Here is a 144,179-nt window from a genome sequence, read left to right as displayed (position 1 = left end):
GTCTTCAGCAACTCTCTGCTGGACACGAGGGACAGAAATAAGAAGTGGTTAAACAAAAAAAATCCCAACAACTGGAGTTTTATTTCATCGATTTAGCGCACTTTTGAATCAAAAGTGCAGAAAATGTGGAATTTCACCTTCATCATCAATAGAGACACTAAACACGATAGATCTCCAATATGTCCAAGGCGAGGCAGCGAATCACACTGATGTAAAGCAACAGATAATGCGATCTTCTTAACACTCCTCACCCCTGACAGGAATCCCATTCTAGTGAGAACGCTGATCAATACCGAGGCCTTTTGCTCCGAGTCACTTATCCGCCCGTAAGTCAATATCAATCGATCAGTCATCTTCTGCCGCTAACTGCTCATAAATATTTCATAGCAAATGAAGCAATGTGTTTGTTTTCTGTTCCAATCCGTCTGTAGATGACACGTATCCAGCATGTAGGAGAAAATCAGCTTATATCCACCCATATTCTAAACACCCACACACACCGTATGAAAGGGAAATCCCCTCAACAGCAACAATAAAAAAAATCCACATTATCCTCATTAATATTTCATAAACTATCTCACTGTCTTAGTTTCAAGAGCCGCTTCCTGCATCCTATCCGGTGATACAATAGGTCTGATTATTATTCTGTTGCATGGATTTGAAAAGCAGTTACTGCTCAGAGTTGTGCATACGATCCTCCCACAACTTCCTTTGCATCGTCTTGTTTAGAAGGAGGAGTGGATTCAGCCAGGTTCGCCTTCTGATCCACATTTTATCATTCTTTGGGCCTTAACTGTGGGTTTAATTGCACCGTATTTATTAAATTGTGCAACTACAATATGCATTGTTATGTCCGTAACTAGTATTTTTACTCTGCCAAAGAAAATGGTGGAGTTACGTGACGACTGGCATACGTTTGTCTGTTTGTCTGTTAGTTTTACATGCAAGAAAAACGTCCCTGTGGACACATACGATCAATGTTGCTGCTTTTCTGGAGAACTGATGAGTGGAAATAGTAGATGTTATAAGACACAGAGACTCTTGCAGAAAGGAGATGCTAAAGTTCTGAAAACATAACTGTACTTGTAACTGCAATGGAGCAACAGCAGCAACAGCTCAAACTAATCCCAGCAGCTGAAGGACAGACATCCAGATCTAGAATTCAAGCTGGGAAGCTTCAGTTAATGCTTTGTATTTCCACCAGTCTCTCTCAGCTGACTGTGAATGAAGGTACCTGGACAGGTAACCAGAGATAAAGAGACAGACAACGAAACACACTCACATTCACAACTACGGACAATTTCCAATCACCAATTAACCTCAACATGTTTTTGAACTATGGGAGGAAGCTGGAGAACCCAGTGAAAACATGCAAACTCCACACAGAAAAGATTCCAGGAACTTCTAGGTGTTAGGTGACGTTGCTAACCGCTGCACCATATTTTCAACATCCTGAAATGTTTTATTGATGTTGAATTGCTCCAGCTGCACAACATTCACAAAGGCTAACTTTGGTACATTTAGGCTATTACTATTCAGTCAACACAATAAAGTTAAAAAATAGATTTTAATAAGCACTAAAAATACATTCTTTGATTGTTTTGTATAAATTAAGGCTGGACTGAGTCAAGATTTGTGGGAATATATACACAGATTTGTACAAAAAAAACTTTTACTATGAGGGAAAGGCAGCTTGTCATTATTTTACCAGCTCATAAAGATTTAGATGATAAAGAGCAGATGGACTTCCCAAACATGGCAAGAAAAGTCTATGGCCTTTGGCTTTCCAGCCGGTTTGTCCAGTGGGCATTAGAGGAACTGCAGCCTGGACGCTCACCAGTGTCCTCGTGTCTATTTGATTAACTGCACCAGTGTCAGCACAGATGAAATCCTCCACGTTTACTACACCTGGCCGACCAGAACGGCATTTCCATTTTGAGACAGATCCCACCCCGGTGTCATTTCACCACGCCAGTATCTGGCAGAGCTGAATGGAGCTGGAATGAAATGGGATGGACGGCAGATTGAGCTGCACAGCTTATTCTGGGGGGAGGCGAGGTCGAGCGGGACGGCAATCCATTTGTAACTGTGACCGAGTGCTTCAGGGGGTGAAGAGCCTCATTTCCATAAACGCACACAAGCGCACAGACACACAACGAGCGTGCACACGTAGGGTTTGATTAGAAGGACTGCAGATGTACGCCGATGCACAACAGGAGAACTACTAAACACTTAACCTTGTGTGCACGCTTACAAATATAGGTGTGTCCATAATGTGTGCAAATGAAAGAGAAAAATTCATCATTGCATGTGTGTGTTTGCTGTGTAACATCTCATGCAGATGCAAAGGAAAATGTTTGTTCTTTGTGTGTTTAATTAAAATTGCAAAAGGTGGTGAATGGAAGTATAGTGGCTTCAAAAGAACAAAAGTTTCCATATGCTAAACAATCTGTTGGTTCTTACATGTCCAGATGAGTGTTTAAAACGCTGTGGAGGAGCTCAACAAAGACAGTTTTACTGACTGACAGTCACATTTTCACACTGTTTCTAGCTTTTTATTTAGCTTACATCTTCATTAGGTTGAGGAAAGCATCACTCACAACTTGACAAATCTAGAAAACATGAACCTGATGTGTTTTTATCCACTTGTTTCTAATTATATTCTGAATATACACATAAAATAAACTGAGCGTAAATGTTAGAAATGCTGTAAAATCTTACAACAAAACAAAAAAAAAGTTTAAAACTTAGCTGAGGAGGAAAGTTGGTGCATCTGTAAAACAAAATGCAACAAATTACTAATAAATGAACACATTTTAAAAAAAATTTTGGCTAGATAATTTTTTTTTTAAGTCTAAATTCTCTTCCTTCTGTGTGACAGTAAATGAATTATTAATCTTAGGCTTGTGGACTAAACAAGACAGCTTCAGGTCAACACAAGGATGGGTTATACAGCTTCAAATTTATCAGGATAAAATGATAAATTTAAGTCAACATTAATAATTATTGATTTTTTTTCTGACTTATTTGTAATGAAGACAAGCAGAAAAAAGAGATGACATATAAAGCACATTTGGGATTTGTTCATGCATCTAAACTTTGTGTTTTCAGAGTATTCTAGTTAGTTCTAGTTTTATTATGATGTTAATGCTGTCACTAGGACACGTTGCTGTCATTGTAATGTCCAGGCAAATACCACAACATTTTTATTTTTCAAATTTCATATATGTTTTTATAAACGTTTCAGCTTTTTCTAAAAGCTCAACCATCACCGTCAAGCACGGTTCAGATATGTTCTTTTAGTCTTGATATTCATGGAGCTGAGGGAAGAAAAACAAACAGAAATACCTTTTGGATAATAGAAGAAGAGCAGAAAAGTGGAAGAATAAAAACTAGAGCCGCTCATGCATCAGCTTCAACATGTTTGAGAGAATACGATGTTGGAAATATTGTTTTTTTTGAACCTGCAGCAATATGGCTGCTGTGTGTGTGTGTGTGTGTGTGTGTGTGTGTGTGTGTGTGTGTGTGTGTGTGTGTGTGTGTGTCCTGGCAGCAGAACATTTCCCTTATCGTTACAAAAACAGACTCAAGGACTCACTAATGGAATAAAGGAAAGATGCTGCTGTCTGACAAGGACATCTGGAAGAAAAGGACTCACAAACACACTCAGATGTGTTCTGATGAGGCCGTTCACTTCCTGACCTTCACAAACATAACCCATGACAGTAAACATTCAATTATCTGTGATCACTGCATCCCCGAAATGATATTTTGTACATAAACTTGCTGCCAGCCTCCTCCAGTTTGGTTTGAACAGTTCTCTCTTTAGCCGGGTTTCCTTCCTCCTTTCTCTTTGTTTTGCTAAACACACAAACACGGCATATCCACGACCCCCTTTCACCTTTTCACAACCCAATCAATCAATCCCCGTTATCTCAAGGGCACACACAGCTGACTGCTGCTTCTGTCAGTTCTAAGAAGGCAAACAGATCAGGAAAAACAAGTAAACATTTACTGTATAAGAGCTTAATGACTGTGTGGAGATGCTTAATCTGTGGAGGGTCTACAGCTTCTACCCAAAGAGCTGCAGCCTCCAAGACTGAAGTAGGTCTGTTGGTCAGCAGCATAGTTTCCCTCAGCATTCATGGGATTCTGCACAAAAAAGCTGATCTCTTTTACATCTCAAGTATGACTCCTGTTGCTAATTATTCTCCTCCTTTCCTGCTCATATCTCCTGGTGAATTTTAGGAGAAGTTAGAAACAAGCCTATAATAAGCATCACAATGTTGTCTCCAGAGCTACAGAAGAGCAAACTTTGAGCAGTCAGATTTCCCTCTGGCCTGTGCTGCCCATGTCTAAAACACAATCTTAGAAAAGCCTCCATGTGAGGAGGACGGGAACGTTTCATGTTATCGTGTGAAACGTACAAGCTTCACTCCACCTGCCTCCATTTCCGTCCTGGTCAGACACCAGAGACCTGGACGGCGGCTCCTTATGTAAGAGCTCATCAGTGGGCGGTTAGCGTTGGACTGGAAACTGAAGCAGCTCCAGCAGACTGAACTTCTCCGTTCTGGTGATAGTGGAGGGGCTTTAAAACCTTACATAACCCTGCCTTTCACGCAGGGCCAAATATACCACACAATCACTGACAACAGCCCCCGAGGGCGACACCAGCTCGTCCCCCACCCCCACAGCACCCGACCACTTCCCCTCCATCCTCCGCAAGCCTTTCTTCTCCTTCTTCTGCTTCTCCTTCTATTTTTTAATTTCATAATCCAGGCACTGGCAGCGGTGCGTGACGTGGGATAATGTTATCAGGGCCGGGCAGGACGGCTCGCTGATCCTATCCAGTTAATTGGAAGTTGTTTCCGAGTTTCACGGCCGGAGACGGGGACGGGAGGCGAACACGAGCCTGTCGACGGAACATGTTTATGACAGGCGAAGGGAGCGTGTTTGAGGGGAGGAACAGCTTTAAATGTGTGTGATTTCAGCAGAGATGACAGGTCCATTAAAGGAGTTACAAACACTGGGCACGGATTTAACATGCAGGGACGCTGCTGACGTTTAATGCTGGAAAAACCTGCATGCTGTTGTTGTTGTGTTGCAGGAACTCATTACTACGGTTTTGCTGATTTTCATTTTTAGCTTCAACAATAATAAAAATAATGATAATATTAACTTTATTTACATAGCACCCTTAACCCTCGTGTCGTCCTGCAGGTAAAAATTGACCTGTTTTAAAGTTTGAAAATGTGGGGAAAAAAAATATATTTTCACCATGAAACTTCTGATTTTTAACATTTTTGGGAAATATTTGAACATTTTTTGGTGGAAAAAAAAGAAATGTAAAAAATGTTTAAGAACATTCACAAAAAAATATTTTTTTGTGAATGTTCTTAAAGAAAATATTAGAAGTTTTACTGGTATATATGTAATCATTTTAGATATTTTTAGGATATTTTTTTTGGAAGATTTTCACTCATTTTTTTAAAAGATTTACAAGAATTTTCTTGCCAAATTTGGGGGATTTTTTTTTTTTTACTTTTAAGGGAAACTTTTAAGGAGTTATTGTAGTTTTCTTCCTGAAGTTTTTGCAAATTTTCAGAAATTTGGGGCATTTTTTTGCTGAATTTTTGGATTTTTTCAGACATGGAAACATTATTTTTTGGTGCCCATAAATGAGGACAACAGGAGGGTTAAGAACAGCATTCACTAAGGGCTTTGACAGTCAGAACATGCAACACAGAGACAATCAGCCAAGACATAAGCAGACAACGCAGAGCAGTCAATTAAAATAAATAGTAAAAATGATAAGTTAAATGAATAATTAGCTAGATTAGCACACATATCAAACAAGGGAATTAGGCAGTTTAAAAATTAAAGAACAAGATTGCGGGTTAAAAGTTAGAAATTAAAAATCCGAAAATTTGAGAATTAAAGATGACATCACACCAAAGAACCAGGCAGCTACAATAACCCCTTGACGCCTTAATTTATTTGGAGTTAAATAAAAACTTTTTGTGTGTGTGGGTTTTTGCTTTCCAGTTGATGGTAAAATAAAACTAAAAACCAAAAACGTGGTCAAAATGACTCAAATGTTTTCCAGAACAACAAATACTTGATCAAAATGACATGGAACTAGATGACCAGATTCTGGCAAAAAAAATTTAAAATTTTCCACACCCGAGAAGCCATTAGGGAACAACGGTAACAAAACAGAAATGTAGTGATACAATCATTTTAAAAGCACTAATCAGTGAAATATTTACATCATGTAGAGCCAGTTTTCTTTCCAGTATTGGTAACACCTGTGGGTCACTGCAAAAATGCTGTACATGTTGATTCCAGGCTGTTTTTCTCCAGTTATTTAAAGTAAGTAATCAAGAAATCCAACTTCAGTATTTTCTTTTTTTTTAAGATAAATGTGTTTATAACTGCGTCACACTGAGCAAAAGATATTTCTGAGTTCTCTTAAATCCTAGCCATTGTTGCTGCTTCCTTAACCCTATAGAGCCCAGCGCAGCGCCCATCCTACGACTGTATATTCATGTTTGATTGGCGGTAGATTTGAAACCAGAGAAGACAGATCGATCATTCTTTTTGCATATAAAATCTGGGGAGTTACACCAACTTTTCACATGTTCACCACGTGTCAGAACGCCTTTTTGTTGCAGTGATGGGTTTGTAAAAATACACAATAAAGTGCACATGACAAAAATCTTTATAAACGAGACCACAGGATATTGTGCAACTTTTTGAAGTTTACAAATTTGAGGGATACAGTGTTGCAATTTCTGTATTTTGAAATATATGCACAAAAACAAAAACAATTTTCTTCTTTTTTTAGGTTTATTGCACTTTTAAGCAATTTATTGTAGTAGTTAAGACATAAGTCAATACATATTATTAAAACTTGGGATACAAGGGTTATATTAATGTAAAGCAAATAAAAATGCTCCAAAAATTGCTCTACAGTATGTAAAAATGTTAGAATATGTCCTGACGAACTTGCACAATGGTAGGTCTTAAAGGGGTACAGGTGCAGGATTCAGCTCCAGGTAAATCTCACTGTATTTCATAGGATGCTGGAGTTTTAAATCTGTTGTTTGTGGAAATATTCTTGCCCTGGTGCACCAGCAACAACGCAATCTGTAAATATGCGCATAGCATCTCACTATTTGGTGCATTACGCCTATAACAAACCATTCGTATTTCATGGTTATAATATTCAAGTCTCATTTGCCTGTATATCTCTACATTTTGTAAATCTTGCACTTGCTGCTTATTGCGCTTCTGGTTAGATACTAAACTGCATTTCATTGTCTGTACTTGTACATGTGTAATGACAATAAAGCTGAATCTAACCATTGATGTCTGCATTACTAATGTTACTACGGAGCTCTACTTCCATTTCAGTCCAGTCTTTGGTTCTCCACAAAGACCAAACTGAAGCTTCACCAAACCTCTAAAGTCCACCTCCAGACAAGCAGTTACAGAAGATAAATTACAGGTGAGCCTCTCCTGTCCCCTTTAACCAGTTCCAGAGACTGGCGTTAAAAAACCGAAAGCCATTTGCCAGCTAGCCTTTCACCTTGTGCTTGATGAGCTGAGCCTGGGGACACTCGGCCGAACCGGAGAGAGAAAATCAATACTGACAGCTGGACGAATGCACCCAGATGGATCCCTGAGAAGAGCTGCTTTTTCAAAAGCAGGTTAGCACGACTTCACCACGACACTCCGTCTTCATCTGTCAATGTACACAGAAACGTATAAACCTACACATACCCTCACTATCCTAATGCTATTATACATTTTTAGAAATGCTGACTTGCTGTTGGAATAATTGGTAAAGGGCTGTTTCCTGTTTTAAAGCATTCTGAGAAGGTCACACAGGGTCTCCAGATAGCGACAGAAAAAATCTCACTGGCATCAAATCTGGTACAGATGCAGCTGAGAAGCTTTAAAGCAGGTTTTAGAACACTGTCAAATTGTTGTCAGGATGTTATTTACTCTAGTGGAAATAAACATTTTCACATTCTGACCTGGTGATGGAGACTTTCTCTTCATCCACAGAGGGCAGCGTTGTTCATGTTAAAACCAAATTCTCACTGGATGCACCACCTCTGGTGTTACTTTCATGAGAAGGAAAGTCCTATACAGAGTCAAGATGGACTGGACAGCATTTTTCCTTCAATAAATGAAATCATCGGAGGAAACCTGTATTTTGTGTTTTCTTTGGTTATCTTTGTCTTACATTAAAATTAGTTTGATGATCTGAAACATTTAAGTGTGACAAAAATGCAAAAATATAAGGTTTCTTTAGGGGGGCAAATACTTTTTCACGGCACTGTATTTTGAAAACTATTGATGGAGAACATGTTATATAAGTACTGGAATAATGTCACATCTAAATTCACTAAACTACAAGCAACATTCTAGAAATTTTCTGCAGTTATTGTGTTAAAAGATACACCAAATAATTACTTTAAAAACTTCTCGGCTTTCCAAGGGTTGCCCCGTGTATTGTCCTCAAGGAGCAGCGCACCAGCTCGAAGCTTTCCTCTCCGTGCAAAGAAACAAACATTTGACTTGTCGTGGACAGTGATGTAAGGCTTTATAGTGTACAGTTGTGCCCTAAAGGACAAGTTACATCTCTTGTTTCCGGGTGAGGCAGAGAAGTTTCTGAAGCACCCTCGTATCTCCTAGTGTGTCCTTTAGAATCTGATCTATGTGGGTGATTTGTACTGTAAAATGTTGGCTGTGATTTTAATCCATTTTGGATAAAAGTTGGTCAAAACTTGGCTGGATGTTGTTGGACTAAGAACTGTGCGGCAAACAAACTGCCTGTGAGTCTGGTCACATTTAGTTTTTGGCCCAGGTTGCTTTATAAATCAATAAATTAAAAGACAAAAGTAGATTTTTCCTCTCAATTGCTCCATAGACCCAAAAAATCCCCCAGAGAGTCCAATCTCTGACATCTTCTTTGCTTCTTTCCTGCACTCTGGTCAGTAAATAAAGCCTCACACATGCATACCTGCAGTAAACAAGGCGGACAAACATCTTTCACTTTGTTTATCCTGAATAAAACACTGCTGGCTGCCGTACGAAATCATATATTCATGATGCAAAAGTCACCAAAGACAGAAAATAAATGTTGCAGACGCTGGTGAATGAATAAATGATGAGCTGCTAACGCCGGGCCTCGCTCTCAGATCTGCCAGGCAGCGACTTCAGCGCTCGACTGCATTATTTATTCATGTGACTGCACAGTAACAAATTATTCCCTCAGCACAGGCTGGAAGGAAGGAGGAGGGCGACGGGACTGGATTCAATTTTTCTTCTCTAAAAGTCATCGACCCGCCACGAATGTGGAAGGAGCTTGTTGCATGGAGGAGGCTAATTTTAACTAGCGTAGTTTAATAATGCTTAATAGGGTTTTTTAAAATAGCACCAGCTTCCTGCAGGTTAGATAAGACAGATTAAATATGACGCTGTTCCTACATGTACTATTCCTGCTCTGGATCTGTGCTTGAGTATTTAATGTTGGCCGTCCTTTTTGATCTGTCCTGAGAATCACTTAAATTGAACATTTTAGTCATGGAAGGTAACTCAAAGTGAAAATTCATTCATTTCATTTTGTTCTTCACTACAAAAACAAACTAAAACATAATATTTCAGAACGAGAGTCATGACAAAACTGATTAAAAATGTTCAACACCAACAAATTGACCATTTAGTTTTATTGTAAAGTCTTATTCTGTGATACCAGAGTCACTGCAGCGCCTAATCAGTAAAAGATTCCTCCTCTTGTCTAGTGGAGCTATATTCAGTTAAATACTGACAGTATTTTCTTCACACTCTCTGTTGTGTTTGTGTCTCCGTCTGCCTTTCTTCCTCTGCTTTGTCTCACCAGCCTACATGCTTGTTACCCCCATTCAAATTCTTCTTGAGTTAGAAATGCAACCAGAGTCTTTTAGATAAGTAGTTTTAGACATTTATTGTCATAAAAATAGTTTTGAACTAATTCCATGTCATTTTGGTCAAGTTTTTGTGGTTTTGGAAAACATTTGAGCCATTTTGAGCAAATTTTTTGTCACATTGGACTCATTCCAAACAGTTTAAGACTAGACTAGTTTGGAAAGTTTTTTTTGTCATATTGGACACATTACAAATGTTTTGGGAGTAGTTCCATGTCATTTTGGTCAAGTATTTGTTATTGTGAAAACTTTTTTGGACAAGTTTTTGTCATATTGGTTTGGGACTAGTTCCATGACATTTTGGTTCCATATTTGTGGTTTTGGAAAACATTTTAGTCATTCTGGACAAATTTTCAGCATACTGGACAGATTTCAAATCATTTTGGACTAGTTCCATGTCCTTTTGGTCAAGTGTTGGTCAAAACATTTGAGTCATTTTGACCAAGGCTTTGTCATTCTGGGCACATTCCAAACAGTTTGGGACTAGTTCAATGTCACTTCAGTTAAGTGCGTGTTGTTCTGGAAAACATTTTGTAACACGTAGTAGAATCAATGTAGCCAAAAGGTGAGTATGAACTATTACTACAATAGCAAGCTTAATCTCAGAAAAATAATACAATTTAGTGCATAAATATATATGGGCTTTATCTCTGGCAGTGGTAACATTAGGTTCACTCAAGAAGGATAGTTGGACAAGGACAATATTTTAGTTAAACAGCTTTCATTTGACATTTATTATTAAAACAATCGACCTTAAATTGTAACTGATCACAAGCCATCAAGGGATCCGATAAATGACCATTTAACTCTGTACTAACTCCAACAGAACAGTACCAGTAAGTATAAACAATCTGCTATCAAGTGCACTTGGAAAACAATAGACAAAAAAAAACAACAAAGAAAATGGACAATGCGACAATTTGTGGTGTGGTGTGTGTGTTCAGCTCATCTACCCGGGTAGTATGATTTGTTCAAAATGTCTTAGCTGGATTTCAGAAGAGAAGAGTGTTTCCTTTTCCTCTGCCGCCCAACAAAGCAGAGTCGAGGTCTGCCACCCTCCACGCTGATCCACTCCTCACTTTACAGGCCATCCACTTTAAACAGCATCAAAACACAACCTGCATACAGCAGTTGTTTTACAATTACAATCTATATCTCTCCACTCACTGTACAGTTTAATATATCTCTATTTCTGAAGCATGAATTCAGCGAAAACAGAAAACAACACATAAAGCTGTGTAAATGAATTAACTCAATAACATTAGTTTTCAGTAAACACATCACAGAATTCACCATATTTTCCCCAAATTAAACATATCACAAGATACATTCATTGTCTGTCTCCGCTTGTTTTGTTTTTTTTTAGATTGAATAACAGGATGCATAACGCTGCATACAGACACATCATCTAGTGGTGAAATTAGCTAGCATGCTAAGCTAATTTAAGATAAAAGTGGACTCACCGGAGCTTAATCCAGCGGAAAACAATAAGAAAGATATCATTCAGCAGTTTATCTCTGCTTTCTCAGCGGTAAAAGTCTCCACAGTGCAAAAACTCCAAAGAAAAATACCTGGAACTAAACTTTTAGAGCAGTTACCAGCTCAACACGATCCGATGAAAACACGTCTTGCTCTAGTCTCTGCCGTAAAAAAAAGTAGCGAAAGAAGTCTGCAGCACTACCGCGCACTCTGCTGGCGCAACGACAAAACTGCACTGAGTTAACCCTATAATACTGCCAGCTACTGTGTAGTGCAATTTATGGGTGTTACAATTTGAAGAATTTTGGAATTTTTTTTTGTCATTTTGGACACATTTAAAAGTGCTTTGGACTAGTTCCACGTCATTGTGGTCAAGGGTTTGTTGTATATGAAAACTTTTGAGTCATTTTGGACACATTTGAAATAGTTTAGGACTGGTTTCATGTCATTTTGACAAGTTTTCATCATATTGGACTCATTCCAAGCAGCTTGGGACTAGTTGCATGTCATTTTGGACAAGTTTTTGTCTTTTTGAACACATTTCAAATAGTTTTGGACTAGTTCCGTGCCATTTTGGTCAAGTATGTAATGTTCTGGAAAATATTTGAGTCCTTTTGACCAAGGCTCTGTCATATTGGACTCATTCCAAATGGCTTAGGACTTGTTCCATGTCATTTTGGTCAAGTATTTGTTGCTTTGGAAAACATTTGAGTCATTCTGGACAAGTTTTTGTCATCTGAAGCTCTCTCTTGCCCATCTACCACTGCTCTTTTTCTAGTTTAAACTCAGGATTCATTTCAACATTGATGGTATTTTTTCATATTGTCCTGTTTTCACAACACAGTAACTATTAATCGTGTCTGTTTTCCTAGAATGCAACTTTCATCAGATCCTAGCTTTCTCTGCCATCAAACTCATCACTGCCAGTTGTTAATGTGCTTATAGTATAATTTTTTAATGCTACAATGATAAATGTATATTTTGCTAAAACTGATGCATGAGGTGATTGTGGAGGGGAACAACATCTTCTTCTAAGTTTCAGGCACACAGAGGAAGGTTTGCTGGACTTGAATATTCTGTAATTAATGGAGCGATCAGCCGCTACAGTAGCAAACGTTCACTCAGCCATCTGTTCAGATGACAAACAACAAAATCGATAACAGCACTGAGTCCTGACGCTCGGCCACCGTCCGGCCTGTCAGCTGTTAAATAAGCCGTGCAGAGTCAGTGCAAGAAAAACAACTTCATGAGGGCTTCATTTACACGAAACAGTCGTTCTTTTACTCATCTCATCTTTCACCAGATCAACTTCACACGTTCGTTAAGGGAACGTGCATGTTCACCTGCTCAGGCTTGAGCAAACAGAACCTGATTAACAAAGCTCCATACTTGTCTTTTAAATGACAGCGACACCCTTTTGTCTACTCTGAGCTGCACTGAAGTGACTGCAAAGAGGTGATTTAGGCTCTCATGTAACATTTAAAACTGCAGCTGATGTGTCACTAATTCACCACTGACCTGTTCATTTCATTTCTTTATTTATTTGGATGGGACACAAGATTACACAAGATTGCAGTAAATAAGCCTGATTTAGCACAAATGCTAATTGTTTTCTAGGCAGAGCCTGTCATAAAGTGCTGGCAGTTAAAGTGCCTGTTTTTAAAGTAACTGTTTTTTTGATTATCAGCCATGATGTTTACTGTCTCTTCAAACTGACAAAAGTGGAGTTTTCTCTGATGGCTAGAGGTTTGTGCAACCTTTAATAGATTCTGTGCAAAGGAGAACTTTCTAAATTTGACTTCACAATCCCCCCTGGTGGCTGACCTAGTATTAGTAATAGCATTTCTCTTTTGGATAAAATCCCCCAGGGGCGGTGGAGCCATGCCATTCATAGTCTTATATATTATGCAAGCACTTTTAAATGATTTGAATTCTGACTGGCATTCATTTTTACTTAGCCTGAATAATTTCACTGCCAGAGTAAGCAAAATCTAAAGACTGTTTGACAATTTGGGTTGCAAAATTGAAGGAATTTTAGGAGTTTTATGTGAATCAGCACTAAGATTTAGCTGTAAAAACGACATTTAAAGTCATTGGTAATTTAGTGAAATTGTCATGTGACTAGTGGCTATATGGTGAGCTTTAAAAGTTTTTAAATTGCTGTAAAACTTCTTAAATGAGGTGGTTAACTACATACAAATGTCAATCCTGCATTTAGGATTCATGCAAAAGCTGAGTTTTTGGGTGAGAGTAACAGTCTAGATGAAGCATCTATAAATGTAAGCATCTATCAACAGTTGCTTTACTTCATCTCTAATCTTTCCTCATATTTCCTTCACCCTCACCATGTTTTATCACATGACAAATGATCCAACGTTTCAGTAAAGTTTGCAGAGAGAACTGCTGTTGACAAACTCCAGCTACCACCTGACAGAGATGATTTATGTGTTTGACATTTCTGTACCATGGAGGCGGCTGCTCCGGTCATTTATCAGGATTTATCTGTTTAGCATTTAGCAGAAATATAAATCACATATGTTTCCAGAGACACAGCTTAATCACCTTCATCCAAACTGTTGTTCTGAGTGTTTCTGAAGAGCTGCATCCATCAGAAGTTCACTGAGGGACAGAAAATCAGCTACAATGCTAACATGAAATTTATTAAATAAAGAAGACTGTGCAGCAGTGGTCTCTGAGGATGAGGAGCGTCTCGTGCTTCTCAGAGAAGGAACGAGGACAAACGCTTGGAGACAAAGCAGCGTTTCACAGTGGATGATGGAGAAAAAGTCCTATTTACTGATGAATAGCAGGTACAGAGTAGAAGGAGAAGCAGAAAGGTAACAACCTGGGAGAGAACAAGCATTCTTTGTCCTCTTTTAGGGCTGTTTTCAGAGAAGAAAAAAGTTCTCACTCCAGGGAAGGTACTTCTAAGAACTTGTTTGGCTAGTTGGGACATTCATTAGGACTTTACCACCTTTTTTCTACCTTCTCAATATCCTCGTCGAATTGCAGTCATTTCCTCTCTAACACCAACGTCACATAGTTTGCCATACAGGCTAGCATGATTTGAAAAATGTATTTTTGAAAAAGAGTTAATGCACTTCATTCCAATTTTTTTTTCTGATTTCTTTTTTATTTGAACATTTAGCTGATATTATCATTCAGAACATTTTGTATTAACAGAGGTACACCCATACTAGATTGCTTTTATTTCCCTAATGGTTTTTAGTTGTGTTTTGTTTTTATTTTTCTTATCTTTTTACCTACCCTTGCTGCTATGTTGGCTATGTATGTCTGTTTTGTAACACAATGCCAAATGCTGCAATCATTTTTCTAAATAAAGGAACCTTGAACCTTGATAAACATCTCAGGGAATCTGGTGGTTCTAAACAGTCAAAAAAATGTCAGAAACTCCTGACTACAACTAAGTGTATGGACACTTACAAAACAGTTAAGCTGGATGGCATCTACACCAGAATGCTTCGTCCTCAATGTTTCACGGAAGAACCCAACAAGAGAACGACTCTACAGAAAACTTCCTCCAAAAACAAAGATTACGGTTTGCAGGAAAGACCATCATGCACCAACATGGACCAACTGACCAACGATACTGGATTCACTGTGGAGGATGGCGTCCGAGGAAACTCCACCTGATGATGATGAGAAAACCAAGCAGACGAGGCCTCCAACCCGTCACACAAACAGATAACTGAAGTGTTTCTGAGCAGACGAATGAACAGCCTCACAACGACGGGTAAACGTGTAATTTGCATGAAGCATTTAGGAGCTAAAAAGCCAAACAAGTAAGCAAACAAACTGGTGTCGAGCAAACAAGAGGAAAGGCAGCTGGCAATGAAGTGGAACCAAACAGCCGGTGACATTTCCAGAGTGAACTCATTCAGCCCAAAGACAAAAGCGGCAAAAAGACAAAAGATCCTCCGACGCCGCCGACACGTTTCACCCCTGACAGACGGAGACGGGACGCTCATTTGTTGACATTTAATCATCTGCTGGTATTTTACGATTCGCATTGATCCAGAATGTCATTCACTTATCCATTTTTCATCCTCCATCTATCATCTACTCATCCATTCACCAATAACAGCACGTTTCTCATTTATCATTCATCTATCCCTGCACCTCTTACGGTCCCATCTCAATCATCTCATCATAACATCAAGTCAATGCCGTTAACAACGTTATTATGTCAACTCAACCCATTAAAATAATGTTTGTAACTTAAATAGTGTATCTAAGTCTTTTATTTGTTTTTTGAAAATCTTGCAATAACGTGCTTCATTAAGCAGCGGGAATCATGTCTCTTTAATGACTTTTTAGACTGCACGGGTCAACTGCAATGGGGTTTCTTATAAATTTTTTATTTATTTTGTCTCAGTGTCAGTTGCTAGTTATTAAGAAACCATTTAACTGATATTTAACACCTGTACATTTGCGGTAAAATCCAAAAATCTCTGTCAAAATTTAGAACAACGCAAACTCCAACACAAAACTTCCCTGAAATGCCTCAATATGTTTTAATATGATTCCAGTTTGTTGTTTTTGGCGTTAAAAAAATCACCAACACTGTCAGGTGACGCCACTGGTTGCCAGTTTTGAGAGCCAGTAAACGGTCGTCGGTTGTAGACAAAACAAGATATTCTAGGACTCCTGCTGGGCTTTGGGAAACAGTGACCAACATTTTTCTCTATTTTCTGACATTTTACAGAACAAAGAGCAGATAAAAATAATTGTTAGAACCTGATCCATCTGTGTTAAATGTTTGCTGCTGCTTGTTCCTCTGCTTTCTAACCTGCTGGGCAGACGTTACTAGAAGTTGACGTGCAAACTCCATGTGGTTTTTTACATTTTTCGCATCTGACTAATGACATTTATATCTTTTTTAGAACCAAATGTCATTGCAATAATGTCATGAAGTCTGAGTGAACATTTGAACGTCAGTCTTGACCAGTTACAGATCCTTTTAATCAGACTAAGGAAAAGTTTGGAGGGGAAATGGTTCGAGATGAATTTAAACACACTTTGAACTTCAATTTCGTCTGTATCGGCCTAAAGCGGATTTGATTTGAATCACAGGATTGAGGCTTTAAGAGCTTCTCTGTCATCGTTCTCTCCTTCTTTATTATCTCCTTAATGCCCCTCTACATCTCTACCCTTTCACCATCTCCTTGTTTCCTTTCTTTTCCTTCATTAACACATTCAGTCTCTCTTCCTTCTCCTCTGCACTCCATGTTTTTCACCCTGTTTTTTTCTACCCAATCATCTCCCTTCTCCTGCCTGTCCTTCCCCCTCTCCCCCTCTTCTCCACTCCCATCCTCTGCCCTCATTTCTGTCTTTATATCCAGGCCTGCACCCCTCCCCATGCCTTCCCTTTTTCTCTTGCTTCAGTCACCCGACCGCAAGACAAATGGGCGAACGCCTCGTTGGTGATATATAGGCTTCTTCCTCCCCTGCATCGCCTGAAGGGAGGAGGCAGGGAGGTCTGCAGCTACATATACTGCACATATATAGGAAAGTAGTGGGAGGCACTGGAGTCTGTATATGTCACATTAGCTCCATTTCCATCATTAATTCTGCTGTCAAACACTTTGGTCTCCACGTTCACCGTCCTTAAAATACAACTTTATTTTCTCTCAAGCTCCCCATTTTTGTATGACACAGTTTAAATTGATGACATGTTTCTGTTCATGCTGCACATACAGCACCGTGACAAAGGATTTGCCCCCTGACAGAAATCTTGTACTTTTTGCATATTTCTCACACTGAAATGTTCCAGATCATCAAACTAATATTTATATTTATTTAATACTAAACAGAGATAACCCACAAAATTCAGTTTTTAAATGATGATTTATTACAATTTTTTGAAAACCTATGCCACCCCTGTGAAAAAGTAATTGCCCCCCTAAACCTAATAACTGGTTGGTCTCTTGGCAGCAACAACTGCAGTTAAATGTTTGTTCCAGCTTGTGATCAGTCTTTTCCATCACCATGGAGGAATTCTGATCCACTCTTCTCTGTAGAATAGTTTGAATTCGATCACATTTGATGTTTTTCCATCATGAACTGTCCTTTAAATGTCTTGTCACAGAATCTCAGTTGGATTCAAGTCCAGACTTTGACTCGGTCACTCCAGAACCTTGATTTAGTTCTTTTTGAGCCACTCAGAGGTGGACTTGCTTGTTTTCTTTGGGTCTTTGTCTTGCTGCAGAACCCATTAGTGTTGAGCTTCAGGTCATGAACTGATGGTGGATGTTCTCCAGGAGGATTTTCTGATAGAGAGCAGAATTCATGGCTCCATCAGTGATGACAAGTCGTCCAGGTCCTCCAACCATCACACTACCACCACCATGTTTCACTGCTGGTATCATGTTCTTCTTGTGGAATGCAGTATTAGCTTTATACCAGATGGAACAGACCCATGTCTTCCACAAAGTTCCACCTTTGGCTCATCAGTCCACAGGATGTTCTCCCAAAAGTCTTGGAGCTCATCCAGATATTTATTTGTAAATGCCAGAAGAACCTTTATGTTCTTTTTGGTCAGTAGTGGTTTGATCCTTCCAACTCTCCCATGGATCCATTTCCTCCCAGAGTCTTCCTTATTGTGGAATCATGTAGATGGACCTTAACTGAGGCCAGTGAGGTCTGCAGATCTTTAGATGTTCGTCTGGGTTCTTCTGTGACTCCTGGATTAGATGTTGATGCTCTTGGAGAAATGTTGGTCATTGGTCCACTCCTGGGAAGGTTCTCCACTGTTCCATGTTTCTCCATTTGTGGATAATGTCTCTCACTGTGGTTCTCTGGAGTCCCAGAGCCTCAGCAATGGCTTTGGAACCCTCCAGACTGATGAATGTCAATATCTTTGTTCCTCATCTGTTCTTGAACCTCTTTAGAACGTGGCATCATGTGCTGCTTTTTGAGACCCTTTAGCTGCTTCACAATGAAGACAGGTTCTATTTAGTGATGTTTAGATCCAACAAGCCTGGCAGTGATCATATGTGAGTGTGGATGGTGAAACTGAACCCAACTGATGAATGAATTTGGTAGATTGGTAGCTAAGGGGGCAATTACTTTTTCATCTAGAACAAGATGGACTGGACAGCATTTTTCAGTAAACTACATTTTGTGTTTTCTTGGGTTATCTTTGTTTTACATTAAAATTTGTTTGTTGATCTGAAACATTTCCGTTCAAATTACTTTCTCACAGCTCTGTAGTTTGCATGGACCGACCCTTCCAATAATTACTGCAGCCAAATGCTCTCTCCTCCTACGAACCTCCGTCTCATTTTTTGATGACCAGAATGCGGTTTGAAAACGTGGCAGATTATTGCTGAATATAAACAGCTTGTTCCTTCAGCTATTTTTCCTGTCAATAAGCGCTTCCTCCTGCCTCCCTTCACTCCACCAGGGTTAGAGGGCTGCAGTAAGTGGCCGGCAGCACACTGAGAGGTGGGCGGCGATGCTGTGTGGGCGGCAGGTTTGTTACGCCTGCCAACTGCTCGAGTACACTGATGAATGTTGCAGGAGGACAGAGTGCTACGCTGGAACAAACACACTCACACACAACAGAAAAACCAAAAAACACAGACTGCTTACATTTATCTTACTTTCTGTCAGCAGGGCTGTGACTAATAGATGTCACAAAACTGTAAAAATGCACATTTTTCAGCACCCAGTGTAACATCTTCAAATGTCTCGATGTGTTTGGACATCAGTTAAAATATAATTAAAGATAATTTAAAGGAAATATAATTAATAAGAGTCATACAGGATAGGAAATAGCATGAATCTAAAATATTTCTCATTTGGTAGTATGATTTTATTTCTGTCAAACCACTACTTGAATAATAATGTTTAGCTATTTATGTACAGTTTGTTATGAGAAACATGGTAGAAGCTCACACTGTTATTGTGTAAAGGATAAACCTGGATATTTTCATCCTGGTTTCCCATCAATATGTCCAAAAAAAGAAGGAAAAACGATTTAAAAAAGACAATAGCAACACAAATCTGTGGCATAATGATATTTTTTAGCTGATTTAAATACAGTACAAGAGTGCAACTCTTTGTTTACTATTTGTAAAAAGACAGTTTTTTGAATTTATTTTGGACATTATGTACAGTTTTCTCCTGTTTTTCAGTGATTTTTACCAAATATTATCGCTAATTTAACTGTTGTTCCCAAACTCAAGATCTACCTTTTTAGTCAGGCTTTTGATTGATTTGAATTATTTATTACTCTTTTTAGAATTAATTTTATTTACTGACTTCTCTATTTATCCACCTGTTTACATATTTTAGTGTATTTATCATAGTTTATTAATTTGTTTTTTCATTTTTATATTTTTTTGTAATTTTTGACTTGTACTTCCATATCTATGTCTCTATTTTAATAACAGATATGTCATTTTATTTATTTCTTTATTTATTTCTTTATTTTCTATCTCTATTTTATTAATATACATGTTATTTTATTTATTTTTTATTTTCTATCTCAATCTCTATTTTAATAATAGATGTCATTATATTTTATTTATTTATTTATATATTTTCGATCTCTATTTCAATTTTAATAATAGATGTTATTATATTTTATTTATTTATCTAAATTATTTTATTTATCTTATTTTTCATGATTCTTTTATTTCTTCTATTTGTATTTATTTGTTTTATTTTTTTGTATTGTTTTATAGTGTTTTTAAAATTTTTGTGTGAAAAGTGCCATATAAATAAAGTCCAAATGGTTGATTGGAAACTGAAACAATCTGTAAAATAGCAGTTAAAAATATTCATTTGTTATTTATCAAGCCTTAATATGTGAATATTTGTAAAATAACGTATTTACTATGTGTTATATGTTAGCACCGTCACCTCACAGCTAGAAGGTTCAGATCTGTCTGAGTGGAGTCTGATGCTGACTAACATTCTAGCATTTAGTGAAATCTTCATTCCAGACTGATTTCTGCTGCCATTATCAAATGCTTATAATATTTTTCACCTTAACTCTGTGCAAAGTTGGCACAGAGCCCCTTTAGGGGTAAATACAAGCAAGGGAAATTATCCAAAGTGACACTGTCTCATCACACCTCCAGATAAGAGTCTGAACGGTGAAGTCATCGGCACTGAGTCGAGTTAAAGGGTTGGAGGGTCGGGGTGGAGGTAGCGGCTGGTTTAGTGGGAGAAAGGAGGATAATCGCTCTGTGCAGCTCTTCCTCTTCGACAAAGTGGACGCGACAGCAGGAACAGTGGATGATTAATGTTAAACCAAGAGCTGTGGAGCTTCCAGGGCAGGAAGTTTAAACTCACCAGAAGAGCTTGAGCTGCTTTTGGACAGAAGGTCTGCGTACGACCTCGTTACTTAAAGACAGACAACTATAAGAGCTGTAGGGAGTGTGTGTTTAATGTGTGTAACTCTTATACAGGGTGTCCCTAAACTCTGGATACATAGGAAATGTCATTAGCAATAATTGCATTGCCTCCACAGATTAAATATGGCAAAAGAAGAAAGATCTGAACCGGTACTTCTTCGTGGATGTGAAGGATGGACATATGGAGAGATAGAATTAGGGTTAGGGAAGTGATTTTTGGGGGACAGCATGAATTTTAGCCAATTCTTTAGTTTCTGCTGATATTTTGGGTCCTCCAGAATGAGGTTTGTCCATGACACTGCCCATTTCTTTAAAATTTTTAATCACTTTCGCCACCGTGGAAAAGCCAAGTGGAATCCTCCTTAAATGACGTGCATTAACTCCATCTGCTGTCTTTCCATATGTCCATCCATCACATTCACTGAGAAGTACCAGTTCAGCTCTTTCTTCTTTTGACAAAGCCATATTTAATCAGTGGAGGCAAAAATACACACATATATATATATACATAATGAGATTTCCTATGTGTCCAGACTTTAGGGACTCCCTGTATAAGAGTTGCAGTTTTTACAACTTCAGGCATTTGAACTGTAGATCCAAATAATAAGACAAATGGAGAAACTGCATTAAGCTTTATTTTCATGCTTTCGCTAAACAAATAGTGTATAAAAATAATAAATGCAATCATTAAACAAAGCAGTTAACATAATTACTGCTGAGAAATTTAGCAGAATTTGACAATTTTACTCTTATTTTCTTTTAAAGTTTAGAACTTCTTGTGTTTTTGACTGTTTCAATTCAACTGAATTTTATTCATATGGCACCAATTCACAATATATATCATCTCACAGCACTTAGCTTAGTAAAGTAAAGATGAATTTTAAGGAACAGAGAAGCCAACAATCCAAAACTGCCTCTGGATTCCCTACGATCAAGCAGTGATTATTTCCAGTTTCATATGAAAATATGACTTGTTTTCAATGTCCTCTCCACTTGTGGGCATCTCGAAATATCAGTTGAGAGTTGTGTAGTTTCCTTTGTTGGTCAAGACCAAATTCACAGGAAACACAATAATAGACATCACCTGGAAGACTCTTCTGAAAAGACATTATCATCTAGTGTGTAGCCGCTGTTGTGTAATTACACATCAGAAACAACTTTGCTTTAACTTTTCAACTCTCAACTTCGATTGTTTTGCCTTCAACAACACACCACTACAGTCCGAGTCACCAAACATTTTACTGCACGGTTGTTGAAGCTCTGAATGCCCACTCAGGCTGCAGCCGGAGTCAGAAATACATGGATCTCTGATGCAGGTAGAGATGCTGAGGAAAGACTGAACAGCTGCAGCAACCAAGGAAAACCTTCCAATCATTGATGCTGCACTCTCAGTACAGTGTGTATGTGGTGTCTACATGCTGAAACATTTATTATACATGAAGAAGTGCTGATTATTCCAAGAAACCATGAAACGGGCAACTTTAAAACACGCACAGTTCCCATTAACTCCAAGCAAAGTACTAATAAGAGCTGCAGCAGAGTCCCCAAAGCATGGAGAAACAAACTGCAGTAGATGGCAGAGCGTGCAAGTGGCCCCAGTTTATTATGAGGAAAACAAATGCCAGACAACCAGTCCTGACATGGATCCAGTTTGAGGAAATTAACTCAGTCTATGCTTCCGTTTGCAGGGGAATGCTGGGGGCTGGAGACGATCCCACCGATCCATCACAGGGTTAACACAAAGAGATGGACAGCGACTCACACTTACAGCCAATTTAGAATCGCCAATTAACCCAGCATGCATGTCTGTGGAAGGAGGCCAGACCCCCTGCAGGAAACCCTCGACACCACAGGGAGAACATGCAAACTGCACACAGAAAGATCCCAGCAGCTTCAAACCTCCCAGACCAGCCTCACAGTGTTCTCATGAGAAGATCCAGAAAAAGAGCAAACAGCAAAGAACGCCTGAAAAACGCTTGTGACGCTCCAGTACCAGACAGAAACATCTTGCAGAGAAGTGAGTGGATGAGGGACCCTGAAACCAAACATCACCCAGCTGCAAATAATAATACAAATTAAATAAAAAGAAGGTGCTTTATTAAGGTTTTTTTGCCCCCAATAACTTTTTTCCTACATGAAACAAACTTCAAGTACATTAAAATTGCAAAAAAATAAATAAATTAAAAATTGCATTTCCGTATCCAGGCTGCACCTTTATGTTACATGAACCTTGGTGTACAGCTCTACTAGGACAGTGTCTGTCTGAAATATAGTAGATGTAAAGTGGCACCACAAGCCCCAAAAGACGGTATAAACGCACATTCTTTACATGCATGTCAGAAAATGTCCATCACAAATTAAAGATATACAATATCAGTCTTTATACTTGTTAGGTTATTTTGTAAAATCTTATTTCTCTACAGGAAAACACTAAATAATTAAATGGCTTTGAATGCACCACATAATTAACAATGCCTTGACTAGATTACTCCTGTATTGGAATTACCTGCTAAAAAATATCATTTTGGGCTTGAAAAAATTAATAAATAAGTAAATAATGTAACTGCGCATTGATCTTTTGAGTTATGACAACTTCCGATGAAAATTAATGAGCATTTTCAGATACTTCCCAGTTATTGGTGTTAATCAGGCACCTGGTGCTAATTTTCTTAATTATCCAACAAACCCTGTTTAACTGGCCACCTAACTTTCCAGTTTTCATTGACTCTGCAACATGGTGAGCCGTTCTAAAGGGACTGAAACCCTCCAGCAGCAGGTTGTCCAGATGAAGACCAAAGGGATGACCCTATCAGCCACAGCAAGAGAAGTTGAGAATATCGGTATATTGCATCTTTACAACATCACAAACTCATGTGAAGCTGTGCTCTAAAGTCCTCTGGTGCAGCTTCTTCATCTGTATCTGGAGTTTTTCTACAATTCTAAAGTTTTAGTCAGCAGATGCTTTTATCCTAAATGATGTACATCTGAGAGTAGAAACAACACAAGCAAGGATCTGGTCAGGAGAAAACAACCTGGAAAAGAGCTATAAAACAAGTTCAAGTGTGATAATATCTGTATCTGTTCCGTGGTCCGGTCCACATATAGCTGCTGTGTAACTGTAATTCATGACCTGTTTCTGTTTACAGTGAACTGTCACGCTGCCAACGTTGTCCAGGGCCAAGATTTGACCCCATTTCTGACAACTCGAGTGTCTCTGTGATAAACGGAGTGACAGCCGGGTGTTGAACACAACTTAAGAGGCCGAATGACTCCAGTGTAACATCCGAAGAGGGCGTAAAAGTGAGCAGAATTAAAACTGCAAATGGAAAAACCCAGCACACCGTTGCAGCAGGACTTGTCACGTCTGAATTTATTGAAGGTATTTAGTCGGAATTAAGCGAAGGGACTTGGGCTGCCGCGTGGGCCGGGCCGCGAGTTATTTATCTGAGCTCTGGAACCTGCTGGGCGGTTAATTAGCTGGGGATTCTGGGTGGTGGGGTTCATTACATGGCTGACTGAACAGTAAATCTGTGTGTTTTCTGAGGGGTGACATGAGGGGCTCAGTGAAGTCGAGGTCGAAGTGCAGAGATGGAGCTTTGTCAGAGGAGACCTGGGAACACTAAACCCTGAAGAGCCTCTGAGAAGATACACGAAGCTGCTGCTGAAAGGATCATGTTTCCATCCTTTGCATGAACTGAAGGGTCTTTTCACTGCAGTAATTATTACAGCTTCAGAGTCTGTACTAAAAATAACATCAGAGGCACTTATCTTTCTTTCTAATTATGAAAATGTGGCCGTTTGAATTTAAAGGATAAGGACCCATTGTATGTAGATCATGTATACGTACTACTGCACCTCCTGAAGGAGTTAAAATGAAACATGATCACATTTGACCCGAAACTTGATCGAAACACTACTTAACGACAAAAGCTTAAATCATTTTAAGGCTCACAAAACTCTTCTTATTCTAAACTACATGAAAATTCCACATATTTCCATCCATCAATGTATTAGCTACACACCGCTTAATCCTCACTAGGGTCATGGGGGAGGAGTCTATCCCAGCTGACCCTGGACAGGTAACCAGTCTATCACAGGACTACACATAGAAACAAACAATCACACTCACATTCACACCTACGGGCAATTTAGAATAATCAGTTAACCTCAGCATATTTTTGGACTGTGGGAGGAAGCTGGAGTACCCGGAGAGAACCCACGCATGCACAGGGAGAACATGCAAACTCCATGCAGAAAGATCCCGGGAAAGCCGGGACGCGAACCAGGGATCTTCTAGCTGCAAGGTGAAAGTGCTAACCACCAAGCCGCTTCACTCATTTCTCCACATAAAATAGGAGACTTTTACAAAGATTGAAACACTGTAAAAACACAACAAACAAAAACAATCAATTCACTTATCAAGTGTGATGATAGGACCTTGGTGCCTACAAGCAGTGCGAGAAGTAATAGAAATGTCATTTATTTTTTGCTTTTTGCAGTCTGTCAAGTATAAAGGTGTTCAGTGAAAAGCTGGTTAGTGGGGTAGTATCAGTAGTTTTAATCTCTTCTTCAAGACAGAGAGGGATTCTGTAGATCAAACAGAGTTTACTAACTAGTTCACCACCGGGGAACCACAGAGCAGAAGAGTCTAGCTATGGACCGGCTCTGTTGTGGTGGTTGGATCAGGAGCCTTTTGTTGGGAGGGAGTGTAGACCTGAATGAGAGAGTTCAGGTAGGAGGGAGCTGTTTTCATTTTAGTTTTGTGTGCATGTGTCAGAGTTTTGAATTTTATGAAGTGACCTGAACAGCAGGGTGAAGTGCTGTTTTTGGCTGATTGAAAACCGGACATGCTGCTGCATTCTAGATCATCTGCAGATGTTTGACCGTCCATGCGGGGAGGCCTGCCAGTCAGGAGTTGCAGCAGTCGATGGTGATACTGTGAGATCCTGGACCAGGAGTTGTGCTGCATGTTCAGACAGGAAGGGTCTGATCTTCCTGATGTTGTACAGGAAGTATCGACATGGCCGAGCAACAGAGGTTACATGAGCCTTGAAGGTTAGTTGGTCATCAATCATGACACCCAAGTTTCTGGCAGACTTATCAACTCATACCTTTAACATCTCATCTGCTGGGCTGTCTCTCCTGCAGATTCATCTCTTTAGCTTGCTGCTATCATCATGCTGTTACTAATAGAATGACAGTGAGAGTTCTGAGAGTTAACACCTCCTTAAAGACTAACATCAGGGAATAAAAGTCAGGTTTGATGAAGCCAACAGTGTGGCTCAATGTTGTGTTTTTGATACACCCGGAGTTGGATATTTGTTTAAACTCAGACTAAGTTTAGCCTTTAACCCGGATACGATGTGCTCTTGATGATTCTTCCCACAGCCCCACATCAAAAAACAGCATCAAGCTTTCCTAAACATTAACAGCAGAGCGGTAAAACACACCGTGATAGAAAAGCTCTCTGCCTCTCCCTCCCTGCTGCTGCACAAGCTGCCTTCTCTCCCAAGTCAGCCGCCAATTGGCAAACGCTAACACGGTGATCCACGGCAACAGGTGCCAAAGGGTCGTTGCCGGGGCAACAGAAGCACTTTGCATGAGCAACAGGACGATAGCTGAAGGGAGGAGGATGGTAACGAACGGCCAGAGTTCAGCTGAGAAACAGAAACACCAAAGTGTGAAAGGAGGAATAAACCTGAGGCAGAACCACAACACCTGATACTGGGAGCACTGGTGCTGTTTTTTAGCTCACTAATGCTGCGCCTGAATGTGTAAAACCTGCATCCCTGGGGGTGTTTTTGCAGCCAAAACCCACATAAATAAGGGGAATTTAACTTGTTCCTAAATTAGACAAAGAAAACAGCAAGCTCATCCTGTTACACTGACCTTTCGGCTACCAAAAGTCCATTAAAACATCCGAGTGGTCGTTAAAAGGCAATAAATGTCAAAATATTTTACCGTGAGTCACCTAATGGGAAAAAAAAAGTGAACGATATCACAGGTGCGAGACCCATAATGAGCCACAGCAGCGCCTATGATTCAGACGGGTTTCAGGATGAGTCATCAGTTCAGAGCTGACCGGCGAAACGCTTCATCAGCTGCAGAGTAAACCCCGGCAGGTAGGTGGAGGGATAAACAGAGGAGGAGACAGGAAGATGTGTAGCTGTCACGGTTCAGACATGACGAACAAAGTGCATGACACAGTGTACAGATACTTGGAAGGCACTGCAATACCCTAATGGTAAAAATTATACTACGACGAATGAAGTCATTTTACAACTATTCTGTATTAGCGTGAACCTAATCCATTCCTTTGCTGTCTCACAGGTGTTCTAAAAGAAGAGCTCAATTTCTGGCAGGACACTAGGGATGGAAATTTTAACCAGTTTTGTAAACTGATGATCAGCTGTGTTATCGATAAATAATGGAATAATCGATGACACTAACTTTTCCAGTGTTCCTTCATTCAAGCGGTGTCTATTTATGAACACTGTCCTTGATCCTGACCTGTTGTAAACAGAGAAGCTCCAACTGGAGGTCATTAAGCATCTCAGACGTCTTTGTCATGGTGCTCGTTGCTAGCTAAACCCCTACAAGGCTCTCTGCTTGCCAACACTTACTAACAATTGTCCCAAGTCTACCGCCGACTGGGGCTGTTCGGCATTAAAACACAAGCAGGTCAGGTACTACCATGAATCTACATGATGTTTTTTAACATGTGCGTAGAGAATGAAGGTTTTCATTAGCTAATAGCTTGGATGCAGAAACAAACCAAGCACATACACTACCATTCAAACGCTTGGTATCACCCAGACAATTTCATGTTTCCCATGAAAACTCCCACTTTTATCCATGTGCTAACATAACTGTACAAGGGTTTTCTAATCATCAATGATCCTTTCAGCACCATTAGCTAACACAATGTAGCATTAGAACACAGGAGTGATGGTTGCTGGAAATGGATCCAATCCGGCTCGCGTTACGACTTTGCAAAATGTAAAAATTTTTTCAAAGAAGACATCAACTGCAATTTTTCAAAAATATTTTACATTTGTCCTTTGCCTTTGCAGATACACTGATCTGTAAGTTCTAATGTGCATGTGTAAATGATAAATTGAGGCATTATATTGTTGAAATTGTATTTATTTTTCTGAAGAGTATTTGTGGTTGTTCATTAATCTCTTGTAAAAAGATATTTGAACATTTTCAGAATGTACATTTTTTGCACTAAAACAAAGGGAAAAACTTGGAGTTGTGGTTATTTATTGGTTATTATACTGTTATTCTACTGGTCACTTGAGATCACAAGTGACGAGGAGTCTTATGGATGAACAGAACTTGGCGCTTGTTTCCTCGTCTTCAGACCCTCAAAGGAATCAGCAGAAACAGAAAAGTCCAGGAAAGTAACTGGTAAAGTCTCTGGACCGATGAGATGAAAATAAACCGCCATCAGACGGGGAACATATTTAACTGCCAAATACTTTTGCTCCGTAGTGTCTTTACTGGGCAGCTCCTCCTCGTCCATTTACACTTCTAATTACCTTCTGTCACAACCGTGGAGCTTCATCCACAGCAGTGTAACTCTGTGGCCCGTGGGCTGAATATGAGCTGTTGACTCACTCTGCTGCAGTAAGTGAGAGTTTTAAGGCTAAACTCTCTGCTGCACTCAAAGCACACTCATGTCTGATTGCTGTTTGTACTCCAGCATGTGTTTGTGTTTGCTCTTCTGAGGACCACATAGAGATTTTGGCATTTAGAATGAAAACATTTAGTCTCATTTGTCTGTTTATTTCTTTTTGAGTGTAATTTGGAGTTATTTGGATTTAAGTTGGAAGAAAGATTGAATTAAAAGTAAATAAAAAAATGCTCACAGGTGCAGATGTTTTCTTTTTATTTTACATTCTTCAGTTTGTTTGCCTGAAACCATCGCACTTTTACATATTTATTAAGTTTTACATTTGTCATAATGTTTTAATTGTACTAAAAACATATTTTTATAGAATTTTTTAGGGAATGTCTTTGAAATGTCATTGTATTGCTGTTTTGTGCTGCAAAAAACTGACAATAAAGTTTCTAATTGAATCTAATGGTTCCTTTAGTTTGCCATTGGTTGATCCCATGACAAGTTCATAAAAATGTACATAGAGAAAATGGAATGTCCCTCAAACACTACACTGATGAAACCAAGGTAGATGAAAACAAAGTCTGCTACATTAGTATACAACAACAGTATATAGTTAAGATATACACAGTGCTGTGAAAAAGTAATCCCCCCCCTAAACCTAATAACCGGTTGGTCTCTTGGCAGCAACAACTGCAGTTACATGTTTGTTCCAGCTTGTGATCAGTCTTTTCCATCACCATGGAGGAATTCTGTTCCACTCTTCTCTGCAGAAAAGTTTAAATTCGGTCAGATTAGACGGTTTTCGGTAATGAACTGTTCTTTTAAGGTCTTGTCACAGCATCTCAGTTGGATTCAAGTCCAGACTTTGACTCGGTCACTCCAGAATCTTGATTTTGTTGTTTTTTGAGCCAGTGTTGGTGGTTGGTCCACTCCTGGGAAGGTTCTCCACTGTTCCATGTTTCTCCATTTGTGGATAATGTCTCTGACTGTGGTTCTCTGGAGTCCCAGAGCCTCAGCAATGGCTTTGGAACCCTCCAGACTGATAAATGTCAATGACTTTGTTCCTCATCTGTTCTTGAATCTCTTTAGAACGTGGCATCATGTGCTGCTTTTTGAGACCCTTTAGCTGCTTCACAATGAAGACAGGTTCTATTTAGTGATGTTTAGATCCAACAAGCCTGGCAGTGATCATATGTGAGTGTGGATGGTGAAACTGAACCCAACTGAAAATTTAATTTGGTCATTTGGTAGATAAGGAGGTAATTACATTTTCACATAGGGCATGATGGGCTGGACAGTATTTTTCCTTCAATGAATGAAATCATCATCTAAAACCTGCATTTTGTGTTTTCTTGGGTTATCTTTGTCTCATATTAAAATTAGTTTGATGATCTGAAACAGTTATGTGTGACAAATATGCAAAAATAGAAGATTTCTGTAGGGGGCAAATACATTTTCACAGTACTATTCTTATTGTTAATAAGTGTAAATGACATATTATTGGTCTTAGCTCCTCAAATGTGGAAATTGGATTTATTTCCTCCATTATGCATAACTATGGATCGAACATTTTCAAATTCTAAAGATGGCCAGCAGAGCTGCAAAACGGCGCACAGGAAAAACCATTTCAACATCAGTGAAAGGATGGTGAAGGTTTGTGAGCTGCATGTTCAGCAGGAGGAATGAAGTGAATGAAAGTTAAAGTAATTATTTCCCATCAATGCAGCTGTGAAGCCTCAGAGTCTCCTGAAAAGGCGTCCTGGTTCCAGCTGCTGAATGAAGGGATTTAACGTGGCACAAGTAGTAAATAAAGATCAAGGTCTGCGTGTTGAACTTCTAACCCTGCATGGATGCGCTCGTTGTGTTTACAAGTCACATGACGGCGTCCCGGAGGTCGTGTTGAGTCGGTATCCGCCCCTCTCCTGCTGTTCCAGACCCACTGGGCTGCAGCAGGAAGATAAGGCGTCGGCTGAGCCTCCTCAGAACGCCGTGCGAAGCCACGCCGTTTTATCTGCATAGCATTTAAAACAGAATTAAACCCTCCATCCGGCCGCTATCGGCCCCTCTGACAACATCGCCGCTGCTCTGTGATGGGTTTTGGATTAGGTGACTTCTGTGTGTACAGGTCACACCGCGGTTATTTCATAAATGCCATCAAGCTGAAACAGCAGCAAGGAAGTCTGAAGCTTTCTGAGCGACCAACTTGAGAAGGGATTAAGGAAATCTGAATGCCATTTTTCACAAACAGCAAGGCTACTACTGCTATGTTGACATATTATATACAGTCACAGGTTTACTGCTTTAAGATGGTTATGTTTAACAGTCAGCATAAGCAAAAAGAGTCCATGAATCAGCATTTAATGCTAGTTTAGAAGCTGTGACTGGGGAATAAAAAATGAAAAAGTACTTTGACACCTCATGTGATGCATTATAGAAGCTTTTTATAATATGTGATAATTGATTTTAAATATATATATACAGTACTGTTCAAAAGTTTGGGGTCACTTAGAAATGTCCTTCTTTTTGAAAGAAAAGTATATTTTTCAATAAAAATAACATTAAATGAATGATAAATCCAGTGTAGACATTGTTAATGTGGTAAATGACTATTGTAGCTGGAAACAGCTGATTTTTAATGGAATATCTCCATAGAGGTACAGAGGAACATTTCCAGCAACCATCACTCCTGTGTTCTAATGCTACATTGTGTTAGCTAATGGTGTTAGCTACCAATCTACCAAGGGAGCAACCAGTAATATGGTTTAGGGGGACAATTACTTCTTCACATTGGTGATGCAAAAATAGACGATTTCTGTAAGGGGGCGATTACTTTTTCACAGTGCTGTATGTAGGGGTGGATCAGTTTTTAATTCACAAGGTTTTTCCAGCATTTTTGAGCTTTATAAGTCCATAAGTACAGGATTGAACTTTTCAGGGCTGAAAAATATATATGTGCAACCAGATCTGTTTTATACATCACAATCTGAAGCCGAAATCTTGTTTTTGTTCATCATTTCCTCTGTAACCAACTCTGAGGATCAATATCGTTGGAGATATTGTAGTTTCAATAACAGAACTGCAGCGGTTTAATAACTAGTCATAGAAACAAGAATTGGTATCCTGGATGTGTTTTCTGTTTCTGATAATTGACTGGAGGAAACTTTGAAAATGACATTTTGGGTGAACTTCGAAGGCTCATATCAGTGTGTGGGATGGAATTAAAACAAAGACAACACCATTGTTTACAATCTGACGACAGAAACAAGAACTGAACACACACACGACTGTTCATGGTGCAAGTAGAAAAAAATCAAAATATTAGTGGGTAAAAATAGCATAAAACAAGGAAAGGAGGCTGATAAGCCGAGTTTAAGGCTCATATCAGGAGATGTGGTAGGTAGTTGGTCAGAACTAGTTGTAGATAATGAAAAACTCTCGTTTTAATGCCAGAATCATCTAGAGACAGGATTTCTTGTAGAATTTGTAAGACTCAGACTGAACACTCCAACTGGTTTGATTTAATTTGTCCAAACTATCATAGAAAATACATGAACACTGATGTCGTCACTCCATTTCCTGCAAAGACCTGAAGCAAACAGACATCTTGATAGATAGATAGATTGTCAACATATTTGGTGTTTTGTTAACCAGAGCAACTTTTATCAGAAAATCGACTAAAACGCTCTTGAACTCAGAGGCTGATTCTTCAATGAGTATTTCCTGAGCGACTCCCCTCGTCCCTGCTGCCTTCATGTCATAATTTGTGGATAATAGATGAGATATTAAATTTTTCATACCGTCATGCGCAGACTGCAAAGCAGAGAGGAAAGAAAAAAACACAGTAAACCTGCCTGCAGACGCAGACGCCATCCTTTTCTGCTTTCAGGGTTTAAACTTTTCGTCACCCACTAGAGAGTGAGAGTAACAAGAGGTCTCACAGCATGGAAACTGTGAGATTCTCTCTAAATAAAGAACTGTAAGTGAAGGTATTTCAGCGCGCAGTCGGTTATAAATAATGCATCTTCTATGAATTCCCTCTGACGTACAGTCGATCCTGCAGAGAGGCTCCTGCAGGCTGATGAAACACAAACACAGCCGGATATGATCTGCATATATATATATATATATCAGTGTGATTCGTAGTGAGGCTTTGGGTCAATATTTACTGTGTAACTGATTTAAAACATAATGAAGCATGAAGACATGAGAAACCATGCAAACATTTCTGTTGCCTTACACAAAACTTAATACAGCACATCTACACACAACAGAAACTTGATCTGTTTACATCCTCGTCTCCTATCTGCTCGGTGAAAACACTGCCTGCAGTTCAGCCGAACAGTCACAGAATTTTTGTCATGTCATCGTTTCTCACAGCCGAGTCACTCATAGCTTCTTTACTGAGCGGAGGAACACAGAATATTTGGTTCTTTAAAAAAAAAAACCAGAAAAATGCAAATGGACTCCTGTTAAGAGAATTAAAACATTTTGATGTAATATCATGATTTTACGCTCTGATTTCTTCCAACTGCAGTGTTTGTCACATGTGATTAGCTTAAGGATAATGAGACAAATGAACATTACAAGAATCTTTCAGTTTTTGTAATTTTTTTTTTACTCTCATACACTATGTAATTTGGGCTTTTTTTTTTTTTTTTTTAATATAAAAAAGATGCATGTTTTTTTTTAATCCAGCCAGCAAGTTTTGGGGTTCAGGTAGTTGAAATTACTTTAGATGGAAATTGGCTTGACTAGCAACAGTTTCTTCCATTTACACTAAGCTAATATGGTTATTATTTTACCATTTCACCTCAATTTCCTGGGACTCATCTGGCATCAGCAACTGGCAAAGATACCACCTAACTACTAGTTTAGGTGGCATCTTTGCAACTATAATAAATAACTTTGCATCTACAGCAAGTGTCCGGCATTAAAACTACTTTAGAGATAAATTGGCTTGACTAGCAGCAGTTTTATCCTTTATGATACTAACCTACAGCGGTTATTAGATCAACTGAATTTCCTGGGACTTATCTGGCTCCAGTAACTGCCACCTAAACTACTAAATCAACTCCTGGACACCGATCTTCCTCTCAGCACACAGCTCATACAGGACGACTAACTATCACTAATGGCGTATCAGCAGCTCGTATGCTCAGAGGTGTGTTTGTGGCAGCAGACAGAATGCCAACACACCGGGCGAGTCTTTCAACGCCGCCGTCACTCAAACCTCTCATCGCTCAGGAGCACAAAGCCCACGATGCCCCGGCTTTATTCATCTGTTTAGCGCTGCCAGATTCTCTATTATGAGAGCTGAAAAGTGGTGCATGATAATAGAAAGTCTTTCACAGTCGCAGGAGACGGCTGCAGATAGCGCTCGTCCTCCTGCTTTGGTTTTTTGATACGACATTCGAGATCAAAAGTAGAGACTGGCTTTCAGCTCATTTTATGCTATTTATGGGCACACTGAGTTAGCCTTTTACTACAAAACACCATTTAAATTCAGAAATGCTTTTCCGGGTTTTCAAAGCAGCCGGTGTTGGTTACAGCAGCTCTTTTTATCAGGCTTATTGTTGTTTTGCAGAATCAAGAAAACAGCAAAAAAAAATATGTGTCCACAACTAAAGATAAGTGAATCATACACAACCTTTACTTGTTTCACTCATGAGCCAAAACAGTTTCAGATAGTTTTACATCTAATCATCATAGTTTTACATCTAATCCAGGAGTCACAGAAGAACCCAGAGGAACATCTAAAGATCTGCAGACCTCACTGGCCTCAGTTAAGGTCCGTCTACATGATTCCACAATAAGGAAGACTCTGGAAGGAAATGGATCCATGGGAGAGTTGGAAGGATCAAACCACTACTGACCAAAAAGAACATAAAAGTTCATCTGGTATTTATTTATAATTCAGATCTGTATTAAAACACAGTAAAAGGTGATCGTGGAAGGGAAGGGATGGGCCGGATTACTGTGTATGAAGTTAAGAGTAGTAGTTCATAAGAAAATGTATAAAATCTGCTCTGTACTTAATGTAATTAAAATCTAGTACCAAGTTTTATTTGTAATATTCTGGCAACAACATAACAAACAAGTGAAAAAATGGGACAGTTTTACCCCGAAGTCCTTCACATTCTAAACTCTTTGAGCACAGAAAGCTCTTATATGTATTTCAGTGTTCAGATCACTGGTTTTCCTTTTCTAACGGCCTGCAGGGATGATAAAGGGCACTTGACTGGAAGCTCACCTCACTTCCACAGTGTTGCTGCTGCCGTTGTTGTGACTGCTGACTAAGAATGATCGTTGGGAGCGTGAGCAGTCGCATGTACTTAAGAGAGATGTTGAGGATTAAAATCAACCGGTCAGGAGACTCTGAGATGTTCTTGGTTCTTCTGGGTTTACTGGAAAAACTATGCAGCTATAGATCTTTTTTTAGCACAGCAAGAATCCAACAATCACATGTTAAAACAGCTGACCATCATTCAGTTACAACAATAGCAGAGCTGGAACAATTAGTTCACAAACAAAGAATTAAAACTGGTTCCAGCGTCTCTTGTTTGTCTTTCATAAACACGCCTTTGTTTCAAGCCACTGCAGCCTTTTTTCTGGATAAACCGAGACCATCATCTTCAAATTACCTCAGCTAAGAGACACCAGCACGTCAATGTAAACAGTTTAATAATGCTGCACTCACTAGAAGCTGTAGCGTCCATGTTGGTTGGTCAAAATGCTCTCATTCAAACAAATTCTCACTGGTTATACAACCTTATATAAAGAGAAGCTTCACATCTCAACAACAACTAACGTCTAAAAAGAGCAGCTCGTTAGGCTGTGTTGTGATCTTCAATAGTTCTTGTGCAGCAATCTTCAGTTAACAGAGTTCTATTTTTACTAATCATATGACTCATAAGTCTCATTTCAAAAAGAAATAACCGCTTGAAATAGTTTCATATGCTGTAATTACTCGCTTTTGCTTGATATGGAGTTTATTTAGGGTAATAAGGCTAACAGGTAACATTTATGTAGTTCATCTATTGTATTTCTCTATGACCAGTCGATTGGTACAAGATTTCTGTCGATTTCCTTTGGTTGACAACATCGAAGTTCTGTTTTTTTTTTTTAGTTTTCTCTCATGTTTCAGTTCATTGCAACAATCGTTTTTTCTCTGTGTCCATATACATAATTATCACTTAATGACGTCAGCCATTTTTGCTCCAGTTGTGGGTCAGTTGCAGTCAGCGCTACAGTTTCTGATCAACACACGCTGAGTCATTTATAATTATGCACAACACCAAACATGCACAAATTAGCATCAATTAGCCACGTACAGAAAACATGCAATTAGCTTAATGCTAACTTAACACTGAAAAGACCATAGACAGGCTAGCGCATTAGCATCACTCCCGCTTTAAGTCTCTCACACGAGCTATGAACTTTTTCAAAAGACCAGCACAGGTAAATTTAACATAAAATGTAAGTACTAAACATGAATGAGGAATAAACAACAACAGTTTGCTTCTGGACTTTCTTCAGTGGAAACTAAACCTACATGGATGAAAAGGTGCAGCACAGGCAACATAAATCTCTTGGCTCTCACGGCACGATGATTTTTTTAACCATGTGAATGTGTTATCTTTTTAAATGTGCTGCACTGCTTTTTCTGCTTTTTTTCTGCCTTTTCTGGTTTCTTTTTTGGCTGCTCCAGGGACTTCAGATAGAAACCAGCGAGTATAATCTGGTACAGAGCATCTTTATCCTGTGCATCATGTTCTTCTGTACATGGTCCCTGTCAAATAAACTAATTAAATAATCTGACAGTGCACACGATGCATTCGTCGCTCCTTTAAAACTCCATCTGATGCTCTGCCTGGAGCTGCTAGTGTGATTACTGCTCCTGCTAAAGTGTCGGTGAGCCGTATGGGATATCAAACCACAATGCCTTCATGAACTATAATTGATATGTTATCGATGCACCGCAGCAGATCCACTTAAATGCAACTGTGTCGACTGCACACACAACGTCTCTGTGTGTAGTTGGTGTTAGATTTATTATAAATACAGGAAGAATCAGAAGAACCGCAGCACAGTCATGACTACAGCCACACCTACAAGTACTGGGCTAAGGCTGGACCCAGTGGGAAACTTTACATGCCTATGTAGATTCTCATTCATCCAGGTTGTGGTAATCGTAGGAGCTTCAGTAGAAAGCTACTGCACTTCTCTTGGAGGTTCTTGAAGATGTTTCACCTTCATCCACGAGGCTTCTTCAGTTCTAACTGACTAATGAGGAGTTAGAGAATATATAGTCCCTCCAGCTCACATGACTAATGGCCCATTAATGACCAGGACTCAGCCTCAAGGTGTGGAATGTTGTGAAACCAGAAGGTCCACCAACAACAACAGCGATCCTGGTGATGGAGCTGCCAGTTTACAAAGGATGTGATCTGAGAAGACTCAAGATGTTAACGATGGAGAAACCTTTGAACGTTAAAGAATTTTACAACAAAATTCCCCACTCCTCTCTCCTTCTGGATCTCTAAAGAAAACATAAACTGCATTCCCTATAAATGTATTTGCTGCTTCATCCATCCATTTCCTAAGGTTTGGAGTCTATCCCAGGTGACTCAGGGTGAAGGCGGGGCTCACCTGAACAGGAAACCAGTCTATCACAGGGCAACACATAGATACAACCAAACAGAGTCACATTTACACCTACGGACAACTTAGAATCACCAATTAGACAAACTCCATCCATCATACTTCTGGCAAATGCAGACCAGCCAGAGCCTGAAGACTCTACAGTTTCTCAGTAAAGTACAGTGACGATGCACAGAGACAACAGGATCAGACAAAAGCTGCACGCCGGCAGATACAAAGCTGGTTCAAACTTCATTTGAGACGGTACCACATTAAGTTGAACATCAGTGGTACAAGAAATAAAGCGAGTGCAGAGCAAACCCAGCAGCTTTCTGCATTTCAGACTGGGCCGAAGCGACAATAATCGATAACAACTCCACAGATGCTGCTCTAACAACCGACGTCTGGGGCTGCTGATAGCTACCTGACAGTTTCTCTGCTCTTTACTGGACATTGTGTTTGTATTATTTTAGAATATAATAGAATAAAAAGCCTTCATTGCCATTATACAAAGTGCAACTAAATTTAAAGAGCCGCTCCCTAAGTGCACCAACAATACACACTATAAAACATTCTAAAACTCTATAAAAACACAACTGTAGCAGCAGTAATATATATATTAATTATGAGTGGTAGTTGAATATTATGAGGTAGTTATGTGCACAGAAAGTGACAAAGGTGAGAGAGTATTGGTGTTTCATGGTCTGAATGTGAAGCTGAAACCTGCTCATGTAAATACAAGTACAGTATAGTTGAAGCACAGTTCATTGTTGCATCTCAGTGGATTTTTTTTTACTTTATGTCTTTTATTTGAGAGAATGTATTTATTTATTTTGTACATTTTGCATCTCAGTCTGTCCTTTTGACAAGTGGTAGTTTTTTTTCTTCTTCTTAAAGAATAAAGAATGAGTTTAATGTCATATAAGTCTTGTTTTCCTGCACTGAAAATCGTGACTTTTGAGTGCCACTGCAGGTTTAATTATAAACATGGGTGTAGATTTCATTTATGGACGACAGGAGATGCATTAAATGGGGGTCTGCTGGTCCTTCTCCATGAGATTTTGAACATCAAACTGAAAATTTCCTGCATTGTGGGGGATTTTTACGTTTTTTATGTGCCGATTTGTGCCTTTTCTGCATCGATTCATGATGGAAATGTTTTAATATTTCATGTAATGGTGCGTAAACGTTGTGTGATTGTATATAAATCTCAATGTTCACAGCACAGATGGAGATTCTGATGCATATTCTGCTCAGGCATTCATGGCGTAGCACTCATAGTGAAAAAAGAAGCGTTAACACCTCACCAACTCTCACACCTCCACACTCATGACCTGATTTTAAAGTAGTTGTAACTGTTTCAGAGGGCTGTTGTTGGATCGAGACGCTGCTGCTGCAGACGATCCATCACCTCGCTGACAGATCAGCGATTGATTTGTAGCCTCGCTCCTTCATTCATTCCCAGGTCTAGATGTCTAATTTGCACCAACAGGACGTCTGTTTTCTGGTGTTCAACGTTAAACTTCAGTGAAGCTGCTGGAGACATCTGGACAGGCCAGAGCAGCAACACAAAGAAGTAACGTGAACCTCAAACCAAAACATCAGAGCTTTAAGACGTACTTTAATGTGTTTATCTTCAGTAACATGACTCCTCGAGCTGTTTGGTTACATTTCATAGCTCAACAATCAACAGAAAATCAAAAAGCAGCTGTTCTGATAACTGCAAAAGAAACTAAACTGATTATTTTTGCAGCTTCCAGCCTCTATTTTAACATTTGTTTTTGTATTAAACTAAGATCGTAATCTTCCCATAGCATCGACTAAAGAGCTTCCAGGATCTCCACAAAAACACTGTATTATTTCTGTGTGTTATTTATCGAAGTAAGCAAAAATTTGCTGCTTCACATGAAGTTTTTACTCCAGAAGAAAAGATCTGAACAAGTCAAGAGCAAAAAGACACCATGACTGTTTTAAACACACAGATTCAGACTTCCAGGGTTTCATACACTCAAAATATAAAACTCAAGTCAAGCGATTCTGGTAGAATTTACTTGGGTTGGATCATTTAATTATTTATGTAATTTTTTATTTCTGTTAAATTAGTTGGCTGATTAAATGAAGCTGCGCCGAAGCCTTAGAAATAAGTTGAATGAACCCTAATATTTATGTTTTAGCAAAATGATTTAAACTAGACATGTTTTAGAGTTCCATCTGAGCCATTTTAGGGCAGAAACGTATTTAAGCATGTTACTTTTATGCAGACAAATTATGTTTTGATGGGGTTTAAAAATAAAATGTCATATTTTCTGCTGATTTTGAGTAAAACATTTAAAATAAAATGTGTAATTTTCAGGATTTCTTTTTAGTTTTGCATATGTTTTTCTGTATATAAAACATACAGATATTAATAAAACTATAAAAAGAGACTGAATTTGTACGGCTAATGTAAAATAACATTAGAAAACAGAGAAAGATAAAGTTACAGTAAAAACTCATATTACACTGGATGTGATTTGACATGTAAAAAATTACATGTAGATGTGAAGAGTAGTTTTAAATAAATTTTTATCATTTTTTGGATAAATATGATGAAAATCTGGCAGCAAAGGTGCCAGGAATATACGTTAAGAAGCTGTTGATTACTGCAATGTACAAAACTAGTGAAAAAACTGCAAATATCTGTAATATAATGGCCTTTTTTTAAAATCAGATTACAGTTTAGTTTTACAGTCACACATTATGAAAAAACAAATTATGATTTGTTAAAACAAAAAGAAATAAAATGTATTTATCCAACATTTTTTCTATGATTTTTTTTTACAGTGTATTTGACTAAATTATGCATTATTTTGTGGGAGGATTTTCCTTGAACTGTGCAGTGAAGCTATTTTACATGTTGCTGCTGCTCAGTTTACTCTGGTTTTCTACATCATGCAAACGTGCACACACACGCACACGCACACACACACACACACACACACACACACACACACGCACACGTACTGATTTCAGACAGTATTTCCTTGATGCACAAACAACGCCTTCCACTATGACAGCCCCTCTCAGCTCCCGGGTGCATTACATAAAGCTAATCAATGCTCTGGCTGCTATAAATAATTCACACTCTCCAGCATCCATCACCAGCAGGGAGGCTGAGGCTGCTGCTGCTGCTGGTGATGGTGATGGTGATGGTGGTGGTGGTGCTGGTGGTGGTGGTGGTGATGGTGGTGACGGCACTGCGGAGGACCAGACCCAGCCAGGCCTTCCTCCTCCAGCCTCCCCATCACTGTAGAGCTCCCTCAGCTTCCTCCTCCTTCCTCCTCATTCACACCTACAGAGGCGAGACATGGCGGTGCAACAGGGAGCAGATTCACCTGGACGCACGGAGGGAGGAGGAGGAAGAGGAGGATGATAAGGGGAGGAAGGGGGAGCACCATCCGCAGCACGCGTGTTTATGTTCAGCACCAATTTAGACCCGAGATCCTGCAGGTGAAGCTGCTGCTGCTGCTACCTGCAGGATCCTGGATCCATCCGCAGCAGTTCACGCCTTAAACAGAAAAAAAAACCCTGTGCGCACCCTCTCCATCTCCATGTTCACCACGAGCTGCAGCACGGCTTCAACAGTCCTCACACAAACAAGCAAATAGGCGAATAAACAGACAAACACCAGCCGAGCCGCTGCTGTCTGATTGCGGCTGCAAAGGTGCGTTTGGTTTTACTGACCTGCTGCGTCTGGAGAGAGCGAGGCGGCGACAGGGATCCCGAGCAGTCTGCAGCCAAACCTCTGAGTGCTGCCTGAACTATACCTCCCTCCCTCTCTCCCCTCTCTCTCCCTCTCCCTCTCTCTCCCTCTCCACCTCCCCCTCCTGCGCTCTGCTCCCTCCCAGCGCCGTTCAATCCTGCAAGACTGGACGCAGGGCAAGAAACCCCCAAGAGCCTCCAATCAGCGATTCATCGATCAGTCCAAACACTTCTTCTAATTAGACTATGCAGGTTATTTTACAGTCTGCAGGATGATGGTGAGATGTTGCACATATTGTGAAAAAAATTAGTTTAATTGTATTTTATTTATTTATTTTACAGGTTTTTGCTAATTTACACGGAAAAATCAGAGAAAAGGAAATATTAATCTACATGGTAACCTAATAATTAACCTTTTACATTACTTGACGATGAAATTACACTGTTTTTGCTGTATTTTATTTTTAAAAATGTTTTTACAGGTACAGGTACAGGAGTAAAGTATACATAATAGTATTTTTTTTACTGCTATTTTACAAATTTTCCCTATTTTGTGAAATAACATTAATAAAATCTCAGGAAAAAGTATTAATTCACATGTTAACCTTAACAATCAAAATAATATCAACATCAAATATAAATAATAAATAAATATTAATTCATCTTTTACAACATTTGACCATGAAATTACACTGTTTATGCTTAATAAAAAAATTAATAAAACATTTTTTTTGCCATTAGACGCTTCTAAATCTTTTTTGTGTGTGTGTGTGTGTATGTGTGTGTGGGGGGTGGCAATGTATACTGTAAAAAAAAAATTAAAACATCTGTAAAACTAAAGTGATAATCTGGCAGTAAGGGGGCCAGGAAAACTCCATTAAAACAATGGAACACAGTAACTTTCACTATAAGAAAATGATAAAAAATGACAGCAAATATGAGTAAAATCAGTCATATTTGGCTAATTTAGTCACTTTAAAGCTACTTCCTGTTAAGCAGTAGTTGGTTATGGGGCATTATGAACCTGTCAGAGCCTCATGAGAGTTGTAGTTGTTGTCACATACAGCAGCAGAGACTTTAAAGTTTAATAAAAGCATCATAAAATAGTTCAGAATTTCTCTTCTGAGAGATTGTGAGGAGCAGATGGTGCTGCGTTCAGGTGTCATCAGCTTTCAGAGCAGCCGGCTGTAGCTGGAGGCTGCTGATGTGAAGTCTGCTGGAACAACTAATGCACTTATTGTTAAAGTGTCATTACTGGCCTCATTTATCTCTGAGCAAACAGACGCTGTGCAAACATACGGGACAGGTGCTGCCTGCTGCAAGCACGACAGCAACACGGCTGAACGACGACAAACGCACAAAAGTCACTCTGAGAGCAGCAAAGGGTTTAACATGGGGTGAAAATACAGCATTCACAGATGGAAACTGACTCAGATGTGAGAGTATTATTTTAAAATTCATGTACAGTACTTTAATCTATGTGCAAAATTGTAATTTATTTTATTTATTATGTTTTTGCAGTACATCCCATCTCCACTTAGAGTTTAAATTCCACTGCTTTTCACCTGTAATGTTTCATCCTGTTCATGGACCACCTTTAACATGGCTGAAGCTATTTTTATGTCTATATATTGTACATCTTCCTTAGTGTATCCAGATTTTTTTTAGATTGTTGTATTTATTTGGTCCTTAGATTTAGATTTTATATTAATTACTTACTAACCTTGTTACTCTCTTGTCTAACTTTTCGTGAGTACTGTAAGTTTCAAAACAAGCTCACTTGGCAAGAAAGCTTTTTCTTTTTCTGATTCTGAAAATTAAATATCAGAATATGCTTTAAGATGGAATACAACCCATGTACTGCACTTATTTACAACCTAAAACTCATGGCTGCCATAAACGTCTAAACTGATTTCTGTCGAAGTAAATCAGAACCAAACACAAAAACATATTTATACGATTTCTGAATCACCAACTCAATACATATCAGGTTCCCATGGCAACATGATGCATCCAGTGTGTGATGCTGTAACTACATGGTTTCATTCAGTGGTTTAGTGACGTACAGCTCAACATGTTTACAGATAAAACATTTCCCTCAGCTGAGAATCTGGATCACTCAGAAATAATCATCAGGAAATGATTTGGTTAAAGGGAGACGCTTCTTACAGCTGATTTAAAACTGAAACTCTGAACAGAACCAGGTTAGCTCCACAGCATCAGTTACCATGGAGATCCAGCTCTGCAGCATCAGTTACCATGGAGATCCAGCTCCGCAGCATCAGTTACCATGGTGATCTAGCTCCGCAGCATCAGTTACCATGGAGATCTTGCTCCACAGCATCAGTTGTTATGGAGATCTAGCTCAGCAGCATCAGTTACCATGGAGATCTCGCTCTACAAAATCAGTTACTATGAAGATCTAGCTCCACAGCATCAGTTGTTATGGAGATCTAGCTCAGCAGCATCAGTTACTATGGAGATCTAGCTCCACAGCATCAGTTATTATGGAGCTCTAGCTCCACAGCATCAGTTACCATGGAGATCTAGCTCAGCAGCATCAGTTACTATGGAGATCTAGCTCCACAGCATCAGTTATTATGGAGCTCTAGCTCCACAGCATCAGTTACTATGGAGATCTAGCTCCAAAGCATCAGTTACCATGGAGATCTAGCAGGTTTTCAAACAGAATCACCTTCTTGATACTGAAAACTCTGACTTTAACCTCAACATACCTGCTGACCCACTCATCTCCCTTCATAGTTCAGCCCCCTGTTTCTGTCTGATCCAATAATTCAGGCAAGTTTTGCTCAGAATCTAATCACTAGCATTTAACAAAGTGTTTTAGGATGGATGTTTCCTTTAGTACAACCTTCTACTTGTGCGTTAGTCATTAGATCCATATTTGGATCAGAAAGTAACTAAACCTCCGTCCCTCTGAGGTTTTCACCCAGCAGCGATAAGATTCACTGTTTCTATCCTCTGAGGCCACAAATCTTAGTTCCCCCTCCTGTGGGGTTGGACAGAGGTTACCTACACAGCACCACCAGCTGCTGAAATATGCAGGCAGGTCTGATTATTGGCCGGATTAAAAGGCTCAAGGCTGCCGCTGTGTGAGATCATGTCTGCTTCATCGCTCACTCTACCGTTATTTCCTCGCTCTTTCACTGTGTGCATATTGAAAAGTTAATATTTTATTACACTCATTACTGCTGCGGTGCCTGAAGTCAGCATGTGTGTGATTTAGATCCAGTAACCGCTCTGTTTCTGTCTGTTGGTCAGTCCACCACTATGTCATTAATTATCGGATGAATTATTGTTCTATTATAGTGAAAAAAACAAGCTGGTTTGTTTGTATTTCTATAAACCAACTGCAACCATCTTGGGTGGTGATAAGCAACGATGCAGTTCCACCAGTAAAAAAGCAGCCCTGTCACCCAAAACTTACAATTTCTATTCAGTTCAGATAACTGAACGCAACGCCTCGTTATTGTTTATTTTATACAAGAATAAATCCTCAGAACAATACAGAGGCAACACAGAAGTATAAATCAAGCTTTAGTCTTTCAGTAATGACAGAAATTAAAGATATTTGATGAGAAAACACGGAAACACTGAACTAATCTGGTTTGCAGCAGCGAGTTTACAGCACATCAGTTTCCCAACATAAATAAATGAATAAATCCATTATGATGACGATATTTGACAGGTTTTCATCCACTACTCCCCTCCATCCAGACACCAGGGAAAGTGGAGGACAGTACAGTCTGTCATCTCCCATAATGCAGTGCTGCTCTGTAATAGTGTTCAGGCTGCTATAAAACAGAGTGTGCTCACACCTGCCTGCACAAATCAAACGCCAGGATATTAGCATTTATCATGATTATATTTATCATTTAACAGATGCACAATCAGGCCCTTCTGTGTTCTGTGCATTCTGTGGCCATGATCCAAACCTGGCTACCAAAGTTTACTAGTTATTCACCGGACACAGTAAAAATACTTAACGTTTTACTTTAATAAAGTTCGGGCTGTGAAATAAAACAACATGTAATAAAGTTTAATGGAGAAATGAGCCACTGAAGCACATTTTGAGGAAATTTAATCTGCAATAGAATGCAGCGTGAGATTAGCTCGTTATTATTTGATGAATCAGTGTTTAATTCTGACGGGTGCAGGGAGGCGATCACACTACAGCTGCTACAGAGGAGGTAGACTTCTGGCCTGGCAGTCCCACGTGTTTGAAGTTTAGTTTTAAGGCTAGTCAAGGCAAGTTTATTTGTACAGCACAATTCATACACAATCCAACTCAAAGGGCTTTGCAATGGCAAAGAAATAGATTCAGAAAAATGACTGATAGGTGGACATACATTAAAATCATAGAAATAAAACTTAAAAGTGCATTAAAAGACAAGAAAACAAAGTGAGCATCCAAGAGAAAGCTGCAGTAAACAATCTGGTTTTCAGGCCTGATTTAAAAGAGCCGACAGTTTGAGCAGACCTCATGTGTTCAGGAAGTTTGTTCCACAGGTGAGGAGCATCATAGCTGAATGCTGCTTCACTATTTTTGGTTCTGGTTCTGGAAACACACAGTAAACCTGTCCCTGATGACCTGAGGACTCTGGATGCTTCATATGGAGATAATAAGTCCAGGATGTAGTTTGGTCCAAGACCATTCAGTGCTTTGTGGACCAGGAGTAAGATTTAGAACTCCATCCTTTGACTAACAGGAAGCCGAGGATAAGCACGGATTAAAGGAAAACACAAAGGCTTATGAGAAGATGAGCTGCTAAGAAACATTCCTCATTGAATCTCACTTTCCAAGTTAAAGGATGCCATTTTTCTTCTTTTCCTTAGTACTATTCCATACTTAACATTTTCAATGTATTTTCATGATTGTGCATATTGTAAACTGCATGTTATACTCGGATGAAGGCAGAATCCATCCATCCATTATCTCATGGGGCTGGAGTCTATCCCAGCTGACTTAGGGTGAAGGCAGGGTTCACCTGGACAGGTAACAGCCTATCACAGGGCTACACATACAGAAAAACAATCACACACACCTATGGACAATTTAGAATCACCAAATAACCTCAACATGTTTTAGGAGTGTGGGAGGAAGCCAGAGAACCCAGAGAAAATCCACACATGCACAGAAGAACATGCAATCTCTGCAGAAAGATGATGGGAAGGCTGGGACATGAACCAGGGATCTTCTAGCTGCTAGGCTAAAGCGCTAACCACCACGCCACTGTACAGCCTGTAATTATTTCAGTTCAATTTTATTTATATAGCACAAATTCACAACTTATGTCGTCACGGTGGGACGTCCTCTGTCAAACCAGGACTCCGTCTGTGCTGGTCGCCTTCAGAGAAAGGCTGGCAGCACAGATTCACCCCACCCTGGTAACAAACTGTTTGGGATCTTCTAGCTGCAAGGCGACGCTGCTAACCACCGAGCCACTGTGCAGCCCTGAAGGCAGAATCATGTTCTGCAAAAACAAAATTAATTTCTCCCTACATCAGAGGACACGCTCTCAAATAATGGCACATGATAACCAACTCAGTGGGCTGAGAAGAGCCGCAGCGAACAGTGAAGCGAACCTTGTGCTGCATGTTTGAAATTCAACACGCATGAGGCGACTGGAGGCCGTTCCACGACAAAAAACAGACGTGGGGGTGTAATTGCATTAGGCCAAGATGCCTTTAAATAGCAGCGTCCTGCCAGCACAAAAAATAAATAAATAAATAGAAAAACTAATTAATGTGATTTGGGTCTGTGAGCGTCACCCTCAGGAAGACGTTCTTACATGTTGGACTTACAAACAAACACATGCAGATCGCTGGAGCTGCAGCTTCGTGGGCAGAAGAACTCAAATAATGCTGAATAAACTCTTCTCAAATTGTAATAAAACCTCATATTACAGCCAAATCTACGTTCCAGCTGAAGGGTTCACTTACTCTAGCAAAACTGCACCAGTTTAATCTCACGAAAACATTTTAGAACAGAGCTCAAATGTCTTTGGCAGCTCTGAAAATGCCTCCTGAACTGAAAAAATAAACAAAACTTCGACTCACTGCTTCATACTTCAAGGGTCTGCAGATGAAATTTGGCATGACTGCAGTAAAAATACTTAACTTAGTGTACAAAAAAAGTCAGCTGATTCACATTTTATTTATTGTTGCTATAAGCACATTTACAAGAGCCGGATTGAGGACATCTAGGAGAAAAAAAAAGCTGATTTCATTGCAGCCACTGTTTGCTAGAAATAAAGTTATTCTTAGGGACCAGCAGCAGCAGGTTCATGGACCAGATGTCGCCTTAAAACGCATTAAGTTTGATCACAGTGAATAACTCATATAAAGAAAATACCATACGTGTTCTCAGCTTTGTTCCTGCTCCAGAAGACACGTTATCATGTTTTCACGTTGCAAAATCATCAGCGTTAAAGCAAACAGTGTTTCAGTCCACACCCATCACACAGTTAACACGTTTAGATTCGACCTGCTGCTCCCTGACGTCAGGAGAAACGTTTCTGCAGCAAACCAAGTCCAGTAAAATCCTCTCCTATTTAAACAGTAACTACCTGTTTTTCCTCAGCAACATGGTATTAAGAGCTACTGCCAATCCGTCCTTATCAAAAGTTCATGTGCAACCAGGAGCTTAGTCAAGTTTATAGGTTGTTGAGAAAAAAACTTTATTTTAGGGTCACAGGGGGGCTTTCGTCTATCTATGCTGACTTTGGGTTCACCTGGACAGGTAACCAGTCAATCATAGGACCACATGGAGACCAAACACACTCACAGTCACACCTACAGACAATTTAGAATCATCAGTTAAACCTCAGCATGTCTTTGGACTGTGGGAGGAAGCCAAAACACTCAGTAAACTCCATGCAAGCACAGGGAGAACATGAAAACTCCACACAGAAAGACCTTAAACTCCACAAAGAAAGACCTTAAACTCCACATAGAATGACCTTAAACTCCACATAGAATGACCTTAAAATCTACACAGAAAGACCTTAAACTCCACACAGAAAGACCTTAAACTCCACACAGAAAGAGCTTAAACTCCACACAGAAAGACCTTAAACTCCACAAAGAAAGACCTTAAACTCCACAAAGAAAGACCTTAAACTCCACACAGAAAGACCTTAAACTCCACATAGAAAGAACTTAAACTCCACACAGAAAGACCTTAAACTCCACATAGAAAGACCTTAAACTCCATACAAAAAGACCTTAAACTCCACACAGAAAGACCTTGAACTCCACACAGAAAGACCTTGAACTCCACACAGAAAGACCTTGAACTCCACACAGAAAGACCTTAAACTCCACACAGAAAGACCTTAAACTCCACACAGAAAGACCTTAAACTCCACACAGAAAGACCTTGAACTCCACACAGAAAGACCTTGAACTCCACACAGAAAGACCTTAAACTCCACACAGAAAGACCTTAAACTCCACACAGAAAGACCTTAAACTCACAACAGAAAGACCTTAAACTCCACACAGAAACGTCCAAAGATCTTCGAGCTGTGAGGCGACTGTTCCACCCGTACCTGCTATTCTAATTAGCACAAGGCTAATCTGCAGTTGCGTATCTGAACAAAGATGGAACAGAGCAGAGTTTCAGACTAACTTTTCCACTGGTTGAAAACCGCACAGGGGATTGTGGGAAGTCCTCTTCCAGACCTGGATGTAATATACATGGGCCGGGTCCAGAGGAAGGCCTGACGTATCGCTGCTGACCCCAGCCATCTGGGAAATGGTCTGTTTGTTCCGTTTAACAGTAGGGCTGGACCCACATATCCAAATTTTCTTTCATTGTGGTGGTATCCGAATATTAATTTTGAGAAAATGGAAGGGGAACGGGAATGCTCACTGAGATAATTGGCTGGTGGCAGCTTTATGCCCACAACCTACATCTTACATGCGGTGAGTCAGAAATCTGCTGCATAGAATCAGGTTGCAAACGTCACCAGCACAACTTAGCAGCTCCTATTTCTGCCATATCTTAGCATCACTTTCGTACAGGAAGTGGAAATGTGTCATTCATCATGTATAGAATCTAATACACTCTCCCCTCTGTCTGCCAAGTTCGTTCTTTCTTCTCTTGTCCCCCCGTATCTGTCTTTTATAATGACCTCATTCTTACAACACCTTTCTTTTTTCATCGCTCATTTATTCTTTCCTTTTATTCCTATTCTATTCCTAGCTCTTGTCCCTCCTTTGTCTCTCTTCTCCCTCATTTTAATCCTCTCTTTTATTCTCCCGCTGCAGTAAATCAGTCATATAGTAATAAAACTCTCACTGAAACACACTGATGGATTGAATCTCAGTCTGTGAGCTTCACAGCAGATTCTCAATTTTCACAAACCGCATTCAGCTAAACTTAGAGGAGTCACTGGCATTCTGGGTGAGGAAGAGAAAACAAGCTGAAACAAGACAAAGAAGTCGTCACAATCCGCACTGAAACCCTGAACTTTTCTCGACTTAAGAAGCGTCTGTGTTTGTTTTCACTGTTTTCGGTTGGTTTCCTCCTCCTCTTCCTCTGCTGTGCTGCGTTACAGCCCTGATTAGTCCATTAGTCACAGAGGGGAGTCCAGTTTATCATCGGAGAACAAGCCATCGCTCCTGCTTCGCTAAACGATCCATCACGTTGTCAGTCGCCTCGATTGTTGGGAATAGTTCAGAGACGGAAACGTAAGATTAATTGCCACATCTCTTTCTCATCGCGGGAGCAAAACAGGAGAAAGTGGAAGGGCAGCGGTGGCAGGAAGCATCTTGTAAATCTGGTTGTTTATGAGGAGAAACATTACGAAGAGGCATCAGCTGAAAGTGGGGAATCCTGGGATGTTCAAGAATGGTTTGATGAAACATGTAAACATTTCATCAAGGACTCTACATCAACCAAGATCAACAATTAGCAATCAAATAATTTTATCAAAAGTAGTACAGTAAGCAATCATGTATATATGTCAGACATATTTGTACTAGTGGTAGGACACATTTTTGAAAATGTATCTAATTAATTAGAGGGTTTGTAGTTAATTAATTGTAATTAATTGCATTTTTAAAAACTAAATAGCAATGTTTGACACAATAAGCAGTTTATCAATTCAAATAAATTTTAGCTGACAACTGAATCAATGAGAATAGACATATATGTGAACTTAAACAACAAAAAAGTTCATTTTTATCTATATTTATCTGCATTTTTCATCTGTCTACTACATCCACAGATTAGTGCAAACTCAAAGCCCAATTATAGCAATTATATTCAACATTTTAAGACTTTTTTGTAAACTCATGCACTTTCAATGTCTTGAAAACATTTCAAGTAAATTTCAGGGAACCCTGACCACTAAAAATTAAAGTCCCAGCCCTGATTTTTACTTGTTTTAATTCATCATAACCTTGTTAGGTAAAAGTTTGTTACGTAGAAACTCTGTATTTGGAAAGTTGGTCGCAATAATACCTGGTATACTGATGCCAGCAATAAATCCCTATTTTAATGTAGTTCATGCCCAATTATTTGTGGAAATTCCCCAGTTCACTGCTTCTTTATGCGATATCGGTGTCCATGCTGTTAACCATAGGGATGGTTTTTCCTGGATATTCCAGGAGATGCTGATGCATGGTATAATATGGGTATATTTTGTGAATATCTGTCATTAACAGAGGAAATAATGTTGTAAACAATGATTTATAATGATCATTGTACAATAGCCATGATGATGCATTGAAGAAGAAATGTTTCACCTGATATTACATGTACAAAATAACTCTAATTCAGCATTGATGTGATTGCTTATGGTACCACTTAATGCTACACCATGAAACACACTTGGAAAACCATGATTTTTCTTTCAGCCTAAAGACAATATTATATAACTCTTCCAGTTGTGGACACCATTGGAGTGGTTTCACCATCATACCTGCTCAATGCATGTTCAAATATTGGCCATAAATGCAAAAGACATCCCCTTTTTTGTCATAAATTGACAAAATTGAACTAAAAAAGTCCTTACAAACATTTTAAACTACGGTGACAGTACTCTGTTCTGATTATTCAAGTACATCTCGTTCAGTTTAATGTTGTCTGGTTTCGTCTGGAGCTGAAACAGGCCCAGACGTTGCAGAGTAAATGAACAGCAATGACAGATTTACTGTCCGTACGTTGCATGCTGCTTTTCCTGCTTTTTTGGCTCGTGTGTGTGCATGTGTGTGTCCTCGTTCTTCTTGTCTTTATCCGGAGCTTTTGGTTGAGCCATTCAAGCGTCGCCGCTGTCAGCAGTTCGCCAACTCTCCAGAAAGAAAAGTCCTGACTCCTGCACTTCCAGTTAAAGCGGTAATCTGCCTCCTTGCTGCTTATTCCCCCGAGGTCGAAACTGCCAAATTAGAAACCCGAATGCCTCCCATTGTCGTCTGTGATAAACTCTGAACCTGCAGCTGGAGCCTTTATTCATCCAAGGATGGTTTGCTGAGCACGCATGCAGCTTTTCAGGCTGCCGGGAGGAAATATTACCATTTCTTTCCATGTCTCGTCTCTGCCTCTGTTTATTTCAGCTCTTGTTGCATCACATTCACACTATGTAGGGCAGTTATAACTGGAAGCAGCACAAATTCCTGTTAATTCCCACCTACACTGGAGCCATTATTGATCAGTTTTATGCCTTATAGTTCAGAAAACATATCCAAAAGTCTGAAACGTGAACAATCTTTCACAGTCATGTAAATAAGAACGTTTGAGGATTTAAGAGGTAGCGTCTCCGTTGAAGGCTTTAACTCCTTAGCATTCGGCAAGAACATCATTTCAAAACGTTTGTAAAGGAGCAGTTCTTTCCAAGTTCCTAAATTACAGCTTAGATTGGCTCCAGATCCACCGCAACTCTACAGAGGATAAAGCAGTGTATAGAAAATGGATGGATTTCATAAATGCTTCTCTTAAGGCTTCCACACACTCCCAGTGGAATCTATTTGGAGTTTAGTGAAAACATAAACCACATTTTGTTTGCCATCAAATATTGCTCAAAGGCAATTAATAGTTTATAAGATACATAATCTGTGATAACTGGAGGGACATTTACTTAAATATATAGAGTATTGATGATGGTTGTATGTCCAGATTAGAGATGTCCCGATTACATTTTATTTTGCCCCCAATCCAGTTACAGTCGTTTAAGATTTAGTATCTGCCAATACCAAATTCCAACACAATACTATGCTTCTAGATAACGTAACAGTGTATATATGGTAGATAATTCCACTTGCTGTAATTTGGTTTTCATTTAATTTATTGTTGTTGGCTCTATAGCGCCCTCTATGGAGCTACAGTGTACAACTGGCATTAGTATATCTGCACTATGAACTACTTGGATGTTCATTGGAGTGTGATGACATACATTTTGTGTTTTTATTTGTTTAAATATGTTTAAGGGTAGTTTGAGACGCTACACAAGCTAGCTAGCTATCTAGCAAGCATTAGCCTAAATGAACATGCTGCTCTTTTACAGTGTAGTGTCCATGAGACGCCTGACCCTGCTGATTAGAGTGTTTTCTTTATATTTATCAGATGACACAATAAAGGGCGCAGAGAAGACTTTTCAGCCTTCCGACTTCTTTATAAATAAACACAAACCAGAGTTGGCGGGTTTTGAACCAGCAAGTAACTGAGCAGGGTTACAATATTCAAACACATTAAAGTTACTAAAATCACTCCAGTGTACGTGATTGACAATTGCACAGCTCTGCAATAGAAATAAATATACAAGATATAAGAAAAAAAATTGCATTTCTGCATCCAAACTGTTCCTTAATGTTACATATGTTAGTTCTACCATGACAGAGACTTTTGTGACGGTTAATGACTTCCAGAAATAGAGCTGTCATTGTGGCTGAAATCATGCTTCCATTGACTAAAACAACAATATCGGCACGAGACACACAGTAGGTCCAGAATAAACTACTTAAACTGATTCATTGCTTTAGCCATGAACGTACCAGACTGGATTAATGAAATGAGAACTAAATGGAAGACATTTATAAATGAAAAAAGCCTGAAATTAAAACCTCAAATACCATTTTCAGCCTAATTCAGTACCAATCTCACTTGAGAAAGTCGATCTCTTTAATCTGAAGACAACAATTAAATCCTGGAGCAGTAACTGCCCTACTAGTCTGCTCAGATCAGGTTTCACCTTCATGTGTTGTCGGTCTTCAATGAGACAATCAATTATGGAGGCAGCAGTTAGATTAGATTAAGAAGACGATGAAATGCACCAACCAATATTGCTTCATTTGTTTTAATGGTCCGATGTGACTCACATGAGAATTCAATCTGATGAGTGCTGAAAGTCACATGGAACAGGGAATAGAAACTCTGCAGACAGTGTTTGAAATGTTGTTTTTCAGGCACTGACAGGGCAGTAAGAAGAAGTTAACGCAATGTTGGAATATCAACATCAGATTGTCATAATCAAAAGAACTAATTTATTACTCACCACCAATTGTATTAAAGATGATTAATGTTATATGTGTTTTCATAAGAAACAATTGTGACATTAGGTAACCAAACTGGCATTTAACGGGTTAAATTTGTTGGTTTTGATCAGGATCGTTGTTGGTTAAAAAGCGACTCAGTCAAAGTTAAAACAATGTTAATATATAATATTTTCATTGCAGTATTTTTGATGAGCATATTTTTATCATTCAGGAAATCTGTGTAACTTTCTCAAACTGCCTCTGAGGGTTAAATGAGAAATGAGCTCTGCTGTGAAAAGGTTAAACACTCCGCATCTCTCTCCTCTTGCTGGAGTGAACCCTCCTCTTCTTCCTGTTCTAAAACGCAGCAGCTCCACTCTGTCCACACATTTCCTGGTTCCTCCCCTTCAGATCTGCACTGTGAAGATGGGTGGAGCCAACATGTGGTGACGTGGAAGATCTGACAGGCCTCGTTCACTGCAGGAACACATGGTTTGTAGATCAGAGTTCAGAGTAGTTCAGGAATGTGGAAGTGGAACTCACACAGTCACTGCTGCTGACAGGAGAAATGGCTGAGAAAGGAGTTCAGCTGGACCGAGAAACCTTCTCTTGTTCCATCTGTCTGGATCTACTGAAGGATCCGGTGACTCTTTCCTGTGGACACAGCTACTGCATGAAGTGTATTAAAACCCACTGGGATGGAGAGGATGAGAAGAGAATCTACAGCTGCCCTCAGTGTAGGAAGACCTTCTCACCGAGGCCTGACCTGGAGAAAAACACCATGTTAGCAGTTTTAGTGGAGGAGCTGAAGAAGACTGGACTCCAAGCTGCTGCTGCTGATCACTGCTATGCTGGAGATGAAGATGTGTCCTGTGATGTCTGCACTGGGAGGAAACTGAAAGCCTTCAAGTCCTGTTTAGTCTGTCTGGCCTCTTTCTGTGAGAAACACATTCAGCCTCACTATGATTCACCTCCATTCCAGAAACACAAGCTGGTGCAGCCCTCCAAGAAGCTCCAGGAGAACATCTGCTCTCATCATGATGAGGTGAAGAAGATGTTCTGCTGCACTGAACATAAAGGCTACGACACAGTCTCAGCTGCAGCAGAAAGGACGGAGAGGCAGAGAGAGCTGGAGGTGAGTCGACAAAACATCCAGCAGAGAATCCAGGACAGAGAGAAAGATGTGAAGCTGCTCCAACAGCAGCTGGAGGCCATCAATGACTCTGCTGATAAAGCAGTGGAGGACAGTGAGGAGATGTTCACCCACATGATCCATGTCATCCAGAAAACAGGCCGAGATGTGGAGCAGCAGATCAGATCCCAGCAGGAGACTGAAGTGAGTCAAGTCAAAGAGCTTCAGGAGAAACTGGAGCAGGAGATCAGAGATCTGAAGAGGAAAGATGCTGAGCTGAAGCAGCTCTCAGATACACCAGATCACAACCAGTTTCTCCACAACTACCCCTCAGTGTCAGCACTCAGTGAGTCCACACACTCATCCAGCATCAACATCCATCCTCTGAGACACTTTGAGGAGGTGACAGCAGCTGTGTTAGAGCTCAGAGATCATCTACAGGACATTGTGAGGGACACATGGACAAACATCTCACTGACTCAGCTGGATGCTTCTCTATCAGATTCTCAAGCAGAGCCAAAGACCAGAGCTGGATTCTTGAAATATTCACATCAAATCACTCTGGATCCAAACACAGCACACAGAAACCTGTTATTATCTGAAGGTAACAGAAAAGTAACATTAGTGGATCAACAACAGCCTTATTCTGATCATCCAGACAGATTCACTAGATATCATCAGGTCCTGAGTAGAGAGAGTCTGACTGGACGTTGTTACTGGGAGGTGGAGTGGAGAGGAGAAGGAGTAGTTGATGTAGTCGTTGCATGCAAGACTATCAGCAGAGCAGGAAGATGGAATGAATGTGGGTTTGGACTTAATGACAAATCTTGGGCCTTCCATTGTTCACCAAACTCTTATGAATTTAGGTACAACAACATCCAAACTTCCGTCTCAGGTCCTCGGTCCTCCAGAGTTGGAGTGTACCTGGATCACAGTGCAGGTATTCTGTCCTTCTACAGCGTCTCTGAAACCATGACTCTCCTCCACAGAGTCCAGACCACATTCACTCAGCAGCTACATGCTGGACTTTGGATTTATGGTTTTAGAACAAGTGCCGAGTTGTGTCAACTGAAGTAGATGTCTGATTGTGTCTTTGATTCTTTGACTCATTTAGTCTCGTTGTTTCATTTCTGCACTGCACAGAGATCAACTGTCAATCAGCGCTTGTTTATCTTCTCATGACTTCTTCTGCTCATCTTTGACTTTCTTCACTGAAATATGACTTTCATTTGTCTTGACGTTTCCAGCCCAGCTGTAGTTTGTGCTCTCAGTCAGTAGAGAGGATTTATTCCACAGGACCAACGAGTAGAAACTGTGATTTGATCCAGTTTGGGTGTGAAGACGTTTTGTTGAGTCCTGACACACATCAGACAACAGATGTTGTATCGTTGAGGTGGTTTCACGCGTTGAGATGTTGAGGTGAAACTTCTCCATGAGGCTGTGGTGTTGTTTCAGTGTGAAAGCAGCAACATGTTGAGTCTCATTTGAAAGCATCAGGACACAATAAAGGACATTTGATGGAGGTTTATGTTGTTCCTGACAAGTTTTCTGACTCGTCACTGAACCACGGAGTGACAGTTTTTCCACTGAAATACTGAAACATCAACAACAAACAGGAAATGTGCATCTGTGTCAGATTCAGACATGAAATCATAAAATTCCTGTTTTATTTTTAACATTTTATTGTAAATATTTGTGTTTTCACATTTTATCTTCTCGGAAACAATTGTACAATTTTAAAACAGTAAATGACTTTTAATGTGCTTCTAAGTCTTTCTTTGTTTTCCTCTTATTTGAATTAATGTCTATTCAATTCCATGTTAGTGATGCATTTCAAGAACAGGCTGAAGTGATGGAAAACTCAGCTTTTTATTCAAATGTGTACTTGTTGTGTAATTGTGTAGTTGTATTAAGGCCTAAAGTTACACATAAAAAAGTGTGTGGCCGTTATGAGTGACACGTAGGCGCTGTCATAGGACAGTTCATAGCTCAGAAATGTTAGCATGGCTCACCTCAGGTCCACTCATGCTCATTTCTGAAATAGGGAGGAGTTAGGAGTCAAACACAATGATGACTGCTGTAGCTACCACACCCCTCTTAAGCAAACCCGTGGGTGACATCATGGATCCATCTTTACATACATACTTATGCAGATGATTTGGATTGCAAGCAATCAAAGCCACATCCTTTGCTTAGCTCCATCCATGACGACAGTGATTTGTTGAAAGAAATACATTATAGTTGCTCTAAATGAGGTAAAGTTGACTTACACTACTGTTCAAAAGTTGGGGGTCACCCAGACAATTCCATGTTTTCCATGAAAACTCCCACTTTTATCCATGTGCTAACATAATTACACAAGGGTTTTCTAATCATCAATGAGCCTTTCAACACCATTAGCTAACACAATGTAGCATTAGAACACAGGAGTGATGGTTGCTGGAAATGTTCCTCTGTACCTCTATGGAGATATTCCATTAAAAATCAGCTGTTTCCAGCTAGAATAGTCATTTACCACATTAACTATGTCTAGACTGGATTTTTTAAATTAATTTAATGTTGTCTTCATTGAAACAAACTGCTAAGGACATTTCTAAGTGACCCCAAACTTCTGAATGGTAGTATACAAACAAGCCACTCCCTCTCTTCCCACTCTTTTAGCTGTTTTTGGTCAACTCTGCAGTAAAATATCTGCATCTGTTCTATTTGAAGTTGTGTTTGAACAGTACGTATAAAGATGTAATTATATTATATTCACTGTGATGATTTACTGTAATTATCCTGGTTATACTTTTACTCAAGCAGCATTTCTAGCTCAAGGTTCTTTCTTATGTGGAGCTTTTCACTAGCAGGGCCTTTAATTAAATAATTAAGTGAAGGATCTGAGTACTCTCTTCAACACTGTTGTGTGTAGTCTTTTGTCATGCACAGTTACGAACCCGCTCTGAAAAAGCCAATTATAAATGCGGTTACTTGTTCAGAGAAATCCACCTGGGAAATCAGGGTTCTCTAATCCCCTGCTCTGATTATCGTAACCAGGTTTCTCCTTTACATGACACAAACCAGCTCAGTGCAGGAGGCTGCCTGTAATCTGGTTAGTTAAGTGCATCTGCATCCAGTCAGTGTAACTCTGACCGGTTTTAAATATGTGTCAGGCCGAAACAAAGCACATTTATTCAAATATCAGGGGAGAGAGGGAGTCGCTGGGCGTCAAAGATTCTCATCTCAGGAAAACTCCAGAAATCAATGAGGAGGCCCTCAGTCAATGGAGCGCAGCAATTATCCACAATGGCGGAGGTGCCCTTTAACGGATCGGGATACTAATTCGTTTTGACTGGAGCAAATGGACGGGTGGGACTGATTATCTGCGTGCAAGCAGCTGCCCTTCCGCAACACACACAAATAAATACACAAATTCTACATCACTGATACACATGCACACACACAGCCCTTGTCTGAGAGCATTAGGATCTGAATGGATTGATCGGCATGCAGCAGCACATCTGATGAAACAGGGAGGATCACTTTGGGAAAAGCTAAAGTTCAGTGAATGAGAATATTGATTAGGGTGAAGCCAGATTCAGGCTCACAGCTAATTTTTGACACAGTTTCACCTTCAATGCATTTAAAATGTTACAAAGAAATTAACATTTAAGGGCTGGAGGTGTCCTTGTGTGTGCACAGAAGCATTTTCATTTTTTGACACCACAGCTCAGATAAGGCTGCTGTCAAAATCACAACTAAAAATCTCAATCTGCCAGCCAGTGACAGCATCAGCTGGGTGAAAAAGCTCCACAGTTATCGATTCGGCCGCCAAAATGCAGACTGAGCCACCGCAGCTGTGATCTAAATACGTCATCACAATACAGCACGGTCTTTAGCTACAGATCGGAGGTAATGCAGAACGTATTTTGAAGAAAGTTGGTTCAGAAAATAGATTCCTTTTTGGTTTGGTGTCGCCACAAAAAGAGCATTTTCTTTATCTTAAGTGACTTTATTAATCCTAAGAGGGAAATTAAATCGTTAGAGCAGCAGAAAGCAGGTTCCCTATTTGAATTGGCTGAGAGGAGTCACCAGCTGTAGTCAACCGTAATCCCCCATATGAATGTAAGAGGTCATGCCTCTATAAAAACTGATTAACGCAGCTTTCTACATCAACAAAACTGATAGTTCAAGTTGCTGTATGTAGATTTTTGACTCAGTAGGTTTTGTCATTTTTGCAAAAGGCCAGTAATAAATCTATGAAACACAAGAACTAAGATGCATCTCCTACAATCATTGCATCGTACAAATTAAGAGGTGTAGAACTCATTGGAAACTTAGTCTGTGAGGATTGTTAAATTTCATTTCAGCCTGATTTTTGCACACAAAAACAACCATGGCCATATTTTCTGCTTGATATGTAGGAACAGAACCACCATTTAAAAGAAGCAGTAGCAGCAGATAAACCCTGACCAGATGTTCCCTTTTTAAAGTTTGAACTAAAATGACATTAAATTACCTACAAAGTGGCATTAGTAGAGTTGGTATGATTACTTCAGTGCAGTGAGAGAAGCAGCAACAGACATTCATCAGCAGCGATTTGTCCTGATGACTCTCTACTTGACGGTGTTTTTAAAATTTAGAGGACTAAATGTATTATTCAGACTTTTACCACTGTTTCCCCTCCACTCTGGGAGCTTTACGGCCGCATCAAAACGCCAAAGCGGCGGTGATTTGTAATCTCACGGCAAATGGAAGGGTGAAGCTGCTCTGTTGTAGATCCGAGCATTAAAAGTGAAATGAGAAAGACCTTCCACCTCACAGGACGAGACATGCTGATGAAGGAGGGAGCTGTATTTGATTTATCGTCCCATGATGCTCGCTGGCAATCACCTCCATGGATACTAACCGACCTCCTCACAGTGTCTCTGTGGCAGTAAATAACAGCTGGGATCAGGACGCCACGGCACATTCAAGGGCCGTTCAAAGACGCAAAATTCAATCCCAGGTGCTCGATTGGGTTCATTTACATGTTTGCTTTTTGAAAGGACGATCCTTGAATTAATGCACTTTAGTTTCTACTCCAATTTATAGTCATCCACTGGTTTGCAAAAGTCAAATAAAAACATTAAAACCCTCAGATGAAGCTCCTGCTTCTATAACAATCCTATAATCCTGCAACTTCAAGACAATTCTGTATTATTTCTATATTTACTGAAGCAAGCATTGTATCATCATATCAACGGTTTAGCCTGCTGGTGTGGAGGATATTTTCTTGGCACACTTTGGGTCCCTTAGTACCAACTGATAATGGTTTAAACACCACAGCCTCCCTGAGTATTGTTGCTAGTCATGTCCATCCCTTTATGACCACAGAAGAACACATTCTATTCTGATAAGCACCACATATCTCATGTCAGATACTACAACCATCTTCTAATGACTACCTCCAGCAGGATAATGCACCATGTCACAAAGCTCAGATCATCTCAAACTGGTTTCTTGAACATGACAATGAGTTCACTGCACTCCAATGGCCTCCACAGTCACCAGGTCTCAATCCAATAGAGAATCTTTAGGATGTGGTGGAACAGGAGATTCACATCATGGATGTGCAACTGATAAATCTGCAGCAACTGCATGATGCTATCAGGTCAATATGGACCAAAATCTCTGAGGAATGATTCCAACACCTTGTTGAAAGTATGCCACAAAGAATGAAGGCAGTTCTGAAGGTAAAAGGACGTCTGACTTGTCACTAACAAGGTGTGCCTAATAAAGAGGTCAGGGAGTGTATGCAATTATATACAGTATTATAATATAGTATGGTATCCATGGGATACATGGTAAAATGCTTTTGAGCATCACACAATCACAGAATCCAGGGCCTGAAAGTTGGTTATGGTGTAGTTTGTCCATAATGGGACCATGTCGGGTTAATCATTAACAACTCTGCCATTTGAACAAACCACCACCAGTTATTTCCCTACTGAGGACAGTTTTTGCTGCTCATCTAAAGTGGTCTCTGTTCTCTTTAGGGGAAAATTAAAAGCACTAAAAACATTTTAACCGACAGCCAACTGTTGGCTTTAAATACTAAAAACTTCTTTAGTTTTTTTAAACTAATTACTTCTGGTTAATTTCATGCCTGACTAACACAGATGAGTCAGCAGAGGGCCTTCACTCCACGGCAGGGATTTGTTTTCTTGGACAGGACAAGTCTCGTGTGGGGTTGAATCAAAGTGAAATAAATGAAAGCATGGACGGTGGAGTGTTTGGTGACATCAGCTGCGAGGCGAAAACATCCTGCTGGTCTGCAGCTCTGGGGACGGGGAGCGACCAGCTGCCACTGGCACCGGCACCGGCCGAAAGCCTCGGATCTGGACTCACGCTGCGTACGTATGTCAGGACAGACGAAGACGAAGCAGCCATTTCTGCTGTCAGCTGATGTCTGTTTCAGGCTCAGGCAGTATTAGATACAACACAGATCCTCCTGAAGCAGGTGAAGGCTGATATTTGTGATACTCATAACTCTGACATGAAGGAAAAATGGATAGAGAAGGAAAAAAATGGTATTTATCTCTTGTTGAAAGTTAAATGTCAGTCTTGGTTTTCTGTGCTTTTTTTGCATAAAGACGTTGGGTGTGTGTTCATGTTTATTATCATCTAGAAACACTGCAAGCAGGAACTGAGAGGCCACATTTTGAGCTTAGATTCCACTAACATTCTGAACTGTGGAGGGTTTTGGAGTTCAGACTGTGTTGTGGAAGTTCAGCGAGGTCGAGAGAGGATGAGGAGGCAGTCAGAGAGAGACTGTAGAGATTTGGATGACTTAGGTTCTGAGCATCAGTTCTGAGGATTCTCTCTGATCTTCAGGTCTATATTGTAGTTGGGAGAAGGTCAGATTTAGATTACAGACCAATATGGAGACAACTTGTCTTCTTAGTCTCATCAGAATAGACATTATTTAATCTTAGGTTAGCATTTTCTTTTTACAACTTTGTAAGGATTATTAAAAATGTTCTTACCTTTACATGTTTCGACTGCATCTGCAGTCATGTTGATGACGTGTCTTTCATCAGGTGACTGGCCTGACAGATCTGTCAAATTTTGTCTAGCTGGTCACGCCCCCTGACCTCCGATGGTCTCTGGAGGATGGATTCCCAGGTGTGCCAGCCCCCTCATCCTGGTTCATTGGATCATTGGACGGCTTCCTGATCTCAATGGCCTCTTTTATCCACCTTTTATATTTGTTGGCCTCTCATGTTATCATTCTGTGATTATAACAGTCTATGATGTAAATATACAGATTGTGACAGATGTGTCAGGCCGGTCACCTGATAAAAGACACGGGAAGACTACAGATGTAGCTGAAATATGTACAGGTAAAAATATCCCTAATAATCCTTACAAAGTCATCAGATAAAAAGAAAACGCTTATCTTATGAAAAGATGACAAAATGAACACAATCAATTTAACATCTAATCTTGACCAGAGCAGAGATTCCTGGCATATCTTCCTCATACAGTGTCTGTCTGTCAAAAGATAATCTGGGATGACGTCAGCCAACAGCTGCAAGGAAACACCTTAGTAGGGGGAAAGAGTAATTTTCCCTTCACAGACTGCACAACTAAATAAAATAAATACACATCTTACACCTTTAACCTGCCGAAACATCAGAGAATTTCATCACAGTTGAACAATCATCAGGAGATACACACAAATTACAAAGAATCCAATTTTATTATTAAAAAAACACAGTATTTTACATAAAAACAATATCTTACAGCACTGGGAATTGTATGTTCACCTGCACCCATAAAGCAGGGAATGAAGTCAGCTCTTAAAAGGGAAAGTTACAACAGCTGCGCCATCTGCTGGTGGTTTTAGGAGCTGCAGCCAAAATGCAGCTTCAGGGTTTCTGTTCTTTCCTTCAGATGCTTCCTCAGCTTTGCTCTCTGGTAGAGGATCTCTCTTGGTTTTACCAGAAAAAAACCTTCGTTGATCCAGCTCAGGAGTCGTTGGGAAGGCCAAACAGTTTGACAGTACCCGCCTCTCGGTTGTTGTCGTACTTCCCTTCCTTGTCGTCGCAGGCGTAGGCCAGCAGCGGCCGCTTTGGGTGCCAGGCGACTGTAAAGGTCGGAGAATCGCACTGAACCTCCCACAGCTTCTCTCCTGCAGCGCGTGAGGAAATGGGAAAATGTGCACATGCAGCACTGTTAGAAGGCGGATACTGATCCAAGTCTCATTTTGGAAGAAGTTTGCCTGTTTACAATTATTAACACTTTAAATTTCTCAGGTCTTGATGATTGTTTCTTCTCTGATGTGAACCGTCTTCACATTACAGGCCTCAATGCTCAATTCATATCTGATCTAACTGTGTTGATGGTTCATCTATAAACCTCCACTAAGAAGGGCTGCGACTACTGTTTTCTATTGTTTTTACCTCCAATAACTGAAGACTTGTTTGGTCTATAAAATGTCAGAAATGATCAGACGTCCACAACTCAAAGATATTCAGTTTCCCGTCACAGAGGAGTAAAGAAACACGAAATCATTCACATCCAAGAAGCTGGAATTAGAGAATTCACACTTTAAAAAAAAAAAAAAACTCACTCAAACCAGTTATTTGACTTTTAAATGAGTTGGCAACTAATTTAATAGCTGACAACTACTTGATTCATCGCCATAAATCTATGCCAGATGCTGAAATGTACGGTGGACCTGAGAGCTCAAAACAGCCCAACTTGGGAACATTCATTTTAAGAAACTGTTGCAACAACGACAACAGTTCAATCGCAAAACATATTGAGCAATTTCCTGCTCAGTGAAGGACAGACGCTGCAGGTGAGACAGTTTTACTCCTGTCTAGGTTTTCCTTGAGAAGAAGATTTTCTGTTCATGTCCAACAAATTTAAAATCTTCCTTGTCTCTGTTGACTTCTGTTGTTGTTGTTGTTGCTCCCCATGTTTGTTTGTTTACAACATGGTGCCAACAGCTTATGTGCATATGGACCAGATCTGACATGCAAAAAAGTAATATTTGTTTTTTCTTCACACATAACTTTTAATGTTTTTCTATGAAATTACAGGGGGAAAGAGAATCCCAGGTAGTATGTGACTGAATCCATTTGAAAACAGACTCCCAAAGGTTTCAGGAAGTGTTAAAAAGACAGATATTAAATGTTAAAATGGCTTGCCATAGCGTCAAGGTGTCTGTAAGGATTGTTAAATTTCATTTCAGCCTGATCTCACTGAAAAAATTATAGATTTTTGTAAACAAAAACAACCACAGCTATATTTCCTGCTTGATACATATGAACAGAACCATCATTAACCAAAGCAGCAACAGCACAAAAACCCCAACCAGATGCTCCCTTTTAGAGTTTAAGGTTAAATGACCTTGAAAGCAGCATTAGCAGAGTTGGTATAATTACAGTACGCTAACTCACTGTTGTCTTATTGCTGTGAGAGGAGCAGCAACAGACGTTCATGAGCAGTGATTTGTCCTGATAACTGTCTACTTGACAGTGTTTTTAAAATTTAGAGAGGATTAAATTTATCCTCTGCGCCAGCAGCTTTTATCATAAGAGAAACATCACTGATTTGCGGTGGAATTTAACAAACTGAGTAAAATCCATTTAATGAGCAAGAATATAAAATGTACATGACTAGCTGGTGATTTTATGAATGTGTCAGTGAGTGACTGAAAAACAAAAGCTGCCACCTTAGTGACTTTACTGGCACTAAATAAATGTCTTGCTGTTTAAAAGCGTCCGTGTTTGCTAGTCTGACAGTAAACTATGGTACTGACCTGTTTCCACCTCAGCGATGTCTATGAAGTGATCCTCAGAGGCGGAGGCCAACATCTTCCCATCGTGACTGAAGCTCAGCGTCCTCACCGGCCAGTCCAGTCTGCAACGAGCACAGCAACAACATAAAAATCCAAGATTCAATACAGAAAACACTCTGAAGCTAAACAACTTAACAGGGTATGGTCATATTATCATGTTTTTAAGAAGACACATACGTTTCAGGTGTTATTAACATTAAAATAGGAATGTATTTGCATGTAAATATCAAACAGAAATCCTTGTAGACGGACCTGGAGAAGCAGCGGACACACACCAGCTCCTCCACGTCCCACAGGCTGACCAGGGCGTCGGCACTCCCCGTGGCGAAGTACTTCCCTGTGGGGTCGAACTTGATGCAGATGCAGTTGGATGGATGAGCGTTGATGGACTGGATGGGCTTCAGCTCTGGATAGCTGCAAACAAACATCCTGTTTATTTCAGAGTTCTGTACTACGAAGCCAGTTCAACATATACAGACTTTCTTTGTGTAAGTCGACTTAATATATTTATTCTATCAATTAATGCAGCTGATTATTTCTAAGTACAGCTGTACTATATTTTTTTTAAATTTTTTTTTTAAATACATGAGTATACAACAGATAAAAGTGTTTCCTTATTGACAGTATGTACTATTTGATTCTCTTAATGATACATTAAGATTTTCACTTTCAAAAATAAATTGCAAAAACGATATCTTAAGCAGCTGTTGAATTTTCTCAGCTGTAACAAAAAAAAAAACAAAACAAAGAGAAACCAGAAAAAGTGACTCCAGAGCCATGACAGCAACATTCACACAGCTTTTCATGAAGGCTGTTTGCATTAAAACTCTAGTTCTGACCCTCAGCTTTAACGTTTCGCTCCGTTTGTTCCTACCTCAGAATATTGATGCAGCCGTTGCCGTTGGTGAGGAAGAACATGTCGTTGTCGTTGTTCCAGGAGATCTCGTTCACCTCGAACTTGAACTGCTCCTCTGCCTTGGAGCGATGCGTCTTGGCGTCGATGAAAGTCACCACGTCGTCTTTGTTGCCCACAGCAATAGTCTGACCATCCGGGCTCCAGCAGATGTTGATGTTCTCACCTAAAAACAATCATAATTTGAGGCTTTTTAACAGCCTGACTCACGGGGACAGTGGTTTAACTGGGACTCTGGGTTTCAACACAGAAAACTTTTCCTCCTTCCTTCAGTAATAAAATGTTTCCACCAGCATGAAAGTTTCCCGTGTTTTCACTTGAACTCTTTATGCTGAAAATCATGGTTTGGGGGCTCCATAAATTAAATGATATTTGTGTTTTGCAGTATGTAAATAAGTAACTTCTCATACGAACAGAGTGAAACAGTGCAGCAGGAAGTCTCAGTGGGAATTACTGTATCTGTCAGCTGCAGGAGGTTGAAAACTAGCATCTGGGGCCCCGTTTGTAGCCATAAAACTTCCACACTCCAAACACCCACACAAACTAAAATTCTACCTTTTGTGGTGACAGTGGCAATGCATTTGGTGGTGCGGACATCCCATATGCGAATGGTCTTGTCTCCAGATGCTGTGACAAACAGATCCGGGTTGGTGGGATGCCAGCAGAGCTGATCGACGCTGTCACCATGACCTCTGTAGTTGTTCTCTTTCACCTGTGGGCAGAGGCCAGATGCCAAATTACCTCTGACTATATCAACGAGCAGTGCAGTAAGAAAACAATCCATGTACATTAGTACTTTATTTGAAAGAGGAAGAGAACAACTATACTTTCAAAGCTTGAGATTACAAGGTTACCGTGCTAATTCAATAATGGAAATAGAAAAATACTATTTGAAATAAAAGATTTTAGAACTACAAAAGTATAATCAACTACTACAAACAGTGGCTTCTGAAAGACAACCCCAGGTAATCACATCAGAATAAAGTAAAATCTCATATCAACACTCAGCAAATTTCTGTGTTTGAGTTCTCTTGTTTTTGAAACACTATAAACAATAACTAATTTAGATATAGCAGAGATGAAGTTTTATAAATCTTGTCTCATGCCAACTCTGATTGCTCAACTATGCAACTTATGGTTTTAATACATTTATCTTAAACACTACTTATAGTTTTAATGGTTTATTCCACCCAACATACTATTTTCTGTCTAAAATACAAAATACAAAATAGAATACTGTATAAAATCCCTTTAAAGCTTTATTAGTTTAAAGCTATACGTAAACTTAAACATCTGTTCTACATAACAGTTTTCCATGACCATACATAACTGACAAGTTATGGCTTCAAAAGGTTTACTCCACAAAAATACTGTATTTATAAATAAAAGGTTCATTGCATTCAAATAGGACATTGTAATTGAAAAGCCATTTCTTTAAAGGTATATTCTACCCAAAATATGACTTTTGATCCAAGTAGTTACAGTTTTAAAATATTATTTCACCCCAATATTACACCACTCTAACAAAAAAGTCAGATTGTACAGGTTTAATCCAGCGAAAACTGAGCATAGTTCTGTTATTTATACATTTTTTGATATGTGCAATAATGTTATTCTTAGGCCTAGTACTTTGGCCTAGTATATTTTGGTTTGTTTTCATACTACATTTGTAAAATGTCTGCACTATCTTTGCTGCTGTAATAATGCCAATTTCCCCACTGGGGAATTTATAAATTGCTGTCTAATCATATCTTTTGCTCCCCTTTAAATCGGAATCAGAATCCACTTTTTTTGGCCAAGTTTGTATGCAAACAAGGAATTTGACTCTATTGAATATTGCCTCTCATTCTACAGTAATCCTAACAAAAAACAACAACTAAGTACTAAAAATAAGGTACAAGTTGAGGAGAGAACAATAATAAGTATTTTAACGCCCATAAATAGCGATATTTACAGCGTGTGGCGGGATTACTGAGGTAGGTGTGGTACATTTAAAGTGGTCACCTTATTGCACGGCCTTGAAAAAAATAGTTAACTAAAAACTGGGGTCCTAGAAATGCGCTATGACTAAAAAGCAGCCACTAGAAGAACATGACTTCCTCCATTCATTCCCTGGAGCGATGCTAATGCTAACGCTAGCAGCTGGAGCGCCGCGCCGCCACTCACCAAACGGTCCTTTTCAAGGACGAAAACGGAGGCTGTCTTGTCAAAAGAACCGGAGGCGAGTCTCCGGCCGTCGCAGCTCCACGCCACCGAGTGGACTTTGGCTGTGTGAGCCGGGAATTCCCGACTTTTGTTGTTATTCCTGAAGCTCTCCTGCATCTCTTGGTAGTACTGTGAAGCCATCTTGAATCTCTACGTAATATCTCCGCGACAGGTGACGTATGGGCGCGTCGCCGCCCCCTGGTGGTTCGGAGTGTAAACAAACCAAAGCTGTTCGTTTAGTTCTGTTTCTGTTCTTCTTTCTGCTTGTTTTGGGGAATGTTTGGGTAAGAATCGGTTGGGTGAATGTAGTTTCATTATTTTTTGTTAAGAAACCAATCATATTCCCTTATTTTGGTTCTTTTTTATAGCATTTTTCTTTTTGTTCTCCTAATTATAGTTTTTCTTTGTTTTATGTACTTCAAGTTCTTTCTTTAATACACAATCTATCACTCCTAGTGCCATTTTATAGCATTTATTGTCAAATTTTACTGAAATCTATGATCAGGAACGATAGAATGTATTTAATTACATACTGTGTGCTCATTTTTATATGTAAGTCTTTGTCTAGGCCCCTTTTTTCATTAATTTATATCCTTCCTCTTGCATTTACTCAGGAGGGCTCAAACTTTATGAAATTGATGAAAGATTTTTTATTTTGCCCTTCAGTTCTCAATGTATCAGCAAGTACAATATCTGAACATGGAATGTAAGCTGTCAATTATGGTTCTGCACATGCACATGTTTTTGCACATTTATTTTATATTAAGTAAAGGTTTTACTGTTTTATTACCCTATTAACTGTATTGTTACTTGCATTTTTTCCAGATATGCATTTATTTATGTATACCCTGCACTCAGCTTGTGTATGGCAAGACGTTTAAGACACAGAATTGCTTCCATCATTATTATTTTTCTCCTAATTTTTTATCTTTTATAATCTTTTATTATTTCAACTAATATCATTTTATGACGCCGTGTGAATTAGCCTCCAAGTCCATTTTCTGGTTTAATTTTTTAGTTTCTATGTATTTTTCAATCAAGATGTAAAGCACTTTGAATGCCACTGATTTGTTTTGAAAAGTGCTCATTCAGCAAAATTTGATTTGATGATTTGATGAACGTGTCTTTTTTCATTGTAGCAAAAACGCAAAACACACTGAAGCTCAGCACCAAGCAGCAGACGCACTTAGTGACTATATATCTGTTGAAGAAAGCGGATTTTTTTTTTTTTCTAAAGAGCCGAAAGAATTGGTTGAGAGGAAGGAGTTTCAGTGTAAGTGTAGTTTTCACAACCTGCACTGCCCTCAAGTGGCCAAAAATTAGCACAGGCTTTAAAATACATCACCCGTCCAAAAAAACGTTGCACACCATAATGTTTCATTGGACCGCCTTTAGCGCTGAGAACGACACACATTTGCTCTGGAATTGTTCCAGTAAGCTTCTGCAATGTCACAGCATTTATTTCTATCCAGATTTGCATTAATTTTCACCAAGATCTTTTCTAGTTTCAGAAATCTCCTTAGTTGTTTTCCTTTCTTGATGCAGGCCAATAATTTGACCCTTCTGAGACAGATTCACATCCTTCCATGTCTTCCAACATGGTTGTTTAAGAAATGAGAAGCTCCTCACTGCATCAGTGAGGGTTAAAGAAGTTGTTCCAGCTGAAACATATTCACCACTGCAGTAATTATCCAGTGGAAGGCTCTTCCCTACTTGCTTAGTTAAATCCAAATGGCGAATTGTTTTTTTGGACAGGTAGTGTATGTTATTTTCATCTGAGGCTAAATGCTGCTTTCTTCTACAAATAAAGACACACACCAGAACATCGGGTTTAGTTTGAATTACAGTTTATTTCAAGTGAGGCTAAAATGAAAATCCATGTTTTTAAAAAACTTGCAACACTCCATTTATATCCCAAACACACACAAACTCTGTCAGATACAGTAATTCCCTTAAAGTAGCCACTTGGTTAACATCTATGCAATCGACCAGTGGACCCAAAACTGCTGCAGGTGGACTCTACTGCCGTCTGGAGGCCTGTGCAAGGCCTCGATATGCATAATATTCAGGCCCGCGGCAGCTTTTAACTTTCACTGTGCAGCCGTACCCTTATCTGGTCCTCTGCGTTAGAATAAAATACATGTAATGATCGGAACAAAATGCACTTTTAAACGTGATCCTGTGTTTTAAGAAACAATGGAAAGGTGTGAAAGCGTAATACAAATGTGCCTTATGTAATTGCATACTCTTCAAAATTGTTTTCAATGTTGCATCGCATGTCAGGAAAGCTATATATAGACAGCAGGCCCTACAAAATAAAATTAAAATAAAAAAGCCAAGGAATGCACGGTGAGTTGTGACGGTGAGAAACAACGAGGGCATCTCAGAATTTGTTCATACAGGTTCTCTGCACTCAGTGCTGATTCAGAGGAGGAAGACATGTGATGGGATCTCATGATTTTTCACACCACAAAATGGACTTTAGGTTCAGAGGCAGGTGATTGTGGAGAGGTAGAAAAAGTACACAAGCACTTCATTCCCCCAAAGCACTTCTAATCTTTCGCTCATTTCACAGGAAGAATGGCTCTTTTTCTCAGTGAGGCCCCTGAAGTGGGTTTTGGTGAAACTTTGACCCCTGAGAGTATTTCTGTTAGATGTGCTACCATCGAAACCTCTTGTCGTGTTCCTCAAACCCTGCAACATCAGCCACATTTTGATTCCACCTCCGCTGATAGTCGACCCGCTGGAACCTGGACTGCAGCCTCAGCAGCAGAAGTGAAAGGAAGAAGCATGCTGATTTTTGGATTTTAACCCTCATTCCTGCCTCCCTCTACTGGACTGTAATCCACAGAGGAGGCTAAGACGCTAAATACCAGGATACTGTAGTCAGGGCTGCACAATTAGGGCATAAATCAGCTGAGTTTACTTTTCTTTAATAGTTTTTCTCAGCTCTAATCAGCAGCAGGGTTTTCCAGGTGGTGCTAAAGTCTGTTTCCACCCTCATCATTAATCCAAATAATTCACAGTGGAAACCAAGCGTGCTTCAAAATGAAACCATGACAAACTATATAGCAGCCCAGTCCTATAGCAGCACAATGTTAACTTTGAAGTAAAACGCTGCTGCCTTGGATACCAGCTTTATACACTACTGTTGAAAAGTTTGGGGTCATCCAGACAATTCCATGTTTTCCATGAAAACTCCCACTTTTATTCATGTGCTAACATAACTGCACAAGGGTTTTCTAATCATTAATTAGCCTTTCAACACCATTAGCTAACACAATGTAGCATTAGAACACGGGAGTGATGGTTGCTGGAAATGTTCCTCTGTACCTCTATGGAGATATTCCATTAAAAATCCAGCTAGAATAGTCATTTATCACATTAACAATGTCTACACTGGATTTATCATTCATTTAATGTTATTTTGATTGAAAAAAAACTGTTTTTCTTTCAAAAATAACAACATTTCTAGGTGACCCCAAACTTCTTAATGGTCGTGTACATTTGTTTTTATGTAGATTAATTGTGCAACCCTCACTATGAAAGAAGAGGAGGAGAAGGAGAAGAAGTCGGAGAGCTGGATTCTAAAACAGTACAGTGCATTCCTTCTGATGGCACAAAGTGAGCAGGTCCTTTGTGCATCAAGTAGAAAAGAAAACATCAACCTATAAAGCTTCGCGGTCATTGTACAAGTCAAAGTGTCTGAAGGAAACTGAGGTTCTGTGCAAAAAAAAGTGCATCTTCCCTCATTGTCAGTCTGTTCTGTCCTCCTGGATCCACAGGTTCGTGTTCAGAAACCTTCAACGAAAAACAATAAATGCTGCAGTTGTTGAAAATCAGCCGCTGTAGAAACTTAGTGTATAGTCGCTGTGGTTGCTGCTTTTTTGTTGTGGGATTTTTTTGTTTGTTTTTACTGAAGAGGCTGCAAAAAACACACTAATTTTAGCTGACATTTCCTAACCTTATTAACAACTTGAAACATTTCCATGTTAAATATGCAGATTCAGGCCCCATACAAAAGTATTTCCTTTGCCTTGTTGGGTTTACATGGGTTTACATACACTGGAAGGACTGAAAACGCTGTCGTATGCATGCCAGGCCGGTAGTCGGTGATGTAACTTTGTAGAGGCACACTCCATGTGACCACTACCTGTTCCTCCACAGACCAGAAGAAGTACAGCCTCAGATGTAGAGCTGGGCTGATTATCTGGTCTATATACTGAACATGTGTTCAGGTTTACATTGGTAGGAATGTTCCTACATGTGACAGTTTGACTTACGGATATATTCTTCTCATGGAAAACCTCTTCTATTACCAGAATCTGAAACATTAGTGACCAGAGTTATGAATGTTGAACATGCAGACTGCTATTTAACCGTTAAGTTCAGTTTTTTGCGGTAATTTTAATTCTACCTGCAAATTCATGTGAGAGATTTTAGCTGAAAAATGGTATAAATGTACACAAGCGACAGACACAGTGGAAGGTTTCTGCAACGGCTGAACATGTCTGAACTCCATGTAGGAACATTTAAACCCGTGTTTCAGGAAATCTGACCTTTAACTACGATATTGTGAGCCGCGACTGCAGGCCTGACTGGTTCAAACAGTTGAGTAAATCTGAAAAACATAAATACAAAGTCAACATTTTCATTCTGGCTCTGACCCAGTGAGCAAAAAAGGCAAAGATGTCTCTAAACCGCCCGATCTGATCGCTCCATTAATGCACCGATCAGGTTGCAGAAACAAAACCTGGGATCCTTGGAGTCCATCCTAGCAGTCGGCGTCGGTGCTGTCGGTGCTGTCGGTGCTGCCGTTGACCGGCTCGGTGAGGACGTCCCTGCTGGGCTCTGCATGGACGACTCCGTTCGATTTGATTTGATCCTCGTCCCCGACGCTGTGGAGCAGAGAGGAGCAGGTCAGAGATCCAAAACAAGTGAGATAAACACTGTGTTTAATCAGTTATATGCAGTTTATATACAGTCTGCATTATTCAGAGAATTTTAGTATTTTCACCCTCAAAAGTACATTATAAACAAGAGTGGTATTGGCCTCATACAGTGTATGGAAACGTTCAATTTCTGACTAAAATTCAGTCTTTTACCAACATTTCAGGAATAGAATTGGATGTGTGGTGAGCATGGTGAGCCGAGTTTATTCTTTTTCATTTTGACAAGCCAAACCAGTGATGTGGACTGTGGTCAGTAAGTGTGCAAAGTCCCAGATTCATGTTGAAATTTAAAAAGATACGATGCTTATTAATTAAAAATTTGATACCTTTCATAGTTTCAATTGCCAGGAAGTTAAAATGTGACCTCTGCTGGAGCCACTTGATCATGTGGATCTGCTGGAAAACAATTTTGTCAGTGTCCTCTCTGAAGTTCATGGCTGTGCTAGATGATTGATTGATTTGTTTGTGTTTAGATGCATGAAAAAGTATGACAGCTTTCTAAAGTTTTTACATTTTAATGACAGAGGAAGTCCATCGGAAGAACTCGCATAGTGCCTTGCAAAAGTATTCATACCCCTTGAACTTTTCCACATTTTGGCACGTTACAAGCACAAACTTGAATATATTTTATTGGGATCTTATGTGATGGACCAACAAAAGTGATATTGATATGAATAATTCTGCACAGCACTGTATCACCTCACAGCTATTAGATCCCCAGTTCCAGCCTGAGATCCTCCTGCATGGAGTCTGCATGTTCTCCCTGTGCATGTGTGGGTTTTCTCTAGATACTCTGGCTTCCTCCCACAGTCCAAAAACATGCTGGCATTAACTGGCGATTCTAAATTGTCTGTAGGTGTGAATGTGAGTGTGACTGTTTGTCTCTCTATGTAGTCCTGTGATAGACTGGTGACCTGTGCAGGTGTCCCCTACCTTCAGCTTCACCTTCAGTCAGCTGGGATAGACTCCAGCCACCCGCGACTCAAATGAGGATTAAGTGGTGCATAGATCATGGATGGATGTATCTGTAGGAATATAGAGTTTCCTCTAATCCACAGTCAGTAACCCTGATGTTTTTATAACCAACATCATGCTGGTTGGCTTGTGGTGGCAATTAAATGCCAGAACCTCCATACACCAAAAGGGTGGAGAGGTGGATGTCTCTGGGTTTTGGGCTGCAGGTTGGACAACACAGCATTTGAAGACTCTGCTATTTTATGACAGTTCATAGCCGACAGATTATGATTTATATTTGTGACGTAGTGATGCTCCACCTGTTGATGCAGCCGTTGCTGACCGGAGACTCTGCTGTTTCCTTCTCCGGCAGAGAGCTGCAGGACCTCCTCTCCCTGCAGGAGTCGGAGCTCCTCCTCCGGGCCACGACGGGCCCCGGCCCCGAGCCCCGTCTCTCAGGGCTGACCTTGGGCCCCGGCACGTCGGAGGGGACGCTCAGTCCCCCGAGAACCTCCGGATCTTTGCCCGAGTCGCTGCTGGTGCGCCGTCCGTTGAGGCTGTCGGAGGACGAGACGTGGCTCATCTGTCCCTCACGCTCATCTGGAGATCAGGACTCAGAATTAGTTCCGTCTGCAGTCATTCACATCAGTTTTTCGACTGCGCAAAAAGATTCTTCTGCTGTTGATGCACAGCTGAAACAATCTAATTAAAGTGAGAATCCTTCATCAAAATCTCACACCATTTTGATTGAATTAAGTTTTATTAGTCAAGTGTACTTGAAACATCAAAGTTCATATTCAAGTTGTGGTTCTGTTAGATGTTATTCTGATCAAGTGACTGCACCAGTCAAATAAATAAAGGTAAAAACATATATAAAAACTAATTAAAACCCATATAAAAGCTAATAAAAATCTATCTAAAAACTAGCAAAAATCTACATAACTAATAAAAACCTATATGAAACTAATTAAAACCTATATAAAAAATAGCAAAAAAAAATCATCTAAAAACTAGTAAAAAAAAAACCTACATAAAAACTAAATAAACCTTGTGTTGAGAATGAAGAGAAAAGTGGATCCAGTTCAAGCATTCTCCACACTTAAAGTCAACCAGATGTGATTCGCTCGGACCAGACAAGGTCAATCAATCATGGAAAAGCAGATAAATCCACATCTGCAGCAGCCTGCACTTGTTCTGCAGTGTTTCTATGGACTGTGTCTGCAGAGCGCCCTCTATTGGACACAAACAGACACAGCAGCTCAGACATTTTCTGCCTCTAAGCGTGAAATCATTGAGTAAAGCCTCAGCAGGAGTCTGACCTTTGAAATCTATAGAGTTCATTCTGCATGCTCTGAAAATCGACCCAGTGTGCAACATGATAATTAACAGCACGACAGAACTCACTGTGAGAATTGGTTTTGATTTTGTACACTGTCTAACTTGAAAAAAATACATTTATTTCCTATGCTGCTTCTTCATTTTTGCAAGTTAGACAGTGTGCAGGAGTCTGTATAAAACTTTGGAATTCAAATCGCATAAAGCAAAGGCATCTGTTTCATGGCACAGATGTGGGAAGAAGAACAAGCAGATCAGAAGTTTAAAATAGGAAGTTTTTGTAAGCTAAAGTTTGTAATTTTTAAAGATTTTTTATGTCATTTTAAAGACAATCCATTGCCTGTAAGACACTATCAGAGGAACTGATAACAGAGGTAACGGTGTTTACCTCCAGAGCCGGCCTCTCCAGCCTTGTTGCGTCGGCGTCTCAGGATCACCTCCAGCTCGCTGTCCTTCTTGCCCGGCGGCGACGGCCCTGACTCCTGGGAGCCTCGGCTGGGGCTCCTCTTCACCGTCTCCTGGGGGAGAACATGACCATCACTGCAGGGAGTTTATTAACCGCAAAATCTGACTATGTTTAAATGAACTCCGTTACAGTCAGGAAGCACATTGACTTAAATAAAAAGACAATTCTACAATTTTAACTAATAAAAACCTACACCGATCAGGCATAACATTATGACCACCTGTCTAACACTGTGTTGGTCCCCCTTTTGCTGCCAAAACAGCCCTGACCTGTCAAGGCCTGGACTCTACTAGACCCCTGAAGGTGTTCTGTGGTATCTGGGACCAAGATGTTAGCAGTAGATCCTTTAAGTCCTGGAAGTTGTGAGATGGGACCTCCATGGATCAGACTTGCTTGTCCAGCACATCCCATAGATGCTGGATTGGATTGAGATCTGGAGGCCAAGTGAAAACCTAAAACTGGTTGTTGTGCTCCTCAAACCATTCCTGAACCATTTTTGCTTTGTGGCACGGTGCATTATCCTGCTGAAAGAAACCACAGCGATACCACAGAATACTGTTTCCATGAAAGGCTGTACATGCTCTGCAACAACGCTTAGCTAGGTGATATGTGTCAAAGTAACATCTACATGGATGGCAGGACCCAAGGTTTCCCAGCAGAACATTGCCCAAAGTATCACACTACCTACGCCGGCATCCCATAGTGCATTCTGGTGCCATGTGTTCCCCAGATAGGTGATGCACCCAGCCATCCACGTGATGGAAAAGAACACGTGACTCATCAGACCAGACCACCTTCTTCCATTGCTCTGTGGTCCAGTTCTCATGTACAGGGTTCATCATGGACATCCTGACTGGTCTGCAGCTATGCAGCTCTGTACACAACAACCTGATGCTCTGTGTATTCTGACACCTTTCTATCAGAACCAGCTTTAACTTCTTCATCAATTTGAGCAACAGCAGCTCATCTGTTGGATCAGAACCACATGGACCAGCCTTCCTCCTCACATGCATCAATGATCCTTTGGTTTCTCCACTGTTCCTTCCTTGGACCACTTTGATAGATCCTGACCACTGCAGACCAGGAACAACCCACAAGAGCTGCAGTTCTGGAGATGCTCTGACCCAGTCGTCTTGTGAAACCCACTCAAATCCTTACACTTGACCATTTTTCCTGCTTCTAACATCGTCTTTGAGGACAAAATGTTCACTTGCTGCCTAATAAATCCAACCCACTAACAGGAGCCAAAATGAAGAGATGATCAGTGTTATTCACTTCACCTGTCAGTGGTCAGAACGTTATATGTGATTGGTGCATATAAAAAACTAATTTAAAAAATATATATAAAAACCATTAGCAGCATTGTGGCTAGCAAGGGGTCCATAAAGGAAGTACTGCAGCAGTTTTTATGTCTGGATACTTGATGACAAACTGACCAAAAAAATTAGCACTTGAACAAACATCAACATGATATGAAGCAACTAATATGAAAGGAGCCACATTTTCTGAGGTCGATTTTTTACTTTGGCCCATGTCAGACCAGCCAACATGGCGGGGCAGGGCTTAACCCTGTAATAAAGCTGGTAAAAGCCCATTTTACCAGGATGCCTTTCAGCTCGTCCATGGCGCTCTCCTGCTGTTTCTCCTCACAGGCTGGGGGCTGCTGCAAGAAAAAAAAATAGAAGACTTGTGATTTTCTACAAATTTCTCATTGGAGCTTTGATTAACCTCACAATGATGAGGGTTTCCACAGCAGAGAAAGAATCTTTCCTTAGTAGAAGGACAGTAACCCAACCACCACACAGCATCCAACTTGTGATTAGTCAGTTAAAATGAAAGTGTTTAAACTAGGATCTGCAGTGTGTTTTGGGTTAGCAGGGTCAGAGGGAGGGGAAGATCTTTCTCCCCAGAGAGCCACGACGACTTCTCATCACAAGATTGATGCAAACGTCAATATACTCACTTTTACTGCTACTCTCTGTGGCAGCGCATGGAGAGGAGAGAGAAGAGAGCAATCAGGCAGAGTGCATTCAGACTGCATGAACTATGGAGGCCTGCTTCCCGTGTTCTGGTTCAGTTTAACGGCACAGGATTGATTTTTCTGATTATTCTACGGTCACCGGAGCATTTGATAGACACCCTGGACCTTTGACCTGCTGCTATTGTTGCATGTGGGGTCAAAAATAATGAAGGATGACAACAAAAGAAGCCTTTAAGGTTGATTAGGTTTGTGAGCAAAACAAACATTTTGAGTCTTACATTAGTTCTGACAATCGAAACACATACAGTGCCATGCAAAAGTATTTGCCCCCCTACAGAAATCTTCTATTTTTGCATAGTTCTCACGCTTAAATGTTCCAGATCATCCAGATCATTTGGTAAATTGGTAGCTAATGGGGCAATTGCTTTTTCAGACAGGGCAAGATGGGCTGGACAGCATTTTTCCTTCAATAAACAAAATCGTCTAAAAACTGCATCTGTTCTTGAATCTCTTTAGAACGTGGCATCATGTGCTGCTTTTTCAGACCCTTTAGCTACTTCACAATGAAGACAGGTTCTATTTAGTGATGTTTAGATTCAACAAGCATTCGTTCCTATTGATGCTGTCTCATCGTGTCTCCTTCTGAAATTATTATCTGAGATGATTTACAGGTTTGAACGAGTTCAGGTCAGGTACGAGTCCAGTTGGTCATCGTATCGTAAAGTTGATTAAATGTTCTTTGGTCAAAACCACAGAAGATGAATTCTGGTTATCTGGGACTTTCCAGTTAAAAATATTTCTAATGATGAGAAAAAATAAATAAGTAAAAGTGTGCCCTCACCTTGGTGTCCTGACTCTTGACGGGCCGCAGGACGACGCCATGTTTGATCCGCTCCATCATCTCGTTGACCGCCTTCACCTTCACCTCGTCCACGCCCTCAGCAGCTGAGACACGGTTAGAAAATGGGGATTAATACTTTCTGCTGGCAGATAGCGGATGTCATTATTATAAAACACAAAAACAACAATCTGATGCTCTATATATGACACAATATGAATAAAAACAGGTGTAAACCCACCTGGAGGCTGCTCTGTTTTCACAGAGGCTTTGGAGCCTTTGGAGGATTTCCTCATGATCGCTATGAGAGAACTGAGACAGAAAAACAGCTGGAGTCACACAAATGTTCTGATCAGTCACTTAATTTCTATCTCCAGTAAATTCTACCAACTGCTTTAATGCACCGTGAGTGTGTTGATTTGTCTCCTCTGGATGAGCTTCACTATGTTTTTGTATGAAAATATACAGACCTATGAAAAACTATTTGCCCCTCTACAGAAATCTTCTATTTGGATGTTTTTCACACTAATCTACCAAATGACCAAATTCATTCATCAGTTGGGTTCAGTTTCATCATCTACACTCACATATGATCACTGCCAGGCTTGTTGGATCTAAACATCACTAAACAGAACCTGTCTTCATTGTGAAGCAGCTAAAGGGTCTCAAAAAGCAGCACATGATGCCACGTTCTAAAGAGATTCAAGAACAGATGAGGAACAAAGATATTGACATTCATCAGTCTGGAGGGTTCCAAAGCCATTGCTGAGGCTCTGGGACTCCAGAGAACCACAGTCAGAGACATTATCCACAAATGGACAAACATGGAACAGTGGAGAACCTTCCCAGGAGTGGACCAATGACCAACATTTCTCCAAGAGCATCAACATCTAATCCAGGAGTCACAGATGAACCCAGAGGAACATCTAAAGATCTGCAGACCTCACTGGCCTCAGTTAAGGTCCGTCTACATGATTCCACAATAAGGAAGACTCTGGGAGGAAATGGATCCATGGGAGAGTTGGAAGGATCAAACCACTACTGACCAAAAAGAACATAAAGGTTCATCTGGTAAAAATATCTGGATGATCTCCAAGACTTATGGGATAGGATCCTGTGGACTGATGAGTCAAAGGTGGAACTTTCTGGAAGACATGGGTCCGTTCCATCTGGTGTAAAGCTAATACTGCATTCCACAAGAAGAACATGATACCAGCAGTGAAACATGGTGGTGGTAGTGTGATGGTTGGAGAACCTGGACGACTTGTCATCACTGATGGAGCCATGAATTCTGCTCTCTATCAGAAAATCCTCCTGGAGAACATCCACCATCAGTTCATGACCTGAAGCTCAACACTAATGTGTTCTGCAGCAAGACAAAGACCCAAAACACACAAGCAAGTCCATCTCTTGATTTTGTTCTAAAAGAACAAAATCAAGGTTCTGGAGTGGCCGAGTCAAAGTCTGGACTTGAATCCAACTGAGATTCTGTGACAAGACCATAAAAGTTCAGCTCATGATCGAAAACCATCTAATGCGACCAAATTCAAATTATTCTGCAGAGAGTGGAGCAGAATTCCTCCATGGTGATGTAAAAGACTGATCACAAGCTGGAACAAACATTGAACTGCAGTTGTTGCAGCCAAAGGACCAACCAGTTATTAGGTTTAGGTTCACACGGGTCATACAGTCTTTTTGTGTTTTGTGTTTTATCTCTGTCTAATATTCAATAAATACAAATATTAATTTGATGATCTGGAACATTTAAGTGTGAGAAATATGCAAAAACAGAAGATTTCTGTAGGGGGGGAAAATACTTTATCACGGCACGGCATGCATAAACCCAACTGTTACAATCACACGTTGTTATTAAAGCTTCAGCATCCTGCATTGTGACCTCAGCAGTGATTTAAGCTACAGTGATGGTTTGGTTCCTCACCTGAGGGGGTTGCATCTGGAGGGGGGAGGCGGTGGGGGAGGGGGAGGCGGGGGAGGAGGGGGAGGAGGTGGCTGCGGGGGAGGGGCGGGAGGCGGTGCGACCCCAGGTGCAGGAGGAGGGGGGCTCTCGCTGGTCGTCATGGCGATCTTTTTCTGGCTCTCCTGGAGCTCTGAGACTGGAGAGGAGGGAAAACAATGGACACAGTTAATGCTGCAAACACCTGCTACTGGTGAACGCTACTGCTGCTGCACGCATCTACATCCAGCTCGCTATTTCCAGACACCCGCCGATGAAAGAGGCTTTTGTTTAGTTGTTTTAACGGCTGAAGTCAGTTGGTTGTTTTGGCCACGACGTCGTGTGACCCATTTAAAAAGCAGCAGACAGATGCAGGGCTGCAGGGAAGGAGAAATCTACATGTCTGCCAGCTTCTCCTGCAGCAAAGCATCAGTGGAGAAACAAACACAACAGCTACGAAGGTTAGAGGACAATAGAGAACTGTAACATTATTATTATTATTAACCACTTTACATACTGGAAACTTTACATTCTCAACATCACTCATTATATCTGTGAACTTATCTGCATCTTATTATGTCATTTGCACATTCTGTCACTCTTGTATGTTATGTTGATTTTTTTCTATATTTTATATACACTACTGTTGAAAAGTTTGGGGTCACCCAGAGAATTTCATGTTTTCCATGAAAATTCCCACTTTTATTCATGTGCTAACATAATTCCACAAGGGTTTTCTAATCATCAATTAGCCTTTCAACACCATTAGCTAACACAATGTAGCATTAGAACACAGGAGTGATGGTTGCTGGAAATGTTCCTCTGTATCCCTATGGAGATATTCCATTAAAAATCAGCTGTTTCCAGCTACAATAGTCATTTACCACATTAACAATGTCTACACTAGGTTTATTTAATGTTATCTTCATTGAAAAAAAATGCTTTTCTTTCGAAAATAAAGACATTTCTAAGTGACCCCAAACTTTTGAACGGTAGTGTATATATTACTGCTGCTCCTACAATTGTGTTTTTTAAAGAGTTTTCGAATGTTTTATGGTGTATACTGTTGGTGCACTTAGGGAGCAGCCCCTTAAATTTCATTGTACTTTCTATTTCTGTCATTATGATTATTATTATAATGTTGTAGAGTCAGTTCTGCATGAGCTTCAATGTGAAATCAATAAAGCTGGCTAATTGTTTTTTGTTTTGTTTTTTTTAAATCACATTTTGCAGTATGGGTGCATTTTTTAAAATCCCTTTTTCCACAAAGTTTGGCAACATTCCATCAAGAGATAAGAGGTTTATTTCAACCTGGCATACTTCCAGTTAGGGCAGCACAGTGGCTTAGTGGTTAGCACTTTCGCCTTGCAGCTGTAAGAGTCTTCCCACAGTCCAAAAACATGTTCAGGTTGATTGGTAACTCTAAATTGTCTGTATGTGTGATAGTTTGTATCTATCTGTAGCCCTATGAGAGACTGGGGACCTGTCCAGGGTGTCCACTGTCTTCACCCTAAGTCAGCTGGGATGACAGTAACCCCAACTGTGGAATTAAAACTACTCAATCTGCAGCTTTGATAAACACCCTGGAGATGGTGTTTCATCTCCCCAACATCGACTGGAAGAAAGCTCAGTTAATGCCGTTACAATGAGGGGAAAAAAAACTTGTTTCATGTGCCGGATATTTGGTTTGCTGAACAGAAGGCAATCTACGGCTTCACACATGGATAAACATGCAGGTGATTAGGTCAGTTGACAGTTATTCCCAGATGGAGATGCTTAATGCAGTTAGCAAAACGTCTGTTCCAGGAGGGTAATTTCCACGTTCACTTTCAGTCAGACGGAAGTGTGCAAAATCATCAATCTGTTTGAGGTTTTTTGCAAAGTTGCAGTTCGAGTGCTTGAAGTTTTTTATTGCTTCCATTACATGTAATCATTCTAGATGTCATTTGCATCATTTTTCACAAATATTTCTAAATTTTATCCATATTTGTCATCTTTTTCAGCTTTGGATGCAATTTAAAATGATAAAATTAAGTTCTGTTGCTCAACGTTTGTCAGTAAATGGTGACAACTTGACACAAGTGAAGTTTAAAGTGGAACTGATGTCCGGCTGGATCAAAGCGCTCAAACTGGGTCAATCAACATGTGCCACATCACGTGTTAAAGTATCGCTGCATGCAATAATTGTGCATCTCCACCCGTGTGTTGCCAAAGGTTTACATGTTTACACGTCTCAGTATTACAGTTCATTACTACCAGGATTCTCAGTGCTCCGGATTTCTAAGTCCTTTTTCAGACATGGGATACGTAACGTCGCTTCTTTATCAGTCTGTTTAAAGTCACAGCAGTCTGTCATTCAGACATTAGTCACTGTTACATCAGCTTTATTTAGAAGCCAGAGCAACAGACACAAACAAATAAACACAGGGACTAATGTTAATCTAACCTGCGGCTTGTCAAAGTGTCCAGATAACTATCATCCTAGTTTATTTATGACTTCTTGAAAAGTCTGTCCATGTGTGATCATAATTCAACTACTACTTTACCAACAATAAAATAAAAATATCCTGACGGCTGTGATGGAACTCAACCTGAAGCCGCAACAACAAATGATTCAACTGCAGCTGACAAACTGTGACTCACATGTCTGAGGTGAAGAAAATCACACAACAGTGCAACCTCGTGCTAGATGAGGATCATAAATACATACACTACAGCTCAAAAGTTTTAGAACACCCCAATTTTTCCATTTTTTATTGGAAATTATACATGTTAGTGTGTCATTGTACTCTGAAATGAAAGCATAGAACAAATAAACAAATGAAGTTAAAAAAAGCTTTACCTTTGCACCATTTCAAGCTATTCATTGGACTTGAATTATTTAAATTTCAATAAAAAACTGGAAAAATTGGGTCCTTCTAAAACTTTTGACCGGCAGTGTATATATAAAATGGAGGTGATTCTCTCTTTGGAGACACTCATATTGATCCTGTTGCTGTCTGATGCTGCAGGTATTTAATAAACTCAGAGAAAACTCCGATAAACAGCTGGAAACAACAAACCAAACTTCAGTCGCCAAAAACCCAAAACCTGGATTACAATTATGATTGGCGAGTCTCAATAATCTGAGTTGCTCATGCTACAGTTAGATTTTTATGGACACTTCAGTTTGTAATAGATGTGAAAATGTTGTGCAAACTGAATGGGAAAGGTATTTTATGATTGTTTTTGGACCAATATTGGTGCTGAGATGTCAAAACAGAAAATAAATTGCTTCACACAACTTTAAAAAGTTCTCGGCCTCACCCAAAAAAAAAAAGAGGCGTAACTCCCATTTTGTAGCATAACTGTAGATTATAAAGTCCCATTCAGACATGAAGCCAACACATTCAGATGCCATCAGATTAATTTAAAAGCGTGCACATCTGAAGGGTGTATGTTTCTCCACCTACCTCTGGTCTCCAGCTCCTCGTTCTTCTTCTCCGCCTGCTCCAGTCGTCCCTCCACCTCCTTCTTCTCGACCTCCAGGAGCTCCAGCTGCCTCTGCAGAGCCTCCAGCTGCTTCTTCACACAGCTCTGCTCCAGCTGGACCTCCAGGCTCTGCACCTACACACACACACACACACACACACACACACACACACACACACACACACACACACACACACACACACGGAAACACACACACACACACACGGAAACACACACACACACACACACACACACACACACACACACACACACACACACACACACACACACACACACGCTGGGGTTTATGATTTATACCGCAACCAACCACCAGGGGGCGATTCAGATGTTTTAGCATCACTCATAGGGTTGTCTTGTGCTGTGAGACCATTCTGTGCTGCAGAGTGATCTGGCTGCACCACATTATATTTCTACTGATTTTTAATGGAATATCTCCATAGGGGCGCAGAGGAACATTTCAGCAACCATCACTCCTGTGTTCTAATGCTACATTGTGTTAGCTAATGGTATTGAAAGCCTAATTGATTGTTAGAAAACCCTTGTGCAGTTATGTTAGCACATGAATAAAAGTGTGAGTTTTAAACATGAAATTGTCTGGGTGACTCCAAACTTTTCAACAGTAGTGTACATTCCATGAGTTATGGCAACAGCTAGAAAATGTACAAAAGAAGAGGAGGTAGTTTTGGGGCTTTACCTTCTGCTGATGCTGCAGACGCTCCTCCTCCAGCGTTTTGGTGACGGCAGCGACGTCCTCGAGGGCCTTCAGCAGCTGAACGCTGGGCTCAGCGCTCTGCAGCAGCAACATGCTCTGCCTGTTGGCCTCCTTCTGCTTCACCAGCATCTGCAGGAGGTAAAGAAAAAGAGGGATTAGGGAGGAAGAGAACTTGCATCTTGTACATTTTTACTGTCAACAAACCATCCCAGTTTGTCCATGACATGCAGAGTCTGCTTCGATCCTGCAGGCTTTTCACTTTTCAGGTCAGTAAACACCAGATTCAGGACAATTCGTTAATCAGCCACAAGGTTATTAACACACACATCAATTACCAGCACAGCAATGCAGGTCAGTGTTTATCACTGAAGCTAAAAGCAGCATCACTAATTATGGGATCAGACTGAGGGACTTCACAAAATATTTTGAGAAAGGAGCCCAAACTCGGAAATGCAGATTATGGAAATTGTGAAGATTATGTTCCACTGCTGCTACATGACAAGGCAGTAGGAATCAGAGTCTTTTGTTATGAATCGTATATATGATTTGCCATTGTGTTTGCTTGTGATGGATTTTAACACAACAAAACTATAAAGCTGCTACTCTGTAGAGAAGGCAGTCATCAGTTTCTCCAATGACGACATATACAGTAGTAAAAATAAAGACAGCTGCTGTAAGTAAACAACATACATCACATTACCTGCCCAGCGCCACAGTTAGAGGTGAGCTAGTGATTAAAGTGGAACACACAGCAGCTAAAGAAGCACTTATTTCCCTCAGGAGTTGGTCCAGACCAAAAACAAACTGAATATCAGGTGGATTTTCTATTTAGTATTTTCTATTTATCAAAAAATCACTGCGATACCACTGATATGTGCAATAATGTCTTTTTTTTTTTGCGAACAATTTTGTTCTATTTTTATTTAAAGTTTTCACTGTGTTTGCAGCTGTAACATTGCAAATCTCCCCGAAGTGAGGTTAATGTTATCTCATGAGTGTTGGTGTGTATCTTCTGTGGAAGTAGCATGGTAATATTATAGCTATAAATATGCAATGATGATGCTATTTTGTTGTTTTTCTGACCCCTAGTGTCCAAAAGTACGGCTGTTTTCTCTTTATTCACGTGTATATCCAGGGTTTTTCTTTTTGCAGCAGCAGTGTGCTACATCACGTTGCCTAGACTTCACCTTGACAGCAGTGTGTTTCTTTGACCTTTTCTTTACCTCGTGGGCGTACGTCTCAGCTTGGACTCTCAGGCTCTGCTCCAAGTCAAGCTGCTCCTTCATGCCGTCGTACTCCTGAGCCGCCATCATGGAGACTATGGAGAGAGTAAGAGCAGGTGAATTTCATTTAAACAGATCTGACAGCTTGTTTGTTTCCATGGGTGCCAACCATGGATGCATGAGAAAAATAGGATACTGGATTTAAAGATGTGGTCCATTTACTTTAATCAAAATATTCTGACCTGGCAACCAGGAAGCAACCGTCAGGGCAGAAATAAAGAAGCCAATGTGGAAACGCCACATGGAGTTCCATAAATGTCCACTACAGGCTCCAAAAGTGAGTCAATCCCCAAAGATGTTAAAGTATCCAACTTTACAGCAGAAATAAACACGCTACAAAAATGGTTTTGGCCTCTAAAGCTAATTTCCCAGTACGCTGTGTGAAATTTTAAATAATTCACCTGTTTAAGTCGTATTCAGGCATAAAGTTATGCAACTTTAATGGCATGGCGGCTTTGAGGACAGTCCATGGCCTCAGCTCAACTCACGCTTCACCTCTTTGTTCATTTTTGGATTAGTCATAGGTTATTACCAGTCAGGCTCACTGCAGAAATGGCAACAACTGGAGCCACCAACCTAAACCTAAAAACTGCTGCTCAGGAAACCTATTGGTGACGCCATGGAGGGTTCTTCCATCTATAAATATAGTCAAAACCAGGCACATAATTCAGCTTTCAGGTTTGTCCCACATTGTGAGGATGCCTACTCATGCAGATTAGAGTAAAAACCAGGCCTGTATTCAGAAAAAGGTGTTAACAGTTCCATGTACATCTCCTTTATGATGGCTGTCTATGAGGAAAATGTGTGGCTTCAGCTTGCCTTGTTGCAATACCATGAATGTCCACTGGGCCCCCCTAAGTGTCATAACAACAGTCCAGAGTTACATCTAAGACATTTAAAGTCAAGAAGGGATTATTTTAAAGGGAACAAAAGCTTTTTATTTTGCATTTAGGTAATTTAAACAACAACTCATGGCACACAAAAATCTACAACGCCCATCCAACCCACACTACACTAACTTGTTTTTGTCTGTATACTTTACAGACACAGATATTAAATTAAAAAAAATCTGATTTGCAGGAAAATATAGAGAAGATATACATAATTCCTGAGAGCCTCATATTTCATTATATTTTGACTTGTCACCTAGTGCATGAATTTTGAGTTTTCTTTTGCATAAATAAAGACATTTCTGCTATGAATTAATGCAGAAGAGGCACAAATTGGCACATAAAAATTCACCAGAATGCAGAAAATGAAGTCTTTTGCTCAAAATAACCTGTGGAAGCAGCAAACAGAGTTCAAACAAAACCTGTGTCCGTATTCTGATGCATCCCCTGGGAACCATGAATGTGTGGATGAAATTTAGTGCAAATTAAGCAAATATCAAACCTGTTGACTGAATAAATATACACTGTCCATTCTGTCCATATACTTGAAACTCACCAACACTCTCCTCTAAAATGATTTCAGCTTTCACCAATTCTTTCATGGAATTCAACTCATGCCAGGACGTTGTTGGTGCAAGTAGAAGCTTCCCATTACTGCATAGTGTTCATGTCAACATCTAAGTTGTAATTACCAGACAGGACAGATTAAAGGAGAAACCTGAACCCTTGGTGTTGGACAGCGCTCTCTATCCCCATAATCAAAACACCAGGAGTCATCTTGACGAGAACGCAGATCCAAGGGCTTGAAGAAGCTGTTCTAGTGGCCTAACACCTCACTAAGACATTTATAATGGCTTTTCTTCTAGTTTATCACCTGCCTGTACATCCAAATATAAGATTTAAAAAGTCACAGCAAAATTCAGTTGTTTAAAGCAGTTAAAAACTTCAGTGAAACAGCTATAGCGCTAAGTATTGTAAATTCAACTTTCAGAAGCTCAATTCTGCAGGAAATCAACACTTTCACATTGAATTACACTCTTGTATAGTGGCGTTTAGACCAAACTATTTGTCGCCTAGATAGTATGATGATCTTTCAAGAAATAAAGCTGCTGTTTTTCTGTTTTGTTTTGTTGGTGTTTATTGATTGAGACAGCTGCAATCTGTGGTAATGAGCGAGAAGCTGCAGAGTAACACAACAAGCCGCTGTCACTTTGAGTTACCCAATGATGTGAACGCTCTCCGACGTGGACGGGCCAGTCAATACCTTCCCTACCGTGACATTAAAGGAGCATCAGCTCAAGAACATCTAGAGATGGTGGGAAACCGTGTTTGTAAAAAGCCCAGAACAAACACTGTTAGATTCGTTCTTAAAAAACTGAAGAGATTCACAGCATGAGTGAGGTTCTAAATGAGGTTTTCTTAGTTCTGAACCAGAACCTGGTTTTTCTGTTTTTACTTTAATAGTTGTTTTGTGTGCCGTGACTTACCTCTGTTGAATCTCTTGATGGTTTTGCTTTGCTGGTCGACTGTTTCACGAAGTTGCTTCATCTCTGTCTGATCTTTCTCCGACTGCAAGCAGGGAAAGAAAATTCTTGAAAAAATGATACTATTTGTTCATTTATATAACTGAAATCTTGAGGACTACATGTCTGTCATTGACAATTTAAAATTTTAAGATTAATACATCAGAAAATTGGAGCTATCAGACACCACAAGCAAAATAAAACCATTGTTTTTCATGTGTTATGACAAGTTTTCGTGACCTTTTGACTCCAGCAACAATATAAAGAACCACAGGAATTACTGTTCGCTGCTCACCTGTGTAGTCAGCTCTTCTATCCGTCGCTGCTGTTCATGAATCTGACACATGAAATTCTTCTTGTCCTCCAACAAGCTGTTCACCGTCTCCCTCAGCTCTGATGGAACAACGGAAGTTTTTTAATGTACAACGTTAGCAACCTACACAGTGTCCACATTTAGCTATTTATTATGAAGTGCACTAAATACAAAACGTGAAAAATGGAATTCATGCTCCCTGGTAAACAAAAGTTGAATCTATTCCGGCATTAAATTCAGCTGACGTTGCTGCTATGCGACTATAAATTCTAGGTGTTGTACCTTTAACCTGTTGCTGGTACTGGCTGAAGTTGTCGGGGCTGCCGTCAGAAACATCTGCAGCATCTGCAGCGTCTGCGTCGGCCTCCAGGGCGATGCAGTCAGTGATGCTGGGAAGCAGCTCGTCCAAACACGGCCGTGAAGACATGCTCAGGTACTTCAGTTTTCTGTTCTCACAGTTCAGCTGGAGGTCAAAAGTCACAGAAGGTCAACAGTAAGAGCAACACACTGAAACCACAGACGTCAAGCTTCTGAAAGTTTTACATTCCCTAGTGTGTAATGGATGTAGATTTCATATTTATGTAGTATTAGTCCTTTTATTTCAGTTGACATCGAGTATAAATTATTTGCCTGTTGTATCGATAGATAAAGTGACAGAAGTTCTTCTTTGACAGGCTCCAACAATAAAGTACAACATATAAAAACACACTGAAAACACCAGCTCACAAAGTAGACGTCTAAAAGAAATGTTAAAAAGAAACAGCAGCCAATAAAAATAAATAAAAATGTAGTGCTCAATGTCTTATTTTATTTTGTTCAGGGTGGTTATTGCAGTGGGAATAAAGGATTTTCTGTAGATGTTTTTGCAGGTCAGTGGGACTTTGGGACGTCTGCCTGATGGCAGTAAAGAAGGAGTGATGGAGGAGGTGAGAGGGTCCTCTGTGGTCAGGGTGGCTTTCCTGATCACACAGCGGTTAAACAGTTCAGAGATATGACTTTGTGGTGAACCAGTGATTTTGCTGGCCTGATTGACAACATGGGAGAGTTTTGTTTTGTGTTTAGTGGAGAAGGAGCTGCACCAGGATGAAATGTTGAATGTGAGGATGGATTCAGTGACCGAGGTATAAGCCAGGGTTAAAATGCTTCTGCTGACATTAAAAGTCTTCAGTTTCCTCAGCAGGTGAAGGCGCTGCTGTGTTTTTTTGTAAACTGAATCAGCATGATTCCCAAACGACAAGCTGATGTCAATCTCTGTTCCCAGATATTTAAAAACTTCAACCTGCTCCACAGGCTGACCCTGGATATTGAGGGGTATAAAAAGGGGTGTCATGGGTTTACCTCTGCCCCCACAGCACTAGTCCTTTGTTTTTTAAAACATTAAGCTCAAGTGAGTTCTTATCTACCCCTAAAGAGTATTAAAGTTTAATATATGGACACAGATCTTGCTGTGGATGCAATAAGCAACAAAGGTAATGTAGTTAAATCGTCCCCATGCAGAGTCATCCTGACTCATCTGTTCACCCTGCTGTCCTGCTAATGCCAGCTGAAGCCTGATAATGCTAATCTTACAGCATTGATTAGGAAGTGTGTGTGTGTGTGTGTGTGTGTGTGTGTGTGTGTGTGTGTGTGTGTGTGTGTGTGTGTCTGACCTTTGTGGCCAGGGCCTCTGCATTCTCCCGACACGACTTCTCAATCTCCAGCTGAGTCTGCAGAACGCTCACCTCCTCAATCACCATCTGAGACACTGAGGGAGGAAACACACACACACACACACACACACACACACACACACACACACACACACACACACACACACACACACACACACACACACACACACACACACACACACACACACACACACACACACACACACACACACACACACACACACACACACACATAAACAGTCAGTCAGTCACATCACATTGACTTACATTCATTTTCTGGACACTTTATACCACTGATTGCCTGTTTGTCCCCGTACAGTAGTGGAGTCCCCACAAAGTAAATTAATAAATTGAGGACACACACACTGCAACACAATGTAGCTCAGATTCAGTCTAAGAATCTAAAAATGAATTATTTTAGGTTTCATTTTATGTAGTTTAATGTAACTGACTGATATCAGACCCATTTAATACTTCTATTAGCCATTTTTATAATTGATTTAATTTTTTTGTCTCATGCATTATTCATCCATTATCTAAACGCTGCTTAATCCTCATTAGGGTGGTGGGGAGCTGGAGTCTATCCCAGCTGACTGATGGTGAAGGAAGGGGACACCTGGACAGCTCACCAGTCTATCACAGGGCTACATATAGAGACAAACAATCACACTCACACCTACGGACAATTTAGAATCACCAGTTAACCTCAGCATATTTTTAGACTGTGAGGAAAAGCCAGAGAACCTGGAGAAAACCTACACATGTACAGGGAGAACATACGAGAACATGCAAAGTCCATGCAGAAAGATCCCGGGAAGGCCGGACGCGAACTGGAGATCTTCTAGCTGCAAGGTGAAAGTACTAACCACCACGTCGCTGTGCAGAACTTGTCTTACGTTTTATCAGTATTATTTATGAAATATGTTACACAAATAGAGTTATTAAAGTTTAATAGTTTCTGATCATAATATGACTGATCAACATGGAATATTATTTAAATTAGGCTACTATTTAGTTCATTCATCTGTGTATTATTTCTTGTTTCATTAATTAGTTGGTTAGTCTGTAAAATGGTGAACAAAGTTGATTTGTGTTTCCCAACGTCCAAAAACAACAAATGTCTTGCTTTCTCCCCAGCTCAAAGATAATTAGTTTACAGTCATAAAGCAGGAAAGAAACCATGAAACCTTCACATTTGAGCTTTTAACTGCTCACACTGATGTATCCAGTATCAGGATAGTTTGGGATAATGTGTAGCAGCTCTACAGGGTTTGACTGGTTGCAGGTATTTTGGTTGAATTTAGACAGCAGAAATGCGTATTGGACTAACATGAAACACAGTGATGTAGTGATGAATGTGCTTCAGTCTAAAACCTCCACTAACACTAACAGCTAAGATAAAAGTGAGCCTGAGGTTGACACGTCTGACGCTTGCAGCTGTCGAACGTGTCACCAGAGCTCAGCCGCTCCTCGGTTATTTTAAAATGACCCAGATATGAGACTTTGGGGGAAAAAAAATCTCGACTGCGAGGAGAAACTCGGTGTGATGAAGCAGCTCTGCCATCGTGTCAAATAAAAATCTTTCTCATTTCCTTTCTCTCTTCAGCCTCCCACTGTTTCTCCTGCTGCATGTTTGGAGCCAGAATTTATAAAAACTGATCGACAGCAGTTTTAATACATGCGTCTCATGTGCTTTTCTACTTCCTGACAAACCCGAGTAAATCAGGGTATCAGATGAAGTCGCTGTCAGGATGAACTGTCTTGACTTATCGTTCCAGTGTCCTTGTGGCGACAAAGATCGTATTACAGCCAGCAGGAGGCTGCTGCTAACATCCCAGATCCATCAGCACCGTCCTTCCTAGTCGATACACAAGCCCCAAATCTGATTCTACTGATCACTCACACGACTGAGGGCACGAGGAAAAGTGTTGTTGCCCCCAACCTTTACCACAGACACTCCAACAACTTCAATAAAAACCACGCAATGCAGTAATAAGTATTGCAAATTGACTTAAATACACTTGGTTATGTCATAGAATAGAATAGAATAGAATAGAATAGAATAGAATAGAATAGAATAGAATAGAACAATAATCCAACTACTAGAACAGCATTTCAAACAAAGATCATAAATTTAACAGCTAGTAAGAACACAGTTGCTGAAGCTAGCAGCTCTAATAAGCCCAATAGAAACATTTCACTGGAATGTGAATTCATTTTTCATCCACTGCAGCATTTGAAGTGTATTCATCAACACAAACTAAACTGTGTGAGGTTCATATACTCACTATGAGCAGCTCAGTACACACAGTCTAGCAGCTAATAACAGGCTGCCAAGCCTTCATTTTCCTGCTGGTGTTGGTTTCACACAGAACAGAAACACAACTATGACTCCATCCTCAACGATTCTGTTGTGATACAGTACGCTGCCATGTTCAAGAGACGTTATCAAAGCAAAACTTTAGAGATTTGTAGTTAAAACTGATTAAAAGCAGAATAAATAAGATGTTAAGAAAGCTAACTTTGACTATGTACACCTTTTAAATTAATGTTTGGTTTACAAAATGTAAAACAAGGAAGATGGTTTTTCGATCACTAGTGAGACTCAGAAACGAATCTTGTGATCAAAACGTAATACTTTTCGGATAATCAAGTATGTAAACCCTTGTTTCATTGATAAAAGTACTAAAATAGTTGCCTTTTTCTGTTGGTAGCTTAGAGATTGTCCTTCAAAAATGTCTTTTGTTGTCCCATTTTAAGATACAAACTTCTGGGCGAGGGTTTTATAACTTCTTTAAGCTTTTTGTAGGAGATAGATGAGCAAATTTCACAGATTGGAAGATTTTGAGGAGAGTTTTTGCAGTGAGTTACCAGTTTTGTTCATTTATGGTTGACCTACTTTTCGTCATTTAAGTGTTTCTCTGTATTTACCTCAGAATAAAAGCTTCAGCAGCAGCAGAAGATGTCAGATGTCACAGAATATCGCTTCAACAATAACATCATGATGACAACAGCGACTGCAACCCAAACCTGTATCTGTCTGAGGCCTGCAGGTGCTCTGAGCTCATGACGCTTCACCCTCATTTAACCTCACATGCAGGTGAAGCTCGAAGGCAACATGACGAATGCTTGTGATGATGTAGCCTGAACGCAGCACAAACAGTAGTAATTGTGTTCAGGGATGTTTTTACAGAGCAGACTCTCTCCAGGATGTTACACTCCAGCTGCAGCCTTCCATGTATTGATCTGACTCCTAAAGCCCAGAGAGATGACGGCATCTAAAGCTGAGCCATGCATCTGTTGGAGATCCAAGTCCATTATTTGATTTTCAAGCCAAAAACGCACAGAAAAAACAACAAAACCTAGACTGTGTGTATTTTAGACATATTGCAACAGCTACCACAATTCCTTGTTTTGATTTAATCAGCAGAGTCAAAATTCACATTTTTTTTTCTTAAAAGACACACAGCTGCCTTTTAACGTGTTTTACAGCCAGTAAAGGTTCCTTTGAAGGATAAAAGACGAGAAAATGTCTGAAAAAGGAAGTAGCGCTTTAGTAAAGTAGTAAATAAACACTGCTATCATATCAGAATCAGTTTTACTGTCACTATACAGTGTATAATGAAACTGCATGTGACTTCTCTCAAATATAATTAACATACTGGACATAAATATGTATAAAAACAAAGGAAATGTATAAAAATTGTATGAATAGTACATGTACTGAAATAGAAATAAGTAGTGACAGAGAATTTCCACTCACTGTCTTCACCAAATGCAAATGTTTGAGTAGTTTACTTTTCATGATTTGCTTTGTGATCTATTATTCTAAGCATGAATTTGTAAACCCACTAATATGACAGTTTAAACTCTCAGTCAGAAACTCTGGATCAAGTATTTCCTAAACTACACACTTTGCAAGTGGGATTTTTATTTGAAATTGATAAAAGCATTTCTATGATCTGTCATGTTAGAAGAGGACATACTGATTGATCTGGACCATATTCTCAATTAAAGACAACATCAGAGCCAATGCCGGCCTCATATGACTAAAGGAGAAGCTTTAGCTGTATCAGACATAAACTAGCGACATTTGAGCCTTCATGATGTTTATCTGTGAGCCAGAGAGGTTCAGGGTTTGGTTAGAGGAAGTGAGGAAAGTGAGGATGATCTGAGTGAGGAGGACGACGGGGAAGGCTTCTGGATCTATTTTTAATCCCTCATTCAATGTTTAATGCCTCTGGATGGGCTTTGGTGGTGTGATTCCCTCGCAGCCAGAGACTCGTTTAAACCCCTCAGTGGCTTCAGCCCAACACGCCACGGCCGATTGACCTCCGCTTGGCTGCACCGCGCTCCGGCTGCACCGCGCTCCGGCTGCACCGCGCTCCGGCTGCACCGCGCTCCGGCTGCACCGCGCTCCGGCTGCACCGCGCTCCGGCTGCAGCTCTGTGGGTCAGATGCTGCTCAGGAGCTGGAGACGGTGGAGAGCGGGTCATTCTCGCCTATTTATAGCTCTGTTTTCATTCGGATGCATTTTACGAGGGAGCCCACCAGCTGGTGGAACACAACCGTCCACGACCTAATCATGTCCAGCATTATAATGTCCCTGTTGATGGTGCTCCATTTGAAAAGGTCAATCTTGTATATATTTTGGCATTTTTATCCAAAAAACTTGAATTAGCTTCTTGCAATTGTACGCCTCCAGCAACCAGTTTACACACACATCTGTCCATTAAATATATGAAGAGAGGACTTTGGAATATAAAAACTAATTCCTTACACAGTGCTGTGAAATAAATATTTGTCCCTCCTACAGAAATCCTCTATTTTTGCATATTTGTGAAAAATTAACCCAGAGGAACATCTAAAGATCTGCAGACCTCACTGGCCTCAGTTAAGGTCCGTCTACATGATTCCACAATAAGGAAGACTCTGGGAGGAAATGGATCCATGGGAGAGTTGGAAGGATCAAACCACTACTGACCAAAAAGAACATAAACGTTTCAAGGCGGAAGTAAACAATATGTGAAACCAAAGACCACATGTGAAATATGGTCACAGTTTCTCAGGAAAATGTGAGTTACGGTGCTGAAAAATGTGCAAAAAACGGGTTTCTCTACAAAAGTGTGACATCACAGTGAAGCTAGTGGCAAATATCTGTAAATTAATGACATAAAAATAGTGCAATTTTATGGTGAAATGTAAAAGAACAAACTGTTATTTGTAAAATTACAGATTTTTGAGGTTTTGGTCTGTTGTTTTTTTAGCATTAACATATAAAATAAATTTTTTGTATTTTCTGTAAAAAAAAAAAAAAAAAACCTGTAAATTACTCATAAAAATTACAATTAAATACTGTATTTTAAAAAAATATTCAGTTTAACATTATAAGAGACACACCCATATTGGATAGTAGAAGCTAGAACACTCATATTTTGGCATTTTATCTTAAAAATAAATTGAAATTGTTGCTGTAATATTCTGCCGTGTTAGACTATATTTCTTGTCTATGCGCTCAATAAGCCTTTATATCTTCAGCAGGAGTAATAACCTAACAGACTAAAGACAGAGCAGCGTTTCTGTGTTGCGCTGCAGCTGGTGGAAGCCTCTCCTTTGACGAAACGTGCTATTAGCAGACGATTCGGAGGATTATCCAACGGTCAGCACATCATCCGTGAGTAAAGTGGAAATCCCTCTGCAGAGTGTTTAAACAAAGCTGGACGGGGAATTAGAACAAGCCAAGTGAGCCGATCGCCTCCCATTCTCGCCAATACGTGAACTCTGCAACGCATAAGTGACAAAATTTGTAGCGAAGAAACTGGAGTGTTAATGGCAGCGGCGTTTAAGCTGCAACACTAAGCTAAGCTCTGAACAATAGCAGCACTAATGCCTTCAAGAGCTGCTCCAAGCTGCGACTTCAGAGGCTCAGAGCTCAGGGTAAATGTGATTTGTTGTGCATTTCAGGATTCTTAGTTGGGGGGAAAAAGATCCAGTGAACTCCAGAACAGCTGCAGAACCACTGACTTTATTATGAAAGGCATCTGCATTTATCATGACATTTAGGAAATTCAGTTTTTGACCATTAAGTCTGCAGAGGCGGCACTGATTCATGTAATTTTTTTTAACAGTTTATGTTATTTTTGCACAATTTTGTCAGTTTATAGATAGTATAGTATAGTAAAATCACAGAAAATAAGTATTCTCCTACATGGTGACTGTAAAAAACAAGCCAAAACTATAAATAAAATCTGCATTTTAACAAATAGTATTTTGTTCTATTACAAATCAACAAAAAAATCAAATTTCTCTTATAGATATTTGCTATCATTTGAAAGAACAATGACCTGTATTTGGGATGTTCTCCATCTGCTACCCTGCTGGCCCCACTCTCACCCCAACTGGTCGAGGCCTTTCCTAAGCCTGGTTCTGTCAGAGTTTTTTTCCCTCCTGCCCGTCATAGATTGTTCGTTTTTCAGATTTTGGTTCCTTCTTACCATCGCAATTTGGATCAATTCATACGATCTTTACCTCACAATACCAGCTATATATGTAGTATATTTAAATGCCAGTCATACATCATAACAGTGAACTATGAATCAATTTCAATGCTAGCTTGCACTTTAGTATGTATCATCTAGCCTGTCACACTGCATTCAACTGTATGTTATATGTTCCTTGTCATTAATGTTAGTAATTTAAAACGTTGACATGCTAATGTCCCCTTTAAAGTCAAAATGACATCATGTCAGTGTTGCGGCTGTCGGAGAAAATGATACTTCTCCTGGTCACATGTTGGCAGCTTGTTGGCCCTCAGTGAGCTCTCAGCTGTAATTACAGTATTTCCAGTGGCTCTTGAATGCAGGGAAAGTGCAGCCACAGGCTTTTTTCTAAGTACAGTGGACTGAATAACTAGGCTGAGCGAGATAACGGCGTACTAGCGATCAGTTAGTGAAGCTGAGTGGCATCACAGTCAGCCTCCAGCTGCATGCAGCATTAGAAGACGTACAGTAAAGCTGGAAAAGACGTAGTTGTGCTTCCTGTATTAAACCTACTCATTTTTGTTGCTCTTTCGGTAACATCAGTTGCACTTTTTCCCAGTTTTTCTTCAACACGGACGTATGAAAACGACTCACCTTGCTTATTTCTCTCTCTGATTTGAAACTTTGCTGATAAAATTCCGCCCTGTGACGAGGTTTGACACTCGTTTATTATAAAGCATGAACGACAGAGAGTAAGGCATCATCAGCTCACGAACACGCAGCTGTACAGTAGCTGGAGGCAAGAGGCAGCTTTAACACAGAGGAACTACAATGTTCAAGAACAGCAGAAGTTCTGTTGTAAAGGTTCTGCTAGAGGCAAAGACACCATTTGATAGACGTCTCCTTTCCAGAGATGGATTTTCAACTTTCTGAAAACCTCCATTGGAGAGACGGTCATTAGTTGCTGCTGGATTTATGTTTCTAAAAGTTGCATCTTCTTGCTTACTGCAGTTTTTATGGAAATTAATTCAAACCCACCAAAAGGCCGCTAGAAACAGGTCAACATGTAATCACCAGAGGGCTGAACTAGGAAGCCAGGTTAGTGGGTCAGCAGGTATGTTGGGCTGAAAGACAGAGTTTTCATCATGAACCTGCTAGATCTCCATGGTAACTGATGCTGTGGAGCTAGATCTCCATGGTAACTGATGCTGTGGACCTAGATCTCCATGGTAACTGATGCTGCAGAGCAAGATCTCCATGGTAACAGATGCTGTGGACCTAGATCTCCATGGTAACAGATGCTGTGGAGCTAGATCTCCATGGTAACTGATGCTGTGGAGCTAGATCTCCATGGTAACTGATGCTGTGGAGCCAGATCTCCATGGTAACAGATGCTGTGGACCTAGATCTCCATGGTAACAGATGCTGTGGAGCTAGATCTCCATGGTAACTGATGCTGTGGAGCTAGATCTCCATGGTAACTGATGCTGTGGAGCCAGATCTCCATGGTAACTGATGCTGCAGAGCTAGATCTCCATGGTAACAGATGCTGTGGAGCCAGATCTCCATGGTAACAGATGCTGTAGAGCTAGATCTCCACGGGAACTGATGCTGTAGAGCTAGATCACCATGGTAACTGATGCTGCGGACCTAGATCTCCATGGTAACAGATGCTGTGGAGCTAGATCTCCATGGTAACTGATGCTGTGGAGCTAATCTTGTTCTGTTCAGAGGTTCAGTTTTAAATAAGCTGGAAGAAGCGTCTCCCTTCAACCAAATCGCTTCCTGATGATTATATATGAGCGATCCAGATTCTCAGCTGAAAGAAAATGTTTTATCTGTAAATATGTTGAGCTGTACGTCACTAAAACCACTGAATGAAACCGTGTAGGTACTGTATCACACACTGTATGCATCCTGTTGCCACGGGAACATGTATGATGTGACGTGATTGAAAGGTCCAGGAAAGCCAACAAATAAGCTCAACAATGAACTGACTTTAAGTCAAAATCCCTATTTGACACAATGTAATTAGTGTAATTTAAGAAATACAAAGCAGCTATGAGATAATGAAACTAATTATCTAATTCAGTTTTATTGAACTTGAGCAGATTAATAATCATAATACATTTTATTTGTTTAGCGCTTTTCTGGACACTCAAAGACACTTTACAGCTAAAAAGCAAATAATAAAAACAAAAACAAACAAACCGAATCAAGAGCAGGTATAAAAGCATAGATTAGAACTTTCAGAGGTTGTTTGTGTAGCAGCCAATAACGTAATACGTTCCAATAATGCAAGACTTTTGACCATTTTAAATGTAATAAAACCAATAATGTAATAACTTGCCAAAAATGTAATAAAGTTTTTGAGCCAATGATGTAATAAGTTACTACATTATTCGCTTTTTTACATTTAAAGTGGCCAACATTCTTACATTATCGGTCGCTACATGGAAGCTACCTCAACTTGAATTTAGTTTTAAACCAACTAATCCAGAATTTAAAATTTAAATTACACGCAATATTAAGTTAATGTCGCATTATTATGCCAACCTGTCAAAATAATCAACTGAAAAGTTATATCTACAGTATGAAATTAGATTTACTAGCTTGCAAATGTGTGTTTTGTTAAGTGGTGGGAGTGTAGAGAAGCATTGTGTTGTTATGTTGCTGTTGCTAAATAATAAGAGGATCAGCTCAGATGTGTGACAGATTAAATCCTCTCTCGGTGTGTTTGTCCATCGTCCAGGGAAGTGGCTTATCTCAGGGTCAGGTCGTGTTTTCACCATTTTATAGTCACTTAATCTGAGCTGAACTCACTCAGTCTGGCCTTTGAGATTCAAACGAGCCTGAAATCAAGTACCTGCCGGCGAGCCGAGTCTCCCTCATTAAAGCCATTAGAATATGACCATCAAATATGGAGGAGCAGGTAGAGAGGCCTTCTGAAGGCCGCCCCCTCCCACACACTCATCCTTCCCCCACTTCTGCTGCTGAATAATTCATGACAGGACGGTTTTAATAATTCATGGGAATAACATGACAAGCGCGACTGCTGTCTTCCCTGGGGGGAAGGCGGTGAATGAATAAATGAGTGAATGAATGAAAGGCTGAAGTGACAGCAATGAAAAGGAGGATTTGTGCTGACTCCGTTGAGGATTTTGGGTCCGGTTTTCCAAGTTTTTGATGCTTTTCTGACATTGAAATTAGAGTTTGACTCTTATTTCGCTGAAACTTTCCACTAAAAGCACATAATTTTAATCTTTTTGAAGAACGTCAGATATCCAGGGTTTGAATTTGTCATCTCACAAAGGAGAAAAAATTTAATTTGTGGCACATTTATAACTTTATAAGCTGTTTTACTTCCAACAAAATACACTTAATTAAATAAAATGAGTCCAAATATTTAGGTCTGAGTCCTCTGTATCATATACAGGCCTTAATTCACACTGTACTATATAAAAGATGTTGTGTTCCCTCCATTAGCAGAGAATGGCACCAGACACTCAGTAAATCGTGAGCAGAATCATTTCACATGAACATAACTTACTGAAGAATGGACGGTGATAATTTGTTTGTCTTTCTGTGTCATTTACCGTCAGCTACACCCACAAAGAAAGCCTAATTTATTCATTTATTTGGACGTCCATCTGCTGCTCAAGATGTAAGTTTGAAGATTCAAGACCACTATTATCATTTTACAGCTGCAGACAAAAATACAATGGAATTATGGCGTCACTCCTTGAGTTAGAATAGAAAGATAAGATAAAATAGAATAAAATAAATAATAAAATGCACACTATAAGAAAATATACGTTCCTATGCTCAATTGGAGAATAATTACGACTAAAAGTCTGCAGCCCTGCAGTCACATCTGTTCTTTAAACTCCCCAGCAGATTAGAAAAGTATACTATCTTTAACAAAAAATTACATTCAGCAAAATAATAGCACTATTTAGAGCAAGATGTGGTGGAAACACAGAATTATCTGATTTCCAACTTTCACACAGTCCTTGAATGACTCATATCAATGGAAGAAAGACCAAATATTAGCTTCAAATTTTCTCAAAATGATCTCTCATTTAAAACCTTGTACCAGAATCCTTTGATCTGTTACTGGGGGAAAACTCTGGAGGATAGTTGACTTTTCTGACAATCTGTCCCATTAAATTCTTTCCCCAAAAGCCAGAAATGTCATTCTTGTACCGCACTCGATAAAAAGTCACCAAAATCTCGAGGGTTCATCTTCAGAGGAGCATGAACATCTAACAACATGAACAATCCAAGTCAGAGCTGCTGAGATTTTCCAGGCAACGTTCCCAAAAACACATTTATAAGTATAACCAGGTAAAGCAGGTAACACTAGTCGGTAATTTGATCAGCGTTAGCCTTCTTCTAAGGCCCTGAGGCAGCACCAGCACTCCTGAGCTGAAAGGATTAGCTGATTAGTCAACTGGCAGATAATCAATAGGCAGCAATTTTGATTATTGACTAACAGTTTAAGTTGTTTTTAGCTAAAATGTCAGAAACAGGAATACTAGGAATAAAAAAAAAATCCATTCATCTTGTCAAAAGCGAATATCTGAGAGGTTCTTGCAGAATTTCTCAAAACCTAATAATAATTTTAAGGCTTAAAATGTGTTTTTATTTGACAGTTCTTAGAAATTGATTGGATTTTGAAGTTGATAGTACACTTATAAAGTTGCATGGCTTTCAGTCTGCTTTTGAATTTGTTTTCAGGAGAACATTTGTTTTTTCACCCTCAGATCTTTGGGCTACTTTTAGGGTAATTTCACAACCTTTACTTTTAAGCTTCACAACAGTCCAGGCTATCCAGATCTTCCATCATTTGATATCATAATACCTGCAGATTTTATATACTAGCCTTTATATCAAGGAAATAAGTATTCAGTGTTGTCAAATTGCTATATTTTTGGCAATAAAGACATTTTTTCGTGTTTTTCTCGGAATCTGCACAAGAAAATTAGGAACTTTGTGGACAAAAGCATTGAAGTGGCCATAAAAAGTCACCACCATCTCCTTATATTGTTCCTTATTTACATGTGGAGCAGGACCAAAGTGATGCGTGTCCATTTCCTCAGTGTGGGATTAGTAAAGGCTTATTTTATCTTAAATTAAATACTAAAAGTAAGCTTTCCCAGGCAAGATGGAGGTTATTGTTTATCTTAATGGTTTAATTAATCAGTTATTAGATTGTGAAGGAGCGACTAATGAAACATCACACCGAGGTGCAGCTCCAGATGGAGAACGTCTGGTTCTCCTGTTACATTTTCAACAACAACAGCTCATTCAGGTGACATAAAGGGAAGAAAATCATCATCTTGTGCAAAACAACTCCAAGATGATGATCGTTTTGGAAAGCCAACATGTTTTTGCATGCATTATTTCTTTGCATGCTACACTTTTACACTTTTGGTAAGTTTTTTGAGTGACTAAAGTTACAAAAAAGGAAAAGAAGCGATATTCTACTAACTTTTCCACAGAGAAATGTGATGAATGTTTACAAGTTTGTCATCTGAATTCATCCTCTTAAAGCCAGATGGCGCCTCAGATGACATTTAGTGCAACAAATTTATCTGCACGTGTCTAAATCCTGCATTTATGAATCTGTTTTTACGTCTACAACTGATCATTAAAACCTGCATGCTGTCTTACCTCGGTGGATAGTCATGGTGTTATCTGCCTCGTTTGTAGAATCATTTATTGAGCTCCTCGTCATGTTGAATCAAAGGTTAAACTCCCCGAAACACGAACCCTATGCTACGTTTAGCAAACGAACCTGACAGTCACCACGGAAACGGCAACACCCCGCCCTCCCTTCCAGTATTAAACACTCCAAACAGAGGAGAAGGTGTCGGTGACATCAGGAGGAAAGGTGTGAAGGGTGAGGGGAGGAAGGAGGTGAAGGTGTCGGCTGTCTGGTTGGAGGAGGGATGATGTGTCAGTCGACATGATATCTGGGTAGGAGCGTGTGGAAGTATGTAAACTAATTTACCTTTAAAAGGATCATTTCAGTTTGTTACAAACTCAAAACAAGTCCAACAGGTTCATCAGATGATTTAAACCAAACTAAAATGTCACTTATAATCCTTCATATCACTAGTCTCTAAGATGTCAAGCACTGAGGGTAATAATTCCCCATTTTGCATTTATTTTTGCTTCTTTTTGACTGATAAGAATTGTTGAGGAGGTATTGAACCACGAGAAAGAAGTAATACCGGTTTTCATTGATTTAAGAAGGCATTCGACTCAATTGACAGAAATAAAATGTTCCAGATTCTACTGGCAGATGGAATCCCTTCACCTATTGTTGAAGCAGTCAAAGTTATGTATGTATGCCAGCACTTCTGCAGTAGACAAGACTCCTGAGGGCAACACAGATCTTTTCTCCATAGACACTGGAGTGCTCTAAGGAGACCCTCTAGCACCTTTCCTCTCCATCATCTGCTTAGACTATGCACTGAGAAAGCAATCTTGCACTCCGATGGTCTGACCCTAAAGCATCATCAAAGTAGAAGTCCTTCCAGAACTTGCATTCACAGATGACATCGCCCTCCTGGTAAACACTCTCAGTGAAGCAGAACAACTTCTGCATCGGGTAGAGTGAGAAACAAGACTGATTGGACTCTTCCTGAATGCTGGAAAGATGAAGTTCATGCACCTTAACCCAACATCTGAGGAGACATTGCAGCACTAGATGGGTCAGAAATCGAAAAAGTTGATGATTTCCTATATCTTGGAGGCTCCACCAACACAGCACATGATATAGAAACAAAAACTGGTAAAGCTTGGGGAGCGTTAAACTCTCTGTCAAAGATATGAGTATCTCCAATTAAAAGGGCAACTAAAATACTATACTATACGTTTATTTAATAGGGACAGAACAAGAAGCATTGTTACAATAACCGATGCCATGTTCATAGGTCAATAAGAGTATTCAAGGCATCAGTGGAATCCATCTTACTCTGTGCATCTGACTCCTGCTCACTATCAAAGACTCTCTCAAAAAGAAATGATGGGACCAGAATGTTATGGATGGTACAAAACACTTCCTGGAAATCACATCTCACCAACAAGCCGCTATACAATCCACATCCGTGCTGGTCAGCCATCATCAGGCAACGTAGACTAGCAGAGACACAATGAAACAGCTGGTCGTTGTTATGGAAACCTGATACTATCAGAAGGGCTGGCAGGCTGACTACAACATTAAGGAAGGTGCTAGAAGACACTGGTCTGGAAGGCAAAGAACTGTTGACTGCAATGCTGGACAGAGGGAGTTTCAGGAAGAACTTTATTCACGTCACTGATTCCGTCAGATGCATTTGACTTGATTTGACTTGACTTTTGACTGATATCACTCACTTTTAGTCTCAGGAACTCTGTTTTGTTGTCTGTTTGTCCGACTTGTGACATTTCCTGAACATCGTGCAGTTGCATGTCACAAAAACACTTTTAATTAACTCAATTTGTCCCGTTCTCTCTACTTGTAGCTGTGGTTATGCAGTTTCCATGGAGGTGCAGGACTATATTTGAAGTAAAAAATGAGACCAGAAACAGCCTAAATAAAATGGCCAATTAGATTTAAATTAATCAACTAACCTGTAAAACAGTTGTTAGATTAGCAGATGAGAAACTAGTAATTAAAGGCAGTCTGCTGCTAAATACTATTCCATAATTAAACTATGATTATACTCTACAGGAGCAAAAATGTCTGTACAAAACATATTTGCAATCAATGATGAAGTTGTGGAAATAAAACCACAATTGTGACCCTGAATGTGTGCACAAACATTCATGACAATCCTTCTACAATTGTTAAAGCTGAGGTCTGGTAAAGGATGCAGTAAATAAATGTACTTTCTACCATTTCTACCATCAACCCTCTGCAATAAAATAAAGCTGTGAAGAGACTCACCTCTCTTGATGTGTTTGAGTTGCCTCTCGGCCTCGTCTCTCTCCTCCGTCAGTCTGTTGCACTGCAGGAGAAGACATCAGATCAACCCTTTAGACCACGTTACACAACAGACTCCACACCAAGTACACTTACACCAACACACTGTTTACACACTGGAGATGTTACAGAGTGCCAGTTTTACCTCAAAGCACCTTAAATAGAAAACGGTCCCTAGAAAGCAACACACAGAAAACCTCCATTTAACCTTGTGAGTGATGGGCACCGTGTAAATTATTCATCTGACAGTATATATTAATAATTCGTGCTACGTTCAGTACCTGACAGGTCAGCCGGAACTTATCCTCCTTCCTTTAACTGATGAGCTCAGCTGCGACTGTGAAATTTTTTTTTTACTGTGCACCAACATCGTGGGATATATTGTAGTTTCACAGAAAACGCTGAAAGGGGCATTTTGGATGAACTTTCAAAGGTCGTATCACCATGTGAGACAGGCGGTTGGTCAAAACAAGTTACTGCAAATTAAAGGTCACATTTTACCTGCATTTCATATCAGACTCATATTTTAGCCACAATTCCTTTGGTGTCAAAGTCACTTTCAAATATAGGCATATATTTCAACACAGTATAGAATATATTAAAGTGATTAATATAATAATAACACATTTGTAGGCCATCTTTGGATCTACGCTTTGTAAGTTTGTGTGAACAGGAAGCACAGCTGATGTTCTGACATCCTGGTAGTTGGCATTGTAAGTAGTCTATTTACATGTAACCAGAGAGGAGTGGTAACCAGGAAGTTTTTGCATTAGAGTCAAAGAAATAAGCAACGTAAAATACTGCTCCATTGTGTTTGATCATGAGGCTCAGTTTCTCTATGCAAACTGAGTATTGGGCTTTTTATCAGGCACTGAATGACATTTTTCATCCAAAACTGTACTGCAGTTACACCGTGCTAATGAATAGCATAGCATTGTTGGTTACCCTGGTCACAAATAATAATATGAATAATGACTTTAAATGCTGTAAAGTTGCCAGATATGCATGATAAATGAAAAGCATTCTCTATTTTTCAATTAATGTTAATAGAACAAAAAGTTAGCTGCTACAATGTGTATCAAATTTATTACATAATTACCTTTTTGAACGTTTATTTGTCTTATTGTTTGCATTATTTACCGACTATGACTCCTATCTAAACACGGTTCACTGAAATGTTCAGACTGTACACAGACAGAATTCTCAAAGACTTACAAATTTTAGCAGCTAACTCGTCTGTCCCATGAGACGAGACAAAAGTGCAGTGAAAGCAGATTTCCTTCTCACTATGATCTCCAGAAAAACGTTCATTTTTCCCGATCCCCCTCCCTGCTGAAGACAGCGCTGCCCTTCTCCATCGTCTCAAAATGCTGCCCAGCCTCAGTAATAACACTGACAGCCCATCACCTTTGATAACAGACTGACTCGCTCTGCTCCTGCTGACTTCACGGCTGCCCTACAAAGAGGCAAAAAGACCATAACCGCTCGTTTTCACATCCACGGGATCTGATTTAAGTGTCTCTGTTGGGGCTATATTTAGGACGAGCAGCTGCAGAAGATGCCGGGTTTCGATGTTGAAGACATAAAGCTTGGGTGACTGCAACAGCAGCTGCATCGTTTGTACTCAAGGACAAACATTTAAGCTTCTTCTGAGTGGGAACAACACATCTGGATCCAAATATGGACAGTAAATCACACCCAGATTAGTGATCTTAAAACTTAATCTTGTCCTTCAATAGTAATCGACCCATATTTACATGAGCAGGATTTGGACGTCTTGTTCATTTATCCATAGAAAATGTTACAGAAAACTGTAGGAAAAATGTGGTTCTATGATAAAAACTGCACTAAAAAGACTTCAAGATGCATCCAACCTTAGTAGCCAACCAAAAAAGACAATGTGAATTAATGGCAAACTATGTAAACCATAGAATTTGGTTTGTTGAGATAATAATCCTAATTCTGATGCACCTAAAAGAGCTGCTTTTCCTTCTGTTTTTTGTCTCAGTTTCTCTTCCTTTTGATTGTTCTGATTAGTTTCACCTGCATCCTGTTCTGTTCTTCACCTTCTCTGTGTATACTTTACATTACGTCTTCCGTTGTTCTCCACCAGTTTGTTCTGTATTTCCTGTTTAGTCTCCTGTTTGTTGTTGATTTATGTGGATATTTTAGATTTTGTTTCATTGGATTTGGTTTTCTTCTTGTCCCAACCAACCTGCCGGCTGTGTCTGCACCTCCCTGTCAGATGAATCCTAGATATTGAGATTAACATGACCTTTGTTCAACAGTTTCTCTCTCTTTGCCACTCTCAGAGGAGTTATAGGTGTCTTGGTGGCCTCTCTCACTAGTCTCTTTCTTAGTTTAGCTTAGTTCATTTCTAGCCTGTCGTATCTTTAAAAAGTGACCCATGCAAGCATGTTATTATGAACCATAGTAATCTTTTATTCTAACTGTGACCTTTATTGGTTATACTGGTAGTACAGAGCCACAAAGTCTCTAAAAGGAGTAGGTTAAAGTGGAGGGATAGGTCAACAAACCGTTGCACTTTAACACCAGAAACCGCTGTTAGTTTCTTGATTCAAATTGAGCAGACTTTGTTATCTCGGAGGATAACATACTCATTTTTTTCTCCCATTGATTTTGGTACGATTTCAGTTGACCAAGATTTTATTTGGTTCACTGCAGCCAAAATGAAGGAGATTCTTAAATTACATCTGACTCTAATCATCTGACAGATGAAAAATGAAAACTGCTGCTGTTTATTTGCTTCCTCTCCATGTAAGTTTTGACCATGGATTCGTGTTTTTGAATTTATGTTGTTTCAGCCTAACAGTCAAGTCTGGGAAGCCGACTTCTATACAGGAGCAGCTTCATTATTCTATCTTCAAAGCCTAAAACAAACTACTAAAAGATCTAACGACTTCCCCATTATTCTTTCTTCTTGCATCCAAACAGCCTAACAAGGGAATGACATCATCTCTTTCTTGAGCAGAATTCAAGTTACTGCGTCTTTCCTTTGCAGGACAGATGTACAATGGTCTTCTGAGTGACCGCGGTCAATAATGGAAGCTCCACAGTGCTGCCGTTCTCCACACACGCTTCATTTAAAATGGTAATTGGAACTTGTAAAGTGTTCAGTGACCTCCTGTACAGCAAAAATAACAGCACACAAAGAAAACTGTCCCTTTGGGTTCCAACAACCTTCAGAGGACAGACTTGCTGCATACACATTCTCATTCTTTCCATGCATTTTATGCTGAATAGTTTGTTCTCTAGAGCAAGTCCAGTAAACACAGTGGATACAGCATGGCAACAGTTAAAGCCTGAAGGGTCATCAGTTTCAGACCCTTTACAGCACATTGTTTAAAATGTTTACCTTTTACTCCCTCCATCAGACCACTGGGTTAAATATTAGACAAAATTATTTAAAATATGTCCAAAGTACATAAAAATGTCCAGAATTACTGAGAAAATGATTCGTAAATTTGTCCAAAAAAATCAAATTTTTCTTCAGCAAAATGACTCCAATGTTGTCAAAAATGAATCAGAATTTGTCTAAAAATTGTAAAAATGACTCAAAGTTGGTCCAAAAGTATTCCAAAGTCATTCATATTAGCCAAAATAATTACAAGGACTTGAAATTTGTCCAAAATGGATCTAAATATGCTAGAATTACATTTTTTTCTTCACAAGATGACTCAAAAGGTGTCCAAAATGAATCAGAATTTGTCCAAAAAATTGCAAAAATGGCTAAAAGTTTGTCCAAAATGATTATAAAATTGTCCAACATTAATTAAAATCTGTCAAAATGAGAAATATGGTCCCAAATGACTCAAATGTTGCCTACAACTTGTCCAAAACAGCTCAAATGTTTTTAAAAATAGTTTTTAAAAAATGGTATAAAATTTGTCCAAAATACATGAAAACGTCCAGAATAAATGAGAAGGTCCAAAATGACTCACAATTTGACCACAAAAATTGCAAAAATGACTCAAAGTGTGTGGAAAAAATTTGCATAGAAAGACAAACTTTGAGTTCATTTCAAACCAGGTTTATAAAAATAGGGAAGTCCACTCATTATCTGGAAATTTATAAAGTCTTAGATCTGAATCTTTAGATAACAGACCAACGAGTCCTGCTCAGTTTTAAACCTCTGATAAATGGAAGATGGAGTGATGTTTGTGGCCTTTAATATCCATCAGCTGTTCAGTGATTCATCCCGGCAGTTTCTGCTTGCTTGTAAAGCCCTGAAACAATCCCACAGTGACCATAATGTGTTAGTCAGGGTTGTATTCAGGTTCAGCTGGCCATCAGTCACCAGTAAATACACCAGACCCAGCTGACCAATGACACAGAATTAAAGGCTGCTCATGGGAGGCTGCAGCAGACAGATGTTATCAATGTGAACTGCCATCAGAGGGAAACCTCAAGGTGATGAACTCTGTGTTATCAGTGGCCCCATTTATACCTGCAGCCTTTATCTAGGTACATTATCAGGATAACTGCATGTCCTCACCAGGTCTGTGCCAATAAAAAGCTTGAATGTGCCTCTACTTATTATGGAAATTAGTGAAAATATCCACCATCAGTTCAGGACCTGAAGTTCAACACTAATGGGTTCTGCAGCAAGACAAAAACCCAAAGAACACAAGCAAGTCCACCTCTGAGTGGCTCAAAAAGAACTAAATGAAGGTTCTGGAGTGGCCGAGTCAAAGTTCAATCCAATTATGATGCTGTGACAAGACCTGAAAAGGACAGTTCATGATCTAAAACCATCTAATGTGACCGAATTAAAACTATTCTGCAGAGAAGAGTGGACCAGAATTCCTCCATGGTGATGTAAAAGACTGATCACAAGCTGGAACAAACATTTAACTGCAGTTGTTGCTGCCAAGAGACCAACCAGTTATTAGGTTTAGGGGGGCAATTACTTACGAGTTTTCAATAAATCTTTAATAAATCATCATTTAAAAAACTGCATTTTGTGTTTTGCTGGTCATCTCTGTGTAACATTCAATAAATATAAATATTAATGTGATGATCTGGAACATTTAGGTGTGAGAAATATGCAAAAACAGAAGGTTTCTGTAGGGGGGCAAATACTTTTCCATGACACTATATGCATGAATGCAACACAAAGAAAGATCTAATGACATTCCGTACAGCTGAGCTGCAAATAACAATTATTTTAATAGTTGGTTCTCGATTAATCAATTCGATGTTTATTGTATAAAATGTCATAAAATGATGAAAAAGCATAAGACAACAAATGTCTTGTTTTATCCACAAACCAAAGACATTTAGTTTACCGTCACAAAGGAGGAAAGAAGCCAGAAAGATGCGGCAATGGGAGATTTTACACTGTCTTTCTTAAAAATTAAATACTGAGTTATCGATTATGAAAACAATTAGCAAATCATTTATTTCTCCTATAGTTCTGTAGGGGGGCAAATACATTTTCACACCACTATGTACCTTCCATAAGATCAGATTTTGGAGACATGACCTAAATTATATCGTCACACGGATGCAGTCAAATCAGATCATTTTAAAGCACTTTAAGTAAAGACCGATTATGATATTTTTGGAAGAACTACGACAGACCGAGCTAATATCCACAGATAAGGAGGACGCTCTGCATCCAGCCTTCTCCCTCCTCCGGCGGCAGGAAGCAGCACTTGGCCCAGTTTTTCAGAGCTCTACCTGCAGTCTCACACTCTGTCAGCTCACATTTCCCTGAGGAGGGCAGCAGGTTCACCACAGTGAGCGGTTCAATTCCCAATGCTGCCCAGAGAGATATAACATAAAGACATAAAATCCCCCGTCCATTTATTAGATGCAGGAACATGCAGACATTTGATGCTGACCTTTGCAACCACTGAGGCTAAGGATGGAGCAGAAACATTAAGAGCATGATGCTGCAGTTCAGGACCGGCTCTGCCCAAAAAGCTCCTCGTTACTGAATCCTGCAGCTTTATCCATTAACCAGCCAGACAGTATTCAATAGTGGATTTCATTGATTGGTCAACAGAGCTTAGAAATGTTGGGTTTTCCATTTAACAAGCTATTTATTACCTCTGTGCAATAACACACCACTTATTACTCTGTATATTACACTTTATTCTCCTAGGAAAAGCACATTTTACATCTATGCTTATACTGTTTCTACGCATGTTTATATTTTCAGGTCATATTTTTCTGTTTATGTTTATTTTTTAGTTCATTTTTTGAACATATGTTTATCTGTATATTATATTTGAATGGCAGCAACTGCAACAATAAACTATTTCTGATTCTGATTAGTCAATAGTTAAACTAGCATTATGCTAATGAGTACATATATCACTTAATACATAAAATATCCCCAAAGAAATCATAAAATCACAAACATACATCTTTTAATTGCCTGTTTTGTCCCGTTAGCAGCTAACAATGCTCACAAAAAAAACAAAAAAGCCGGAATTCTCAACAAGTTTTCAAAAACAATTTGTTTTGCTAAAACACAGGGTGTATAAATTCTAATATAATAAACTTAGCTTTATTAAACACCACCATTGCTGCTTCTCAATATTTAGCTAGTGAATTATTTATGCATTATAAAAATAACAAATTGATTTTTAAATTCCAAGATACAGTCGACTAAATTAGCTTTAGCCAAGGCTATTTTTCCGGCTAACTTTGCATAGTTGCTGCTACTTGGTTTGTACCATTTCAGATTTTACAGTTATTACATTTCGGTGTTTATTTTTCCGCCTAAATAACAAGACTGTGTAAAAAATAAAATAATTTGTACTATACGATTTATGTTTTGAACAGAAAAACAGTGTGTACGAATGCTAATATAATGAACTAAAATTAACGTCAGAGTACAAGCACTAGATTTTGGCTTTAACATTTGTTTTAAGGTTACATTTCTATGCTGTTTCTCCTCCTAAACTAAACATTTAATGGTATAAAAATGATCAATCTTAGTTACAATCTATATTGTAGACAATTAAACGAGAGAATACAGCATGTGTTGCTAAGATAACAAACCAAGGTAATCCTTAAATGGAGTCATTACTGCTACTCTACTAGCTAGACTAATTAGCATCTTTCTCTGTTTAAGAGTTAATATAAATGCTAATATAATAAACTAAAATTAAAAGCAGCCATTGCTGCCACAATGCTACTCTGCTAGCTACGCTAGTTAGCATGTGAAATCTGAAAACCTGCTTTTCAATCACAAGGATACATCTTCACATTGGTTGTTTAGCCCTGTTAGCAGCTCACAATAATCACAAACAAGAAAAACTGCTCAGAGTACTCACAAACAAAGAAAAACTGCTCAGAATACTCACAAACAAGAAAAACAGCTCAGAATACTCACAAACAAGAAAAACTGCTCAGAATACTCACAAACAAGAAAAACTGCTCAGAATACTCACAAACAAGAAAAAGCAGGATTTCTCATAGTTAAAACCTTAAACTTAAAGTATTTTTTTGGCATTATAGTATGAAAAATGACAGCAAAGTTTAATAATTTATCTGAATTCTTAACTCACTTTCTCTCGGTTTAGTAGTATGGACAGTACTAAAGGACCGGCTCAGCTGGATCATCATGTGACTTAATGAACCCTTTGATCATGTGACAGGAAGTGATTGCAGCTACCATCTGCTGTCCACCTGAACCAGCTCTATTCACAGATCAAAGCCATGAAATGCAGCTGAAAGCCAGGAGAGTGACGTGAACCTCTGAGCTTTAGGTTATTTTCCTTCATCCATAAATGTTTTCCAGTCAAGATAAAGCTACAAGTACTAAACAGTGCATATACCCACTGTAGGACCACTGGGCTGTAAAAAATGAAGCAGAATTTGTCCAAAAATTGCAAAAAAATGACTCAAAGTGTGTCCACAGTTCTACAAAATGTATTAAAATCTGTCAAAATGAGAAAAATGGTCGAAAATGACACAGGTGTTGTCTACAACCTGCCCAAACTGGCACAAAAAAACTTCAAAAATTGTCTAAAAATGATTAAAATATGTCATAAATACAAGAAAAATGTCCAGAAAAATGAGAACGTCCAAAATGACTCAGAATTTGTCCAAAAATGACCCATAGGGTGTCCAAAATTTTTCATATTACCCCAAAAAAATCTAAAAATTTCACCTATAATAAATCAAAATTTCCCAACATTATTTGTATTTGCCTAAAACAACCTAAAATTGGTTCCAAATGACTCAAAACTTGTTAAAAATGAACCAGAATTTGTCCAAAAATGTCTCAAAGCATGTCCAAAATGATTCCAAATAGTCCAACAATGACTACAAAATTATCCAAAATTTATTGAAATCTGTCAAAATGAGGAAAAAATGATCCAAAATGACTCACAAACTAAAATCTAAAATTGTCTAAAAATGGCATAAAACTTGTCAGAATTACATGAAAATGGCCAAAATCATAGAGAATGTCCAAAATGAAGCCACAATTTGTTAGAATGGCTTAAATATTGTCCAAAATAGTGACACAATTGTTAAAAATTATACACAATTTGCCCATAATAAACCACAATTTGCCAAAAAAAAAAGATTTACACTTGCCTAAAACCACATAAAATTGGTTCCAGATGACTCAAAGGTTGTTTAATATTAATCAGAATTTATCCCAAAATTACTCAAAATGTGACCAAAGTTGTCCAAAATCTGTCCAAATGAGAAAAATGGTCAAGATGGCTCAAAAACTTTGCAAAGATTGTCTAAAAATGGTTTCAAATGTGTCCAAAACACATGAAAATGTTCAGAATAAATGAGAAAATTACTGAAATGTTGTCCAAAATCATTCCAAAATTTGCTCGAAATGACTTAAATATTGCCCATAATAATGACAATTGCTCAAAATAACACAAATCCGCCTGTAATAAACCATAATTTGCGAAAATGAGAAATATTTGCCTAAAACAGCATAAAAATTGGTTCCAAATGGCTTAAATGTTGTTAAACATGAATGTGAAGTGACTAAAGCGATGGTTCTATTCCTCACCTTGTAACTTAGTGGTTGGAGGTTCCATTCCCTCTTTAGAGCCAGGCACTAACAACCTGAACCCTTATTTAACATCTGCACATGCTCAGGTGTGGTTCTGTGCTTGCAGGTCAGAGGGTTGAAGCAGAGCACTACAGCTGGAAGGTCGGAGGTTCGATTCCCACTGAAATCCTGCAGAAATGTGGGACAAACTGGGAACTATTCCTGCTAAATATCAGCTCAAACCTGAGGCTGTGTTGCTCTTTCTGTCCTCCCTGCACACTAAAACCGCCAAAATCATTCATAAAACCGTCAGCAGGACGTGTCTGTTGTGTGAATTAAACATTTAATTCCTTCTCCCTGCTCAGATGGAGGAGGAGAGGCGGATTTAGGGAGGGGTCCGGCTTTGATGCTACAATAACCTCCAGGAGAAGCCGGCCGGCGTGGAAAAAGCCGCTAAAATGTCTGAGAGGCGAAAAATGCGTTTTATCTGCACATTAACACGTTTCACCCACAGAATAAGACGCATTAGAAGAAAGAACAGGAGGTGTTTAGTCCTTTTTTTAAAAAAAATATCGCTTTACCTCAGTTTGCATCTTCTCCTCCTCGCATCCCTCCATCAGCGCGGATGATGATGATGGAAAAGAAAAAAGAGTGATAAATAGAAATATTCTCTCTTCTGTCTGTTCCAGCTGCGGGTAAACTAGATTTCAGAGGACTATCAGCCACATGGAGCTGGGTTTTCTAGCGGCACATGTCCGAATCCGAGCCCATTTTCTTTTTTTATTCCAAGCACATGGGATGGAGAGCAGCTCGGTGCTGCTGCTGCTGCTGCTGCTGCCGGCGGACAGGATCCTCCTCCTTCTCCTCCTCCTCCTCCTCTTCCTCCTCCTGACGCCATCATCTGGCTCCCTGGACCCCACCTCCTCCTCTTCCTCCTCATCCTCATCCTCTTCCGGTCTGCAGACCCACTGCACTTTCAGGACCTCCCTTCTTGGACCCTTGGTGTATGGAGTAGTGAGAGTGCCAAATTACATAAACAAATCTATAAAAGAATAAGCAAATAAAAGTGCAAATATAAAGACGAATAAATAAAATAAAAAATAATGTTGCTAAATAAAGAAATATGTCAGTCTGTCACAGAGCTACATATAGAGACAAACAATCACACTCACACCTACATACAGTTTAGAATGAATTATTAACCTCAGCATGTTTTTGCAGACTGGGAGGAAGCTGGAGAAAACCCACACATGCACATGGAGAACATGTAAACTCCATGCAGAAAGATGGACACTAACCAGGGATCTTCTAGCTGCAAGGCAACAATGCTCACCACTGACCACTGTGCAGCTCACAACATAACTATATCTTCATAACAATTTGCTCAAAGATTTTGTGTTAAAGCAGCTGTTAAAGCCTTTAACTCACATATTTCAATGTAATTAATTCAAACGTTATTTATTAAACTAGCTGTCTTGTCGTAAATAGACACAAAGAAGAAACAGGAAGACATTTTGTTTGCATTTTCTATTCACATTTAGATGCTGTGAATATAGCAGGTTTTAATATGTGTAGTGTCTGTGACAGCCCTCTAACGGCCATAAATGTATGTATTACTTCTATTTTTTGTACATGATAGATTGGAGTGCATAGTGTTTTTGTGAGTTTTTGGTGTACTGTCCTATTACGACACCTACTGGTGTTACTGTGAAGCTACAGGACATTTTAAAAGTGTTTTAATAAGGTATTTGTTCGACTGCCACTTATTTGTTTGCAATATGTGAATAATGTTAATATTAGACATACAAAGTCAGGTTTCTTAGAATCTAAATAAGTATCATACATAAAGTGATTTCCATCATGCATTAACATTTTTAGCATTTGATTTTTGAGGAATCGTAGAAAAGTTTTCATGCAAACTATAACTATGAAGCTGAAAATAATTATCAGGTCTGAATTGCACAACTTGGCTGACTAATTATAAGTTATAAGTTAAGATGAGATTCTATGTACCACAGATAACAATAATAAAAACTAAATGTTAAAGAAATAAAAGTACAAAGGTAAATGTAAAAAAAAAGTAATTTCAAAGGTAGCTTCTTAAATACAAAGAGAGCATTAGTGAGTTAAGAGAATTTGAATTTCTTCTTTCTAACCAATACTATGCCAGCATGTGAACATTTACAGAGGTCCAGATAAGAAAATGATTAAAAAATGATTACACCATTGTCCAACAATGGCTAGAATTTTCTTCAAAATTAATTAAAATCTGTGAAAATGAGAAAAATGCTCCAAAATGACTCAAATGTCTGCAACCTGTTCAAGATGGTTCAAGAACTTTTCAAACATTGTCCAAAAAGGATATAAAATATGTCCAAAATACATGACAATATCCTAAATAAATAACGTCCAAAATGACTCATTTGTCCAAAATCATTCAAAATGGCTGAAATATTGTCCAAATGAGTTACTCAATTGATCAAAATTACACAAAACTCCCCCATAATAAATCACAATTTGCCAGGATTGACATTTGCCTGAAACGGCTTAAAATTGGTTTCAAATGGCTTGAAGGTTGTTCAAAATGACAAAAAAAATGTGAAAAATAACTCAGATACTGTCTAACAGACCAGCATGTCAGAAATAAAAAGTTTGACCCTAACAAATACCCTTAATACCAAATTAATACCCCTCTAATAAATCAAAATTACTTCTGCAGATATCTTAAATTTCCCTCGGGATTAATAAAGTATCTATCTACCAACAGCGATGACGCGTCACATGATGAAGGGACCACGTGACCGCTGTGATCGTAAACACGGAAGTGAAGCAGCAGAGTCGGTGTTTCCTGGTCGGCGGTGGGTTTAACGTCTCTGCCCTGCGGTTTGTCGCTACTACGGTGTGTGTGTCGGTGTGTGAGCCTCCGGGATGGACGGGTGTGTAACGCTGACGGTGGTCCTGCTCGTCGCTGCGGTTTTATCTCCGGCGAACTGCGGCTTGTTCCGGCTGAAGAGAGTCAACAAAGCTCAGGTGAGAAGCAGCAGGGAGGATTTAATCACATAATTAGGACAATTTAAATCACCTGCGCGGCTCTAGGCTTCAATATTGAGCAGGCAGTCGTGTATAAGTCAACGATATTCATTTAGCACATTTAAAACTACATAAGAAGTGATTTTCAGTCGATTTGTGGTTAAATATTCAGGTTAAAATAGTACAGTTTTATATATGGTGTGTGACTTTACCTCAGTTATTTAAATATCAAGAATTAAAACATACAAAATGCTAAAACAGTGCCACTTTATCTCACTATTACAGGGTGAACCAGTAAAATTACAGCATAATAACTGATACAAAAGTATAACTCCATATGTTTTCCTTCGTTTTAGTGCAAAACAGCATGAACAACCGGAAGTTTCTGAAGAAAAATAAGTGCAATTTCAACGATATTATGCCTCAGTTTATCATTTACACGTTACAACTTTACAGATCAGTGTGTGTGCAATATAATATTTTACTTTATGAGCAAAATAACTTCAGGGTCAAGGTCTAGTCTACCTAATTTTCTTCTCTGTAATTTTTACACTTTGCAAAGTATGTTGGACACCCCTCCACAATAATACTGAGGCTAAGAGCCAACAGTTTAACTATGGAAATTAACCAGACTAATTTGGAATATAAAGTTATGAAACTGCAAAAATATGCATGAAATCCCAACAAATCCAGGACTTTCCTGGATTCCCACTGAGCAAACTTTGCTTTTATTTGTACTTTTATTGTGTATGCAGCTGCCACATATAACGTATAGAAACAAGTCAATTTGCATTATTCCTTTGGTTTGCTTTAATGTTTTGCCACTGTATTTGCTACTTGTTTGTTTTAAATTCTTTCTACAGTGAATTAATTGTTTAGTTGGTCGAAAAATGTCTTGTTTAGTCTCCTTAGAGGAGAGAAACCAGGAAATATTCACATTTACGAAGCTGCAGGCAGAGAATTTAGGTTTTTTTTATTACTCAAACTAATTGAAGGATTAACAAAATAGTTTGCAAGTAGTTTAATAGTTAACAACTTATGTTAATGTCTAATGTTGAATCTTCATATTTGTGCAAGTGTGTTCTTTTTTCCTGTTTTAGATTTGAGTACTCCCACAAAAGTGTTCAAAAATATTCAAAATGATTTAAATATTATGCAAAATGATTCCATAATTTTTCAAAATCATACAAAATTGTCCCATAGTGAATCAATTTGCCAGAGTGATTCATATTTGCCTAAAACAATTTAAAATTGGTTCCAAATTGCTTAAAGGTTGTTCAAAATGATCAGAAATTGCAACAATGACTCAAAGTGTGTCCAAATGATTCCAAAAATGTTCAGCAATGACAACAAATTTATCCAAAAATAAAATCTGTTAAAATGAGAAAAATTGCTCAAAATGACTCGTGTTGTCTGCAACCTGTCCAAAATGGCTCAAAAGCTTTTTAAAAATACTCTAAAAATAGTCAAAAGTTTGTCCAAAATACATGTAACTGTCCAGAATAAATGAGAACGTCCAAAATAACAGTTTGTCTAAGTTGGATCTAAAATTTGCCAGAGTTACATATCTTTCCCCACAAATTCACATAAATGGTGTCCAAAACTAATCTAAATTTGTCCAAAAATTGCAAAAATTAATCTGTCCAAAATTGTTCAAAATGGCTTAAATATTGCCCAATATAATGACAAGTGTTCAAACTTACATAGTTCACCCATAATAACTCAATTATGGCATACAACAAATCATTCCACAGAAATGTGTAATTTAAAAACAAAACCAAACTGCAATGTAAACCCACATTATTCATGGAGTTCTGCTTTTTTACTCTGAAAACAAGCTGTCACATTTTGTTTGTATTTTGTTTCCCTCAATAAAGGGCATTACTGATTAACTGAAATAACTCTCTCTCCTGCATCACATGATTTAAATCGCTTACAGTAGCTTTTAATGTTTTATCAAACTTCAGTAAACTTTCAGCTTAAAAAATATCTGGGCCAGCGTCCTTCTGTGACCTGTGAAGAAAGAAAAACAGATTTATCTCCATTTACCAAATGTCACATGAGCAAATAGATCAGCTGATTAAACTGAGAATCCACAGAAAATGAGGCGGACAATGAAGCGACTGTGTTTCTTATCAGTAGAACAAACTTGTTTTTTCATATTTTGTATCCGTCCTATAATAATGGATTATATCTATTATGATTTTATAATAGTAAAACTATTTTTAATTCCCCGCATTGGAGAAGACAGTGAGATGTGGTTGAAATATTAAAACAAAAAAAGGCAATTAATTCAGTCAAAATAGTCCAAATATTTGTTGCACATGATCCCATTTTTGATCCTCTCATATCATCGTAAAAATGATGTTTGTTGTTTTACCTTAAAAAAATAAGCAACTGTAGTCACATTTTAAAACTTTTTTACTGTTTGGCTCATAACTCATAAATGAAGCAATAATATAACAGGTTACAGTGTTTACTTTTACATTTTACAAGGTTGCCATTGATGTTCAAGTATTAGGATAATACAGTAAATATTAATAATCTTTATATATAATTATTAACATGCAAATTAAAGTGCTTAATTAACATAAGAACAGCTGATAAACGCGTTCAAATCGCATAAGATCAGTTCACAGGAGAACTTAGTGTAATTAATTGGAAGAAGACTTACATGTAGATATAAATATAGCCAATACGTCTGCACTGTGATTGGTTGTTTCACTCGGTCCGGATGAGCTCATTGGACCAGAGAATGGAAGTCCATCCAGAGATGTGAAGTATTTACGGTGTGCAGGTAAATACTAATTGGTTCTCTGTGCAGATTTTGGGTTTCGACTGGAAGAACTGCGGGCAGCCGGATGCTCCAGCTGTCCTGAAGAGCTTGAACGTGTCTCCAGACCCGATCACCATCCCAGGAGACCTGACGGCCTCCGCATCTGGATCCACATCCGTAGAACTTGCCGCTCCTCTGGCTGTGAGTACATTTACAGTCCCGTGTAAATGCAGCGGGGATGCCCTAAAAACAACAATGTTAACAGCTTGTATTTGTCAAATCATCACTTGTAAAGTTTCTTCCACAGTCCTTCTGAATGTTCATTTTACCCCAAAATGACTAATTAGGGCATAGGTCTCTATTGGAATGTAAGGAATTATTTTTTGCACAAAAGAATCACATTTTTTAGGCCTAAACATGCTAAAAAAAAAAAAAAAAAAAACAAGCATAAACTGGGGGAAAAAATGTGTATTTTTTTTTAACTTGTGCATGTATGTTGAAAAACGGCTCCATAGCGCCCCCTACAACATTTGTAACATCTACTATGGGCAGATATCTACCTACTTCTACCAAGTTTGGTCGGTGTGCAAAAATCTAATAAAATATGCTAATATATACAACTAAAATGGCAAATTAGTGGAAATTGGTCCTCACATTCTGGGCTACTATAAAATTGTCCAAAATTAATGAAAATCTGTCAAAATAAGAAAAAAAATGTCCAAAATGACTAAAATGTTGTCTACAATCTGTCCAGAATGACTAAAAACTTTTTTTATTAAAAAAAGATTTATAAAAAAATAGATGAAAATATTCAAAATAAATAAGAACGTCCAAAATGTCTTTCAATTTGTCCAAAATGGATCTAAATATGTCAGAATTACATTTTTTCACCAGAAAATCACTCAAATATTGTCCAAAATGAATCAAAAGTTGTCCAAAAGTTACAAAAATGACTCGAAGTGTTTTAAAAAATTGTTCAAAATGACCAAAATAAATACACAGTTGTTCAAAATTGCAAAATATTCACTCATAATAAAATTATTTATATTTGCTTAAAATGGCTTAAAACTAATTCCAAATGACTCAAAGGTTGTCCAGAATGTCCAACAATTGCTAAAAGAACTCAAGAAGTAAAACAATACCCTAAACCCAACAGGAAGTCGGCCATTTTGCTTTAACTGTGAGATTACTATTATTTATTTATTTTTGCTAATTTTCCGGGGTTAAATCCTCATGGAGACCTCCAATTTGGCCAGTATATACAACAGGCGTTGATGATAAAAAGTTTACGAAATCTTCCACAGAAGTCAAAGGGCGTGGCCATGGCAACCCCCCTCAACTTTGATGCTTCGCCATGAAACAGGAAGTGCTGTCTAACTACCCTCTACATGCTCCAATCTGCCTCAAACTTTACATGTTTGATCAGTGTCCTGTCCTGATCACATCCATATGCCAATATCCATTCACCATCATAGCGCCACCTAGTAGCTACAGGAAACTACATGTTTTAGACTTTGTTGTGCTATTGCTAGCCAGTTGACCATGTTCATCTCAAATGTGGCGACGTAAGCCTGAAGACAATGATGATCATTCATGGGGTAAATGGTGAGTTGTCGTCAAACAAAGTGTTTTTGATAGTGCAAACATTTCATTGTCTCGCCATGACAACTGAAGTGTTTATATCTCAGCTGCACATGATCCAGTCTGACCCAAATTTCATTTGCTGGACAAGAGTCTAGGAGTGACATCGACATTCCAAAAGTGAGTCACAGTCATTGCTCCAATTGTTGGTGACAGGAAGTTGTAGCCATTATACTTGCATGTACCAGTGCAAGAAACTTTGTGATATAATTCTTGAAATTGGTCAGCTAAGTCTCAGTACCTTGACATTTCGTTCACACTCCAACATACACCACACCTCAACATGTGTGGGTGTACAAGGACCCGTTCAACGCTGCTTGCAGCTTTAATTGGTTTTGAGCATCTTCTCTGACATTCACCATCTTTATTTATTCCAAAGCTTGCTCCACTGTTGCAGGTTTTTCCATGAATATTTCACAGTTTTCTTTCTCCCTCAGGTGAATGTGACTCTGGAGAAGGAGGTGGCCGGTTTCTGGGTGAAGATTCCCTGTGTGGAGGAGCTGGGCAGCTGCCACTATCAGGACGGCTGCGATATTCTCAACCAGCTGATCCCACCTGGTCAGGACTGTCCTGAACCGCTGCACACCTACGGCCTGCCCTGCCACTGCCCCTTCAAAGCTGTGAGTCCTTATTACATTATTATTAGATCTACAATAATGTTTGCTTCACTGTAGTTCACTAACAGCATCTAAGTTTTTCTCTTGGAGAAATGTTGGTTGTTGGTCCACTCCTGGGAAGGTTCTCCACTGTTCCATGTTTCTCCATTTGTGGATAATGTCTCTCACTGGGGTTCTCTGGAGTCCCAGAGCCTCAGCAATGGCTTTGGAACCCTCCAGACTGATGAATGTCAATGACTTTGTTTCTCATCTGTTCTTGAATCTCTTTAGAACGTGGCATCATGTGCTGCTTTTTGAGACCCTTTAGCTACTTCACAATGAAGACAGGTTCTATTTAGTGATGTTTAGATCCAACAAGCCTGGCAGTGATCAAATGTGAGTGTGGATGGTGAAACTGAACCCAACTGATGAATGAATTTGGTCATTTGGTAGATTGGTAGATAAGGGGGCAATTACTTTCACCTAAAAGCTATTTTGTGTTTTCTTGGGTTGTCTTTGTCTTACATTAAAATTAGTTTGATGATCTGAAATATATATATATATATATATATATATATATATATATATATATATATATATATATATATATATATATATATATATATATATATATATATATATATATATAATATTTCTGTGGGGGGGCAAATACTTTTTCTTGGCACTGTTGTGTTTGTTGGATGTAATGTCATTAGAAGTTCTCGTAACTCAAAAATACTGATGCTAAGTGTTTCCAAATCTTTATCCTCAGTCATGACTAGTTCAGATTCCACAAACACACCCTCTCTGGTGCATTTAGACAAGGAGAACAAAATTTAGAACCTCAACATCAGGCTTTGTTTTCATGTTTTTTAGACACATTCAGAATGCAACAAAACACAGGGTACCAGATTAGAACTTTTTTATCCATAACATCCCAAATGTACCAAGTGAAGATGGCTTCCTAACACCGCCCCAGACTCTGAATGGTTAAAGTCGTAGCTGTTTGATCCCATAAAGACTTTGTTTGTGGAGGATTTTGGAGACGATCTGTTCAGACACATAATTAGGAACACCCACTTTGATTTCATAGCAGTCTGTCTCAAAATGATGACGTGTTCTTGCTTTGCTCATCATTTTCCACCTGCTGGCAGCCATTTTAAATGTCCTGTAATTAGTTTTACTTTACTTTGTCCCTCAAAACCAACCTTTGCTTCTTTGCTGGCTGGTTGTGAGGTGTTTATTAGCTGGAAATCTACTCCCAGTTTACAGTAAAAACATCTTTTTGTCCCTCTCAGGGCTCGTACTCGCTGCCTCAGTCCGACTTCTACCTGCCCTATGTGGACCTGCCCTACTGGCTGACTAACGGGAACTACCGGGTTCAGGGAGTCCTGGGCAGTGGCGGCAAAGAGCTCGGCTGCCTCAAAGTGGCGCTCTCCATTCACTCCGACTGAGCCAACAGCAGAAGAAAACAACAGAGATTAAAGGTTTTTGTCGGTTTGCACATAAACCTGATTAATGTTGGGGGAAATTAATGCAAGCGTTGCACAGAGCAGTTTCATATTTCAGTATTTCATCTCACTTTTATGCAGTTTTTCACCTCACTGGGAGAGATTTTGGGGGAAAATAATAAAAGATAGCAAACATGTTCAATCCAGTGTATTACGATCATTTCTGTCTTCTCCAGTATTGGAAAAACTGCAATTTTTCCAATTAAAACCCATCAAAGCTGCAGTTATTTCAATTCTTATGCACCATGACTGCTTTGTTTTGCCAAACATTCCGTCACCGCTAAAGTGAGCGTTAAAATAATGAGGGAGAAAGATGTTTCAGTGCTGAAATGTCCTTTTATAAAAGACTAAATTCTTGCACCTTTGTTTTGTTCTGTTCTAACAACAGAAAATCAGAGGAAAAAATGTTGCCTTTTCTCAAAAAATCTCAAATTTTCTGTAAGTTTTCTTCGTGACTCAATAGTGTCAAGTTATGCAGGTTTTCTGCATACGTTTAGTTTATTCCCACAATGTGTTGCTTCTTGTATGCAGTTGAGTTTTAATGAGCGGGTATTTCATGTGGGGAAGTAAAATCTACAAGCAGCTAAAGCACAGAGGAATCAGATCTCGTCACCAGCAGCACATTGCTTCATCTTTAGCTCTAGTTTGTATAAATTTACTGCTAATCCTCAATGAAACTAGGCTGATATTAATAAAATGGAAACATCTAGAGACAGATTTCTGTAAAAACAATATTTCTATGTTTTCTTTTTGGTCTTAAAATGAGAGAATTTTGCCCACAGAAACATCACTGAAAGATTAGAGACATTTTAGTTTTTATTTTGTACATTTCCAAATCTTAAAGACTTAAGGACATTTTCTTCGCAGCTCTAAATCGTTGACAAATCGATTGCATGTTTGTTTTTTTTATTGTTTATTCTCTTACGAAAGCCAGTTTTATCAACGCAAAGAATATAAACTGCGGAGGCCTTATCTTGGAATCGGGAAATTAACTTGCTTTTTTTAAAGGAAATAGATTTAATCATGTATGACAGAGATGTGTTCTTACACAGCAATAGGATGAAATAAATATCCTCTAAAACTGCAATAAACTTGGCTTCGTATTAGAATTAAGCTTATTTTGCTGCAGCACCAGTAAAATTTGATAAATTCTAGATTTACCTTTCAGCTTTTTACACTGCTTTGTTGTTTTTTCTTGCAGTTTCTTCAAAAGGCTGCACAGTTTATACTTTTTTAAGCCATCCATTGATAGTTTTCAATACATTTAGTGATAAACAGCAAAAATCACTGAAAAATTCTGCAAATTTAATTGTGAACAACCAAGCTCAGCTCAAGGCTGATGTATTTTTATAAGTATATTCTGAATGCAAAGCTCCTGCAAACTGAAAATCTAAAATGCATTAAATCTTCCAACAGTTTAGTCTTTGTAAATAAGCAGTTTAATATTCTTAAATAATGGTAATGATAATGTTCTTCATACAGTTTTTTGTGGGTTTTTTTTTTTTTTTTTTTTTTTTTAAATCTGCTGCTGCAAGAAAAATGCTGTTTTATGGTTTTTATCATTGCATGTGTCTTTTTTTCCACTGGGTAAAGGGTTTGTTGATTTCACTTTATTATAATAACTGTTGGTAGCCACCGTATGAGAGAATAATTAGAATTTTATTTCATCATTTTTTTTTTGTTCATTGTTACTAAGTGCCTGATTGTTTCTTTAGGAGCAACGATGAAAATTCATGATGAAACTTCAGGTAACAATTGAAAAATAGTTTGTTTTTTACCATGATGATGATCACTGTCATGCTTCACACTGTGTACGATTTTTAATAAACTTTGTGCCACGAGTTTTAGTTTGGAGTTGTTGTTTTTTTGCATTGAAAACAGCTGCTTTAACATTTTACATTCTTAATTAATTTATATATTTGAAAGGGTACATTAAACAACATTTAAATGAACATAAATACATCTGAGATCAATAAAAAGGTTTATTTTATTTAGCAGCTCCTTTGCTTAGCTAGCTTTGCTTTAGCTCAACATGTTTACAGATAAAACATTTTCCTTCAGCTGAGAATCTGTATCGCTCATAAATTATTGTCAGGAAACGGTTTGGTTAAAGGGGGACAATGCTTACAGCTGATTTAAACAACAATAATAGGTATGTCATTACAGTAATCTGCAAATGAAAAAAGAGCTTAATCCAAATTGTAGCTTTTATCTGGAGTTCAATCGATGCCCGTACTTAAAAGTTTGAATATCTGCAAAGCAATGAGGTTTTTATCAAATTAAAAGACAGTAAAGCAGTTTAATTTTACATATATAGGCAGTTTACTTAGAATTTGACTTGCTGTGGAACGATTATTTCAAAAGAAGCCCATTTAGTGACCATCAAGCAGAGATGAATTCCAGCTAGAATAGTCATTTACCAATGTACCATTTACTGGAGGGCGCTGATCCCCAACACTCACATCTCTCCTCATCCTTCCATCTCCAGCAGGAAGTGTTCCACTCTAGGAAGACTTTCCAGCAGATGTTGGAGTCACTTTGTGGATTCTTTCTGCTGTTTCCTCCAGAAGAGCCCTTGTGAGGTCAGACACTGATGCTGGAAGAGAAGCCTGGATCACAATCTCTGTTCTAGTTCATCCCAAAGCTGTCTGATGGCTTCAGGTCAGGACTCTGAGCAGAACGTTCAAGTTGTTCCACAGCAAACTCAGCAGACCAGGTCTCTATGAACACAGTCATGCTGGAAGACAAAAGTGTTCCCACAAAGTTCCAAGTGTGTGACTGCAAGTAGACTGCATTACTGGCTGCTGGATTTTATACACCTGTGGCAACGGCTCTGAATCAAACACCTGAACTCAGTGATTAACAGGTCAGTCCACATCCTTTGGTCCATCTAGTGGAGACAGACTACTATATCTAGAGATGAAATGAGACTAATCAGTTACTGCAATATTTTACCTCTAATACTCATCAGTTACTGCAGTATTGAACTCTTCTGTCCATCAGTGTGATCATGATACTCTCCAGGTGAACTCTGATATCAAATCCTGATCTAATCAGCAGCTGATTATGAGGATCAATAGTCTCTGATCAGTATTGATCACATCATGGTGACAGCTGGACTGATAACAGTTTCAATAATATTCTATGTGTCACTAACAACCCTGAAGTTAAGGAGATATTATCTGAAACTTCGTTCCAGAGATTCTCAGTTTTTTCCACATTTAAGGTCAAACCTTCATTTTTCTGAAACTCACTTTCTAATCTGTCACAACTTTATTCTATTAGTGAAAATGAACAAAAGGCAGATTTCACTGCTTTGTCGACCTCATTAGAGCACAGATCTAAAACTACAACATGGACACTGACAGACTCTTTCATTTCTGTTTGTTGTTTAACAAATTTAAAATCTCTGTTGAAGGCGTTTCCTCCTCCGTTGCCCTGACAACAGTGACGTCACGGCCCTACCTGTTCACTAAGTTAGTTTCACTTTTACCATCCTCGTGTCGCAGCTTGTTTTCTCCGTGTGAAGGTGAGTAAACGACACTTTTCTGTGTCCAGCTGCTGTTAGTTTAGTTCCAGCAGCAGAAATGTGTCTCCACAGCTCTGCTAACATTCAGCAGCTGATTTTATATTTAATGTTCCATCGACCAGCTAACATCATCCACCCAACGACAGGAAGCTAACTAGCAGCTAAAGCTAACTAGCAGCTAAAGCTAACTAGCAGCTAAAGCTAACTTTAAAAACAGCACATTAAACAGTTTAAAGAAGGATATTAGAAATAGCAAACACTTTTGCTGTTACCACAAAGTAGTGAGTATGTGCAAGTTCTGACAGTAAACAGATGTAGATGGATTTAAACTGGGTGTTCACTTCAACAGGAAGTCCAGAACCAGTTTAGGTCAGATGATCACTTTATGACACAACACCAGAAATCTGACTGATCAGACCAGGAAACGTTTCTGTACAAGTTTAACACAGAACAACTGTGAAGTGAACCTTCACATTAACGGACAGAGACGCATAAATAATAATTAAAGGAGGGATTTTTCCTCATTTCAGCAACAATATTCATCCAAAAACATCAAGGAGATGCTTAATAAACACTTTGTGTTCCAAAATTACAGCACATCTTTTTTTTTTTTTTTTTTGAAACTTTGGTTTTTTATTTTTCATGTCAAACAAACAAACAGAACAACATTTAGACAGAATAGTAGCTTTCACAGTGTAATACCATAAAAGCCAAGCCAAGTGTCCAAGATTGTCAGTACAAAACGTTGATCCTCCAGGTCTTTCTTGAGTCTTCCATGTATTTATGGGTTAAAGTTCATTTGGTGTTTGCTCATTCCAGACATATAACCATGCACTCTCATACAGTTCAGAAATGATCAGTAAACAGCTCAATGTCTGATAACTGTGATGATATGATATTCAGATAAGATTTCCATTTTTCCCAATACCTTTCACCTATTTGGGCTGCATATCTCAGAGCAAAAGTCAGTCGTTCCATAATGTATCCATCCATCCATTATCTATACACCGCTTAATCCTCACTAGGGTCATGGGGGGGCTGGAGTCTATCCCAGCTGACTTAGGATGAAGGCAGGGGACACCCTAGACAGGTCACCAGTCTGTCGCAGGGCTACATACAAAGACAAACAAGCACTCTCACATTCACACCTACGGGCAATTTAGAATAATCAAATAACCTCAGCATATTTTTGGACTGTGGGAGGAAGCCGGAGTACCCGGAGAAAACCCACGCATGCACAGGGAGAACATGCAAACTCCATGCAGAAAGATCCCGGGAAAGCCGGGACGCGAACCAGGGATCTTCTAGCTGCAAGGCGAAAGTGCTAACCACTACGCCACTGTGCAGCCCTCCATAATGTATATATTCTGAATTATTTCTATCCATTCTGTGACTTTTGGGATATCTTTACCCAGCCATTTTTTTGTTATTGCTTTTTTGCCCCATGCTAGTAATATTTGCAGTAAATATCTATCATGCTTTGTCAGTGAAGAAGGCAGATTTCCTAGGTAAATTACATCAAAGTTAAAACCTAGTTCTAAGTGCATTATTGATCTAATCTCAGTCATTACATCTATCCAGTACTGTGAAATGCTTGGGCATTCCCAAAATATGTGAAAGTGGCCGACAGATGTGTTTCCACAAAACCTCCGACAGTGACCATGTTCAGGCTTGTCACTTTGGGATTGTTTGATTTTGGGGGTTATAAAAAACCTTACATTGTTCTTCCATGTGAATTCTCTCCACAATCCTGAGCTGGAAGTGGTGCACTGTGTCCTACAGACGTTTAACCAGGCATCCTCAGATGGTTCTATATTGGCTTCTTTTTCCCACCTTGACTTTATGTACATGGTGGAAAGACCCCTTTCCTGTTGTAAGGCTGAGTAAATCTGTGAGATTAATTTCCTCTTAACAGTACCTTTATATGCATCTATGAATATATAAATAAGATTCATTCCCCTTTCTTCAGCAGTTTTCACATTTGTACACCAAAAAACAGCAGCACTGGTAACTATTAGATTCTGTAAATTCTAAATGATACCAGAGAGAGAATGAATCTGGACCAGGATCCAGCTGCAGGTCACACTGTGTACAGTTAGATCCATATATATTTGGACACTGACACAAGTTTTGTTTTTTTACCTGTTTAACGAAACATATTCCGGTTATCGTTATATACTGGACATGGACAGAAAGCGCAGACTCTCAGCTTTCAATTCAGGGTATCCACATTCAAATTGGATGAAGGGTTTCGGAGTTTCAGCTCCTAAACATGTGCTACCCTAGTTTAAAAAGGACCAAAAGTAATTAGACAATTGACTCAAAGGCCATTTCATGGGCAAGTGTGGGCAATTCCTTTGTTATGTCATTACCAATTAAATGTATAAAAGGCCTGGAGTTGATTTGAGTGGTGCTGCTTGCATTTGGAAGATTTTGCTGTGAAGACATGTGGTCAAAGGAGCTCTCCATGCAGGTGAAACAAGCCATCCTTAAGCTGCGAAAACAGAAAAAACCCATCCACGAAATTGCTACAATATTAGAAGTTGCAAAATCGACAGTTTGGTACATCCTGAGAAAGAAAGAAAGAAAGCACTTGTAAACTCAGCAACGCAAAAAGACCTGGATGTCCATGGAAGACAACAGTGGTGGATGATAGCAGAATTATTTCCATGGTGAAGGGAAACCCCTTCACCACAGCCAGCCAAGTTAAAAACACTCTCCAGGAGGTAGACGTGTCATTGTTCACGTCTACCATAAAGAGAAGACTGCATGAGAGTAAATCCAGAGGGTTCACTGCACAGTGCAAGACACTCGTAAGCCTCAAGAATAGAAAGGCTAGACTGGACTTTGCTAAAAACATCTTAAACAGCCACCACAGTTCTGGAAGAACATTCTTTGGACAGATGAAACCAAGATCAACCTCTACCAGAATGATGGCAAGAAAAAAGTATGGAGAAGGCGTGGTACAGCTCATGATCCAAAGCATACCACATTATCTGTAAAGCATGGTGGAGGCAGTGTGATGGCTTGGACATGCATAGCTGCCAGTGGCACTGGGTCATCGGTGTTTATTGATGATGTGACACAGGACAGAACGAGCCGGTTGAATTCTGAAGTGTTCAGAGACATACTGTTGGCTCAAATCCAGCCAAATTGATTGGACGGCGTTTCATAATACAGATGGACATTGACCCAAAACATACAGCCAAAGCAACCCAGGACTTTTTTAAAGCAAAAAAGTGGAATATTCTTGAATGGCCAAGTCAGTCACCTGATCTCAACCCAACTTAGCTGCATTTCACTTGTTAAAGACTAAACTTCAGAAAGAAAGGCCCACAAACAAACAGCAACTGAAAACTGCTGCAGTAAAGGCCTGGCAGAGCATTAAAAAGGAGGAAACCCAGCATCTGGTGATGTCCATGAGTTCAGGACTTCAGGCAGTCATTGCCAGCAAAGAGTTTTCAACCAAGTATTAGAAATGAACATTTTATTTTCAACTATTTAAAATGTCCAATTACTTTTGAGCCCCTGAAATGAAGGGATTGTGTTTAAAAATGCTTTAGTTCCTCACATTTTTATGCAATCTTTTTGTTCAACCCACTGAATTAAAGCTGAAAGTCTGCACTTCAACCGCATCTGAATTCGTTTAAAATTCATTGTGGTACTGTACAGAACCAAAATTAGAAACACTTTGTCTCTGTCCAAATATTTATGGATCTAACTGTAGATCTGATGAACTGATAGAAGAGCAGCAGCTGATCTTTCTACAGCACACAGGATGAACAGGAGGATCTGAGTGGAGCTGAATGATGTGTTTCCTGTGCAGGTGAAGGTAAACGGTGTGTGTGAGCTGGTGTGAGTTCAGCAGCATGGATCAGTGTGAGGATCCTCACAGCTCTCTGTGGGGGGAACAGAAGAACCAGAACAAAGCTGAGAGGTGAGACCACATCTCTAAGTGTCCACGACTCTTCTGCATGTCAGAGCTCAGCACTCATCACTACGGTCATTATTCACAGGAAAGAACCTGGATCTGAACCAGAACCTGGACCAGAACCTGAACCTGGACCAGAACCTGAACCGGCACCCAGCTGTGTGTCCATTAAGAGCGACCGGTCGAAGGATCTTGAGTTTGAGTTTAAATCGAATCGTTCAAAAAAACGGTGGGTTGACATCAGTATTAAACTGTCTAAAATTACACCAAACGTATTTTCCTGAGGTGGCTGCAGGTTTTCACCAACATGGAAAGGTATGACAGTCAGCTGAGCCTCACAGTTGTGTGTGAACTCTGGATGGAGTCCCAATAAAGAGATTTAATGATTAAGCTGCATCCTGACAGCAGATCCAGCAGGCTGCTAGTTTGGACTCTGATTTCTGACTTGGTGTTGGTGCTGCTTGAACTTCCAGCTGTGTTGGTTGTTGTGAAGCTGCTTGTTTGTGCTGCAATTACTGAGCTGCTGGTTTTCCTCTCTGTCTACCAGGATCCATCAGAACCCAGAACAACCAGAACCAGGACCAGAACCAGGACCAGAACCCAGCTGTGTGTCTATGAAGAGTGACGACTCAAAGGGTCACTTGATTAACTTTAAAAGACGACAACCCTCTGCTAGACAGAAGTAGGATGCTGATCTGTAGTTCATCCTCACAAAGACACAACATGAACAAAAGAGACACATCACCTTGTTTATCGTCTCTTTGCAGTCATTTTATATCGCTTATAGTCATTTTGTGTCTTTGCAGTGCTTTAATGTTGTGCCTATCAGTTTATGTGTGATTTATGTTCACTGTGAAAAGTTTAAAGTTTGTTGGATTTTCCATATTCATTCTTCTCCTTGTTGATGGCTGATAAACATTGAATTTCTCTCACTGCTGGTTTTCCTCTCTGTCTACCAGGATCCATCAGAACCCAGAACCAGGACCAGAACCCAGCAGTGTGTCTATGAAGAGTGATAGATCAAAGATTGGCCTTATTGGCTTCGTAAGACAGAAACTCTCTCCTGTAAAGAAGTAAGATGCTCATACTGTAGTGCATCCTCATAAAAACACACAACATGAACACAAAGACAAGACAACCCTGTACTGTACAGAATTAAGACATGAGTGTAGTTTTTTATCTGATCCTCCGGAGCTCATGCAGGACCTCTGGTCAGTTTCTGATCCTGTTGTAGAAACGTGGAAACAGTTTTTCTGGATGAAAATGAAGAACTGAGCAGTTTTAGGAGGCATTTTATACACAAGGTCTGAAAGATGAGCTTTAGTGACTAAGGTGATTTTCTCCTTTGTGAGATCATCACAGACCCCAGTTCTTTTGTACTTCCATATGTAATTCATCTGAACTAGCACAGATCTGGTTCTGGTGTTTGTATCTGTCCAGAGACCAGAAGGTTGTGAAACTCAGAGTAAGTCCATCTGATGACTGAACCATGAGCCCAGAATGTGTTATTCAGACAGGGAGTGTAAAACTGATTGCTGATTTTACTAGTTCAAGAATGTCAGAGTGAGGGCTGCAGCTCACATCTGTTCTTCTATTGATTCATCTGTACACTGTCTTACACTCTAGTCATTTCATCTGAATGATGAATTTTCATGTACAACGCCAAATTAACATTTCTTCCTGACGCTGTATGTGATTGTGAAAAGCAGCTCAGTACGAAATGGAATGGAATATTTTTAAGTTATCGAAGTTTCTTATTTTTGTGCCAACATCTTTTGTTTTCTCACTTGACTTCATACATCAGTGCACTTCATGTTAAAATCACAGCTGAATGATAAACAAAAGTCAACGTGGACACAGGATATTTTCCAGCTCAGAGCAGTTAGAGCTCATATCTTCCTAACTGTGTGGTTGTTCTGACTCTGTCTTATCTTTAACTCCTCTCTCTGGTGTCAGACATTAAAAAACACGGTGAGTTTTGCTGCAGAGCAGCAGCTTAGAATAAAATAAATGTTAGTTAACATGTAAGCTGAATGAGTTTCTAAAAACAGGTTTTAGTTCAGTGATCATTTGAGGAATTTCCAGACTTCAGAAAAGACTTCTACTTTAAACCCAGTCAACCTGTTGCAGACATCATTTTATGAATCTGTAGCTCTGAGCAATGAGTGGAGCTGAAAGAACAGATTGTGTAACTGCCTGTTGTTTCTGTATGTGTTTAAACCACACAGTGGTTAGAGTCAGTTCAGACGTACTGAGATCTAACTGTTGATGTTGATCCACAGAGTGGAGCAGCAGAACTCAGAGGTTCCCAGAATTCAGTCTGTCCAGCAGCATCACCTGGACTCCATATTCATGGTGAGTTCATGGACAACAAGTTGTTCTCCATCTGTTGTGTTCAGGCGTCTCCATGCTGCTCTTTGTAGACCAGTGGACTGTCAGTGTGTCCAACATGGATCTGATGTTTGGCTCCATGATTTCACTCTGATGGACTCATTGACACATTTCTCTGTTCCAGCTGCTGGAGGACAACATGGTGACTTTTATGAAGAAGGAGCTGAAGAAGATGCAGAAGGTTGTGAGTCCAGATTACCCAGAATGCTCAGAGAGTCAGAGGGAGGATGAGGAGGAGTTGAAGGGTGATGATGAAGATCAGAGGAGCAGCAGAGCGATGTTTCAGCAGATCACAGTGTTGTTCCTGAGGAGGATGAAGCAGGAGAAGCTGGCTGACTGTCTGCAGAGCAGTAAGAAGATTTGTGGAAAGACTGAAGCTGCTGATCAACAGAACATTTACTAAAGTCTCAGAATATCTTCACACAATCAGTCTTTAGGAGGATGAACTGTTGGAATATTTACTGTCATTTATTCATTGATCTCATGTTGTTTCTTCATTCAGAACTTGCTGCTCCAGTTTGTAGACGTAAACTTAAATGTGGCCTGAAGAAGAAGTTCCAGAGAGTGTTTGAGGGCATCGCTAAAGCAGGACAGTCGACCCTCCTGAATGAGATCTACACAGAGCTGTACATCACAGAGGGAGGGACTGCAGAGGTCAATGATGAACATGAGGTCAGACAGATTGAAGCAGCATCCAGGAAAGCAGACAGAGCAGAAACAAGCATCAGACCAGAAGACATCTTTAAAGGCTCACATGGAAGAGATGGATCAATCAGAACAGTGATGACACAGGGAGTGGCTGGCATCGGGAAAACAGTGTTAACACAGAAGTTGACTCTGGACTGGGCTGAAGACAAAAGTAACCAGGACATCCACTTCATGTTTCCATTGACTTTCAGAGAGCTGAATGTGCTGAAAGAGAGAAAGTTCAGTTTGGTGGAACTTGTTCATCACTTCTTCAGTGAAACCAAAGCAGCAGGAATGTGCAAGTTTGAAGACTTCCAGGTTGTGTTGATCTTTGACGGTCTGGATGAGTGTCGCCTTCCTCTGGACTTCCACAACAATGAGGTCCTGACTGATGTTACAGAGTCCACCTCAGTGGATGTGCTGCTGACAAACCTGATCAAGGGGAATCTGCTTCCTTCTGCTCGCCTCTGGATAACCACACGACCTGCAGCAGCCAATCAGATCCCTCCTGACTGTGTGGACATGGTGACGGAGGTCAGAGGGTTCACCGACCCACAGAAGGAGGAGTACTTCAGGAAGAGATCCAGAGATGAGGAGCAGGCCAGCAGCATCATCTCCCACATGAAGACATCACGAAGCCTCCACATCATGTGCCACATCCCAGTGTTCTGCTGGATCACTGCTACAGTTCTGGAGGAGCTGCTGAGAACCAGAGAGGGAGGAGATCTGCCCAGAACCCTGACTGAGATGTTCATCCACCACCTGGTGGTTCAGGCCAAAGTCAAGAAGGTCAAGTATGATGGAGGAGCTGAGACAGATCCACACTGGAGTCCAGACAGCAGGAGGATGATTGAGTCTCTGGGAAAACTGGCTTTTAATCAGCTGCAGAAAGGAAACCTGATCTTCTATGAGTCCGACCTGACAGAGTGTGGCATCGATGTGGAAGCAGCCTCAAAGTACTCAGGAGTGTTCACACAGATCTTTAAAGAGGAGAGAGGACTGTACCAGGACAAGGTGTTCTGCTTCGTCCATCTGAGTGTTCAGGAGTTTCTGGCTGCAGTCTACATGTTCCACTGTTACACCAACAGGAAGCAGGAGGTTCTGGAGGACTTCCTGGGAAAAGACTGGAAAGATGAGAACAGAGACACTCTGGATGTGTTCCTGAAGAGAGTCATGGAGAAATCCCTGAGAAGTAAAAATGGTCACCTGGACCTGTTTGTTCGCTTCCTTCATGGCCTCTGTCTGGAGTCCAATCAGAGACTCTTAGGAGGTCTGCTGGGTCGGACAGAGAACCGTCCAGGAATGATCCAGAGAGTCATCAACAACCTGAAGGAGATGAAGAGTGATGAAATGTCTCCAGACAGAAGCATCAACATCTTCCACTGTCTGATGGAGATGAAGGATCTCTCAGTACATCAGGAGATCCAAGAGTTCCTGCAGTCAGAGAACAGATCAGAGAAGTTCCTCTCTGAGATCCACTGCTCAGCTCTGGCCTACATGCTGCAGATGTCAGAGGAGGTTCTGGATGAGTTGGACCTGAAGAAGTACAGAACATCAGAGGAGGGAAAACTGAGACTGATTCCAGCTGTAAGGAACTGCAGAAAGTTCAGGTGAGTCCAGATGTGATGAAGATGATCAGTCAGAGTAGATCAGTAGTTGAGTTCTTCAGATGTTCTCACTAGAACATTCTCATTATTCTCAGTGTTCCACTTGTTTATTTATAACTTTCCATGTCAGCTGTGTTTAGTCTCAGATGTTCAAACGCTGTGAAAATGTGGATTTTTCAGTTGGTTTTGTTTAAAGCTGTTAAATGAATGATGACAGTTTTTCTATTTCATTCTGATAATTGTTCCGTCTGACAGTTTTTTCTTGTGAGTTTCTTCCTTCGGCTGATGGAGGAAAAATGTAGATCTCCTGAAACACATGAAGAACTGTAGAGGTTCTTGTCCAGGTTTTATCACAGCATCAGTTATTATTACATGAGGAGCTTCTGGAAGCATCTTATATAATCAGACATACAGCTTTTAAATGATTTTTTTTTATCTTCTTTAGAGTTGAATATAAGATCTGAATCATTTCTGATGTCTGGGAGAATTGATTTAATGGAATTATTACTGTTACTGTTTTGAGTTGGTTTTTAATTCATTTATTTCTGGTAATTTGTGATGTTTTTCTTGAATTATTTTGTATTTATTCTATAAGTGTTGTGTGAACATTCTGACAGAAAATGTTGTTCTGATCCAGATGTTCTCCTGAGAACTTTGTGGAGTCAGACGTGGGATCAGATCAAACTAACAGACTGTGGACAGTATGGAAGCCTGAATGGAAGTCCATCTTCTGTCCTCCATCTGCAGATGAAACACTAAGATTATAGATCTAATTATTCCAGATTGAAAGTGTTCAGGTGTGAGAGAGGCTGATGAGAATTCAGTTTCATGTCAAACAGTCAGAGAAGATGAGCTGAACCTCTGATGTGAAGAACTAAATGTCCAACAGGACCAGTCCAGATGTTCTGCTATCAAATGCATGAAGGAAATATAAAGTGTCCTTTTTCATAATAACATGTTTTGTCATTTATGTCTCATGACAGACTTTCTGACTGTAGACTCTCAGAGAGTCACTGTGAAGTTGTGGCCTCAGCTCTGAAGTCCAACCCCTCCCATCTGATAGATCTGAACCTGAGCTGGAACAACCTGCAGGATTCAGGAGTGAAGCATCTTTCTGCTGGACTGCAGAGTCCAAACTGTACACTGGAGACTCTCAGGTCAGTTGTGACTGACTGTTGATGGTTTTTCAATATATTCAAGTCAAATCCTTGACTGAAGTTTGGAGTTTGTTGTTAATAAATTTGGAGTATTTTCCTGAAAACATGGTGAAGATGTTTGAGATTGTTGGAGTGTGAATAAATCCCCTGATCAGCTGACTGCAGAGTTCCCAGATGGAGGACAGAATCCACAGTCCTGCTGTGTGTCTGAATGTGAAGCTGATGTGAAAGTGATGTGAGAAGAAGTAAATACAGAAGAAGGTGATGAAATAAATGAAAGAATGAAGAGATTTGATGTTGATCCTGTAATGAGAGATGGACTGAGGTCAGCAGATGTTATTGATGTGTGGACATGAATATGTGGATGAATGTTGTGTTGACATGTGGATGATGTGTGTAGAAGGTTGACATGATGATGATCCACAATAACAGAAGGACAAAGTCACTGTGCTGCTTTTACAGAAAAGCTGATTGATGAGGACAAAGTAATGTTGATCTGCACATTCAGAACCTGAACACATCTGATGGATCATCAATGATTTTATCTCCAGCTTTTATTCTTTATTCAGATTGAAGGACTGCAGGTTGTCAGAGATCAGCTGTGATTCTCTGGTCTCAGCTCTGAAGTCCAACCCCTCCCATCTGGAACTTCTGGACCTGAGCAGGAACATCCTGCAGGATTCAGCAGTGAAACATCTGTGTGGTTTTCTGGAGAATCCAGACTGCATCCTGAAGGATCTGAGGTCAGTTCACTGACTGTCTGTTACTGTTGTAGATCTGATGTGTTTAATGGCAACTAAAGCTCATTTCTGTTCAACAAAACTTCCATCCATGAAGCTGTAAATCTGCTCTGGTTCACATTTTCTGTTTTTTCTTCTAAATTCAGTTTGTTGTGTCAAAAGTCGTGTTTGTAGCAGAAAGTGTGTAAAATGTTGTGTTAGTTGTTAAAGTAAATGAATGTAATTTGAGCTAAAGAGTCACATCTGGATCCAGAAGATCCTCTGAACTCAGATCAGTTTTAAGTGACAAAGTTTCCTGAGTGAAGTATAAATATTTCTTTGGTTTGTGTTGAGTTTTATTTGACTGATCCTGATCCTGTTGATGATGCAGCATGTTATTGATGTGTGGACATGAATAGGTGGATGAATGTTGTGTTGACATGTGGATGATGTGTGTAGAAGGTTGACATGATGATGATCCACAATAACAGAAGGACAAAGTCACTGTGCTGCTTTTACAGAAAAGCTGATTGATGAGGACAAAGTAATGTTGATCTGCACATTCAGAACCTGAACACATCTGATGGATCATCAATGATTTTATACACATCTTTTATTCTTTATTCAGATTGAGGTGCTGCAGTTTGTCAGAGATCAGCTGTGATTCTCTGGTCTCAGCTCTGAAGTCCAACCCCTCCCATCTGGAACATCTGGACCTGAGCTGGAACAACCTGCAGGATTCAGGAGTGAAACATCTGTGTGGTTTTCTGGAGAGTCCAGACTGCATCCTGAAGGATCTGAGGTCAGACATCATGTTTTGTTTGTGTGCTGAGATGAATGTGATGTAAAGTTGTGTTGACTCTAAACTGCAGCCATCAGGCTGATGTTCTACTGATCCACACTGAGGATCTTCATGGGAACGTCTGTTTTCTTCTTCTCTGCTTTAGTCCTTGGACTCTTTGAGAGAAATGTTGATCTGCACATTTCAAAGCTCCATCTAAGAATAAAAATCCTCCAGTGAATAATTGACAGTGAAACTCTGACACGTGATCTTCAGCTCAGATCTGACCTCATGTTTCTCTGGAGTTCAACCTGACAGCAGCAACTAACAGCTGTTTTTATTACTGATGAAGCTGTCAGTTATTTCAGTAGTTTAGTTCATTAAATGTTAAAATGAGTGAAAAATGTTGATCCCACTTTGTCAGAGTTGAAGGTGACGTCTTCAAATGTGTGGTTTTGTTCCAGCAACAGTCCAGAAGCACAAATATTCAGTTTAATGTGACAGAAAACAGAGAGTGTTGACAGTGGACAGACTGGAAGCAGTTTGATGTTTTTCTGGATAAATGAGTGAAACCATGATTGAAATGTTTTTGATCTTTTGTCTACGGACTCATCAGATAGTGGGCTGATAGTTTGAGCTGTAATTCAAGCTGTTTTTCATCCTGAGAGACAGAAACTAATATTCAGCATCTGTTGGTTCCAGCTGTTGGATGAAGTCATGTGATGTTGTAGGAAGTGAAACGTTCAAATCCAAGATGCAGCCGTTTGATTTTCCTGCTGATGAAATATGAAGCTGATCCATCAGTTGTTGAATGATCAGAAAATCCAGCAGAAAAGTTGTCAGTTGATGAACAGTTAAAGTCATTTATCAGGAGCAATAGGAAGATTTTCTGCTTCAGTTTCTGCTGATTTTCTTATTTTCTCTGCACTGAGTCATTAGAAAGTCAAGATGTTTGTGTTTGAGAACAGAGTTAGAAGACGTCACCTGGTCCTCTGAAAACTGTGATGGACACTTTCCACTATCAATGACAGATGGATGAAGAATGAAATGTATCTGAATGTAGAATCCTGATTGAAAGGTCTCCATGGTTCCAGAACATGAAGATATTTTAGAGTCTGGAGCCTCATTTTGTCCACGTTTCCTTCTTGTGTGTTTGTGTGAAATAAATGTCTGAGTGTTTCTCCTTGTGTTTGTTGCTCAGCATGAGTTTGTGTGGATGGAGCCAGTGGTGGAGCTGCAGAGTTTCAGAGATGAAGTCACTCCGTCTTTATTGAAGCAGCAGCATGTTGTCATTAATATTAATGAAGCTCTTCTTCACTGCTTCTGTTGGACTGTTTGAAGCTGCATCCTGCTGGCTTCAGCTGCTTGGAGTTTCCATTTTATAAACTTGGACCTTCTGAAGCTTCTTCAGCTCTGAACTCATGATGAAACTCTGAATGATTTCAAGCAGGAATTTTCTCTCCTCAACTCACAGCTTTTATTCTTTCTTCAGATTGAAGGACTGCAGGTTGTCAGAGATCAGCTGTGATTCTCTGGTCTCAGCTCTGAAGTCCAACCCCTCCCATCTGGAACTTCTGGACCTGAGCAGGAACATCCTGCAGGATTCAGGAGTGAAACATCTGTGTGGTTTTCTGGAGAATCCAGACTGCATCCTGAAGGATCTGAGGTCAGTTCACTGACTGTCTGTTACTGTTGTAGATCTGATGTGTTTAATGGCAACTAAAGCTCATTTCTGTTCAACAAAACTTCCATCCATGAAGCTGTAAATCTGCTCTGGTTCACATTTTCTGTTTTTTCTTCTAAATTCAGTTTGTTGTGTCAAAAGTCGTGTTTGTAGCAGAAAGTGTGTAAAATGTTGTGTTAGTTGTTAAAGTAAATGAATGTAATTTGAGCTAAAGAGTCACATCTGGATCCAGAAGATCCTCTGAACTCAGATCAGTTTGAAGTGACAAAGTTTCCTGAGTGAAGTATAAATATTTCTTTGGTTTGTGTTGAGTTTTATTTGACTGATCCTGATCCTGTTGATGATGCAGCATGTTATTGATGTGTGGACATGAATAGGTGGATGAATGTTGTGTTGACATGTGGATGATGTGTGTAGAAGGTTGACATGATGATGATCCACAATAACAGAAGGACAAAGTCACTGTGCTGCTTTTAGAGAAAAGCTGATTGATGAGGACAAAGTAATGTTGATCTGCACATTCAGAACCTGAACACATCTGATGGATCATCAATGATTTTATACACATCTTTTATTCTTTATTCAGATTGAGGTGCTGCAGTTTGTCAGAGATCAGCTGTGATTCTCTGGTCTCAGCTCTGAAGTCCAACCCCTCCCATCTGGAACATCTGGACCTGAGCAGGAACATCCTGCAGGATTCAGGAGTGAAACATCTGAGTGGTTTTCTGGAGAGTCCAGACTGCATCCTGAAGGATCTGAGGTCAGACATCATGTTTTGTTTGTGTGCTGAGATGAATGTGATGTAAAGTTGTGTTGACTCTAAACTGCAGCCATCAGGCTGATGTTCTACTGATCCACACTGAGGATCTTCATGGGAACGTCTGTTTTCTTCTTCTCTGCTTTAGTCCTTGGACTCTTTGAGAGAAATGTTGATCTGCATATTTCAAAGCTCCATCTAAGAATAAAAATCCTCCAGTGAATAATTGACAGTGAAACTCTGACATGTGATCTTCAGCTCAGATCTGACCTCATGTTTCTCTGGAGTTCAACCTGACAGCAGCAACTAACAGCTGTTTTTATTACTGATGAAGCTGTCAGTTATTTCAGTAGTTTAGTTCATTAAATGTTAAAATGAGTGAAAAATGTTGATCCCACTTTGTCAGAGTTGAAGGTGACGTCTTCAAATGTGTGGTTTTGTTCCAGCAACAGTCCAGAAGCACAAATATTCAGTTTAATGTGACAGAAAACAGAGAGTGTTGACAGTGGACAGACTGGAAGCAGTTTGATGTTTTTCTGGATAAATGAGTGAAACCATGATTGAAATGTTTTTGATCTTTTGTCTACGGACTCATCAGATAGTGGGCTGATAGTTTGAGTTGTAATTCAAGCTGTTTTTCATCCTGAGAGACAGAAACTAATATTCAGCATCTGCTGGTTCCAACTGTTGGATGAAGTCATGTGATGTTGTAGGAAGTGAAACGTTCAAATCCAAGATGCAGCCGTTTGATTTTCCTGCTGATGAAATATGAAGCTGATCCATCAGTTGTTGAATGATCAGAAAATCCAGCAGAAAAGTTGTCAGTTGATGAACAGTTAAAGTCATTTATCAGGAGCAATAGGAAGATTTTCTGCTTCAGTTTCTGCTGATTTTCTTCTTTTCTCTGCACTGAGTCATTAGAAAGTCAAGATGTTTGTGTTTGAGAACAGAGTTAGAAGACGTCACCTGGTCCTCTGAAAACTGTGATGGACACTTTCCACTATCAATGACAGATGGATGAAGAATGAAATGTATCTGAATGTAGAGTCCTGATTGAAACGTCTCCATGGTTCCAGAACATGAAGATATTTTAGAGTCTGGAGCCTCATTTTGTCCACGTTTCCTTCTTGTGTGTTTGTGTGAAATAAATGTCTGAGTGTTTCTCCTTGTGTTTGTTGCTCAGCATGAGTTTGTGTGGATGGAGCCAGTGGTGGAGCTGCAGAGTTTCAGAGATGAAGTCACTCCGTCTTTATTGAAGCAGCAGCATGTTGTCATTAATATTAATGAAGCTCTTCTTCACTGCTTCTGTTGGACTGTTTGAAGCTGCATCCTGCTGGCTTCAGCTGCTTGGAGTTTCCATTTTATAAACTTGGACCTTCTGAAGCTTCTTCAGCTCTGAACTCATGATGAAACTCTGAATGATTTCAAGCAGGAATTTTCTCTCCTCAACTCACAGCTTTTATTCTTTCTTCAGATTGGAGGACTGCAGGTTGTCAGAGATCAGCTGTGATTCTCTGGTCTCAGCTCTGAAGTCCAACCCCTCCCATCTGGAACATCTGGACCTGAGCAGGAACATCCTGCAGGATTCAGGAGTGAAACATCTGTGTGGTTTTCTGGAGAGTCCAGACTGCATCCTGAAGACTCTGAGGTCAGTTCACTGACTGTCTGTTACTGTTGTAGATCTGATGTGTTTAATGGCAACTAAAGCTCATTTCTGTTCAACAAAACTTCCATCCATGAAGCTGTAAATCTGCTCTGGTTCACATTTTCTGTTTTTTCTTCTAAATTCAGTTTGTTGTGTCAAAAGTCGTGTTTGTAGCAGAAAGTGTGTAAAATGTTGTGTTAGTTGTTAAAGTAAATGAATGTAATTTGAGCTAAAGAGTCACATCTGGATCCAGAAGATCCTCTGAACTCAGATCAGTTTGAAGTGACAAAGTTTCCTGAGTGAAGTATAAATATTTCTTTGGTTTGTGTTGAGTTTTATTTGACTGATCCTGTTGATGATGCAGATGTTATTGATGTGTGGACATGAATAGGTGGATGAATGTTGTGCTGACATGTGGATGATGTGTGTAGAAGGTTGACATGATGATGATCCACAATAACAGAAGGACAAAGTCACTGTGCTGCTTTTAGAGAAAAGCTGATTGATGAGGACAAAGTAATGTTGATCTGCACATTCAGAACCTGAACACATCTGATGGATCATCAATGATTTTATACACATCTTTTATTCTTTATTCAGATTGGAGAACTGCAGGTTGTCAGAGATCAGCTGTGATTCTCTGGTCTCAGCTCTGAAGTCCAACCCCTCCCATCTGAAACATCTGGACCTGAGAGGAAACATCTTGCAGTATTCATCAGTGAAACATCTGAGTGGTTTTCTGGAGAGTCCAGACTGCATCCTGAAGACTCTGAGGTCAGTAGAAGGTTCCATCAGTCTCTGCTGCTTCCAGCAGTTTTCTACTAAACACAGTCAGTATCAAAGCAAAGATCCAGAGTCTCCTGTAAACCTGCAGCTTCTCAGTGAAGCTCTGAGAGCAGAATGGAGACAGAAACACAGAGACAGCAGTCAGCCAATCAGAGGAGCCACAAGCTTGTTGTCATGGTGTGTTTGAGTGGATGTGAAGCCGACTGTTGTTGTTGTGTTGATGTGTTGAGGAAATCGAGCTGATTCCAGCTGCCAGCCTTCCAGATGTGCAGAGACAGTGGTCCTCCTTCATCTAAGTGTCCATCAGATGTGATCTGACTGTTTGTTGTCTCACTTCAACAGTGATCAGCTGATCAGTGTGATGTTTGTCACAGCTCTGAGATGAGAGACTGAAGCCTGCAAACCAGCAGCAGCATCATCACATGTAGGAACCATGAGGTGTTTGTCCAGAGCAGAAGCTGTGCTCAGGTCCAGCAGCAACATCTGGATGTGTGTCCTTGTGTGTGCTTTGATCCAGATGTGTTGACTGACAGCCTCCATGTTGGTTTGTCAGCTGATGTTTGAGGAGCAGATGAGATGTTGATGGACACTCAGAGACTGTTGGTTTAAATGGAGCAGCAGTAAATCCATGAGTGAAGAGTTTGTGCAGTAATGAAGCTTGATGAGTGTCAGCAGTTTGTTTCCACTGTGGACTGCAGTGAAATGTGCAGAGAAACACACCTGATGCTGATCAAACTCATTCATCTCCTCTGATCTTTCTTCTTCTCTCTGCAGATGGAGGTTCTGATCAGGACGGTGTTTGTGCTGAGAGGATGAAGTGTGTCCTGATGATCCAGAGGTTGCAGCAGCAGCAGCAGCAGCAGCAGCAGCAGCAGCAGCAGCAGCAGCAGCAGCAGCAGCAGCAGCAGCAGCAGCAGCAGCAGCAGCAGCAGCAGCAGCAGCAGCAGCAGCAGCAGCAGCAGCAGCAGCAGCAGCAGCAGCAGCAGCAGCAGCAGCAGCAGCAGCAGCAGCAGCAGCAGCAGCAGCAGCAGCAGCAGCAGCAGCAGCAGCAGCAGCAGCAGCAGCAGCAGCAGCAGCAGCAGCAGCAGCAGCAGCAGCAGCAGCAGCAGCAGCAGCAGCAGCAGCAGCAGCAGCAGCAGCAGCAGCAGCAGCAGCAGCAGCAGCAGCAGCAGCAGCAGCAGCAGCAGCAGCAGCAGCAGCAGCAGCAGCAGCAGCAGCAGCAGCAGCAGCAGCAGCAGCAGCAGCAGCAGCAGCAGCAGCAGCAGCAGCAGCAGCAGCAGCAGCAGCAGCAGCAGCAGCAGCAGCAGCAGCAGCAGCAGCAGCAGCAGCAGCAGCAGCAGCAGCAGCAGCAGCAGCAGCAGCAGCAGCAGCAGCAGCAGCAGCAGCAGCAGCAGCAGCAGCAGCAGCAGCAGCAGCAGCAGCAGCAGCAGCAGCAGCAGCAGCAGCAGCAGCAGCAGCAGGTGTGTAGAGACTCTGACTGGACCATGTTACTGGGAGGTGGACTGGGAACCAGTATGAAGTGTGTTGTTCCTGTACAGTTTAGTGTTGCAGCTCCACACTGTGAATGAGGGAGAAGTTCAGTTAATGTTGACTTGATCCGTTGGAGGTTGATGTCAGGTTGCAGAGTGGCAGGAAGTTTCAGGATGTTTTCCACTCTGACTGATATCTGCCCACTTGGAGCCTCAATTCCAGGTTTTCAG

General features: G+C 39.7%; 6 protein-coding genes across 22 annotated transcripts in view; 3 read left to right on the top strand and 3 right to left on the bottom strand.

Annotated features, from left to right (window-relative positions):
- cplx2b (complexin 2b) overlaps positions 1 to 40,949 on the bottom strand; it is a 60,793-nt gene extending 19,844 nt beyond the window's left edge. The window contains exons 1-2 of one of the 2 annotated variants that reach the window (XM_023285659.3): positions 40,833 to 40,949; positions 1 to 15 (exon numbers count right to left, since the gene is read on the bottom strand). The exon at positions 1 to 15 is cut by the window's left edge and continues 150 nt beyond it. The gene's annotated coding sequence lies outside the window, so the exon portion shown is untranslated. Of the gene's footprint in view, positions 19 to 40,832 lie in introns of both variants that reach the window. The other variant, XM_035955246.2, reaches the window with a different exon arrangement.
- Positions 40,950 to 53,833: 12,884 nt separating this feature from the next.
- On the top strand, positions 53,834 to 56,243 carry LOC111578714 (E3 ubiquitin/ISG15 ligase TRIM25-like). Its single transcript, XM_055016411.1, has 2 exons — positions 53,834 to 55,095; positions 55,347 to 56,243. Exons 1-2 carry the CDS (start codon positions 53,917 to 53,919, stop codon positions 55,446 to 55,448), a joined length of 1,281 nt encoding a protein of 426 aa, XP_054872386.1. The 5' UTR covers positions 53,834 to 53,916; the 3' UTR covers positions 55,449 to 56,243.
- Positions 56,244 to 62,187: 5,944 nt separating this feature from the next.
- On the bottom strand, positions 62,188 to 67,609 carry thoc3 (THO complex 3). Its single transcript, XM_023285652.3, has 6 exons — positions 67,395 to 67,609; positions 65,784 to 65,940; positions 65,190 to 65,394; positions 64,568 to 64,729; positions 64,277 to 64,377; positions 62,188 to 62,638 (listed from the first exon to the last, which is right to left on the bottom strand). The coding sequence occupies exons 1-6, from the start codon at positions 67,572 to 67,574 to the stop codon at positions 62,475 to 62,477; spliced, it is 969 nt and encodes a 322-aa protein (XP_023141420.1). The 5' UTR covers positions 67,575 to 67,609; the 3' UTR covers positions 62,188 to 62,474.
- Positions 67,610 to 69,263: 1,654 nt separating this feature from the next.
- Positions 69,264 to 114,117, bottom strand: shtn3 (shootin 3). Of its 6 annotated transcripts, none has more exons than XM_023285651.3 (17): positions 113,833 to 114,117; positions 104,215 to 104,275; positions 89,776 to 89,870; positions 88,409 to 88,589; positions 88,109 to 88,206; positions 87,778 to 87,859; positions 85,341 to 85,435; positions 84,100 to 84,246; positions 83,366 to 83,519; positions 79,899 to 80,073; positions 78,201 to 78,271; positions 77,963 to 78,066; positions 77,104 to 77,118; positions 76,741 to 76,803; positions 75,063 to 75,192; positions 73,660 to 73,939; positions 69,264 to 72,331 (listed from the first exon to the last, which is right to left on the bottom strand). In XM_023285651.3, exons 1-17 carry the CDS (start codon positions 113,866 to 113,868, stop codon positions 72,208 to 72,210), a joined length of 1,911 nt encoding a protein of 636 aa, XP_023141419.2. In that variant the 5' UTR covers positions 113,869 to 114,117; the 3' UTR covers positions 69,264 to 72,207. The 6 variants fall into 6 exon arrangements, with proteins under 6 accessions (XP_023141419.2, XP_054872381.1, XP_054872385.1 ...); XM_055016406.1 differs by having other exon boundaries at positions 75,063 to 75,189; XM_055016410.1 differs by lacking the exon at positions 113,833 to 114,117 and adding an exon at positions 113,270 to 113,411.
- A 1,942-nt stretch (positions 114,118 to 116,059) lies between these two features.
- Positions 116,060 to 124,646, top strand: gm2a (ganglioside GM2 activator). Its single transcript, XM_023285653.3, has 4 exons — positions 116,060 to 116,281; positions 119,106 to 119,258; positions 121,136 to 121,318; positions 122,593 to 124,646. Exons 1-4 carry the CDS (start codon positions 116,180 to 116,182, stop codon positions 122,746 to 122,748), a joined length of 594 nt encoding a protein of 197 aa, XP_023141421.1. The 5' UTR covers positions 116,060 to 116,179; the 3' UTR covers positions 122,749 to 124,646.
- Positions 124,647 to 126,070: 1,424 nt separating this feature from the next.
- LOC111578712 (NACHT, LRR and PYD domains-containing protein 12-like) lies at positions 126,071 to 143,402 on the top strand. Of its 11 annotated transcripts, none has more exons than XM_055016396.1 (16): positions 126,071 to 126,334; positions 130,167 to 130,271; positions 130,351 to 130,494; positions 130,813 to 130,947; positions 131,225 to 131,338; positions 132,548 to 132,620; positions 132,781 to 133,006; positions 133,159 to 134,953; positions 135,934 to 136,107; positions 136,677 to 136,850; positions 137,455 to 137,628; positions 139,100 to 139,273; positions 139,878 to 140,051; positions 141,523 to 141,696; positions 142,294 to 142,467; positions 143,254 to 143,402. In XM_055016396.1, exons 2-16 carry the CDS (start codon positions 130,204 to 130,206, stop codon positions 143,264 to 143,266), a joined length of 3,786 nt encoding a protein of 1,261 aa, XP_054872371.1. In that variant the 5' UTR covers positions 126,071 to 126,334; positions 130,167 to 130,203; the 3' UTR covers positions 143,267 to 143,402. The 11 variants fall into 11 exon arrangements, with proteins under 11 accessions (XP_054872371.1, XP_054872370.1, XP_054872376.1 ...); XM_055016395.1 differs by having other exon boundaries at positions 130,161 to 130,271; XM_055016401.1 differs by lacking the exon at positions 139,100 to 139,273 and having other exon boundaries at positions 130,161 to 130,271.
- Positions 143,403 to 144,179: the final 777 nt, after the last annotated feature.

Source organism: Amphiprion ocellaris, chromosome 13, assembly GCF_022539595.1.
Source record: "Amphiprion ocellaris isolate individual 3 ecotype Okinawa chromosome 13, ASM2253959v1, whole genome shotgun sequence".
Taxonomy (NCBI): Eukaryota; Metazoa; Chordata; class Actinopteri; family Pomacentridae; genus Amphiprion; species Amphiprion ocellaris.
This window is presented reverse-complemented; position numbering and strand designations above follow the sequence as displayed.

Bases quoted from the DNA above. Each gene is read 5' to 3' on its own strand.
- LOC111578714 (XM_055016411.1), top strand. From the start codon at position 53,917: ATGGCTGAGAAAGGAGTTCAGCTGGACCGAGAAACCTTCTCTTGTTCC. The intron at 55,096-55,346 runs GTAACATTAGTG...TTATGAATTTAG, and splicing joins TATCTGAAGGTAACAGAAAA to GTACAACAACATCCAAACTT.
- thoc3 (XM_023285652.3), bottom strand. From the start codon at position 67,574: ATGGCTTCACAGTACTACCAAGAGATGCAGGAGAGCTTCAGGAATAAC. The intron at 64,730-65,189 runs GTAGGAACAAAC...GTTTGTTTGCAG, and splicing joins GGCTGCATCAATATTCTGAG to CTATCCAGAGCTGAAGCCCA. The intron at 64,378-64,567 runs GTCCGTCTACAA...TGCTCGTTGCAG, and splicing joins TGTGTCCGCTGCTTCTCCAG to ACTGGACTGGCCGGTGAGGA.
- shtn3 (XM_023285651.3), bottom strand. From the start codon at position 113,868: ATGGAGGGATGCGAGGAGGAGAAGATGCAAACTGAG. The intron at 88,207-88,408 runs GTACAACACCTA...TTGTTCCATCAG, and splicing joins GTACCAGCAACAGGTTAAAG to AGCTGAGGGAGACGGTGAAC. The intron at 78,272-79,898 runs GTGAGGAACCAA...TTTCTGTCTCAG, and splicing joins TCCAGATGCAACCCCCTCAG to TTCTCTCATAGCGATCATGA.
- gm2a (XM_023285653.3), top strand. From the start codon at position 116,180: ATGGACGGGTGTGTAACGCTGACGGTGGTCCTGCTCGTCGCTGCGGTT. The intron at 116,282-119,105 runs GTGAGAAGCAGC...TTCTCTGTGCAG, and splicing joins AGAGAGTCAACAAAGCTCAG to ATTTTGGGTTTCGACTGGAA. The intron at 119,259-121,135 runs GTGAGTACATTT...TTTCTCCCTCAG, and splicing joins AACTTGCCGCTCCTCTGGCT to GTGAATGTGACTCTGGAGAA.
- LOC111578712 (XM_055016396.1), top strand. From the start codon at position 130,204: ATGGATCAGTGTGAGGATCCTCACAGCTCTCTGTGGGGGGAACAGAAG. The intron at 131,339-132,547 runs GTAAGATGCTCA...GTTGATCCACAG, and splicing joins AAACTCTCTCCTGTAAAGAA to AGTGGAGCAGCAGAACTCAG. The intron at 136,851-137,454 runs GTCAGTTCACTG...TTCTTTATTCAG, and splicing joins TGCATCCTGAAGGATCTGAG to ATTGAGGTGCTGCAGTTTGT.